The sequence below is a fragment of the Dipteris shenzhenensis genome, chromosome 6 (genome assembly GCF_047967505.1).
Source record: "Dipteris shenzhenensis isolate YYH24624 ecotype China chromosome 6, Dip_SZ_1.0, whole genome shotgun sequence".
NCBI classification, from domain to species: domain Eukaryota; kingdom Viridiplantae; phylum Streptophyta; class Polypodiopsida; order Gleicheniales; family Dipteridaceae; genus Dipteris; species Dipteris shenzhenensis.
This window is the reverse complement of record NC_141601.1, coordinates 36,753,057-36,897,235: the sequence shown is the minus strand read 5'-3', so window position 1 is coordinate 36,897,235 and position 144,179 is coordinate 36,753,057. Positions and strand designations below refer to the sequence as shown.

The window sequence follows — 144,179 nt, the reverse complement described above, 5'->3', positions numbered from 1 at the left end:
TGATCCATTTTTTCATTTCTCCATGATTGTAAAGAAAAAAGGTACACTTTGAGTTGCAAGGGGACCCTTGTTTTCTTATTCTTTCCCTTCCCTTGTCCGATCTCTCCTAAAACCTATGGATCATTGCTATCATCCCAAAGTGGAGGCATCTGTGGCATGAGTTGTAAAAGAAACTATGCAATCTAAAATAATGACTCTTGCACTAGCTATTCTTCTACCATGCTACCCTTTGGTCTAGTTTTTTGTCTTGCATACCCTTTCAGCACCTTCACAAACCTTTGAATTTCGGGCAGGGATTCTATCTCCATACATTGTAATAACCTCAAATAGATATTTATCCACCAACTATGTAAAGTGCCTGCATATGCCACTTAAACTACCACATGCACGAGTAGAGGCAATTGGAGGTTGATAAAACTTGTTGGAAATGCCTTTTCAATCAAATAGATGGCTTCCAATGCTAGAATTCACTTTTCATAAACAGATGATTTCTCTATTTCTTTTAATGATATTCACATGTATTCATCCATTGGATAGGAAATGGAGCTAACTTTTGCAATGAGAAAGGAATTTAGACATGCAAAATAGAACCTCTGACATACCTTACAAATGCAATGATCTTGTTGATGGCATCTGGTGCATCTTTAATACTAAATCCTTGCAAAGCTCTAAGTGGAAGAACATACTATGGTAACAATAATGTGTCAATTTACATTGAAACAAGATCTCAAAAATGTTTTGAAATCAAGTGGAAATAATGTTACTTATATCATTTTGTGCCAATCATGCGACTTCAAACCACTTAGTTTTTTATTCGAAGTAAAGGCACCCTTTAAGTTATGCATGTACACGGTTAGGGTTTTCATGTACCCATGATAACACTCTTTATGTAGGTCTCTTTTGCTTTTGTCAACACCCATGTTGCCTTTGGTAGATTCACCTTGCCTGTACAGTTGTCTTTTGACCAGAAGGCTCTTTTGGCTCGCATCACTCTCATGATTTTGGGCTATTTCTATCCCCAATTATATGCCTCCATATATTTTTGTTACAATTTTAAATATATGCATTAGTTCTAACAGATACATAGCTTTATGGTGCCACCAATCACGAAGAGTATAAAATATAGAGAGACATCGCACATGACAAGTGGAGGTGTTTCCACTTTTGGATCATGCCAAAGTCGCTCCCAATATTTGGATCTCATGACTGGAGGAATAGGAGCTAGCTTTGGCTCACCAAAAGATGGATCCACTCGAAATGGATGCTCTGTAGGAAGAAACTACATGTTCTTCTCATATGCCATCTTTAAAAGTTTTTTAAAGTATTGACTGCATAAGCTATCTCCACAATTAGGACATGCATGGTATCCAAACACTTAGAAAGTTATTAAAATCATAGGACACAAGAAAAATATTTTTGAGAAGTGGATGAACATAATCAATCGCAAATCAATTTTGGCAAATTGAGAGGAATAGAATTTCCATACCCAAACAATAGTGCAAGCCAGTATAATGATGCATTTTTTACATCAAATTTCCTTTAAATTTATTTGAAAATGGTGTTGGTCTAAAGGCTTTGAAATGTCATAAGCTTGCATGCCATTCCATAAAATTTGCAACTCATTGACCAAATAGGCTAGATATATACCCATGTTCTTCACCTTATGCTTCTCTGCCATAATGAGAACCAATATCAGATGCTCCTTCTTTATGAGCAGTCACAGAGGAATAATGTAGATTCTGACTACCACTGACCATGTAGACCATGATGTGGACTGATGCCAAAATGGATTAACACCATCCTTAGACAATCCAAGATGCAAATGCTGAGGTTCAAGTTAGAGCCAGTCCTTTTGTACATGTACCCAAAAATTTCCATCTGCAGAGATCCTTAATATTCCATCAGTGAGAGTGGTTTTTAGAATGCCAATCTCTAAGTCCAGCTTGCAAAGAAGTTTTAGAGTACTCGTATGTTCCTTTGTAGATGATGCAGTGATTAGGACATCCATAATTTAACTTGTAATGCATGAATTAACTTGTAATCCATTCTAATGATGTAATCATTTTCTTTATGTCCTTTCTTAAGTCAAGAGTTTTATTCCCTTTTAAAAGTTGCATGAGAATTTGATCCATTTAATTAATTTAAAGCACTAATTTGTAAGTACATGCAGGTACATGCAATGAAACTATTCATTTAAGTATGTTTGAACTCTTGTTGAAAGAGGGATCAAATGCTAGTGTCTAACCATCCATGATTAGAAGAATGGTTGCAAGATGTGGTTTTCTTGCCCCTACAAATAACATGGTGCTTCCTTCAAGTCATACGTTCTCCTCTACAGGACTAGGGTTATGGTTGAGGACTTTCCTCCCTAATCACTTTGACATCATCTCTTTTATCTTGGGGTGAAGGAGGATCAAAGTAAGTGCTCATCATGTCCTACATTATTTGGCACTCATTCAATACATCCTCCTCTAGCCTTGTGCAAAGTGTCATACCCATTGGATATCATTTGCATGGTTTGGGAAGCCTATTTTCTTATTTTTAAACCATGCATCATGCATGAATTATGCAAAATTTGCATTCCAAGGGGTATGATACTTTGCACAAGTCTTTAACTTACTTAGTTTAAGGTCTATGCAAAGTATCATCCACATCGGATATCATTTGCATGGTTTGGAAAGTCCATTTTCTTGTTTTCCACCAAGCTTCATGTATGAGTGATGAAATCTAACACTATTACCTTGAGTAGCAGTATGGAGAATTCAACTACCTAGATATTCATAAGAGAGAGACTCTTGCGTGAGTATGAGATATCCCAAGTTATAAAGGCTAGGCTCGGGAGCTATAGGAAGTGGCACAAGGGATGTAGACTCTCAAGGTTCCTCACTCTCCTCCTTATCTTTGTAGAGACCTCCCAAGGTACAAAGGTTGGGCTTGGGAGCTATAAGAAGTGCACAAGAGATGTAGATTCCCAAACTTCCTCACTCTCCCCTATTCGGTTCACAGCTGGTATGAGAACATTTTGGATACATGAGGGACTAGGGTTATGAAGCAACTGCATGCACTTTGTTCCTCCACATCAAAAATCTAATGGTGGACTTTTAGAAACATCCAAAAAGTAAAAAAGATATTGACCACATTGAGGAAGGAATTCCTAGTGCCATTGGAGTGTGAGTTCAACTCCTAGTGGATGTTGAGAAAGATGGCTATCGTGATCAAGTCCAAAAAGATCAAACGAATAGGGTAGTAAGAAAAAAAGAAGGGAAGTTGGCATGGGCATATGCCATGTTAACCTTTGGTTACTAGGTAATTTGATTTAAGTCACCATGGCTCGAGTTATCTAAGCTTGGGTCAAGACCATGCGAGTGAGCTAGAAGAGGATTTGGCCAACACCAATGGACAATCAATGAACCTCCAATTTCTAAGAAAGGAAAAAGGCAAAAACATCAATGAACTAATTGACATGGCTTCAGCTTTATGTGAAGAAGCTTATACAACACTGTTCAACTCAACCACAAGTTGAAAGCCCAAGGTGGTCTCTCCATAAAAATGTAAGCTAGTAGGTTCATTCATGGAAGGGAAATTTTTAATTTGGGGGACTCATGTGCCTTTTATGGATAGCAAGGGGCTTTAAAAATACTTATCTAATATAACTATGGTATGTACATATAAGGAGGGGACTATTAAATTCAAAATTAGGACATGTATATGTATAGAAGAGGGGTAAAGCATTATACTAAAAAATGTGAATATTTAAATGTAGGGGTGTTTTAGATGTGTGTTTGCTTACACGTGTTTTATGTTTTTTAGAGGGGTCTAGAGTCTTAGTATATAGAGATTCAATGAGAAATGTAATGGGCCTTTTTCCATATTAGTTCTAGTCTTGTTGTGCATAGGCTATCAGGATTGCATTGGAGCTATTATTGCACTTAGAGTCTTGTGTCTTAAACTGAGGCGAGCAAGAGTGAGTGTGAGTATCTATGTTTTGACTCTATGGCTATCTATCTACATTTACATATACATCTACATCTACATATATTTATTTATTTATATATGTGTGTGTTTATATATTTATATTTATATTTATATTTACATATGTATATATATATATGTGTGTGTGTGTGTGTGTGTGTGTGTGTGTGTGTGTGTGTGTGTATGTATGTATGTATGTATACATACGTACATACATACATACATGCATGCATGCATGCATGCATATATATATATATATATATATATATATATATGAGCGGTTTGTATTATAGATAGAGGGCTTTGAATGAATACAAGTGTGTTTGTATATCTAAATTGTTACTTCTATACATTACTTGAATTCCACTCAAGTGTTATTTATTGAGTATCTTCGTACTGTTTGCCCAAAAACCACAAACCTCGATCGTTAGTATTTCACTATTGACATCTATTTCTACACTTTGAGTGAACTAGGAAGAGAGAGAATCTTCCTCAACAAAGAAACCTTAGGATTGCAAGAGAGAGCATCTTCCTATTCTACTGAGCACTCACCTAAACCAAGCCAGAATTATCAGTCAAACTGAGGGGTGAGAAAAAGACCATCATCATTTGGTGATCCTATTGGGGATAGACGTGCCAAAAGTTAAGTGGGGAATTAATTTGATTGAGTATAGTGGTATGTAGGATTGAGTGCATAGATTTTCAAAATAGCAGCATATGCTAACCTGAGTAGAGCTATAACAATTTCTGGGTTGGAAAAATACTTCAAAAAATATCTCTGCATATTGTCTGATGACTTTAGAGTCTTGCAAACCTATTTGATGGCCGAGATCTTTGGACTATAGATTGTTCCTGAGCAGCACTGTGTTTCATTCAGGTGCTAAAAAATATCTAAAACACGTTTGACAAGGAGAGAAAGATAAGCAACTAGGAGAGAAGAAAAACTACTCCAAGGTAGAAGAGATTGGCAGATGGATGACCAAGAGGCTGCAATAAATTTTGAGCCAATAATGGATGAACGTTGTTGAATGTAGAGAGCCACCTGTAACAGAGAGCTCAAATAAAAGACGACCTCATCACATGCATGCAAAATGATATAGCTTGAGAGTATCATGTCAGCACCAAGAGTGAATGGGTTTTAAATTTGTATCCGAGATGCCTTTAAATCTTCAATAGAGAAGCAACTTTCAAGTTCTGGAAGGAGGATTTTGAGCAGTCTCATCAACAGAGAGTCTGGATTAGGGAATCCAATAAGTATGCCCAAGGGATGAGCCATGAGTGTGGATTCCTAAGTAGAAGACAAGAACTTGGTATAGAGGTAGAGGAACAACAAAGAAGGTCTATCCATGAGTCAGAGGTGGAGTAGGAAAGAAGCCATGGCCTCCATCGAGTTTTAAACCAAAAATCAAGTCATGGACACAGTCCAGTAAGCAGAGGATCACAACAATAGCATCAAGTTCTGCTACACCACCACCAAGAAATAGAATATTGAGTCCAGTGGTAACACAAAGATGTGGCCATATTCGACACCAACAACAAAGTCTGGTGGCAAACAGGGTACCTATTATTGGAAGACTAGTGCCTCAACTACCACCTATTATAAGACATTTCCATATACATGTCCACATGAAATGATGGTCGTCATAAAGACTTACATCATAAAGAAAATTGTAAGGTTAATGAAGAACATCCTAAAGGTCCCGAGTTAGCAACTACCAAATGCCTATCAAAACCAAGTTGTAATATTTCAATGGAACCAAGGACAAAGACCTGTACAATCATTTGCAAATATTTCTATGAGTTTGGCACATTAATGGTATTGTGACTAAAGAAGAATCCATGAATTATTTTACTTGTACATAAAAAAGACAACAGAGTGGTAGTTTAACCAATTCCCACTTGAGTACTTCAACGATTGGCAATAGATGTCCAATGTTTTGTCAAATGTCTTAGGCAAAAAGAGTAATAAAGAAGATGTTCGCACAATCCTTAGTGATTCAAATCAAAAGGAGGATGAATCCATTCATGATTTTGTGCTGAGAATGTGAACTCTTATCAATCAACTCAATAGATTACTAGACTACAAGTTGTTGCATGCATGGTTGATTATCAGTTGCACTGAGATTAATCTATGATCTCCAAAAATTATCAACATGATGAAGACATAGGAGGATAATTAAACCAAGGTGTTGCATTGGAGAAAAGTGGAACTGCTAAGAAGAATTTGAAGAAAAATGTTGGAGGAATTGATGAGGAAGATGCTTCCATAGAAGCAAACAAAAGAAAGTCTATAGTGAAGAAGGCCTTAAAGGAGATAGGTTTCCAAGAGAAACCAAGCCTGAATGAAAAGTTGTGCAACAAGTGTTCTAAGGAAGGACACACACAAAATCTCGGGGGGGTCACTATATATAAACCCTCTATACCACGTGCGTTCAAGGCCTATTTCTAAAATTCCTTATCTATAAATTTTTCATCATTAAAATGTACCCCTTTTCTATACAAATCTGTAAATTTTTTCTAAAACTATTTAAAATAGTCCCTTATGTATATTTATTTCTATAAATTTTAGAAATAAAAAATATCCCTTTGTTGAACTCACGTGATAGGGTTACATATGATGAGTGACCCCCCTGAGCACAAAATTAATGCAGAATAAACCATTATGAAACCTATACAAAATATGATCATGATGAGTTTGACCACTAGTATGCAAAGAAGAGGACTACGGATGTGAACCAAGTGGAATCAAAGACCAAGGCAATGGATGGATGCCCACCTAAACCTGAGCAAGGCAAGGGTAAGGGTAAGAATGGCAAGGAGAAGAATAAAGGCCTATCACAGATTCGGTGTCACCTTTGTGGAGATAACCACACCAAGTCCGAGTGTCCATTGTGGCAAGATCATTTGAAATTACTAAGTAATATTATAGAAAGATGAGAAGTGGATCTTGGATGCCGTGCTATACTAGTAGAATTCCCAAACTTGATGGATGCTAGTGTAATTTCGCAATCACAAGGCCCCATGGATAGTGAAAAAGATCCTCCACCAACATCAGGAGATGCGAGTTGGAAGGCATAGAAGTAGTTTGCATCTCAGATATCCCGAGGACTGAAGGACACTGCACTAGCTATTGATCTACCTTTTGATTCAAGTGTGTCAATACATCTAACAAATTAGCTAGAGATTCTACAAGAAAACCATAGTATGAACTGAGTTATAATGAAGACCCAAAATCAAAGATGGCAAAGGCATGTGAGATATTTCCTAATATGAAGATCAGCCTCATAGTGGCCGAATTGCTAAAGATGCCCCCATATTGCAAAGAGTTCTTAAAGCTACAATCATCAACTCCTAGCCAAGGAGAATCCTATCAAGGAAGTGGATTCTCTTGTAACCATTATGGTTTTTGACACCCCAATCGTAGCCAAGGAAGTTTCAATAATTACTCTAAGATCAAGAAGCAAAATGTTTTGCGTGTGATTGTGGATGGTAGTTCTGGAGTAAATATAACCTTAAAAGCTATGTGAAGTAGCTAAATCTCAAGAATCTAAAGCCTTATCCATTATGATGTTGCATGGTGGATCAATGACCTATGGAACCACCAAGTATTCTTTCTAATGCTTTTATTATCATTGGTGGGGTGCATTATACTTTCTACTAGTAATTCTTATGGAAGAGAATGCCTACTCAATATTACTCAAGACTAGAGATGCCAAAGTCCAAATTCCAATGAATGTGAGCAAAGTACAAGTAGCTGCAAACCAAATGACTTGGAAATTGGAGATCAATTTCCATAGCATGTTGAAACTTGGTTGATGGAATTCAGTGTACTTCTGATTGGAGAGCTCGACCTATTCCAAGTGACTGCCAAGATGAAGAAGCAGAAGATAAAAGCTAAAAAGCTATCAAAACATCAAAATCTCTATCCAAGAAATTGCACTAAAGATGTGGTTGGTGAAAGGGCTTAGAGAATTGACCAAGCCAAAGATGCAATCACTTAGCTAGGTTCCAAGCAGTTGATTTTGGAGTGGACACAAGATTTAAATCTTGGAATAGATGAGGAACCATGTACAATTAGTGCCCATGTGGTTGGTGATCAGCTTCGAGTAGTAAAAGAGTTGTTCATGCAAAGACTTGGTCTTTGCCTAGAATTTAAAAAAATAAGATGGGTTCCTTTGGAGATTTGTTAGCATAGAATCCCACTTGCTCTAGATGCAAAGCCTATTAAACAATAGATGCATAGAATTAATCTTGTGGTGCATCAAGAAGAGGGACTTAGGTCTCTTAGCACTATTAATGTTGAGTTGTAGTAGAGCAGAAAAGAAAATGCCACACTTCACTAGTTGCTAGCAACATGAAGCAGAGCCAGGTGCTGATTTGCGAGCTAAACTAGCCTTCAAAGTGGCACCCAAGCATCCTCCCAAGGTAGAAGGATCCCAAGGATGACCAAGATGCTCATGTCCAACAAGGTCAAAATTTAATGCAATTCGTAGAGTAGGGAGATCAGTTGAGTGCGACCATGACTATTCTAGTGTCACAAATAGAGACCTCAATTGGAGGAGCAGAAAGGTCAGTCAAAGTGGGAGCTAACCTCAATTTGAGGATTAGAAACATCGATCGAAGTGGGAGCTGACCTTAAAAACCATACCACAACCCATTTTTTTCTCCTCCTACATTGTGATCCCCAGCCATGTAAAGGTGAGTTATTTACCTGGGTGTACCGTTTTGATTAAAGCACATAGACTTCTCCCCCACACTATTTTAATATCGTAATCTAGTTTCCCTTGGAGGATTAACTTCAGAAATTGTAGTGTGGAGGAGCAAGATGACTCAGTAGGGCCCTCTCTAGAACATCTACAAGGCATTTTGAGAGACACCCCCCCCCCTAGGTCTCTATATTAATACAAATATGTTTGCATATTTGAGTTATTACTTCTTGCATTACTTGTAGCCTATTTGATTATTATTCACCCATCTTCATACGGTGCACAAACCTTGATTGTTAGTATTTCACTATTGACATCTATTTCTACACTCCAAGCGAGCTAGGAACCTTGATAAAGCAACCTTAGGATTGCAAGAGCTCTCATCTTCCTATTTAGCTGAGCACTCACCTACATGAGTTGGGCATGGGGTTACTAGTTGAACTAAGGGGTGAGAAGAAGGCCATCAAGACAATGATGATTGAAAATTAGTCAAGCAATAAATGAAGGAGATGCCCAAGAAATATGACCAACAAAGGTCGGTGGTGGCTATGAGGAAGGAGAAAGTGGGCCAGTCCCACTTGGGCTCAGGAGGCAAGGCTCATTTTTCATCATTTCTTTGTAAGTAGCAATTGTTTCTCTTCTTTTAGAAAAGCATATAAATCATTAAAACTAACATGCATTCTTGTAATTTTTGTACATGAAAATGGGAAGGAGCGTATGGAGGATGAATACCAATTTGCTTATGAAAACAGCATAGAACCTCTCTTCAACTTTCTTTCACAAAGCGGGGATTTCACCCCTTCCTTAATGTAAGACCTTACTACACCCATTTATTTTAATGTTCAAATTGAACAACTAGAAGATGTATTAAACCCTAATACATATGCTTGTTGAACATACAGATGGAGATGAATATTTGGTAGTGGCTCGTCAAGAAGCCCAACAAGCTAGAGGAGGATCTGGATAAGCAACTTGAAGGCGAGAGGGGGAGAATGACGATAGAAGGAGCAACAAGGATGATGCAAGCGAAGAGTCAAAATAGGATCTAAATATGTAGTAGGCTATAGTAGGAAGACTCCCATATGAGGAATAGGGAATTTCGTACCCAAACCATGTAAACACAAACAATTTTGTACTTAAACAATGTAAACACACATATGGAATGACCACTACAATGTAACATAGATGTTTATACAAAATTGCAAATTAGGGCTTGGCCAAGCCCTAATTATCACTTACCCCTAGAAAAGCATCGATATTTTTATCAAAATGGCATTGGGAATTTTTACCGGAGTTGATATTTTTTACAATATTTTTGTTGATAATCCTATCAATAAATGCTCTAGAAAATCCTAAGTCGATATTTGCAAAAAAAATATGCCAATATTTTAGTCAAAAATCAGAATATCAAAGCAAATATTTCTTGTTGTGTTCAAAGAATCACCATGCTCACTACTTGTCCACATTACCTATGAGCTGTAGAATGGTATTAATTGCACCCTAGGTATGTTAAGGAAGCACTATTTGTGCCATGTGAACTAGATAGGTGGAAATTTTAAAATCTATGGTATCTTCATGGGTATTGAAGAGAATGGAGAGAGAGAGAGAGAGATGAGGAGAGTAGGGGAAGTAGCCTCCGAGACACCAAGATCTCTATACAATATGGACATTCTCTTACTGAACATGAAGGAGGTCACATTGTTATATACTAACTTTAAAAACCCTAATGGTCTTTTTTATTATTCACACTGGGCCTATACTTTAGGGACATTTTCTTTTTACCACTCTTTGTAGATTATATGAACATAGTGCAATTTATATACTCTCAACATCCCTTGTTAACTCCACTTCATTAGTATAGGGTGGAACTACATGATTTTTGTTCTTTGATTATTTTTTTTCACATAATAAAAATTCAATTGAAGAAGAAAAATGGTAAATTTTCATCCTTAAGTAGCTATGTCTTCTTAAGATAGCCACTTTGACCAACACCCACTGCTTGCACCGCCCCCCCCCCCCCCCAACTTGCACATCAATGCAAGTTGGAGATTACAATTTAAGATTCATGCAAGTCGCCCCTACCCCATTCCCCACTCCTTCACAAAGTCATGCATGGATGCTAGCTGCATCACCACCCCATAACTACCATGAGGGAATGACATAACACTCCCTTCTCATCACTCTAGGAGTACGCCTTGCAATTCATTAAGCATGGAGAGCATGCAACCCCCATCCATTGAAATGCAACATGGTGGAAGATGTGCTACTAAACACCCTTCCACGGCTCATAATTAAATTTTGATAATATTGGTTTCTTATAAACATTCAACATGTCACAACATTTTGAGGAGATAAGGCATCATATGCCATTTGACACTAGGAGAGAAATGCCAATTTTAGCTTCCCATAGGTAGGACCATGGTAGTGCACCAAATTCACATTGGCAACATCTATTGAGGTGCCAATTGTTGCAACATAGGAAGAAATTCTAAATTTAGAGCAAGCGATGGTGCCATAGGAAATGTTTTGTGAGGTCCCAGATAACCTAGACTTGGAGAAAGATGTAAAGGGGTGAAATTATGTTAACCCATTCACTTTTTATGCTAGTTAGCAGTAGCAGCTCTAATAAAATGGAAGTAGATCAAATCATATTTTTGGAGATTACAATTTAAGATTCTTTGTTTCAAGGGCTTTCTAATTATATATGCCATGATAAGAAGATTTTCATTGTGGGTCATGTTTGCATCTAGTTAGCAAATCCAAAAATAATGCTAATTACCATTGTCCAGGGACATGCTTTTTTGTATGGGTTAACATGCTTTCACCCAAAAAGAGCTCATTCACAATTTACTATTGGAGAAGACTCTCCATTTACAAGACCTTCCACAAACATTGATGAGAAAAAAGGCTCCATCAATATTTCCAAATAAGGATTTGATGATGTTAGTGTAGAGTAGATATTAAGTTTGAATTTGTGTATTTTCTTACTTGTTATTTAGGTCCTTTGATTGATGATAACAAGTAACTAATGGTGTTCATTGTGATATAGAATGCATTGAATTTGATGATTTTGTTTTATCAACAAGCAAGCATAGAGAAAGGGTAGAGAAGGGTTCATCTCTTAGTCATTACATGGGCTTATTCAAGAGGCACACATTAGTTTGCATGCATGTAGCATACTCCCCTTGTAGGAAAGAAGAGTATTCAAGTGTAGGGCACTTTCCAACTTTTGTTCTTTTGAATATATTTTGGTGTGTCATGATGTTTCACTTGGAACATTTTGGGAGAAGATTGCAGGGAGAATCTTGGCAGCTACATTTATGGGTGCCAGTGTTGACGTGTTTAATGGAAAAGAGATTGTTGAAATGTTTGCATTACCTACCATCATGGCACATAGCAGAAGAGTTGAGATCATGCAAAGAATTGAAATTGCAAAGAGAGGGAATATCTTATGAATGTGAATGATAGTTCAAAGTCATGTATATTTTTTCCACCAAAACTTGTGTATATATCAAAATAATAAATATGAACATTTGTAATTTGATCTGTACAACAATTTCAATTCAACTGCAAAATAGATTCTTAGTAAATAATTACTTACAATGGGTCTTTTTTTCCCTGTAAAAAATAAATTTCTATGAATGCTTGAAAAATCTACCATACAAAATCAACTATCCTGTGGTGATGGCATTGATCTGAAGTTAGATAAATTTTATGTTATGTAACTCAGATTAGGTGATAATGATCTACTTAGACTGGGTGAGAATGAGAAGTTAGATTAGGCAAGATAATGTTACATTAGGTCATAAAAGTTGACATAGTTTACATTGGCACATATCATTAGTGGGTAGTTTTAGATCATTTTAGTAAAAAAAATTAATGATATAACCTTATTATAGGTTAGATTATAGTTTGGTTTGAGGTTAGCAGTGATCTATTAGTAGGTTAGATTATAGGCTTGGCTGAGTCAGTTTATAAGTTAGTATAAAAGGTTACTATACAAATTAAAAAGTTTTTCTAGAGGTCTAGTAGCCTAGATTAGTAAGTTTAGGTTAGCACATGGGAGAAAATTAGCTAAGAATTGTTAATTGCTTTAGATTAGACTAATAGGTTAGAATAATTAATCAACCTAAAGTTATAATATTAAACTATCCTACCAATTAGTAGAGCTTTAAAAAAAGCAAATCTATCTTTTAGAAAACATATACTCCAGAAAAAAAAACCTACCCTAGTAAGGTGATTGCTAGGTTAGTCGATTAAATTTTTATAAAATGGTAGTTTTAAGTTAGTTTAGTAGGTTAGAATTAAGGGTAGGGTGATTTATTAGATTAGATTTCATGAGAAAGGTGGTGCTCACCCAATGTGAGCTAAGGAAGCTGGCATTGTTGTCTCAGTCTAGCTGACACTTGCACAAGGACCCTTTTATTTTTTAAATAAATAAAAAGATTTAATCTAGGCTACTAAAATTTCTAGCCTATTAAAAAATAGGATACTAAGCTAATTTTTAGGTTAGTAAATTAGACTTTAAAAAGGTACTTTTATGGCAGTTTAGTAGGTTAGATTTAATGGTAGTCTTAAAGCTTTTTATTTGAGAAAAAAATGGTGCTCACGGATGGGACAAGACAGCTTCATCATCTTGCCCGATTTCACACCTGCATAATCACCCCTTTTCTCATCTCACCCCTGCACAAGCAACATGGGGCGAGCACCCCATTTCTTAAATATATTTTCTCCCCAAAAAAAGGGTGATTGCACAAGCATGAATTGGGACTAGACAACATCACCACCTTGCTCCATCTCATGCTTATGCAAGCACCCCTACATATTAATCCTAATCTTCTAAACTAACCTTCCAACTTATTAACCTATGCAAATTTCTAAACTAACCTAGATCTACTCGCTCCCCATCAATATGTTCAGCTATTCTTATAAAGTAGACCTACCTAAAACTAACCTACTAAGTATTCTTAAACTCAACCAATGAAATAACATGAATTCATCTTATATATTAATTTAAACCAACTTAAGGCCAATTAATTTCTTATGTTATCCACATAATAAATTGACGCAACATTGATTTCCATCCACAATGTCACATCCATTTCTTTGTAACACAAGTTAATATAACATCAATTACCAGACACACCTCACCATGAGTACAACCAGCCATGTGGAATCTTATAAACAATTCCCTTATCCATAAGAATACACATGTACATGAGAACTTTTCCGGTTTTAGTTCCTATTGTTGTGTTGTTGATATGGATATACAATGTTCTTGGAACAGGGCTTTCCCATGATAATGCAATGAGTTATTGTGACTAATTTGGAATGTTGCACAAGTTTGGATATTTAAAAATACCTTAACTTGGAGCTTTCTAAGATACAAAAGCCTCCCACAAGATGCGTTTGTAGAAATTTTTCTTCCTTCACATTGGAACTCAGAGAACGGATACTAGGTCTTGTTTTGATCCATACCATCCGTAAATATCCCAATATATTCATTGAGTTTCTTCAAGTACTTTCTTCTATGCTTTGTCAACTTGGAGTGTTCTTGAACTTGTTGCTCCCTATGGTGCTTAAGTGCACAATTGATTTGAGCTACATGTTGAAATGCACAAAATGTATTAAACTTACACAAAATATTTTAGAGAATCCACATGTGCACATAAAATAATGGTACCTTATTGGCTTGAGGTTTTTGTCTTGTTTTATTGACTCTTGAGGTTTGCACATTAACTACATATTCCCTTCTTACCTTTTTGGGTATCTTCAAATTATTATTCAATTTCTTCCATAATCTTCTAAAATGACTATAGCTAGCTAATTGTTCATAGCCTTTTGACATCTCCTCCCTGTATGATGTGTAGCCTTAAATCTTGTGTAATTATCAATCACATGTAGTTTTTCTATTGTGGGCATCACTTGTAATAATCCATCACATGTAATTATCCATCATGTGTAGTTTTTCTATTGTGGGCATCACTTTTGCAAAGTAGCTTTCGATACATGATATGGCCATATGTCCAATAGGCCCTATAATGGATTTCAAAAACATCTTGTCCTTTATTGTATAATCGTGGTCCTCATGATTCACACCAAGCTATTGTGTCCTCTCATAGCTCTTAGCTTTCTTCCCCCTACTTTCCTTAAAAAATTATGAACACAACACATGGTAGTGCATGTTTCCCTTAGTTGAGATTCAAAAATCAAGAATTGCATCTTCCTCCTCTCATAACTCTTGAATCATTTGTCAATGAGCAACCTTCACTTTCCTAGATTCTTTGACAGAATAGATACACTACATTCAACTCTAATACATTCATATGCTCCATTTGCTTTTATCTCTATGTTCTTTGGAGGTGAAGGCACATGTGATCAGAGCAATTGCATGTAACAATGCTCCATTTGTAGCTCGGGTGGAACTAGAATGCGCATTACACCTGCCCTTGTAGCTTTGGAACTCACATGCTTTATTGGTACTCTCTTCTAGCCAAATACTATTGAAAGACTCAGGTTCATATGGGGACATCAAAACATCCCCTAAAATGATAATAGGCCCATATGAAAAGATAGACACATTTTCTTGAGTTATGTGATGACACTGAAGGAACTTGGGGGTGGTGAACCTTACGTTATGAGATGACATTGCGGAAATAGCACTTGCAATATCATAAGTTGAGACTAAGACCAATATTCTAAATGTCAAACCAAATACAAAGAGGAACTAGGTACATCCATGACAATTTAAGGCCCAAAAAGAAGAACTAGGTACAATAAAATGCCTATAAAGAAGTTTGAGGTTATATAGAGACATGGCATTCAAAGGGTAACAAATGTGCACCATCACCCAACCCTAAAAATGGAACCCAAAAAACACTATCTAAACAAAGAAACGAGCTTTTGAGGTCCATATTTAAAAAAATAAACATAATTAATTATTCTATAAAAAATAAACCCTACTGATGTGATGGTATTGTCCTTCAAGGCAGATAGCATGGCTCCAAATTGGAGCATTATTACTTTTCATTCTATTCTATAGCACAGGCACCTTTTGTGACTAGAGCACTCATGGACCATACATATTCTCAAGAGAGTATGATCTAGTAAGTTTATCATAAATTTGGGGAGCCCCATCTTTTCTTCACGGATGAAGAATTTGAGCTAGCAAAGCTAGAAGATCCAATAGTAGAGGATTAAGTGGTTAATGTCTCCATTGAGGAGCAACATGATAAAGAGAAGGATGAGGAGCCAAGCCTATTGATGACAAGAAGTTTCTAGATGTTTAAAGTAGTATTGCTCTACAAAATGTGTTCATTAAATTTCCCTAGAGACATTTGATTAATATGAGTTCTCCTTTATTTTTTTCATGTGTCATCACAATCAATTTTTTTGCAATACTTGATCAATTATTTTTTACAATATCTTTTTCTTAGAATTTTAAAATATACTTATCAATTAATATATACAGTGACTAAGATTTAATTAATTATAACTTTTAAAAGTTCTAATTTATAAAATAAGAACATTTTTCTATTTTATACTTATAAAATAGAATTTTAAAATATACTTATCAATTAATATATATGGTGACAAAGATTTAATTAATTATAACTTTTAAAAGTTCTAATTTATAAAATAAGAACATTTTTCCATTAATATCTTTATAGTTTCATATCATCTTGCTTATCATTTTCATAAATCAATAGCAACAAAAGTAAGAGGTATCGTGAAGCCTATGAAAGATGCCTAGGCAACATCTTCCTCGTAGAAGTTGCATATTCCCTATACAAGCTAGATTCTCCACAGCTTAAAGGGCATGATATTATTGCCCACTTCCTTTCACAATATGCTATACAAATGTTTTCATCACTAACATTACCTTGGTCATGGCAGCCAGAAAGCATTCTTTTGAGCAATCTCAAAGCATTGCATTTATAACTATTAGCATCCTATGATTGCATGTTTATGTAAACTTATGACCATGGTACTTATACACTTGCTTTAAAATCTAGGCACGTGCAACTCCTTAGCGTCTTTTGCATGTCTTTGGCATTTGCTAGGTTTGTTTCCCACTAAGCAGTGACCTTGATACTATGAATTGACATACTCCTAATTTGATTGGGTTATATATTCAAAGTAATAAAGAGATGATATTTTTAAAACCAAGAAATAAACAAGAGTCTACCATAATTTTTTTTCTCCCAATAATTATACAAGATTGTGGTATAAGAGTTGAGTTAACAAAAATTAATTATGCTTAACACTGGGCATGGATATATGTAGTGGAGATTTTAGTTTCAAAAGTTAGCATTGTGAAAATCCCAGATCATTAATACCCTCGTAAAGTAACCTTGAGTATGCATATTAAAAATTGTGTCAACACAAGAAATTATAGGATGCACATTACTTATGAAGAATAATGGCATTCGTAAGTAAGTTATCTTATGCAAAAATAACAAGTACTTACGAATGTTACAGCCTTTGATGAAAACAACACATGGTCTTAAAGTCTCGACACTAGGAATTTCAATGGTATGTATTGCTTTTAAGGTATGTGGGTGCTAATCTTCTGTTACTGTATGACTAATGGTTTATGACTAAAGGCTTTCCTTAACAAGTACTTTATTATAACATAAGTAGCAAAGGATTCCAATCCTAAAATATAAAGATTCCTAAGCAAGGCATATTAACATGTAAGGAGTTGATATCTTTCTCCTTTTGGAGATCCATCCTTATAATGATGAGCCATAGAATTTTTTTTCTATATACTAGTACGATACAAAACTTTATCTCTCTCTCTCTCTCTCTCTCTCTCTCTCTCTCTCTCTCTTCCCCCCCTTTGCTCGCCCATCCTTTATTTCCAAACGTAGTGGAATTGTCCCAACAAGGTAATATTCTTCTTTAAGGTTACTCAACATCATATATCAAAGATACTATTAAGTATTTGGAAGAGTTTATTATTTGCTTGGCATAAACAATCTCACACAACAATGGTGAGGTTTCTACAAGATGATAGTGAAAGCTATGTGCATGTTTTCATTATCACTCTTCCACGTCAGTACTTGTAATATCTTATATGGTCATAGCATAAAGACTTGATGGCAAACATTCTATTACATTACGCTAGTTTCAACATGTGATGGTCAATGAGATTTTGCAATTGTGTCTGTTCAATGGATGATTAAGAGATGAAGTGTATTCACATTGGGTTGAGGACAAGGGCTGTAGCATTTACAACCACCATGATTTTTTGTTATTCAGTCATTCATACATCACTATCACTTCAAAGTGAAAGATGATGGCGAAAGATTTGGCGTTGAAGTTATTGGTCACTTTACCAAAGGACATTTCCCAACAAAACGACAATGAAGTGCCTCTTTGATACTTTTGCTCCTTGTCAAAAATAATACAAAAGATTCAAGACGAAAAGCATCATTTTGGTTTGCAATTTAAGGATGCAAGATCCCATCACATGTGGAGCACCTTATACCATTGTCTAATAGGATGCATGTACCCATGTAGATATATGTTTGAACAAAAAAATTCCTTCCCCCAAAATTTGCACATATGCTACATATGTAATGTTGAGAGAGAAGTCTTTGGAAATCGAAGACATGTATTACATAAATGCTCATCATGATATAACATAGGGGGCTTCTACATAAAATTGTGCATGCGTGCGTGCATGTGTGTGCGTGCGTGCGTGCGTGATTTCACTTAAAAAAAGCATACGTGTGTGTGTGTGTGTGTGTGTGTGCGTGCCCCGTCTGCATCTCCGTACAGTCCAGTCTTTTTTCATACAACCCCGTCTGTATCTCCGTATAGTCCACTCTTGCCCGTACAATCCAGTACCTTTTCCGTACAGTCCTGAGTCCTGCTCCTGTACTTTTCCGTACAGTCTTGTGTCTCGCTTGTTTTGATTCTATACTTCTCCGTACAGTTCCTCTTGCCTTGTCATATCTCAATCATGGCTTCAAGTTCAGATGTTTGTACATATGCTCGAAAAGAAAGACCCACAGATGCTAAGCGCCGCCCTTCACAGCCTGCAACACAAGATGATGAACTTACTATGGAAACTCAATACGTGTTTGATACCCTTAAGGATGACTTTCAGTAGTCACGACAGGAATGGGGCAAACCAGTTCCAGAGGTCACGTACAAATTGAAATTGCCATCCCTCGTGAATCCTCTCAGGAAGTTATCTCAAACCACGGTTATAATTTTCTTTCCAGGGAAAATCCCAACAACCAGTGATGTCGCACAGTGGATTAAGTCCATCCTTGGAGGATGCTTTGTAGAGGGAGTATATTTTGCATCTAGAGGCTTTTATGAGGTGCATTTATCAGATGCTTTGTGCAAGCAAAGGCTACTTGAGCTCTCTCCCCTCTTTTACGGGGAGCAGATGCTGCATGCTATGCCCTGGTTCCCAAACAAGGATTATCAAAGCCTGATACGACATCATTGTCCTATATGGGTTGAGGTTGTTAACTTCCCAGACTATATGCATGAAGAATTGCCTGGCCTGGTTGCTTCTTTGGGACAGGTCATTTGTCCTCCACGCTCTATGGAAAACCGTAACAGGTTCTGCATTCTCTGGGACACTGATACACCTACTCCTCCTTCTATTGCAATGGAAGTTGAGGGACTGCAATTGCGAAAAAAGTATTTTGAATTGAAATGTGATGCGTTTGCAGGAGCTTGTTTTGCCTGCCACAAGTTTGGGCATCTAGCCTCTGAATGCCCAATGGCCCTGCATCAGCCCCCTCCCAATGCCTTGCCGCCCCAGACACGGGAAAAGAATGAGAATTTGCCAACTAAGACAGCAAATAGAAATGGAGCAAAGAATGCCAAACCAATCAATCAGATGCAATCACTTGCTGGAAAAGGAAAAGATAAAGAAAAAGAGAAGATTGAGGAATCTGCGGGAACTGATCGGGATGGTTTTCAACAGCCTAAGAAGGTGGTTGTATTGAAGCAACGCCCCTTTCAATCTCATCAATGGGATGCTTCTTCTCCCTCACTAGGACAGGCTTCTACTTCAGCTCATGTCCTTCAAAACTGGGTGGGGGTTTTGAAGAAGGGCATCCCCATACGTGATTCTGAAGAGGGGGAGAATGCTATATCTTTCATGGATCATGAAGGAATGCAGCCCATGCAGGCAGAGGCTTTGCCTCTCTGATATCTTGTTTCATACTTATATTTTACTGTATATACCTCTTGCATGCATCAAACACTTAAGTGCTTTACCTACAATGTACAGAGCCTCTGCAATGTCTCAAAGTGGAGGCTTTTATGGAATTATGTACATAAAATGCAGCGAGATATTGTTTGTTTGCAAGAGCATAATCAACACTCTAAGGTTGGTCATCATGATTATTTTGGCGGTTATGATATATATTATGCTGGTACCATTACCTACTCAGGTGTATGCATAATGGTTAGACATGAGCTCGAGCCTTAGTTAGCCTTCAATGACAGCAGTGGCAGATGGATGGTCATACAATGTAATGTCAATGGTGATATACTTGAGTTTGCATCAGTCTATGCCTCCCAGACCTCTACCATGAGGGCTTCTTTATGGGATTCTTTAAGCAAATATCCATGGAGATCTAATGCATTCATCTGTGGAGATTTTAATAATTCCCCTCTGCCAAGAGATAACACCACTTCAAGATCTCATATGCTATCATTGGAAAGGCAAAAATGGGATAGCATGCTTCTTTCTGTGTAGGCTGAAGATTTATGGCTGCTTCTCCAAGGGTCAGTGCCCGGATATACTTTTCATCATAATGCACTTACTACATACTGGGCAAGGCTTGACAGATGGTATTTGTTTTACCCACAACAATATGCACATTTTAGCCCTCATCTCCTCATAGATTTCTCATTGGCCTTGTCAGATCATGCCGCATTATGGATGAATCTACACCTTGGTATGCTACTAGATGATTTGCCACCCCTTTCCAGTAGATTATTGCATGTTAATCAGGCTTATTTCCGACATCACTATTTCCAGCAAATGATCAGACTTGCAATTCATCCCTTGCCTTTGCATGCCCAGGAGGACATGGATTATGCTTGGGACAGTTTTGTCTCTTGTATACAGAATGTCATTAGAGAGTATGGAAACTGGCATATGACTAAATGGAGGAATGAGGTTAAATGGGCAAAAAGGACAACACAACAATTGACTGAATTTTCACATTTAAGGCCTCTCTAAATAAGAAAATGATTCCCTTTCACATGCTCGGATTAAATTGATTGTTAATGATCAGAGGAAATTGCACAAATGGCAGATAAGAGCAAGAATGAAGCCCCTCATAGATAAGGGCTGCTCATCAAAAGCCTTTTTCCAAGGCATGCATGCTACTTGAAAGAAAAACTCATGTCTAAGGGTAAGGAAGCTAGATGGCTCTTGGACGCACTCTTTCTCTGATCTCCAAGATGAATGCCAAAATTATTTCCAAAAATTGTTCTCTGCTCCTGGTTCCCCATCAAATCAAATGACTGATATGAGGATTGAATTTCTCCAATATGTTTCTGAAATAGTGGAAATGGATGATGCTCTTACCTTGGAGAGACCTTTTACTGACACAGAACTTGACAATGCATTGTTCCACCTTAGCAAATACAAACCCCTAGCTGGGATGGCCTTACTATGGAATTTTATATTTCTTTTTGGGATGACTTGAAAGATGTCCTCTTGCAAATGATCAATGTTGCCTGGCAAGAAAATCAGTTACCGCACTCTTGGAAGCATGGCATAGTCAAACTTGTGCCCAAAAAACATCTGTGTGACCATATGTCAGATTGGAGGCCTATTACTTTGATGCCTGTAGTTTACAAACTCATTACCAAAATGATTGTGCATAGGCTTCACAGGATACTGGATGCGGGACTTCATCCTCATCAGTATGGATTTGTGCCGCGAAGACAAATCCATGATAATATTTCCAATGCCTTGACTGCAATTGGATATGCTAAGTATTCGCATCAAGATGTCCTTATATTGCAGGTGGATATTACTAAGGCATTTGATACTGTTCAATGGGATTTTCTCTCTCAAATTATGACAAAGTTAGGCTTTGGTCCCAAGATAGCAAATGCAGTTTACTGGCTTTATTCTGACTCTACTTCTCAATGCATTCTTGGGGGTCATCTGTCTCGGTCATGGACATTGGGTCGATCAGTGAGACAGGGCTGCCCTCTTAGTGCTCTCTTCTATGCCATTGCAACACATCCCCTTTTGATGTATCTTGATCATCTTACAAACACAGGACAGATGACTGGTCTTCAAATCCCTGGGGCTGCATCTTTTTTGGCACAAGCATATGCTGATGATTCCTTCTTTATGCCACATAATTCTCCTCGGGAAGTTCACATGCTTATGACTACTCTTTCATTGTATGGTTTGGCGGCAAGATTGCATGTCAATTTTGACAAATCTAAATTACTTCCCCTGACACAATGTGATTGGCATTCTATTCTTTGGCCAAGTCAGTTGGTGCATTCCAAAGATGTAGTCAGGCATTTGGGATATCCCATAGGATGGCATGTCACCAGGAAGCAGTAGCTAAAATGGATCTTCCAAAGGCTTCAACACAAACTGTAATACTGGAAGATGTCTACTTGGCCTCTTCATGTCAAGCTCAAAATAGTACAGTCCATTGTAATGTCCTATGGCCAGTTCTATTTGCCTTTGATACATTGGTCCTCCAGGAATATTTCAACCTTTATGTCTCAAGCTATGGAGATGTTATGGAGGACAAAAACTGCTGTGAAAGCATTGAGACTAATGAAGATGAAAATGGTGTGCTCTCCTAGGATGCATGGTGGACTTAATGTCCTCAATATAAGATATCATGTGCTTGCAAGGAAGGTGACTATGCTGCATACTTTTTTCCGCCAACAGCAGCCATGGACTTGTATGCTAGCATCCATGTGTGTCAACATGAGGACTTGTGCTTATGGTCATTGGACTATTGATCATTGGGAGATTATCATTGACAGATTTGTAGGAAAAATACCTAACTGTCCTTTCTCTATTGCTCTGATACTTGACTGAAAAACAAGTACTTTCTAAGGTCAAATGGACTCTCGATAATTGCTCGGGGACAAACTCAATGAGAAAAGAAAGTATCCACTGGAGTGCCATTTTTGCAATTCCGCTAACTTTACACAAACCTGTTCGGGCCTACAATCTCATGAAATTGAAAATTAGATACATACATGATGTGGTAGATGATCAGGGATATGTCTTATCATTTCCTCAGGCCACTGCTTCCTATGCATTGGGAATGCATCATAGGTCTATATGGAAGAAAAATTTCTGATTTATTACAACCTTTTCTACCTGTTCCTCCTGTGGCTGACACCGACAGGCTTATGAATTGGCAATTGCAACCCTTTGCTACCTGCACTCATCATGTTCCTCTTCCTACCTTAACCTCCATCAAAGCCTATAGGCTTCTTCAGCCTGCTCCATGGATTCAACAATATGCTAATTCTATGTGGCATATAAGGAAGTCCCTCTCATGGTGACGGAAGAATCTCAAGATATTATGAAAGTATAAAATGCCATTGAAACAAAGACTTTTTCTTTGGAGATGTATGACAGGTACATTGTCAGTGGGGGTCACACTTGCTAAACATCGCATTGCACCATCCACATGCTTAAGATGTCAACCTCGTTCAGAGACTGTTATTCATTTGCTTTGGCACTGCCCGTGTACTAAGATCCTCCTCAGGAGAATTTCAGATTATCTTCGGATCCGTTTCCCGAGTCACAGATTTGGGAAACATTTCTGGCTCTTTGACAGATTTATGAAGTCCTTGTCTCAATACTCATTATTTCTCTCTTGGGTGCGATATTGGGCTCTTTGGACAATCTGGAGTGAGCATAATTTGGCATACTTAGGTCGGCAGATTCACAAGTCATGAATCTTTCCGAGCCTCATTGCGGCAATCCTTATATGATGCCTGCCATGAGGGTGATATGGATGCTTCTTGCATACAACTTTTCTTTTTATGCTTCTGAACTTTGGGATGCTCTCCATTTTGGAGACCTCCCATCATGTAAATTTATGATCATATAAATATATGCACTGGATATTACCAAAAAAAAAAGTGTGTGTGTGGAAATAAAGCACATGTCTTGTCCCACCTACAAGTTAGAATGCACTTGGTGGTCTTCCTAGTAAACCCTCATAGGCTCCTTCAAGTCCATCACCATCTTGATCAATTGCAACAACGTAATGTAGAATTCAATTGATCTCTTCTAAAGGAACTTTTTAAGTTACATGAAAGGACCGCTAAATTAACAGGGTGAATGGCAGGAGAGACAGTAGCAGTTTGTAGACCTTTTGTTATCGTCTACATATACAAAAAATCCCCTATATACCAATCATGTCCACCTCATCCATCATAGTATATTCTGTACACATATGAAGTCTTAACATTGGTGGCCATAAATCCCAATGTATCTGTACTTGATTTTCCAATACCTATCCATCTCCAGTGGGTTACATCTCCATTTTTCTCACTTTAGGTGGCATGAGTACATCTTCATCGTTCCTCATGGCCACTATTTCAAGAGCAAAAACACCTGCAAGTGCTTTAAGAAGGCTTTTCTAGCAGAGGCTGAATTCACAATAGACCAATGTGGAGTTATGTTAGTCCCAAGGGTCCCTTCCATGCCGTCAAAAAATGATTACTTGGATTGTTCATCATAAATAAGCCTGCCTACGACGTCGCAAAGATGGTTCTTTGAATAGCAAGCCAGACAACGTCACAGGTGTCTCTCTTATGTCTAGGTTATCCACAGGGATATTCTATCTTATCATGCATCACCTGAGAACAACTTATGTCAAAAATGCTTAAATACAAAGAAGCATCCAGCTTCTGTTTTAGTGATGCATTTTGTTTAAACCAATGCCTGCTACAAACAACTAGATCAAGGAAAACCTCGAAGTATACATGCCCAGAAAACCAACATACTCAGTTGTGGATAACATGATTATCTGAAACTAGTGACATCAATCACGTCTAACTCATCGTTCTCTGTTACAATCCAACCCAATAAGAGCGTCCATTTGCGTTGTGAATAGGTGAAACAGAAGGAGCTGTAACCGCCCATTCATACCAGACCTGCAAGCAAAGACTAGTGAATATACTTTTGAAATGAAAGATCTGTTGTGCTCAGAATAAATTCTATCAATTCAGATTACATTCTGTGTGAATGGGACACCTCCACGTAGCAGTTATATGTTCAGTGGAGAACATATTCCAAAAGTTTACATGTCTGCCATGCCGTTATTTCTCTTTCACTAGATAACCTCTTGAATGGGAGGGGGACAGATGGACATGAACGCCACTATCTTTTGAAGTTATTGGAACTGGAGAACTTTGGGTGCTACAGTATTTTGTGACTGAGCATATTGTAAATTTCTTTCTTTGTATAATCTAAAATTATTCAGACACACTAAAGTTTTCATGATGGGTAGATCTTGCACCTTCGTTGCTCCAACACAGCGCCAAAAGTGAACATCCATGACAGAGCCAGTTGGAATATACATAGGCTTGCGCAGTGGAAAAAAAATTGCAAACCTTCACACATGTAGACAAATTTTAGTACAAATAAAGCAAAGTGGATAAAAGTAAACCCTCAAATCCACACTCCATCCCAAATCCCACCTCCTCACCCCCCTTCTAGACAGGCACACAGACACAGACACAGACAGAAACCAAGACAGAGACATACAGAGACATGGACACGGACACGGACACGGATGGACACAAGACATGCACAAGCACGCACAAATGTTGTATGCATGTGTCATTGGTTGAACATGTAGTTGTGACATTTGAGATTTAAGAAAATACTTATACCAGCTAAACATGTCGGGGGTCGCAGTTGAAGGTTCCGTGCCCAAATGGATGCCTTTGTAAAGCGTTGAATCGAAATACCCTGCAAATCCTGCAAATTGTTGACCGATAAGACTGCAGCCCACAAAGTTTAATTCAAGCTAGAACACAAGACTTTGTTCAACAAAATAAATATGTTCTTCAAAGCTTCTGGCCAAAGTCTCATTGTTACCATGAACTAGGGCTGACCCCGTGTCAGATGGAAACTCAAAAAGAAGCCTTTTGTAGCGCCTGTTATCCTTGTTCGAAGAGAAGTTAGGATGGTTGAAGCTGAACACCTGTTGAATGACAGATTCAGGAGTCGTCAAAATCCTCCCCGCCCTTAGCACATGGAACATCACAGATGATATGTATTTCTTGCAATGAAACACGAAAAGCAGTCTCACAGGCTGAGGAGGCGCCAATCTTGCAACACTGTGGAGCTTGACCACATATGCTGTTTCAAAATGTGCAAGATCATTATAAGACTTGACCTGCAGCATGGATATCATGTAAGAAGGGATGACTGGCAGAAACAAGAGTAACAATTCAAATCCCTTTCAATTATTGCACATTGTCACCTCTGAATGTGGAAATAATATTTGAAACAAACAAGAAATCAGGAAAATAATAAATATCCATCAAAGGTCTCTTAGTGAGCTCACATCATTGTGCAACTTGCAGGCAGTAATCGGGGCAATAAAGCTTGTATAACTGCAAAGAGAAGTCAGCACAAAATTGTCTCACATTCATGAAATCTTGATGCCAACCAACTAGCACAAACCCATTAACACACTTCTTCCCCGCATTCCTTGATGTGCATCATCAAGAACTTGCACAACCTTCACCACTTCTAACATAATCACTCACACATGTCCTCCCTTCCCTCCAGTATAAATCATGCTTTAATATGATTCTAGCAAGCCTCTCCACACCGGCTCAACATTACTTTCATGCAGTCTGCAACCTTTTTAAGACTTTTCGTCGAAATAGGTGATTAGAATATGGTTGCGCAGGAGAGACATGAAGGCAATTACCCAGAAGGGGCAAGGTTTTATTTTATCCCATAAGCCTATGAGAAACAAGAAGGAAATGGCACATAGACGATTAGCCGAATGTATAGGATGGGAAATAAAACTGAAGCTCAGACACCTCATTCATTTGTCTGCCTCTTGTTACTCTCTTGGCGCTTCAATATTGTCTCAGTCTAAATCCAAGTAACACCAACTTAAATAGCCCAAATAGCAAAGGATGTCACAGAAAATCCAGTTCACAAACTTTACAGTCAGGGAGAACATAAAGTAACCTTTCAGATTTACCCTTTGAAATATAAGCAACTTGACCTTCCATTCAAACTACCACTTAGCATCGTAAGGCTTGACCATGATTCATAGGATCATTTTTCTAAGCAGTATTGCCAAGCTTACCACATGCTCTTCACCTCACACTGTACCTTATATAGGCCAACAACCAAAAGGGACATTGCAGAAAATTCAATATGGCAAAACACGTTTTTTGGTCACCATGGTGCTGGCTTGGCCTTGGTTCTTCGACTTGGGGTAGCCTTGCTTCTTTGACCTAGCCTCGAGGGTGACCAACGACCAGAGGTTGCGGACTTTGATAGCGACTCTGCTGAAAGGGGGAACAAAGAGCCAGGCAAATCAGCATACGTCGTCCTGTGCATTTCAGCAAGGCCAGGCAGTCAACTATAGTTGCCTGGCCTTGCTTCTTCATTCCCCTGTCAGCAGAAAAGCTATAAAACTCTGCAACTATCATGACAAGAGAAATCACTAATCCGTGATTAGTAGAAAGGCCGCGCATGTCGAGAGGCGGGCGGAAGAAGGGTGCAGGACACACCCGCACAGAGGTCTGCAGATTCGTACACGACACAATGCTGGACGAAGATGTAAATGGAGTCTTGCAGATCTGCGCGCGAACCAGCCCTTGGGCCGACCCCTATGCTAAGTTCGTGGTCTGCTGCATCTCCCGAGACGAAAGCAAGGTTGCAGTAAAACTTTGCATGTTTCTTGCAGATCTTGAAATTTGGAGCCACGAATCCTGAAATTTGAAACCCTGAGGTAAGGGGCTTCTCTGGTTTTTTTTTTGTCTTTGGACGGGGAACGAGGTGTCCTAACGGGAGGACTCCCCCCTATGCGAATAGACCCTTAAAACCCTTAAACCATGAGGAAAAGAGACCCCCCCCCGGTTCTCCCCAACGAAAAGTCGGATCGGAAAAAGATTTTAAGGGCGTGATCCACCAACCAAGTACCCCCTATAACGGTATCTAGAGCTCCATTCCACTCAAAACAAGTAGCCCAAACGGAGTGCACCAGTTTACAGCATAAAAACAAGGAAGAAAGGCTAAAGAGAAGGAAGAAGAGGTCATTTGACGTGGTTTTTCGGCTCAAGTGAAGTAGGAGTCGGATAAGTACCACCAACTCTACAATACTTGACTTTTCCTGTAAAATAAACCCCTTTTCTGAAATTACAGCAAGTCATTTTCTCTCTTGTATTACTAAAAGGAAAGACAAGTTGCAAGGCCTCAACAAGGTGTCAGCTTTTCCACAGGTTGCAGCAACTTTTCTAGAGATTGTGGGGTTTTTGCAGTTGGTACAATTACGAGTCATGACTATGAGGCGCAGCATCTGGAAGCATTATCGGCAGACTTTCGGCTGTTTGTGAAGCCTATTCTGCATTTGGAGCTGTACAGGTCCACAGTGGCTTGTTGCAGGCTCTTTGTGGACTAGGTTGCACTTTTGTTCAGGCCTTGCAGCGGGCCAAAACCTAAAAACAGGTCAAAAACATCCTGCACACTGTGAAAACACCTCCAGAAACAATAGATAGAGAGCAGATGTTGCACATCTTTCAACGCCAGAACATTTGCAAAAAGCCTCACAAACTGCACCTCACAAACTGCAGAAAAACTGCAGCAGCAGCAGCAACACCTGAAGAGCTCAAAATCTGCAAAAGGTCTACAGAAACCCTCCAAAATCTTCAGAAATAGAGGTGGCCTGCTCAAAAAAAGGTTGCAACAAGTCTAGAATAGAAAACCTACCTCAAAAACCAGTGACCAGCTTTAAAAACACCCCAAAAAGAGGTGAATTAATCTAGAACTAAGGGGGCCTGCTCTAGAGTAGCTCCAAGAGCTGCCCAAATGCAAAAAATGCAGTGGTTGATCCCAGACAGAAGTTGTCTTGGATGCTTGGGCAAGCACGGGAATGAGCAGGGAGCAAGAGAAACCTGGCCTGACACCCAAATGTGTGAAGTGGAAATGGAGGGAAGGCCACAAATAGCTCAAAGTATAGCCTAGGAAGCGTTGGCTAATTAATTGTGCTTAGACCCTCTTTTTATAAGCGTGCATTTGAGTCATGGAGATAGGTTGTAATGGTCTGGTTAGAATAACTAAACTAGGTTCTACGCTTGATCCTAGGATTGGATTAGTGTAATTAAACCACTATTACATTCTATAGACCATTTTCCTGCTTCTAGAGCTCTTGCAATTCGAGATAAAACACGGAACTAAAAAGATGCCCTTTCTTGCAGCTATTGCAGTTTAGCGCCCTATATTACCTCGGAACAGAAACCTGGGCACCATCTGGCTAAACCTTGCACTTGTTCAGCTTCAGCTCAAACCCACAACCCAGAATCCTCAACGTTTTGCAGTTCCTAGACATTTGTTGGCTCTCCGGCTTGATGTATGTTCCATAATTTCAGTTCTTAATCCATCATGTGGGGCCTTGGTTTGACTAGTTTGCTTTTGTCTTTCTTAACATATAGTATACTTCACACTCTTCGAAGCCTGACTCAAGAAGAGTACAAACCATAATTCATAACACGGCTAGTATGTTGACTAGGAAACCACACATAAAAGAACACATTCATCAAAAATAAAATTGGATGCAAATTTAATCAAAATGAAGCTAAGCAGGTGTGGCCCCATTGGGCGACAGGACTATGCAGCCTTCTAAAGAGTAAGTTTTGCACTTCAATGTTGTTATGCAGGGCTCTGATGCAATAAGTAAAGGACTAGATAAAATGCCTTTATCCGGTAACATCATTGGTTCGGAGCCTAACTAATGAGACAAAAATCAGCACCTGCATGACATACCAAGAAAGGGTTTAATATCAAATGGCCTATTTAAGACTTAGGAGGAGACGTGCCTCGCAAAATTGCCATTTACCAAAAATGAAAACATGTCCAATGACAGCTGTATCTAGGAAATTGCAGAGATGGTCCCTTTTAAACTTAGTTTTAAGTACCAGCGCTCTACTCTTATTGAAAAAACATTGGACACTTCATCAGAAGTGACTATCCAAACCTAATGAGCACACCCAAACATATAGACCTTAGCCTATTTTAAGATCAAGTACCTCACCTACGTATCATGGCAACCTGGAGCCCCTGAACAAAACATGGACACTATGGTGATCCCCTATTTGCATCCAATTAATGAGACCAGATACTATGACAGAAACTAAAAACAAGTTATTGTTTCATGATAACCTAATAAGGTCAATCTCTATATGTCCATTGTTGTATTTTTAAAAAGGACACCAAAAGCTAGTCCACTTACGAGCAGGGTATAGAAATTCCATCATCCTTTAAAAAGCTTTGGGCACCGTCCAAACATTCAGGAGAAAGCTCATTGTCTCCAAAGGATCCAAGCAGCTCACTTACCTGGTATTCACAAAATGTAATAATTGCTCGTCCAGTTAGGAAGCATGCATCCTGACCAAAATAACAAATTTCTCCGTAGCTTTGATGGTGTGCTAGGGAAAGAGACATAGGGGAATACCAAAATATCTGCTTTCTCAGGGGCTGCCCATTGACGCATATCACAAGAGACTATTTTTACAACATCCTCCCAGCCTTCAAGCTTTATCAAATGCTGTCTTCAACAGTAGCAAGGAGTTTGAATAAGAACAAAGAACAATCCCCTATTGCTTAAAGGAAAGGGAAAATTAAAATGGTTACTACTGAGGTCACCAGCAATTGCAATAGCTTTTCTTGCACCCTTCAAGTCAATGGAAACAAAACTTCTCTGTTTTAGGCATTCTATTTTCCAAAAGCTGATTTAGAAATATATGAAGGCACCCTTGCAGAAATTACAACATTGGAGTCAGTAATGTTCTGAGTTTATGTTGATGGAACCCAAAACGGGAGCAAAGATCTTACATGAAGTGTAATCACTGCATTAGGGTTCTTTTCTACAGCATAGATGCGTAGCTTCCTTCCAGTCTCTTTTGCTGCCTGCAACAAAGAGCAAACAAAGGGCCACTCATATTATTTTGAGCCCAAATAAAATATCTGCCGCTAATAAGAGAAATGTGATAAAGCCACACATTAAGTATTTTAAGAAGTAACGTGCCCCACATACATATCACATGATCGGAAAGTCACTCCTACTTTCCCCTTACAGGAAATAAATTGAAAACGTGCATTAGAATGACAATGTTACGTAACACTACGAAAGTGAAGACAATCACACCAGATATATATATATATATTTCATACAGCTTGAATATATCCAATCTATGAAGTAAACTTTTTATAAACCAAGCAAAAGAACAAAAGGAAAGAAGGGAGTTTGTAAACAACTTTGAACAAAATTATAAGTAAATGAGAAATAAAAAACAAAAAAACTAAGCAAGCTAAGCTACTTTCTATGTTCTCATCAGTAGTACCCAAGCATAAGCTGCCATCGTGAGCAGTTAACAAAGTAAAGAAACGTGGATCTAAAGTGTACATGTATTTGATAATAAAAGTTCAAAGGATGCTGCAAATAGAATCCTATTATTTAACGAGTAATCTGTTGGCTTTCTTCATTGTCGCTCATTTACTGCCAATAGAAGATCATAGGGTGAGACCCATTGAAATGAGGGTACAAAGTGACAAATGGGACTCGCTTATTTTAATTAAGGCCAACCTTCTTTCCTTTTTTCTTTGCACGACACGCAGGCGGGGAAGGAATGGTTTGCGAGGAAAGGGGTGGCAATAGCAAATTGATGCCATGTTCTAGACAATGGCATATTTACACAAGGTATGGGCCTTACCTAGCTAGAGACGACCGAGATTGGCATTAGAGTCATCCAGACGATTGGCCGAGAGGGGGGTCCGCATAGCCTGGTATGTACGCATATCCAAACGGTTTCACATCCAAAGTATTCAAATGGATCGCCTCACCCCCTTTCAATATAGCCTGGATGCTCCAACCCTCCGGATCCCGCAAGATGAGATCAACCATATCATACAGTTGGCTCTACATATCACGGACTTGGGGGAGGGACCAGAAGCTCCCCACCAAGGTCCAGTTCTACTGCGACCACTTTTTGAGAGTATCAAAGGATGGACTGATCAGCAGGTCCTAGTATCTCGAGGACAAACGGATCATACATGCATTAAGGATTGCTATAGGACAGATGTGTGTCTCATCTCATCAGCTGTGGATTGAGGCAAGGAGGGCTGCAGGCACACCTCGAGAGCGGCGGATTTAAAGACTATGCACATTAGCAACGGTAGAGACAGAGGAGCACTTCATGTGCATTTGTCCTGCCTATTACGAGATCCGAGGATGATACCACTGCTTCTTTCTGGAGGGGCACGGTTTCGAACCACTCTCCCGCCTAATCCATTTCCATGACCAAGTCTGTTTTGGCCTCTTTTTGATGGAGATGCAGATCAGACAACAGGAGGGAACAACACCACAGGAGACTGATCGAGCAAAGACACACGTCATCGACTTCTATGCCTTCAAGTCAGCCCCTAAACACACTAGGATAGAGAAGGAGGAGATGGCCGACTTGAAGGGAACATGGATCAGCAGGAAGAGACGGTGCAGAGCAGTGAAGTTTGCGACACAAAGAATGCCTATAGTCGAGTACTAGGCTCTTGGGGTGTGGCTGTCCTCTTCAAATCAGCTCTCAGGCCACTCCTTTCAGCAGTTAGGAAAGAGGAACATGCACGGCACATGTGGATTAGAATTCAGATACCAGAGGCACGACCGATCTTCATTGCGGTGTGCTACTTTCCTCCGCTAGAGACAAGGTGTCACTCTTGACATAGCCCATCAAATCCAGAGATCGAGGACACCATGTCCTCTGCCACAGCGCGAGACAGCTCAACAGATGCAGATTCTAGATATCCTCGCAGCTCACCAGAGAGCAACCATGGTGCCGGGCTTCGAATTCTGAGCCTCAGCTTTCAGTCTGTACTTGAGATTTGAGTTTTGTTTGAGCTATTAAGCTCGTTAGCTTTACCTTATCATAGCACTCAGGAAGGTCCCTAGCGTGCCCTTTGCTTCAGCCCCTCCAAGCTTGTACAAGCTATTTTCGATTGGTGTACTTTGTCCCATAGGCTCGACAGGCCTCCCGAGGACGTTAATCTCTCTCTCTCTCTCTATCTATCTATCTATCTATCTATATTAAATTTGTTCGTTTGTTTGTCTTTTATAAACATGCAGATGCACAGGCCCATACAAGCATACATTTTGAGAATTCATTTGTGCGTGAATGCACATACTTGCACATGCACACGCTGCATGTGTGTTTCCATCATCTTTATAGTCTCATCCTGGCTACCCATGTTTGTTCATCTTTAATATTACTATCACCCACACATGATCTTTGAGGCCAAAACTTGTTTTATATGACTTGATAAAAATATTGAAGCAGTCATTTCAAACGCCAAGCAATTGTGTTTTGTATTTCAATTACAGCTCTTCTATCTCAACACAGTATGAATCCCTTGGTATGGTCATCGAAAAACCAACCTGAAGAGATGCACGAACCAAAGGACCCCGACCTGCTCCCACAACCATCAGAACCTAAACACATTACAAATGGAGTTTCAGGAGTCGAAACTAGCAGGATAATGATTGTCAAATAGTCACTACATATGATCCAAACCTAACTCAAGCTTAATTCTATATGTCAAATGCACACAAATGGAATGTAGTAGAGGCAAAAGGACAGCAAAAAAAAATGAAGCACGCCTTACAGTGTAATGAACAAAGAAAAGCTGGGAGACGATACAATCGGGTTAGCTAAACATATGGCGACCATGAAAGAATCAGCTAACACACCTACGGAGCACAGTTATTCCAGGAATTAAAAGTGTTCCTCTTTTGAAAACTTTGAGAGCCTCTTTACACACACACTAGATCCCTGTTACACAGTTAAAGTTCTAGAAGATTACAACAGTATACTTATTTATTTATTTATACTTATATGTTGCCTTACAGACTACATCAATGCATGTACCCCAATGCTCATTATCTTACAAGACTCTAGATCTTATAGCATTTGAAAGGTTAAACTAAATCCAATTACTAGCACAATAGTGACATTTTCTTTTCTGAAAAACAATACTTGACATTAAGAGATCAATTGCCCAGACAATGATTAGTGCCATTCAAGAATATATAGATCATTAAATACCACAAAAAGTGCTAAGATACCTCATCCAAACACAAGCTTCTCAACACTATGTATCAGAGCTCCTACAGAAAAAACAGTGGCTGCCCACATTCAACATGAGACAACTTCCCATGCAACTTTCTATTCAAGGGAAGCACAGAAGAATGAGACTACCCATGAGTTCTATTTTTAATGTTGTGAAAACAAAACAAGTTCTACCGCAGTGAATAACCAAATCACATCATAAAAGATCCCAAAAGTATAAAACACTACAGTTAAGGCTAAAGCACTTTCAGCTACTAATGATTTTAGAAAGAAAGAAAGAAAGAGGAAGGAAATAGCATGATTACATACTGTCGAGTTACTTACAATTGTAGTGAGAGAAGCTTCCTTTTCTGATACTCGATCAAGCAAAGCAGCATGCACAGCCTTCTGATACTGCTCAAAACACCACATGCCTTAAGACATTAACATTCACAGTAAAGCAGGAGACAATAATAAATCTTCTCCAAATCGCACTAGTCTTGTGCTATTTCTGCACACCCCATTGCATTTGTTATTTCAAGTATCAGCACTGCTGAATCTTCTGAATGCAAATTTTGATTGCATGAATATGTCTAACTCGACAGCACAAGAGATACAATTAAAACCTAGATCTGAACCTTTTAAACAAAAGAATCCAAACATCAAGATTCAGCAATTGCTTCAAAAACAAAATAGACATGGTGACACGTACACACCTGAATATATTTTGTGGCGTCCTTTTCAAAAGTTTCATATGTTTGTGCCTCCAAATTATCCATCAGAGGCTATGCAAAGCAAAGAAGAGTCACAGAATATTAATCTATGTGTCTAAGTAATGGTTATTCTTGAACTGCCAGCAACTCTTACAGAGAAAGCTAAAACATGTTTACGTCCACAACCCTGGCATGTGAATTCTTACACACAAACTGTTCAAATGTACAGAGTAAAGATCCTTTAACTAGTCTGACATGCACTATTAGAATCAAACGAAACACCCAGCATCACCAATGCACTCAAGGACACACACTTTATTTTGCCCTGAAATTTTTCAACAGAAGATACCAAATGCAGCACCTGGGCACAAGTGTTAAAGACCACCATCGGCTCAATTCCACATATCGATTGCACATGCATGCACGCATGTGTGTGTGAGGGAGAGCACATGCAGGAAAAGGGGGTGCTGGGCATGGGGGGGAATAATGTTGGTACATGTTACAGAAGTATCTTCTAACTTCTTATCTCCAGGTTCTGAGTGTGAAGCACTTTCAAGTATATATGTGTAGGTTATATAACATAATGTACGCATCAAAAATCATATATAACCAATTAAAGTATATATTTGTAGGTTATATAACATAATGTGTGCATCAAATATTATATATAACCTATTACCCCCTTAATGAAAGTAACATTTCAAAATACCCCACCAGATTAAGAGAGTCTCCATGTGCAAGGGATAATCTATTTGTATGCTCAAAGTTTATCAGGAGACATAAGGAATTCCACTTGGTACTTCTTACTAATATTCTCAATTACTATCACAAGGAACATTTCAAGATGTTCCTTGTGATCCTGAAAACACCCCATAAACAGCGACACCAACAAATGGTTTCTCGGTCTGATAATGAGGGGCATTGAGACTGTACTTCCATACCCGTATGTGTGTGCCGTATGGAAACATGTGGAAATTACTATGATCTCGTCTGATTAGGAGACTTCAAGAAATGCAAATCCCATGAGTCATGATGTGGGGGATGATGAGTCTATATGAGTCCATAAGAGGTAGAGTATGAACCATGGATGGCCTATCTAATTGGATAGAGAGCACAAGAGGGATGCCCCCTCTCTACATTCATGAGATCACAACCTTCATTGATTGCCTTAGCGGTGAGGGGTCATTGCTTGCCAACCCAATGATACAGATACTACTATATACAGATGATATTCTCCTCATATCACTCCTCGGCAACAAGTTTAAAAAGACATCTCAAGGCCCTAAATGTGTTTTGCAAGGAGAGATTTGATGGTCAATCTTGGTAAGACCAAGGTTATGATTTTCAACACCTCATGGGAGGTGTTGCACCGACATAATTTCACTTACCAACGGAAGCCAATGGAGATCGCGTTCAGGATGATTCATGCAACCAAGGCTTGGCTTACAAGAGGTGGGGGAGTTGTAGCTCAACTAAAGCGGCATTTCTGTTAGGTACAATTTGATGATCTCTCAATGAAGGAATGGTTGTTTGATACCCTGGTACGACCCACGTACATGCTCGCAGCACTCTCTTGGATAACTAATCTCTTGGCAACTGAGTGGAGGAGATTTGAGAGCTTATAGATGATTCTCCGGTCCCATATGATTCGTAGCAACATAGTTGCCAGCCGAAACGGAAATAGAAGAAACGGAATTTCCAACCCCCGCCAAAACGGAAACGGAAGAAACGGCAAAATGATACAATTTATGTATAAAAATTTATTTTTTATACATAATATAATTATCAATAGAGTGCAAATCATACATAATACAATTATCTATACTTGAAGCTTCAAGCATCAATGCATCATTCATGCCTCTATGATTCTAAATTCTTGAATGATGCTTCAATAATCTGAAATCAACATGTATCATGACTAACAAGTTTGGCATTACAAGAATCTGAAATTTAGAAGTTTGAAGTACTTTAAGCTTAGCACACAAGTTGAAACTTGAAACTTGAAACTTGAAAGCATCCAATGTCCAGACTCCATAGATGATCATGATTCATGATCCACAAATTTCATGATCATGACTCATGAGTCATGCAAGACTCAAAATAAAAGCACCCATGGATGATATAAAAAAAAGCAGCTGCCACCTGGCACCAAGGGCCCAAAGTATACTCAGTAGTAAGTACTGTATCTACTATCATAAAAAAAGAAATAACATAGTCTAGGAATCAAGATGCATCATGCTGCAGCTTGGAGGATCAGAGGTAGAAGTGAAGAAGGATGGAGAGGTTACAGGTAACATTAAAGAGAGGATGGAGAGAAGAAGGATGGAGGGATGGAGAGCAAGCTGCCAAGCTGCAGCTTGCAGGATGGAGAAGATGGAGAGAAGGATGAAGAGGATGGAGAGAGAAGGATGGAGGTCCGAGGAAAACGGGATGGAGAGTCCAAGAGCAAAGGATGGAGGAATGGAGAGAGCTTAGAGAAGGTGGAGAGAGCAGCAAGGATGCACAGAAGGAAAAAGGAGCCAGGCGGCGAAATCGCGATTTTGGGGGTCTAGGTCAAAAACAGGTTTTACAAAACGGCATTTCAAAAACGCCGTTTTTCAAGAAACGTTGTTTCCGTTTCGCTGCCAAGAAACGGCCGTTTCTGGCAACTATGCGTAGCAAGCCCTCAAACCCTCATCAAATAGTATAGATAGAGTCTAGACTTTTCCATGACGCCACTCCACATCCATACCATTTTTAGACAGTGACATCTTCATTGGATTTGGAGTCTACCTAGCTCGAGACTACCGAGGTCGGCATAAGAGTAATTCAGGCCCAACAGGGGGTTTGCATGGCATAGTATGCACATATATCTAGATGGTTGTCTAGTGAAGGTATTTAAATGAATTGACTCCCAAAGTTTGGATGCTCTACCCTCTCAGAAACCATGGGATGAGATCAACAATGTCATACGGTTGAACGTACTTCAACTCCATATGTCGCAGATTTTTATTTTATTTTACTTTTAATTTATTTATTTATTTTTATTTTGGGCGGATCGGGCCCGGGGGGTGTGGGCCAAGACTTCCCCACCAAGCTCCAATTCTTTCATGACCACTTCCTCAGAGTATCCGAGGACGGAGTGATTATCAAACCTTAGTACATGGAGGACAAATGAGTCTCACATTACGAAGAATCGTCATCATTACAGGTCTCATCCCACCAACTAAGGATTGAGACACAAAGAGCTACAAGCACATCTAGAGAGCAGCAAATCTGCAGCCTATGCCCACTTTCTGTGTACATGCCCAATCCACTATGAGATTCGTGAATAATATCACTGCCTTTTCCAGCAGGGACATGGCTTCTTACCAATTTCTTAGCTGATCCATGTTCATGATCAAGTCTACATAGGCCTCTCCTTGATCGAGATGCGCTGAGATAGACAGACTCTATTGATACAGATCAAACAGCAGGAGGTGATGGTGACACAAGAGACAAAGCTAGGTCGAACACAGCGGCATGTCACATACTTCTACATGTTCAAGTAGGCACCGCTTCACAATGGAGTGGAGGAGGAGGAGCTAGCCGAGATGATGACACAATAGATTGGCAAGGCAGTGGAGCCATAGCCACACAACCATGCACAGTACAAAGATCGACTAGAGCACTCACAAGTGGGGTCCAATCTATCCCGGCTTTATTGAGAGGGGATTGCTAGAGTAAAGGTAACACTCTTGATATGACACGCAGGATACAAAGATCATCAGAGGCCACACCTCCCACCACAGCAAGAGATGATCCGACATTGGGGAATACACCATATCCCTAAATCCTATTAGAGGCCCGTGAGGCCTCTAGAAGACATTACCTACACCATACGCAGTCTTGTACCCAAACATCATAGATTTCTCGAGCCGCACGAAAGTCCTCATTATTGGGGACTTCAACGTGAAGATGGGTACATGCCTCGGGTTCCACTTATGGATTTTTATGATGACTCTATTTTATTGCCCGACACACATGCGAGCCCACCGGCATGCTTTCTTCTACATGGGCAAGAAGGACAAGTTGTAAACATTCTTTTTCCTTACAACTTTAAGGACTTCTGGCAGAAGTTTCTCAAGCAATGAGCCCCCTCTCCTCTCATAGACACCACACTATGGCACTCCTATGTACACACAATGTACAACATTCCTCACCATCCATCATCTGACCTCTCACTGTTACCCCGTCATACCTCCTGCACACTTTTCACCGTAAGCACCATCAAACATGCAGCTTTGAAGCTTCATAACAGCCGAGCAAAAGATCATGAGAGACACATACTGAACACTTCCATAAGGAATAGATACTTTGGCTCCAATCTTAGCAAATCTTTTTAACAAAACCGTTTGCACCGTTTCAAGATGAGTATTCTTGGCCGTAAGATCTAAAAAATGAGAAGGTAGAGTAGCCTTACAATGCCTCGATCCATTAAGGAAAGTGTAGCAAAGACACACACACACACACACACACACACATATGTGTGTGTGTGTGTGTGTGTGTGTGTGTGTGTGTGTATGTATGTAATATATGTAATATATATATGTATATAATTACATATATATATATATATATAATTACATCTATATATGTAATTATATACATATATATATTACATATATTACATACATACATATATATATATATATATGTATGTATGTATGTATGTATGTATGTATGTATGTATGTATGTATGTATGTATCAAGTTCATGCTAGATACTAAGAGAAGAATGATAGGCTAAATGTTTAAGTCATCGGATCAAATCTGGCAAAAGCATGTATGCATACCCCCTCATCAGCGTGGAAAACACAAACTAAAGCTGTGTAAAATTCAAGACGTATCTTGGGACTCTGAACCAATGGACTACCTTTCTAGAAACCTCAAGCAAGGGCTGTTTTTTTCTCAATTGAAGTGGTTGTTTATTTGTGTCACTCTATATACTTCATAAGACTAGAATATATCCAATCATACAAATTAACATTTTTTAAATTTAACATTTTTTGTATTTCATATATATTCTCAAACCATTTTTCATTACATAAACGTTCTTCTCCTCACACTTTGTCGACCTTAGATTTCTCTTGCCTTATGGCCAAGGATTGGGAAGCAAGGCTTTATTTCTCAAACTTGGGAAATTTAGAATAGCTTGCTAGCAGTTGCTCTTATTCACTAGAATGAAAACCAACTTTTTGCCCCCCCCCAAAGTGCAAGTACGCACACTAGTGAACTCTTATTACCAAATGCCGGATGGGATGATTTGCCGCTTATTTCCTAAAGAAGCAATCCAAAGCATAACTAAGTAAGATCTATTCAAGCTTCCACTAGAGCTCCTTTTCTCTGGGGAGTCAAAAAGCAAGCATCACATCTAGCCCCCACACATTGCACATATCTTCTCCAAACATGATGAAGTTAATCCATAACTCGTCATGTCCTACCTGTAAGGCTTCCTTTTACACACGCTTAACTTGTACTCTACAAGACTGTCCGAGGACACACTATAAACCCAAACAAAAAGACTAGTTAATAGAAATGGATGTGAAGTTCTAAACCCATTTTAACAATGGTAAGACTATATGAAAACATGCAAAGCACCACTACATCTACAGTTCTAGGGTGTTGCGCTAGCACACTACCTACACCTTTTCACGTAGGTGGTTCTGTTCATATACTTCTCAAGATGGAAAGCCTTTTCACAGTGTCATCCATTTCCCAAAAAAGAAAAAAAGAAACGAAACAGCAATGATGAACGCCATATATAGATATAGCCTGCCGTTTTCCATTAACCATCAGTTGAAAGTGATTCCATGATTGCTTTTCAGTTTACCTGTAGTGGAGCTTGTAAAAAATCTCGATATCCCAACTGAAACAACCACCGCACAGATATCAAAGAGAAATTAGACTGCTGAGACAAATTATCAAACATTCTTGCTTCAAGCTAATAAAGGCACAACAAACACCCTAGTTTGGAAACTTCTTAGATTAGACCAAACTTCATCAATAATCTTGAAAAGAAATGGTCATACAAGTGTAAGTAAAAATGCTAACAATTTACCTCAAATCTTTCTTGTTCACTAAGAGGAGGCATACGGCGATAGAGATGCCCGATGTACTCTAGGTAAGGTTTTAGTGGATGTTTGGGCAACAATTCTTCTGTTCAATTGCACACCAACAAAGCATTTTTCCAAAGATAATAAGTGATCAAAATTTTCACATTGCATTAAAATACCAATTAAATTTAACTAAAACCATCCCCTTAAAAAAGCAATGAAAGGATAATAGGACAAGTTTTAAGTAAGTCATTTTACATAAAAATTCTATATAAACAAATACTACAAGTGTATTTCACAATTAAATTGCCATGATAACAAGCGACATTTATTCACCACGATTACACTTGTCACAATATTGATGGGTTTTTTATTCTAAAACATTCATGTATTGAAAGTAACAAAATTACAATGTAAGAATCCATAGTGTCGTATATGTAGCTGTTGAAGGCAGAAGGAAGCAACAGAATGGAGAAATCAGCCCCCTTTCACTTAGCTTTACCTCACAATTTGGAGATGAACAACCTGTACTTGCTTACAGATGTAGACTTGTTTGGCTTAGTCGATAAGGAGATCTACTACAAGTATGTGTTCTCATTTGGATCAAGCGTAGTCATTTGGAGTAGGAAAAGGAACAAAATGTTACATTCAAATGGACTACAATCTAGCATGGAAATATGTGAAGCCACATAGTTGAGGCTTCTTAGAGAATTTTGATGCCATGGAATGACTGCACGACTGTGTTTTGTGATAACAGAAAGTGTAATGTTTGGCAAAGAACCCATGTTCCATCTAACCAACAAGCACATTATGTGCAATTTCTTGTTATCAAGGAAAATATTAATTCACACAAAATACTTCAATAAGTAGATTGTTGATATCTTTATCAATCTATTTGGTGACAGGAAGTTTGAGGAGTGCAAGGTGATGGTAGGGTTAAATATGGGTCAAGGAAACCCTAATTTTGTATAACATAAAATTTCCACTCAGATTTGAGTGAGTGGGGCTTTTGCCTCAAATTCAGTCATTTGTAGATTTTGGTAGTTTAGATCGATTTGTTGCAGGTAGGTTCAGTGAGATTGGTAGACATTTGAAGACATTGCACATTTTGCACACGAATTCACTCGCACTTGGGCATAATTGCACATTTTTGCCTTCCATTGTAGTGTTTGGGGGCCTAGGGCATTTTGTAGGCACTTGCAGCTTTGAGATAGTGTGCTTCAATGTCTTTTGCAAATTCTAATTTTGTTTCAGCCTGAGAAACTTGGGGCATTTGCCTCCATTTCACTCATTTGTAGATTTTGGCAGTTTGGGTTGATTTGTTGTAGGTAGATCTAGTAAGATTGGTAGATGTTTGCAAGACATTGCACATTTTGCAGGCAAATTCAGTGGCATTTAGGCATTTGCAGATTTTTTCCATCAATTGCAGTGTTTGGGGGCCTGGGAATTTGGCAGGCAGTTGCAGCTTTAAGATATTCTAATTTAGTGTCTCGTGCAAATTTTACTTTTGTTGGGGTGTTGTTTCAGCCTGAGAATTTTTTATCTTTTGCATCAAATTCAGTCATATGTAGATATTGGCAATTTGGGTTGATTTCTTGCAGGGAGATTCAATGAAATTGGGAGACATTTGTAGAAGATTGCACATTTTGCAGACAGATTCAGTGGCATTTGGGCATTTACAGATTTTTGCCTTCGGTTGCAAAGTTTGGCGCCCTGCAGCTTTGAGATATCTACTTTGATGTCTTGCAAATATTAATTCAGCCTCAAGATCATCTTTGAGGATGGCTTAGAATCCCAGGAGATGTGTTTGGCTTTTGGCCCATGAGAATAAATTGGATGTAAATTGGATGGCACCAATTATTCCATGTGGAGTTTATAGTGGAGAACTTGTTAGTTGCTAAATCATGAGATTACTTCACTTAATGTGAGTGATGCTTCAGGTGCAGTCCAGTATTTTCACAGTGGGGCTTCCAGGCACATCTCTCCTAGACAAAATTTATTTGCTGATTGACAACCTGCTCTGCCAAGAGGGTATCTTGTGCCAACAATTCTTTATACTCTATGAGGGGAGTTTTAAAAATTTTGCCGCCATCAATTGATGGAATTGGTTTATGTCTTCCAAATGCCCTTTATTGCCAAGGACTAAGAAGAATTTACTGCCAGTTTCCTCTTTTGGGAGACGGGGTTATACTATCACTTTCGAGAAATAATAAAGTAGAGTAAAGGACTACCAGAGAGATATAATAAGCACTTTAAATAGGTTTGTACCAGTTGGACATACATGAAGTATGACCTTAGCATGCAAAATTTAACCATCTATAGGTTCGGAGTTGCAAGCTCCTGCTACGAGACGGCAGTGGCAGCAGTCTCATCGATGGGACTCACTAAGGCCCCCTCTCACAGGGACGGGGTCACCGGTGATGCAGAGGTCATCAACTCCACGTTCCGAATGCACATTACCAGATTTTTGGTTTGTTCTTTGGAAGCATTTCCAGATTTCTCAATTTCCATTTCCGAAAGCTCATTGCCGAAATCCGAAGGTATATTCCTGGATTTCAATTCTAGTATCTATGTCTAGTCCGAATTCCGTCATTCATTACCAATTTTGCCAAGCCATTTTGGACGTTCACTCCCAAATTTCAAGTCATCTCACATCCGGACTGCAGTTCCACATCAATGGACCCATATCCGCATCATTGTACCCACATCGTGACTTGGCCCTCGTCAAAAATATCATCTACAACTGCAAGCTGCTTGGCAGCCAGCACGGCATGGAGGAGTCTAGGAAGGTGGCCAAAAAGTAGGAGTGTTTTTGCAAGGCATGGCCTCCAAACATCTTTTACTCTCTTACCAATCAAAGGAATCGCTGATTGTATAGCCCTCCACCATAGTTGTTGGCACGTGGTTCCAACTATAGGCAATGAGTTGGGATCCTGATACGTGTTACAAAATTTTGGCCAAAGCTATCAGTCTGTGTTTGCAGCCCATCCTTTGAGACCTTTCCATGATATGCAGACGGGTTTTTTTCAGGGCCAAAGCATCTTTGATAGTATATTCTCATTTTGAGAGGCTTCACATTGGGTTAGGCACAGCAGCTAGAGGCTAGCCATTCTACACTCGGCCTTAAGAAAGCTTATCACAGAGTAAATTGGGGTTTCCTGGAAGGTACTCGTCTACGCTTTGGATTCTCAGATGCTTGGATTAGAGGGGTTTCCTCCTTGAGATCAGCCCACAGTCATGTACTTATATCATGTGTGGTCTCTGCGTCTCTGGCTCTGTAACTCCATGTCGTCTCTTCCCACTGATCCACTCTATCCTCATGTCAGCTAGCTCCTCTCCTCCACCTCGCTATGTCCTGGTGCTGACTAAAATGTGTGGAAGTCAGAGACATGTCTTTGTACTCAATCAACCCCAGTGTCCTACGGTACGGTTCACCCCTTCTACTATCTGATCTGCCTCAATAAGGTCTCTCTGGTCGTTGCATCTCAATTAGGTAGACCCCAACACACACCTGGTCATGGAAGTGGATAAAATGGGAGTGGTCCAAAGCCATACCCCTCTTCAAAGAGGCAGTCTCCTGCAATGTTGTCCACTCCTGCTACTGCCTGATCTGCCTCAGTAGGATCTATCTGTGTCATCTCATCTCAATCAAGTAGAGGCCAACACAAACCTTGTCATGGAATGTCAACCAACCACCCCACCAAGGCTCACTGTAATTCATGTCCAAGTGTCAGCCGTTGTGGTTGCTAATGTGCATGATTGTGTATGCCATGCTCATTCTAACTCACCATGGTCCAACTCATGGGAAGGGTGGGGGTACAATGAGTGGAAACTTTTGTGACAGTCATAGATTTCTAGAACTTCAGTGGAGGACAGCACACCAGAGGCATGACTGCCTCACTGCTCACCTTTAGGGCCCACTACATCAAGAAGGACATCTCTAATCCCAGCCTACTAATGCAGTAGTTCTGTGTAGACTATCACAGCTACTCCCAACCTGATCTTAGCGCTGCTAAGTCCAAGCCTCATCTGTCTCTCAAGAAAGGGAGCTAAAAGGTGGCAATATTACTATTGGTGATCCGAATCTCCTTCCCCAATTGGCCCAACCACTCCTCCACCATGCGGAAAATCTGATCCTTCCTCTCATATGGCTGTGAAATTAAAGTCACTGAAGGAACGGGAACTGCTCCCAAAAACTCCAATAGAACCCTCTTTGCGAGGCTGCAAGATCAAAACTGACATTTCCAATACGATGGCGTAAACATCAAGATAGTTCTACAGCCAAAACTCACTCAGCAAGGGTTGCCCTGGGAGGCCCTTCGGCCTCGAGAAACGAGAGAAAGGAGGGAAGTCTCCTATGTCGGCATTGCGACTATAGTGCCCGGACTCGGTGAAGAGGTGGTCTGAAACTGAGACAAGAAAGCCGAGCTCTAGCCAAGGTGAGCAGTTGGCCTAGGCAAGGATGATCACTAGGAGGCAAGAGAAGAGGAGAGGGGGGTGGAAATCGGACCGGGGGGGATGACTAGAGGGTGGCGGGCAGCTGGAGGTGGGGAGAGAGGGTTTGGACGCAAGGATGAGGGGTGGTAGGGATGATGGTGATAGGAGGAACAAGGAGGGTGCCTCTCTAGCATAAGGCCTTGAAGGAGTGTCCTTAGCTTGCTGACAAACTTGTGCTGACAAGAGAGAATCTATCAAATGATCATCTCCCTGAGGTGCGTCGGAGGACATCCGGAGGGGGCCTTCTATGCTTGCTCCTCCTGAGTGAGTGAGCGCGCGCACGCATGTTTTTTTTTGGGGGGGGGGGGGGGGGGGGAGAGATGATGGAGGCCTCATGCTCATTTACTATCGTCGATGTGCATGGCGTCTTCAATTCTTTGGGCCTCTCTTGCCTGCTTTCATGCTATCCATGCAAGTCCGACCCCCCTTGGATGGCTCCACCCAAGGGATTGAGACTACTCCTAATGTTGTATGTGCACGCAAGTCTATCCCCTCGCCTATCCCAATGTTGGCCTAATCGAGGCTGGGAGGAGGTGCAACCTACACTGCGAGGACAAGCTCTGGCCCGTGGCCCTGTTTGTTTGCACCTGAGACACTACCTTGGGAGGTTACTAAACCCTCTATCTGAACTCGCCTCAGCCTAGGGTCTCTAGAAGCAACTCCTCAAGCAGGGACTCTCAGAATTCTATAATCAACCTAGAGCCATGAACACCATTATCCGCAAGGATCAAGAATGTTGTAGGTAGATTCCAACACGTTCTGAAGCAAGCCCCGATGGAAGACAAAATGGTTCTACGCTCCTTCGAAACCCTAAGAAGCGTTACATTACTGGAAACCTCAACACACGGTGCGTTGTCTCCATGTCATCAACCACTGGTACCAAGGTAGGAAGAAGACCAAGTGCATGCCAAGGAAGATGGGGATCTACTCCATAAGGGCCTAGGTAGCGACGGAAAACTCGGCTAGAGAAGGAAGACTCATTTCCCCTAGATGGCGGTCTCTTGGATGTGGTCGCCCTTTTTTCTTTTTTGCAAAGAAAGGAACCTTCTATTAATGCTTGAAAAACCTCATACAAAATAGTGAGGCTTGGAGCCATAGCACATATGCGAGGGGTAGGGCAACGGATGAGGGAGATCGACCTCGCCATCCCTGAGTCTTGGTGGGAGGGACTCCGCATGTAGATGGATAACTATTAGTTGGGTTAGTTTTCTCCGCCCGGGGTCCCCTTGAGGATGATGATCCAGTGAGACAGCAAGCAGCCTGGTTTCTTCCATGTAGGGCTTGGAGGCTTGCTTGAGGCTCTCACTGAGAGAGACCCAGAGATGGATGGGGGCCTGGATGGGACTCATTGGCAGATGATCAGAGTTGTAGGCCGATTGGGGAAGGAGTGGCACATTGATTCCCCCAATATTCTAGAGCAGAATGCCCCCACATGGCGCCTTTGGCTTTAGGAAGGTGGGCCCCTAAGTGAGGTCCAGTGGGATATGGGAGAGTGGTTTTGGCCTTCCAGGGTGGGCCTCACGGAGCAGGTGGACGAGGTGTCCTTTTCCTATACCACATAGATTGTTAGGAGGCTTTAGATGGACTCTTCAACATGGATCCCTTGAGGGTGAGGCATTGGGTGGCTTAGAGGGTGCCCGAGCCAGGTTTTGGACACGCCTATGGGGTCCAGTTTACTGGCTAGCCGCATACGGAGGCTTGCCCATAGGCTCGTCGTTGGAGTAGATGCAAGTGGAGGGGCAGTGTCACTGTTGCTTTGCTGGAGTTTTGGAGACGATCCCTCACTGCCTTTGGAGCTGTCGTAGAGCAACGGATTTGGATGGGAGCCCTCAAGATTATGACCCGCATGCAGAGCCTTTAGAGGCACTACACCTAGGGGATGGTAGCCTAATTGACTGAGGGAGGTCACGCATTCCAGATTGATGACGTCTCTCCAGCTTACTGGATACAGGATCAGACCATTAGAGGATAGCGGTTCCTCCTACTAGCTCGGATCCTCACTCCCCTCCGGAGGATAGCATGTGGGAGGTAGTAGCCAGTGTCATGACATGGAACATTTGGGTTGCTCGCTGTAGTTTGGTGATGGGTGAGCATGCGGTTCCACCCTTGGCTACCTTGGTCGCCATCTAGTAGGATATCATCTACACCTTGCGCTCGTGGGACCCCGGGCTCTAGGGCGACTATTGTGAGGCGTGCACGTTTCTGCAAGGCTTGGCCTGTAGGAGTTTTTTACATATTCACTCCGCAAGGGATTCGTTGGTTGTATAGTCCCCACACGTGGCTATTAGCCCCTGTACTAGAGATTCCCTAGGCAGTGTATTTTAGGGGCATTAAGGCCAGCCAAAGGCACAAAAGGCACCAAACAGGGCAGCCAAAAGGACAGCCAGCAGGGCCAGGCTGTTGGCCAGATTTGGGCGAGATCTGGCTGACCTAGATTTTGGCCTACAAACTGTCGGCAAGAATCAGGTCGACCAGCTGGTCTGACCAACCTGGAACTGGCCGACCAGCTGGCCGACCTCCTAGGTCAGGCCTATAAAACAGTCCCTACCCCCCTCACTCTCATGTGACAGGACCTGCAGCTGCTCCTCACCTCCTCCATCCTTTGCTGCAGCCCCTCCTGCTCCAGATCTGGCTATTATGCCTGCTCCATCCTCTGCCCCTCTATTCCTCTCCTCCAGATCTAGCCCTGGACCTCCAGCTGCTGCTCCAGATCTGCTCCTGAGTGGTTGCCGACGAGCTTCCACTTCTCCTCTTCATCTGCTGACATCCTCTCCTACCTCCAGACTGCTGCCGACAAGCTTCCACATCTCCTCATCCTCTGCTGCGCATACACCTCCAAATCTACAGCCAGATGAGCTCCTTTTCTTCATCATGTTGCTATTCCAGATAGCCTGAAGGTTCCTTCCTCAAAGCATGCTGTTTCCAGCCATTTCCAGGGCAGCTCCAGCCCTTCATCATCTTCGTCATCATCGAGCTACACGGAGGACTGCGTTTCGCTCCCTCTGCTGATATCTTTTCTACTGTTTCTCTACATGGTATCATCTTTCTGATTCGCCTCAGCCACGGTCCTTGAGACACGACGGCTTGAGGTTCTTGTATTCAGTTTTGCATATTACCGACGGGCACTATGTTTTCTGAGTTCCGTTCTTCAGTTGTGTCTAAGTATCGTCTATTTTGATCGCTCCACTGCAAACCCTACCGCTTCTCTACATGGTATCAGAGCCATGGTGATCTAAAGACCCCAGATCTCTGGTGATCTAAAGATCCTACTTCTTCATGGAGGCCATAGGTACGGGGAGCATCACTCCTATGAACATATCAGTTTCCTCTTCATTCCACTGCACACTACGGGAGAGAACTCCATCTTCTACTCCCATCCCTCCCTCCCTTTCTAACCTCCATCTTCTACTCCCATCCCTCCCTCCCTTTTCGGTTTCAGGCTTGACACTCCCCATTCCTTCGAACAAGGAGGTCATGATCCTTCACCTCTACCAGATCTCCATCGGCATCGACTTCAGAATCTACAAGTTCTCCCTAGGCGGGACCCTTTCTCTTCAGATGTGTCTTGATGACTGTTGTTTTGAATCATCTACATTCATGGAGGCGGGGATAGACTCCTCTCTCCCGAGGTCCAAGATCGGGCACACACTGGCTCACTGTTCAGCTACGACCTCTTCCTTTGGCGAAATCCCACCATCTCTGGATTATCAGTGCTGCTACGAGATATTTGTTCTTTACCTTTGTTTTTCCTCCACCTTTCGGCGGTGAGAGGGGGTGGCTTATTCTCTCGAGCTTCACAGTGTTCTTACTTCGGCTGATCATACGTGTAACTCAGGCACTTGAGGAAGTGAACAATTCCCTTGCAAGGGAACTCCTCTTCTGACCTTCTCTGCATTTTTGCATTGCATCTCCTGGGCATTTCGCAGGGATAGCCACCACCACCGTCAACATCTCTACACGAAGCTCCAAGCACACAATGTCTGCCCCTCCAAATTGGCAATTGAGAGGGGGTGTTAAGCAACTATAATCCCCACTTTCGGGGCAAACATACCAGCTATCAGCAATCCCTATTTTAGGGGCATTAAGGCCAGCCAAAGGCACAAAAGGCACCAAACATGGCAGCCAAAAGAACAGCCAGCAGGGCCAGGCTGTCGGCCAGATTTGGGCCAGATCTGGCCGACCTAGATTCTGGCCTACAAACTATCGCCCAGAATCAAGTCGACCAGCTGGTCTGGCCAACCTGGAACTGGCCGACCTCCTAGGTCAGGCCTATAAAACAGTCCCTACCCCCCTCACTCTCATGTGACAGGACCTGCAGCTGCTCCTCACCTCCTCCATCCTTTGCTGCAGCCCCTCCTGCTCCAGATCTGGCTATTATGCCTGCTCCATCCTCTGCCCCTCTATTCCTCTCCTCCAGATCTAGCCCTGGACCTCCAGCTGCTGCTCCAGATCTGCTCCTGAGTGGTTGCCGATGAGCTTCCACTTCTCCTCTTCATCTGTTGCCATCCTCTCCTACCTCCAGACTACTGCCGACAAGCTTCCACATCTCCTCATCCTCTGCTGCGCATACACCTCCAAATCTACAGCCAGATGAGCTCCTTTTCTTCATCATGTTGCTATTCCAGATAGCCTAAAGGTTCCTTCCTCAAAGCATGCTGTTTCCAGCCATTTCCAGGGCAGCTCCAGCCCTTCATCATCTTCGTCATCATCGAGCTACACGGAGGACTGCGTTTCGCTCCCTCTGCTGCTATCTTTTCTACTGTTTCTCTACATGGTATCATCTTTCCGATTCGCCTCAGCCACAGTCCTTGAGACACGACGGCTTGAGGTTCTTGTATTCAGTTTTTCATAATACCGACGGGCACTATGTTTTCTAAGTTCCGTTCTTCAGTTGTGTCTGAGTATCGTCTATTTTGATCGCTCCACTGCAAACCCTACCACTTCTCTACAGAGCTTTCCCTAAAACCAGCTTTCGGGGGCTTTTCTTGGAAATTGCGCTGGAGTTTCTTGTTGATTTGGCCCCGTGGGGTCCTCCATAAAGTGGGCGCCCACATCTTGGTGCTTTTTGCCTTGTAGGACCTGCGCTTTTTTACTTTTCCCCTAATTCTAGGGCCTTTTTGCACTCATCTTGGTCCTAGGAACACATTGCCACAAACAAATACCAACACTTTAACACATTAAAGGTTAGTCAGATGCATGCATTCTAGTTCTTGGACTATTTCTAGTCCCTTGTGAGCGTCCCCGCCGCAATTCTTTTTTTACCAATGCAAGGCAAAAGTAAAAACAATAAAACTTATTTTTGGTTAACCAACTTCACCATTCTTTGACCGGAGTCAATTCTAATAAAGATTACTCTTCATTTTCTTAGGAGAAGTCCCAAATGGTGACATCAGCAGCTCCCAATTTTACCATTTCAGGTCACTAAATCATTGCAAGAGAAGATCAATGTCGTTGAAACACTTAAAATGGAGAATAAGTCTCTTGTGTCGCTCTTTAGTACCGAGCTCACCACAATCCACTTTTAAACCAAATCCGAGTGGGAGTGAGGCCCTATTTGCTTGTCCTCTAAAGAAAGGGAGATCCAAATGACTGGGGGGTGCAGTGACATGTTTATTGATCTTTCCAAGGCCAAGTAGCTCTGAAGACTCTCAAACTGTCTTAGCTTTTGAGTTGTCTATGAAGGATGATGAAAGTGCCAAGGGCGAGTGGGTATGAGGCCCACAATACGGCCCACTGCTACTTTGTCTTGAACAAATAGTATCGCATTTGCACCTGCCAGTTGTCCTCTGAGGAAAGAGCGATCCAAATAACTCGGGTGGTCAAGTGAGTGGTGACACGTTGATTGATTTTTCAAAGGCCAAGTAGCTCCGAACAGTCTCGAACTATCTTAGCTTCCAAGTTGCATATGAAGGGTGGCGAAAGTGCCGAGGGCAAGCTCTGCATGCCGCGACCAACAATTGACACTCCCAATTCCTTCCGACTACTAGCCCCACGAGGCCTTCTCTGATGAGATTTCACAAGGGCGGACTGGAAAGCAACTGGGCATGGAGGTCAATGAATAGAGACGGATATGAGTAAGGAGAGTCGTTGGATCTCTTCACTAGGCCAAGGTATTGTTAGATATCAATGCTCCACTCTCGTGTAACTACACGGGAACCAGCTAACTCTACTTGTAAGCCCCCCATATGAGGAGAAGGCATTTGAGTAGCTCGGTTATCCGGTAGGTCCTGGTTTAGACACCAGATGGGGGCCATGTGTGGCCTGATGGCTAGACAGCTTCAAATAGAGTTGGCACACCGCCAACTAGGCTACATGCAAGTGCGGGAAGGCATCCCTTGACTGACCGCACTGAGGCTAGACGGAGCAATTCTCGGGGCAGCCCACTCTCGGGTTGCGGGGCCCGTTTGGAGCCTCAGATGATCCCGGATGGCTCTGTTTTAAGCACCGGTTCTATTGTATGGTCAGTGGCCTATTTCGGGACCGACCCCCAATCGACCGTTTTTGGCGGACTGGGTCAGTCACCCAATTGAGCCTAACCGACTACGACTGGTGACTATATAAGAGCAAGCCCGTGAAGCCCATTTCATCACTGGCTACAGCAACCTTGATTCCTTAGCATTCAGCCTCCGTCTTCTACTATTTCAAGCACGCCATCGAAGCTTTTTTCACAGGAGCGCACGGCTGGGAGGCAGCGCCATCTATTGTATCAATTCTACAATAATCAAATTTTTTATTCTCCATACTATCTTGTTTTCTCTCTTGCGTACGAGATCCTGTTATCTGTTGAGCACAGACATTGTATTATTTTCTTACATGGTATCAGAGCCTGAACTCTAGCAGGAAGATTTGGTAGTGTGTTTCTGTTTGCGAGCAGATTGTGAGAGATGGCCCAGCCCGCAAGACTGCGAATCCCACCGTTCGGCGAAAGTGGAAAGTTGGACGGCTCTAACTATCCTCTCTTGAAGTTCAAGATGAAGACCATCCTAAGCGCATATGAGCTTTGGGACACTGCTACTGGGGTGGACGTGAGGCCGGTTCCAAGACCGAATCCAGCCAATGCAGGACAACAGATAGTACCAACTGCGGATGAGATTCTTGCGTGGACAAGAAGAAATGCAGATGCACTGTGTTCTATTGTCTGCAGTGTTAGTGATTCTGTCATATTCAACATGTCACCACAACGGAGAAGACATGGACGGTCTTGAAAAATTAGTACGAGACCACGAATCAGACGCGGATTCAAAATCTGGAGACTCAACTCGCGAATGAAAAGTTGTATGAGTCTGAAGCGGCAGAGAAGTTCATCACCAGAGTGAAGAATCTGCGCGATCAGATGACTGCGATTGGCATCACCATCACCAGCGAGAATCTAGCACGAAGGTGCATACGGATTCTCCCACCAAAGTACGACGGTCTTGTTACGGTGCTGAATACGCAGAACAGAAATCCGCCCCTCAACTTTGAGGATTTCAGCACGATGCTTCTGGAGGAGGAGATGCGTCAAAAGACGAGGACTGGAGAAGATTCGGCTTTTTGGACCGGATCAAAGAAAGGTAAGGGTAAGGACTCTGATAACCCATCTTCTTCTGATGATAAAAAGAGAAAGAAGAAGATCAAGTGCTTCTATTGCAACAAAACAGGGCACAAGCAGAATGAGTGCCGCAAGAAGATTGCAGATGAGAAGAACGGAGTGAAGAAAGAGTAGCAACAGCGCGCAGGTAGTACCCATAGAGTTGTTCGTCGCAATTGAGGAGATTTGCACGGAGGCAGTTCATGTACCTGCAGATGAACCTTGGATCATTGACAGTGGTGCATCACGCCACATGACCAGTCGAAAGGATTGGTATACCTCTCTACAGCCGGTGGGGAATGACATCATGATAGCAGTCGGCAATGATGCAAAATGTCCAGCAAAAGGAAAAGGTACGATTGCTCTCAAGTCAGATGGAGTTGTAAAACAGTTGTCCGATGTTCTTAATGTGCCAGATATCAAGAGGAACTTGTTGTCCGTTTCTGCGATCACGGATCGGGACCTCAAAGTTCAATTCGATAAGAATGGTGCACAGATCCTGGATCTTCAAGAAAAGGTCGTTGGTAAAGGTACACGGCGCAACAACATTTACGAACTCTCAACTTTCAGTGCTCGAGCGGATGTAAAGAACACTAAGCTGTGGCATGAGAGGTTTGGTCATCTAAACCTTAGTTCTTTGAAGGAGATGCATAAAATGGAATGATTGCAGACCTACCAGAAATTTCAGATCTGCCCGATGTATGTGAAGCTTGCATGATGGGCAAGCAGCATCGACAGCCCTTTCCTAAAGAGGCCAGCAGGGCAAAGGCTCCTCTAGAGCTCGTTCACACCGACCTCTGCGGAAAGATGGAGACGGAAGCTTTGGGTGGTTCCTTCTACTTCATGACGTTGATCGACGACTACAGTAAAAGGATATGGATTTACTTCCTCAAGACGACAGACGAGGCTTTCAATAGGTTCAAGGAATGGCATGTAATGGTGGAGAAAGAATCGGGGAGGAAGGTGAAGAAGCTGAGATCAAACAGAGGTGGAGAGTTCACATCGACTGAATTCGAAAGTTACTGCAAAAGTCACGAAATCAAGAGGCAGAAACCCCCGCCACATACATCACAGCAAAATGGAGTAGCAGAATGCAAGATGCGCATCATCTGCGAAATGGGCCGGAGTATAAGGGAAAGATTTGCCAAAGACTGTCTGGGCTGAAGCATGTAACACTGCAGTTTACATCCTCAATCGTAGCTACACGAAGGCTGTGAACGAGATGACTCCACTGCAAGCCTTTTCTGGACCAAATGGGAACCGAAGAGCCGGAAGTGTATTTTCTTAGGCTACAATGAAGAGGCGAAGGGTTACCGTCTCTAACCCTGTTACTAAGAAGGTAATTGTAAGTCGCGATGTGGTCTTCTCAGAACAACCGCATCAATTGGAGGAGGATGCTTCCTTCCCAGACAACCAAGATCAGGATATCCATCCAGTACCGCCACCAACAGCAGACCGAACTCCCCCAACGGTACTTGGGAGGATTCAAGACAAAGAAGATGAAGAAGAGCCTGCAGAACCACAACGGCAATGGCCATTCCCGAAGTGGGTAAAGCAGCTTTTGGACGGCAGAGAACCTCCAGCAATTGAGGAGGAACCATCGCCGGTCCAAGAGATTAGAGGAGCAAAGAAGGACGCAGGAACACTTGATCAGCTATGCTTTGATGACAGAAGTGATCCGTGCTGATGAACCCAAGTGTCTTGAAGAGGCACAAGGCGATGATAGGTGGATGGAGGCTATGCAGTCGAAGTATGGCTCCATAATAAAGAACAACACTTGGGACCTTGTGGATCGACCACCAAAGCGTAAGGTAATCGGAACCAAGTGGGTGTACAGGATCAAGTACAAGTCCGACAGCACGTTGGATAAGTACAAGGCTCGGCTCGTGGCAAAAGGATTTGCACAGCTGCCTATGGGAGTTTGCCAAAACACATTGAGATTCAATATCACTTTGTACGCGAGCTGATCATGGATGGAGAGGTCGACTTAGTGTACTGTCCGACTACAGAGAATGCTGTGGACATCCTCACGAAGGCACTTGGAAGAGACCTGCTGGAGAGGCATCTTCATCGACTTGGCATTGGGCCGAAAAAGTAAGTTCACTTGCGGGTGGACATTGAGGGGGGGTGTTAGATATCAATGCTCCACTCTCGTGTAACTACGCCGGAACCAACTAACTCGTAAGCCCCCCATATGAGGAAAAGGCATTTGAGTGGCTCAGTTATCCGGTAGGTCCTGGTTTAGACACCAAATGGGGACCATGTGTGGCCTGATGGCTGGACAGCTTCAGATAGAGTTAACACACCGCCAACTAGGCTACATGCAAGTGCGGGAAGGCATCCCTTGACTGACCGCACTGAGGCTAGACGGAGCATTTCTCGGGGCAGCCCACTCTCGGGTTGCGAAGCCCGTTTGGAGCCTCAGATGATCCCGGATGGCTGTGGGCCGAACGGCAACCGTAGGTTAGTTGCTCTGTTTTGCGCACCAGTTCTATCGTATGGTCGGTGGCCTATTTCGAGTCGACCGTTTTGGGCGGACTGGGTCGGTCACCCAATTGAGCCTAAACGACTACGACTGGTGGCTATATAAGAGCAAGCCCGTGAAGCCCATTTCATCACTGGCTATAGCAACCTTGATTCCTTAGCATTCAGCCTCCGTCTTCTACTATTTCCAGCACGCCATCGAAGCTTCTTTCACAGGAGCGCACGGCTAGGAGGCAGCGCCATCTATTGTATCAATTCTACAGTAATCAAATTTTTGATTCTCCATACTATCTTGTTTTCTCTCTTGCGTACGAGATTCTGTTATCTGTTGAGCACAGACGTTGTATTATTTTCTTACAGGTATATGGTTTGCGATTGAAGTTGAGATCGATTACAGTCTAGTGTAGTGAGACCCCTTGTGAAATGGGTTTTGATGACTCAGCAATTTTGTCACCAATGACATACTCAGAAGGAGCATTGTTGCTTGAGTACCCCATTGAGAGCTATTTGCGTGTGTGGGTGCGAGGGTCCAAAAATTCTACGGGAGAGGAACTGGATCAGCGAAAGTGCTCTGCTGAAGACAAACTCGCTCATGTAGCTCTACCTCGCTCCCTCTTCACCAAACAGACTATGCTCACAGACTTCGAAAGGAATCTCTCACAGACTCCAACAGACTCATGCTCCTTGACTCAGACATCACTCACCGGCTTAGCTCACAGACTCAGATGGACATCGCTCACAAACTTAGACATCGCTCACATTTACAGACTCAAAAATATCTCCCATACTCACACATCACTCACTCTCCCAACACCATAAGCCAAGATTCTTTGCTTGTAGAGACTTCGTGAAGGCAGTGCTAGCTCTCTGCTCTTGCTCCCCAGACCAACGACAGACCTGCGGCACATTACCTTAGATATCACTTCTTGTCTATGCTCTCTACTTACGAAAAGTTAACTGAGCTAAGATACATTGAGTCCATCTGCGCTGCCCAACATCAAATGTGTCATCATGATGTTTCTACCTCACCTTTCTCACAAAAAAGGTCTTAACAAAATTTCCTTCCATTTTGCAAACTAGCAACACCCTCACATAGGTGTTTTGATATTACTGCTTCAGATTGAACATCATAACGCCAAAAGTGTGCCTGTACGACTTATGAAAGAGAGCACAAACCATGAAAAAGTTTATACACAGCACAAAAGGGTATTCCCAAAACTAGAACATCACAGCAAAAACGACGACTATTTTAGACGGCCAACAAAACCCAAAAGATAAATTCTTTTCCAGGCAAAATTGCAGTTCAGAAAATGAATAAATAAAAAGATTGACAAAAATTCATGAACATAAGATCCTAATTTTAAAAATTCAGCATACCTCCATAGCCATTGGTAGTGGTCAGGCAAGACCCTTCATACTCCATTCCATCTACTTGATGAAAACATTCTCCAACAATTGCTATCTGTAGTATTGAAAGGGGGGAAAACAATTCACTTTATCACCGTGAAAGATTGAATACAAGTTGCCAAAAGTATCTTTTTCCCATTATGAGAGAGATAAAGAAGCCATCTTACATAGGCAGTCCTCAGACTGAGAAGAATGAGGGCCTTAACATAAAAATTTCAGTCAGATATGAGCAAGCTGCATGAACATATTATGTGAAGAAAATATTATATGAGCAAGCTGCATGAAAATATTATGGCTTCAGGAAACAACTATTTATTTTGCAAGCCTTAGGGCATTGGGCATCACATGCTCCTGGCCCATCCCCACTGGACATCGAAGGATGCAACTGTGTGCCTTGCCAAATCTAGCCTAGAAGTTTCCCGTGGCTTGGAAGAAGAAGAAAGCTCAACAGACAAGGACACAAAATTACATGCCTGGCATAGTTTTAGAGGAGTTGTGACCTGTCTAACCCCAATGCAACTTAAGATTGAAACTTACTAGGTAGCCGCATGGCCATCCTTACAGTCTAAAGCGCAAATGTAGCCAAAAGAAGTGACCCCCTTGGGCCATGGAGAAAAAATATATCTGATGAAAAAGACTGAAGTAACAAGTAAGAAAACTAGTATCCAATTGGAATGCAGCAACAAATTCAGTTGCTCATTGACCATCCAAATGAAGAGTGCATGATTTCACCAAAGCAATTGAAATATTTTTCCTTGCCAGAACACAAGGCGAAACGAGATGGAGGGGGAGGGGGTGGACAAAGAAGTGAACCTGAGAGCTCACCACATCCTTTGCACCCACATTATGAGAGTAAAGGACTCTCAAGCAAGGGCAAGCCTACCTCTCTTGAGAGCACAAGGGTATTAACTCTTTAGGCTCCAAGGTGAAGCATTAACAAGAGGCTGCAGTAAACCCACCAGTGAACGGTGGAAGAAAAACTAAAGTGTAGGCTCACGGAAGCAAAACGATGCACAAGAGTGGAGCAAGAAGTGGAAGCCGTCACATCAACTAGTATGAAAATGAAAGTACCAAGTACTATAAAAGAGAACCCTAGGACCTAGTGTCCTAGTGGTACCACTAGTACTAGGTGTCATAACACACTAAAAGTACTAGGTGACCTAAGTGCCAATAACTAAAGCTACATGGCATATACCAAGGCCCAGAGGGCATCAATACGACCCGGAAAAGACGGCCTGCAAACCCCCCTCCATGGTATGGGCTGGAGTATTCTGGAAACGTCTCAGAATACCTGGTATTTTCTGGTCATGGCGGAAAATGTTCATCCAAAAGGATATAGCCACCTATGAATGTACAAGGTATGCCAAATCATGTAACAAAGGGAACCAAGTGTAAAGCCTGTCGAAAGACTTCGAACTTGGGACGAGGAAGAACCTTTGTAAACATATCTGCTATGTTGTCCTCTGTGGGAAGGTAGGACAACTCTGTGTCTCCCGCTGACAACCGCTCTTGAACATAATGATAGTGAACTTCAATGTGCTTGGTACGCGCATGAAACACTGGATTACGCGCAATGGCCAAAGCACTCTGGCTGTCAGTGTAGACCATAGTGGAGGATGTCTGGTGAATACCAAGATCTGTAAGTAACTGTCGAAGCCAGGCACACTCTACTAGGCTGCCCTGTACTCAGCGTCACAGCTGGATATGGCAACTGTTGGTTGCTTCTTGCTGAGCCAAGAGATACATGAATTGCCAAGCAAAAAACAATTGCCGGTATGTGACACCCTGCCCAGTCACTATCCGTGAAAGCATGCATGGTAAGTAAACCCTGATCACCATAGAAGAGGGCTAAATCCTGAGTGCCTCTGAGATATCTGAAGACTCTCTTCACTGCCTGCCAATGCTGTGAACTGGGCATGTGCATGAACCTGCTAAGCTAGGATACAGCATACTGTAAGTCGGGTCTGGTGTGGCATAAGTAAATGAGACATCCAGCAACCTACTGGTAAAGAGTGATATCACATGGTGGGCTCCCATCATGAGCTGAAAATATAAAGCCAGGGTCCACTGGAGTAGAGATTGGCTTCCAATCCTCAAACTGAAAACGATCAAAGAGCTGTCCAATATACTTGGACTATGACATCATGATACCCCCCTCAACATGAGCACACTGAATGCCCAAATGATAGTGCAGCTGTCCCATGTCTAACATTTAAAAAGCTTGCTGCAAATCAGCCTTGAAAGCTGCAATATGCTGAGTATCAGGGCCCATGATCAGCATGTCATCCACATATAAAATCAACACTAAAAAATCAGATCCACTCCCACGGACATAAAGAGTGGGCTCTGTGGGGCTATTCTGAAAACCAAGGGACAGTAAGTGTGCATGAATTTTAGCATACGATGCCCGGGGTGCCTGCTTCACACCATAAAGGGATTTTCTCAGCCGGCATACCTTGTTTTCAGAGCCAACAACCTCAAAGCCAGGAGGTTGTGTCACATAAACTTCTTCCTGCAGATCCCCATGAAGAAAAGCAATCTTGATGTCAAGATGGTGCACTTGCCAATGGTGATGGGCTACAATGCCAATGACACATCTAATAGTAGTAATCCTAGAGGTAGGAGCAAAGGTCTCCTCAAAGTCAATGCCTTGTTGTTGCGCATACCCTTTTACAACAAGTCGAGCCTTGTGTCGATCTATGCTGCCATCAGATTTCCTTTTTAATTTGTAGACCTACCGAGTACCAATGGCATGCTTGCCAGGAGGGAGATCTACTAATTCCCATGTGTCATTTTGACTTTAGATTGTAGCTCAGCTCTCATTGCATCCATCCACTCTTTGCTGTCAAAAGCATCTTTATGGCACAAAGGCTCTTCATTGCAAGCTGTAGCAAGGAGTGCAAACTCCAAAAAATGACCATGCATCTGTCTATTCCCTGATCTTGTCCGGGCAGCAAGAGGTTGATCTTGTTTGCTGTCCCTCAATGTGTCAAGAAGCCATCTAGGAACTTGCCTTTGCTGTCTATTGACAGCTCTTTCTTCAATCACTGCATCATGAATAGTGGGATCATTTTGTGCTGAAAGAGGAGCCTGCAAATCAGCATGGGTTGCTGGCTGATCATTGCTTGTTGGAGGGCCTACAGGAGGCTCATGTTGCTGGTCAAAGTCCCCCCTTGAGGGAAGAAGAGGTAACCAAGAGTTAAAGGCATCAATCATGTCAACTTCTGGCTTAGCTTTGCAATCCACAAGAGGAGAAGTTGAATGTTCAGCAAAGATTACATCTCTACTACAATAATCTTCCCAGTATTTGGTTGGTACAACCGATACCCTCTGCTCTCCTGGCTGTGACCAATAAACATGCAATTGATTGCCTTATCATCAAGCTTATGTCTCATCTAAGATGGTACATGGACATATGCAAGAGACACAAAAACTCTCATGTGTGAAAGTGAATGTTTCTTGCCTTTCCATGCTTCATAAGGTGTAACAGTCCTCAATGCCCTTGTAGGTGATCTATTCAGCACATAGTTGGCACACATCACTGCATCAAGCCAAAATTTATTGGCCAAGGACTTGGCCTTAAGCATGCATCTGGCCATCTCCATAGTGGACCTGTTCTTTCTTTCAGGAATAGGATTATGCTGAGGAGTGTAAGGAGTAGTGCATGAGTGAACAATGCCCCGTGAAGACAAAAATGCATCAAACTCCTTTGACATATACTCTCCCCCCTATCTGTGTTGAGGGTGACAAGCTTGCATCCCGATTCATTCTAAACCATATTCAGCCACCTCTGAAAGCATGAGAACACTTCAGATTTGACTTTTAAAGCATATACCCAGCAATATCTTGTGAAGTCATCAATTAGAGTCATAAAATATTTGTACCCCCCCAATGGCATTTATCCTCATTGGGCCACAGACATCACTATGCACTAGCTGCAATTTCCTTTGTGAGAATTTTGGACAATTCTTTTGAAAAGGAAACCGATGCATCTTACCCAAAAGACAACCCTCACACACATGTTTGAAAACTGTGTGAGTTTGAGGTACATCATTTGCCATGCCCTGTGAATGTCACTTGGCAAGAGCTCTATAATTGAGATGACCCATTCTCTCATGCCAAAGATGAGTTTCAGCAAGCTGTGAATCTGAAATAGCAAATGCTTCAATAGAAAGTGTAGCTGAGTGATGATCAAGGTGATAAAGCCCCTTTTGCAAAGTGCCAGTGAGAACTATGGCATTGTCATCACGAAGATCATATCCTAAGCATCTGTATTCATTAAATATCACTCTAAAACCTGAAGTCGCAATTGCTGAAATTGAAATCAAGTTGACTTCAATTCCAAGCACAAAAAGAACATTTGTCAAAGTGACAGGATGGCTTGAAATGGATGTTAGCTGCACATCTCCAATTCCTTTTACAGCATAGGAAGCATTATTAGCACATGTGACAGTCCCCCCTCGAGGTGCATTCACTAAGGAATGAAACAACTGTCTGCTAGATGTGACATGCTTGGAAGCACCACTATCAAAATACCAAGACTGAGCATCATTAGCAGTAAAGAATACATCAACTTTGGAGGGATCAAAGGAGCAATGGACAGCCCATGTCCCATCATCCTGAAGAGCATGTGCATGTGAGGCATTTGCTGGCTTGTGGGATTCAATTGCATGTGAGGCATTGACTGTCAATCCTACTTTCTTTTTCTCCGAAGCAATGCGCTTTCTGCATTCTAAAATTTCATGCCCTGGCTTGCGACACCTGGCTTGCGACAATAGTCGAATCTTTTCTTCTTTGACTTATCTGCTGTGTTTTGAGATGCATTGGAGGAATTGCCACCGTTAGGCACATATTTAGGCTTGCCCATAGGCTTGGAAGCCTTGCCTTTTCCTGTCTCCTGTGAAGCAAATGCATGATCAAGAATAGTAGCTTGCCTATTAGCACGACTTTGCTCTTCCTGCAAAAGCAAAGTGACTAACTGATCAAAGGAGTAGTAGTCTGGATTACCCATGGCCACTAGTCGAAGGGTTGTAGCAAACCCTTGATATGTATCTGGCTGCCCATTCAATGTGGTACTGACAAGCTGAGAATTCGGCACCACCTCATCAATATTGGCAAGTTGTTCCATGAGGTCCTTGACCTTTGTCAAGTATGCATCCATAGAGTCACCTTCATTCATGCTGACTTCCTGCAATTGCCTTCTTAAATATGCAGTGCGTGCCTCATTGTGAATCTGATAAAGAGAAGCCAAATTGTCCCAAGCATCCTTTGCTGTCTTGCATGACCGGATGTGGGGAATAATGATTCTCTTGCATGATAAAGCAATACAAGAATGTGCATTTGCATCTCTTGCATCCCATCTTGTTTGTTCTTGAGTTGAAGGAGCAGCAACAGGGGTGCTAGAGGATAAAGCATTAGGAGGAGTACCCTCTGCACAGGGAGACCAGCAGTAGGAGCCAGCCACTGTAGCATTGGTTGGCCTCAGATCAACTCCAGAAACAATGTTTCAAAAATGCCTTGCAACAAGAATATGTTTCATGAGATAAGACCACATCGGGTAGTTGGTGCCATCCAACTTATAATCTTCACGAAGAATGCCAAATAAATCATGATTGTTGCCAACCATTGCAAATGGGATACCCTAAAAAGAAAAGACCTGAAAACACAAAAGCCTCAAGGCTATCACTGCAAAGAGCTGGCTGTCCTAAAAATGTCAGCAAATGTCTGCAAGTGAATGTCCTACAAATTTCCAGCCCAAATCAAAGGGCAAATGCAAATTTGACCCAAATGTGACTATGTTAGGCAATGACCACTGCAAAAATCAGCAAATCTGGCAAAAGCCCCAAATGTAATGAGGGCAAAAAAGCCAAAAAAAGGGCAAATACAGAAAAGCCCCAAATTTTGCTGAGATTTTGCACAATGTCTTGCAATCTGACCCAATTATCTGCAAATGTGACCTAATGTCCTGCAATCTGAAGAAGAAATTGCAATCCAAATCCCAAAGCTCCAATGTCTTGCAAGAAATTGCAACCAAAAGAAGAGAAATGAACTGAAAAACCCCAAATTTGCCAATGTCCTGCAAAAGCCCCAAAACTGCAAAATCGAAGCCCGAATGCAAAAGGCCCAAATGTCAGCAAAAAATTGCAGATCTGCTGCAATGTCAGCTCCAGACCGTATGGAATGTACGGAATAGTAAGGCCGGTACAAAACTGTATGGGCGTCCAAGTACGAAAATGTGCGAAAATCAAAAACTGTACGGAATCAAAAACTATACGGAAATCGAAAACTGTGCGAAAATCCTACGGATAGGTTCTGACCCAATGTATGAACGGCCGTACGGAATTCTATGGACAAAGGAAAAAAATTTTCGATAGTTGACGTCGTAGGAAGCTAGGAGTAGGGAGTAGGTCCGGGAAGGAAGTGCTCTGATATCATTGTAAGCTCACGGAAGCAAAAGGATGCATAGGAGTGGAGCAAGAAGTGGAAGCCATCACATCAAAGAGAACCCTAGGACCTAGTGTCCTAGTGGTACCACTAGTACTAGGTGTCATAAGACACTAAAAGTACTAGGTGACCTAAGTGCCAATAACTAAAGCTACATGGCACATACCAGGGCCCAAAGGGCATCAATACAACCGGGAGAAGATGGCCTACATAAAGCTGAATGGGACTAAGGGAAAGAGTGGTAAACACAAGGGGCTAGTGAAGCATATATTCCAATGTAATGACCATGTGATAAGTGATGGGTTTAGCTTGCATAGATGTCCCGAAGTCCCAAAGTCAATGTACTATCACAATCCCCTTCACACTGCTATTAGTACAGAACACTAACTCACTCTAGAGTTCATTATACGCAAGCACCCCACCCAAAATTCCTTTGCAAGTGCCGGTTAGCACATTGATCGAATCCCAAATTGTGTCCAAAGGAAACAAGAGGCATCTTCACAGACATCTGCAATCTTATGCTCATGGACACATACCTCCTCATCATTTGACATCCACCTTTTCCCACATTGGAAGTAATGGGTTTTATTCTTTTTCCAGTAAATGACAGCCTCTCAGAGAGGCTCTTCATGTCATCATTTGTTGTTTTGTCTATCCCACCATTCCTTGATGCACATTGGAAACCACAGCTTTGTATAGCTCAGCACCCATGCAGTCATATAAGCCACCTCAATGCCCCATGTTCATTTTCTTCTTCATTGTAATATAGCGTATAATTAGTACCCACCGTATCCAGCATGGTAACATAGACCTTTTGATTAGTTTTTCCTTTAAGCCCTTTTCATTGGCTCCTTTGCATAGTCCATTCAACTCCCATCTGACAAGTTAAGATGAACGCAACTCATTAGTAGGACTAGCAGTAACTCAGAATTAGCATTGTCTTGTGCATAGTCAGCACTCAACCGAAACATCATCTTGTACAAAAATGCTGCTAAACAGAACTTCTCCCAAGTATGCATTCCCAAATGTACTTCTCAATGTTCCATCTAATTTAAGGACACAATTTGGCTCACTGCTTCTATAATGTTGAACCCTTGGCGCTTGAGCAATATCGAGCTGCAGGTCATAAAGGCATTTAGTCAGTTCATCACTGCCTTGTGCATTTTCTTCATGTCAAACCACGGGTTCCGAAATCTATTCTGACTATTTAAGATTTAACCAGCATACCTGGCACTGCAATGATCTGCCATAATTGGCTTCACCAAGAGTGAGAACAACCAAGCACGTTCGATAGATCTATAAGCTCGCCCTCATTTGAGGACAAGACTTACAAAACAGAGAGTTATGTCTCACCTCCAAAAGGAAGCTCCAGCACTTCATATGCTGATTTAGCAACTTAAGCTACCATGCATTAAACATTTGGTATATCAACCAAAGCTCAATCTTGGGGAGCTTCTTTTAACATTTGGTACATCTACCAAAGCTCAATCTTGAGGAGCTTCTTTTAACCTAAAATGTACAACTCCCTTTAAATTTGACATGGATGTGTGGTTTAATCATTTCTTTGATACAATGAAATGTACTCATGAGACCTAAATCATGAACGAATGTATTGCAAGCCTTAAATACTCTTCCCTTATGAGATTGTAAGCTTCAGCTAGTATGGTGGTTGGCTCTCCATGGTCCTGCTTTGTACATATCTCAAAATGACTGGATATAAAACCAAAGTCTTACAGGGGCATGGAAATTTTCTTTGGCTACCACCTTCAGCAGATCATGCATAGCTGGCACATATATACTAGGTGTGAAGGTGCAGATTTACTCCAATTGGTGAAGAGCGCCCTTGTGAGAGTACTTGTTTCTGTTTTTGACCTATATATGCAAGGTGGGAGACAGATGGCTGATGATGATACAGAGAATGCTACAAATGATCACAATGAAGGGAAGTACCCCTTCATCAATGTCCCTTGAGACACTCAAGTTCCATCTTCCCATTTAGACCTACCCTTAGCCTATGACCCTTGCACCTCTATTCAATGCTCTCTCTCTCTCTCTCTCTCTCTCTCCCCCCGCTGCTAGCCTCTCTCTCTCCCGCTAGCCTCCCCCGTCCGTCCGTCGCTCAGCATCTCTGCTCTCTCTCTCTCCCCACTAGCCTCTCTCTCTCTCCTGCTAGCCTCCCCTGTCCGTCCGTCGCTCAGCCTCCCCCGTCCGTCCGTCGCTCAACCTCCCCCGTCCGTCCGTCGCTCAGCGTTCGTCGGTTGTCGTTGTCGCTGCTCAACCTGTCCGTCGTTTGTCTCAACCTATATAATCCTAACCTATGTAATCCTATCTAATCTAATCTAATCTAACCTATCTATCTACCTAGCTAACCAACTACTAGAGCTGCCGCCAGAAGCCAGAAGCCAGCAGCCCCCAACAACTGTCAACCGCCGCCAGCCGCCAACTCCACCTAGCCCGTCATCACCAACAAACCCTCTAGTCCCGTCGTCAACAACCACCCCCCCTCCAACCCTAACCTAACCCTAATCTTGAGTTAGGCTAAACCCTAACCTAACCCTAACCCTAACCCCGAGTTGGGCTAAACCCCCAACCCAACTCAGGGATTAGGTTCAGCTAGGGGCTTCTACAGACAGCCAATTATGGACTGGCCTATCCTCTCCTCCAAGTCCCCCTCAACTCCTTCAACCTCCATCAGGACTCGATACTCTACAGTTGCAGCAATGACACCCTCTCCGTATGCACACAATTATCAACAAGAAGGCTCCAAACGACCCATCCTTGGGCAACAGGATCAGATTTTTGATCTACAGCAAGCAATGAGAGAGCTACGATTGGAACTAGCAAAAGTAAAAGCTCGACTTCACATACTGGAAGAGCCTAGTAAGCATGCAGAAATTGATGAGGCTGTAAATTCTTGTAAGGACTCCTCCCCTACCTCACAACTAGTCTCTCCAGTCAAAGATCTTGTTCACATTGAAGTACAAACGGCTAAGAAGGAAGTGATTGTGGAAGTGGATACCAAAGCAAGTAAGTCTGATATTCAAGCAGAGATTAAATAACACGAAGCTAGATGTGATAATGCACTGAAGATTAGAATAGGGGGACTTCCAGAAGATTGGTACAAAGAAGAGGACACTTATAGTGAAATATTGACAAAGATCAAAGCAGGCTTGCCCAACATTCAATGAACGGATGATGATCAGTAGGATGATGACGACTCCAAGCCCGCTTCTATTATGCACTACAAAGGTCGGGCAATCCTTACATTGAAGTCAAAAGATATGCGAATCAAACTTCTTTGACAATCTTACAAGCTGAAGGGTACCAAAGTATGGATAGCTAAGGAACTTACACAAGCTCAACTCACAAATAAGGCAACTGAATTAGCTAAAGTCAGGGCTGCCAGAAAGGATGGAAAATGGGCAGTTTACCGTGAAGGCGTAGCCCTAATCAGAGAGTTTAAATCAAAACCAAAAGACTCTCAGTCTTAAACTGATGTATGGCTGATTGCTCTTTCATACTATTATGTAGGTACTCTAAATAAATGGGGGTCGCTTTTGCACTCCTTGGGAGCTGCCATGCGCCCTCCCTAAAGCAATTGTACTAGAGGGTTTCTTGCTGTCCCATAGACCTTTAAGTCTCCAGTGGACGTTAATAGACTTTCTTTCTTTCTTTCTTTCTTTCTATTGCCCCTAGGACCTAGAGACGTGGATGCATTTAATAAAATAAGTGTTACATGTCCAAATTTGGTGCTGTCTAAAGCAGTGGCTCCAACTCGACAGGCCCTATCTACTCAATGATTCACCGGTGTCCATCATAAATACAAACACATATCGCACCATCAAATTGGTGCATCGTTGTAATAATGTAATAATGCCTATCAATCACAAAATAGTGATTTCTCTTGTCATGACGCTCCCTCCTACTTGAATGAGCAAAAGTCCTCTTCTAGATCCTCTCTTATCTCTTACTCTTGTGTACGATTTTCTCTATTACTTCCACATTTGTGTCACTTCTTTTAATCTGCAAGTATTCTTCTCTAGATAGTACACAATCTCTTTTGAATCAGAACTTAAATCTCATCTTCAAGTTCCCGCTCCTCTTAAAGTTAAATGTCCAAAAATACAGAAGTATCACTTCAGTATCTCTTCAATATCTCTTTGTGCTCACATAAAAGACATTCTTCACGTCCATTCACAAATTCACACATCTACCTAAGGTGTTGGATAAATGGATAGCATTCAATCTTGGTTTGATAGTCACCGTAGATTTCTAGGACGAGGAGGTAGAAGTCTAACCCTCCTGCTTGAATGCTTTACCTTTCCCTTTCACAGAATCAGTCTAGGCAATTTTAGCCAATAGAATAGGACATTTATGCCATGGATGCCTTGGCTTATGCTTCTTACATCCGAAACATTTACCTTCTTAAACCAGCCTTTTTTTCTCATCATCCAAGGATAGGTTCTCTTCCCGTTTGTAACAAAGACCACCACATCAAAGCATCCTTTTGTAGATGCAATATGGCAGGAGAAAGCTTCTCTTGATCAATCTTGTCTTGATGGAAAAAATACAGCTCAAAATGGTGAATCCAATTAAGCATTTCATCCGCCTCCCTTGCTCCATCATATTTAGGGAATTCAATTCTCTCATGGCTGAAATTTGACTCATTTCGAAGGAGTATTCAAATCTTCATCTCCAGAATTCAAGACTCCTTTGTCCCTATTTTGGTTATTATGGACTGCTCAATCATGTTGCTAGGCTAAGAAACCAGCTTATCAATGGGAGCCTCTACTTCTCTTCTCCTTGCATTAGGATTGTAATCCATGTGTGAGGGATCAAGAGCCAAGGGTGTTAACATATCACCTTGCTCATGCAATAATAACTCTCTATTAAGAGGTTCTTGTAGGAAAGACGAAGGTAATTCTATTCGTGGGTTATCATACTCAAGATGTGTACAAGTCTCATCTAATCTATCCTCTTCAGGTGCTGTTCTATCCCTCTCTCCTTCTGGTAATGGAGGAAAACATACAAGTTCATCACTATATCTCCCTTCCCCTTCCATTCTTTCTTTTACTAATAAAAGCAAGGAAATGACTTGATGTAGTCTCAAGAGGTTTATTTTACAACAAAAGTCAAATGTTATAGAGTTGGCAGTACTTATCTGACTTCCACTTCGTTTGTGTCGAAAAACAACCTGAAATGAGCTCTTCTTCCTTCTCTTTTGGGCTCTTCTTCCTAGTTTTTTTGCTGTAAACTGGTACACTCAATCTAGGCTGCTTATTTTCAGTAAACCGAAGGTCTACACTCTGTTATATCCAAAGAGCAGAATTTTCAGCAAAATCCCTTGCATCAAACCCTCCAAAATGCAACCTTGTTCGCTGTGCCCGAAATTCCTTGCAGGCCTCACTGTTTGCAAAACTCAAATTCCAATTTCAAAGCTCAGATTTTGATTTCTAGGTTGTGAGCAGAAATTCAAAAATTCACCGTGCTCAGAAAACTCACTGGGACCTACCAACTTGCTCTTGGTGTCGTTTTCCTGCACTGGTCACATGTACGCACACCTTGGTCATTGTCCCTGCCTTTCTCTTCTCGTCCCTACATTGGATCTTGCTGCTTTGGATACCAAATGTGAAGTGCAGGCTTACAAGAATGCATGCAGAATTTGAATGCCGATTGGCCCTCCAATGGGGGAAGAGCACCCTTGTGAGAGTACTTGTTTCTGTTTTTTACCTATATGCAAGCTGGAAGAGAGATGAATGCCACGTGGGAGAGAGAACGCTCACATTATCACAATGAAGGGGAGTACCCCTTCATCAATGTCCCTTGAGATCACTCTCAAGTTCCATCTTCCCATTTAAACCTACCTTTAGCCTATGACCCTTGCACCTACAATTCAATGCAGTCTAATGCACCCTTCCCTTCCTATAGCACATACCTACACAAATGATTCACCACCATACCAATATTGGTCGGTGTCCATCATAAATACAAACACATATTGCACCATCCAATTGGTGCATCATTGTAAAATGTTATAATGCCTATTGATCAGAAATAGATTTCTCTCGTCATGACACTAGGCACCTACCCTAAATACTAGTTAAACAAGTTGTAAGCTACAACCCTAGTTTTAACATATTGTTGGCTTAGTATTACAACCCACACGGGTAACCATTGTGACATTATCCCAATAATTGTTTATATGACATGGGCAATGTCCACCCATACTGACAAGTGGGTGGACCTAGACTCTCAACCCATACCCAATAAGCTTCAAAAAAGCAACTTTTTTAAGAAATGTTTTCGATACCTGCTCTGTGGGTTCAAAAATGCAATGCGTTATCGTTTATATGGAGATGGAAGTTGTCAATTATTTTTCCAAAACGAAATGGATACCATAAGAAAAATCAAATAGAAAGTGCCCATGCTCGAATCACCCTTAGTCATGTAGTTCGTGATAGTCATCCACAAGATTGCAAACCTTCCACTCCATCATGCACAACACCGACTTGATACTACAACATCTCTATTGGCATCATCAGCTCCCAACGGTGGGTGTAGTTCAATGTATAAACTTATGCTCATTGTATCTACATGAAAGCACATCTGGACATCTATGAGTATTTGTTTCTATAAAGAACCCCGTGTCGACTCTGAGTATTTGTTTCTATAAAGAACTCCGTACCATACTCTCGGCCATGCTAAAGGCTAGCACTTAAAGAGGAACGGCATATACTACAAAAATAAAACAATGGTGAGAATACACACTAGGAAATATTCAAGAGCTGAAGAGGCAACAAGCAGATGGGGTCCGACAACTACTACTACAAAGGTAGCTCATTGACATCCTTAACAGAGTTGAATGTTTAAAATAAAGAATCAATAATAAAGGATGATTTGGGTGTCTTATACACCTCTTCAGTCTCAATGGCGAACAATTCACAATGGTCAAAATTCGGTGTTGACTATGTTAGTCAAATCCAACCTTTGACTTTTGAATCCAAAAGTCAACGTGTTGACCTTTTGATCCAAAAATTTGCCTTTGCACAATTTAGGTCCTAACATGTTTTTGGACTTATCTTGAGTGTCCTATCGAAGATCTAATCTAAGCACCCATAATCTTTGATAAATACAAAGCTAACATTAAGGTCGTATGTGGCATATGTGTACGTGTGTACCAACATGCTATACATTAAAAAATATGTGTGTTACAAGGTGTCCTCGAGCACAAATCCCTTGGAACATCATGCTTGTGGGAAAAAAAAAAGAATTCAGACCCAGGTTTTGAACAGCATTGTGCAGACACTATACCTAAGGTTCAATAAATTCCAAAATACATATGTGGACACACTGGCCATTAGCATTCTAGCACTATCATCTCTACACCTAGATATCTAAGCATCTCTACTCTACACACAACAAAGGAATGAGTATATCTTTTTTACTGGTTCCATCCACTACGACTACACATCAACAAAAGAGATGTCAAGCATGCAAAAAAAGATTAAATGCATTTGCATGATAATCGTCTACATGTCCCTAAGCAAAATCTTCTAGCCACTACTTTGGAAAGGTGCGCCCCTCCACAAGGAAGTTTCTGTGCTCCTCCAGTTTGTGCGCTCATGGAACTGCAATTATCATGGAAGAATCAGCACAATAGCAGGGGTACGATCACCATAAAGTGACTCTAGATGAAACAAAACTAGTCATAACTGTGACTAACTCTAACTATTTCGGTACAATTAGATAATCCTAGACTAGTCCTGACTCCTTACCGAACCCTAGGGCAGAAATGAGTAATTCAGAACAGAAAGTACTTGCCTGGGCTAGAGTATCCCCGTTTATTAGGAGGGAGTATAATGCTGAAGTGAACAGAAAGTACAACAGTGAAATGAATAGGAAGGTACCTCTTGGAGTTGGAGAGAAAAAAAGAAAGAAAGATGTATCACCATCTTCGGGAGGCCTCCCGGGCCTATGAGACAAAGTACAATATCAGAGTAACTCATACAAGCCACTTCAAAGTGCTCTCTAAGACCCTATGCTGAGTACTATGCTAAACTAAGCTCAAACTTAAAGCTCAAAGCTAGAAGCTAATAGCTAATGATCAATCTCAAAGTCGGAACACCTAGCCAGGTGCCATGGTGGCTCTCTTCTGAGCTGCAAAAATATCTCGTATCTGTTTTGCCACGATGTGCCAGGATGCGTAGTGTCACAGGCATCCACAGCCCGTGGCCGTGCAAACTGCCACGCAGACAGCGCAGGAGTACACGCAGGCAGCGCAGGAGCTGCCACGTGGCAGTGCTGACATCGGTGCCTTCCATGCGACCAGGCTGCTGCCACGTCAACAGGCGGTTCAGAAACAGCAGCAGTTCGGGACAGGATGAGGTTTTAGGGCCCAAGGGGAGCCTGTAAACACAGCCCCCTTGGCCCTCATTCTTCATCCACTACTAAGACCTTCAAGCCTTCAGAGTAGAAATAGCCAGGCTTCCCCGCAGCAGACCAGCCAGCCTTTACAAGGATCTAGTGAGGATTCACCTCCTCTAGGTAGTCTAGTTTCTTTCCAGTTTGCAGTTGAGGGTTTCAGTTAGATACCATGCATCGAGCCACAACGGCCTGGATAATACTTCGGGGATCCCATGCATCAAAGGACACGTCAGCACTTTCGCCTAACAATGAATCCCAAGTATCAAGGAAGTCCTTGTCGGAGAAAAAAAAGGCAGATGCCAAGCGTTACCGCCAGCCCCTCCATACAGTTGTATTCAGTTATATATTCCTTTCCGGAGGTCCACTACATTTCTCTCCCTCTGATTCTCTTGCACAGGACCATAGGGACTACGGACTGAGCACTTTGATCATGGACAGATGGTCTTGGCTCCGGTACTAGCACAGATGTTCAACCACGCCTTATGTCACGGCTTCCCACCCTCGTGGGGTACCACCACCACAATACCGATACACAAAGCAGACGACCCCATGGATACTGGGAACTATCGCACTCTCATGATTGGCCACACACTGGCCAAGATCAATGGATCGATACTGGAGAGGGAGATCAGCAATCATACAGAGGCACATGGGCAACGTGCTCTAGGGCAAGCAGGCTTCCGGAGACAGCACTCCACTCTAGACCCCATCTTCACCTTGAGGGCTATCATTGAGGAGGCGAGGTCAAGACGCCATAAAGTCTACGCTTGTTTTGTAGACTTCGGAAAGCCTTCGACACTGTCCCACAATCCCGCATGATCAAGAGACTACAGGATATGCACATTCATGAGGTTCTGATTTGGGGAGCGGTGAGTCTATACGAGTCCGTTAGAGGGAGAGTTCGTGCCCCAGGAGGCCTATGAGACTGGATTGAGAGCACGATCGGAGTAAAACAGGGATGCCCTCTCTCACCAACTCTCTTCGGACTCTACATTGATGAGATTACATCTTTCATAGACCGCCTAGGAGGCGAGGGAGCACCACTAGTGGACGATGACCTCACCCTCCTATAGTAGGAACACCGGAGGGAAGGTATGGTACACGTCATGGCAACAAGAGAAGCAGGGAAATGGGCTGCATACAGAGATGGTAGAGTGATCATCCGGCAGAGAGGAGATCAGGACCGAGGAGAGAAGGAAGGAAAGGAAGAGAAAGAGGACGGTGAATTGTGACGGTGCCGGACCAGAGGGACACAAACTGGACTGAGAATTGCAGTGTGGAATTGCAATGGCACACTCTGGTCTGATCCAGGTGGGTTCTTGGAGACATACACTGACAAAGATATGGTCTTCTACACTGAGACACATGAGAGCCCCGAGAGAGGATTGCCCACCGTGACAGGATATACAAGGGCATCTCATAGGAAGGAGACGAGGAGAGACACTGGTATGCGGGGTTCGGGGGGAGTGGCTATTCTCTTTAGATCACACATGAGACCTCTCATATCAGTGGCACGAAGAGAGGAGCATGCACGACACATGTGGATACGAGTCCAGCTACCAGGCGCACGACCGATTCTTATAGCAGTGTGCTATTTCCCTCCAGATATCTCATCCTATGCACGTGAGGTCACCACAGAAGGGCACAATCCGTATGAGTCGATTCAGGATGATATCACCGAATTCTCCAGGCAAGGGGACATCCTTCTTCTTGGTGACTTCAATGCTTGCTCAGGTAATAGGCAGGTGGGCCTACTAGACTTTGCATCAAATTCCCTCGTAGTACCAGAACTAGATGCAGCTGAGCTCGAGATAGTGAGACACTCTAAAGATGCACCACAAGTAAAAGAGTATGGACGACATCTACTTGAGCTAGGGGCTGTTCATGATTTGATCATTTATAATCGTCTACAGAGATGGCCATCATCCGGTGGTCTCACTTGTTTGCCGCATGGCGGAGGGACAAGCACAGTGGACTACCTCTTGGGTCCCTTGACCTTTACCTCACGGATATAAGACTTCATTGTGCCCCCTCCCCCACTCGGGGCTGATCACTCATACCTAGCCTTTTGTATCTCTACCACTTTGCCAACCACAGAGAGGGTCCCCCCCGCGCCCACTCGTGTACATGTTCACTTTGATCGCGCCCTGGACCCCATCTATGTGAGCAACTTGGCGAAGGGACTTCCAACCCTACTACTTGGAGACGCTTTTCGACACTCTAGTGAGGCTGACCGCCATGTATGCGGCACCATTTTGGGGGTGTGATATTTCAGCAGCAGAGTGGAAGAGATTCAAGCTGCTGCAGGTGATTATGGGCTCCAAGATGATTCGGAGTAAGCCCTCGGTCCCTCATCACTTAGTACAGGCAAAGTTTGCCATGACCCCTCTCCAGGTTGATGCCATCTTTCAGACAGTGACTTTCCTCCACAGAGTTTGGGACCTACCTCGTGAGAGACTTCCGAGACTGGCACTAGAGTCCTCCATACGACTATCTGAGAGTGGGGCAGGTACAGCATGGTTTGCACGCACCACCGCATGGTTCACTAATCACAGGATTCACATGGATCGGCTTCCCCCGCTTCAGTATAGCATGGATGCACCGCCCGAGTCGATCCCACGAGATGAGATTAACCACACCATACGGTTAGATCTCCTCCAACTCCACACATCTCGCACTTGGGAAGGGGGGGGGGGGGGGGGGGGACCCAAGAGTTCCCCACCAAGACCCAACTCTACTATGACCATTTTCTGAGAGTATCGGAAGAAGGGCTCATCATCAGACATCAGTATCTCGAGGACAGAGGAGTCTCACACGCACTGAGGATTGCCATCGGACAGATGCGGGTCTCGTCCCATCAGCTGAGGATCGAGACAGGGATAGCTGCACGCATACCCAAAGAGCAACGGACTTGCAAGTTGTGCACGATGGGGACGGTCGAGACAAAGAAGCACTTTCTGTGTGTCTGCCCATCCTACTATGAGATCCAAGGGCGCTACCACTGCCTTTTTCATGAGGGATACGGCTTTGGGCCCCTCTCACGACTGATCCACTTCCAGGACTAGGTCTACATTGGGCTCTACCTCATGCAGATGCGACGGCACAAGGAGATACTACTACGACATATTAGAGAGCAAGAGGATGGAACCACCGCACCACATGGTACCGAGGTAGACCGAGTGCAGAGACATGTCACAGATTTCTATGCATTTGACCCGGCCCCAGGGCACTCTGGGACAGAGGAGAAGGAGCTAGTTGACATGAGAGATATATGGATCAACGGAGGTAGCCGACATAGCACTACCAGACGAGGGACATAGAGACCTTACTTGACGCAATACACGACCAGAGCACACACGATCGAGGTTCGATCTATCTCAGCTCTCCTTAGGGGAGATCGACCGAGGCGAGGCATCACTCTTGACATAGCCCATTGGATCCAGAGATCGAGGAGACCACGTCCTCCACCACCACAAGAGACATCCCGATAGATGCAGATACGTGAGCTCTTTGCATCTCATCAGAGAGCCATCATGGAGATCGGATACATAGGGCCAGTCCACGCACTTGGGACTCTAGCTCTGAGCACTTGATATCTTCATGTCACTCTCATTTTGCATTTTTACTTTGCTATTCTATTTTATACTAGTATAGCATCTTAGTACTCAGCAATAGTGAGCCCTTTGCCCCGGCCCACAGTGGTCTGTATGAGCTACTTGATTCCGTACTTTGTCCCATAGGCCCGCAAGGCCTCCCGCAGACGTTAATATATCTTTCTTTCTCACTCACACCCAGAGCATCACTTTGTGTATTGAGTGCATCTTCTTGCAGTTGCAGTTAGTATTGAGCAGGAGAGAGAGTGAGGATAGTGTATCTCCCGCTACACACAGTCTCCGTGATCTCTTATGCGATGGGCCATATCGAGAGTGACGCCTTTGGTCAGATGGTCTCATCCAAGTGAAGCTGTGATGGATTGGACCTCCATTGTAAGTTCTATGGTCCGTTCACTGCATCGTGTGTGGCTCCTGCGTCTCTAGCTATCGCTCTTCTCCTCGTCTCATCCCACTGACCCATGCTGCCCTCATGTCATCTATCTCCTCCTCCTCTACTCCGCCATGTCTAGGGGCAAACTCAAGTGCGTAGAAATCTATGACATGTCGCTGAGTTCGATCCACCCTTGTCTCCCGCGGTACTGTCCCTTCTTGCTCTCTGATATGATGCAATACGATCTCTGTATGTCGTCCCATCTCCATCAAATAGAGGCCAATGCAAAATTGGTTCTGGAAGTGAATCAATCGAGAGACAAGCCCAAAACCATGTTCCTCCTGAAAAAGACAATGGCACCATCCTCGGATCTCATTGTAAACTAGACACGTACATAGGAAATGCTCCTCTATCTCTATCTCTCCCAAAGTGCATAGCCCGTTACTCTCGAAGTATACATGTGTGATGGGACAAGACCCGCATCTGTCCAATGGCAATCCTAAGGGCATGTGAGACTCGCTTGTCCTCCAAATACTAGGGTTTGATAATCACTCCATCCTCCAACACTCTCAAGAAGTGGTAGCGGTAGAACCATGTCTTGGTAGGAAACTCCTATCCCCCCCCACCCCCCCCCAAAAAAGTCCATGACGTATAGAGCTCGAGTAGGTCCAACCGTATAATACGATTTGTCTCATCCCTTGGACCAAGGGATCAAGGGCATCCAAGCTGTACTAAAAGGGGAGGAGACGGTCCATCTGAATACCTTGGCTGTCAAACCGTCTAGAAATGTGTGTGTACTAGGCCATGCGAACCCCACTCTCAGCTAGTCATATAGATGATTCCAATGCCACCCTCGGTAGTCTCTCTCTAAGTAAGGCCCAAACCTGATGAAGATAGGCGACCATCTTGGAAGATTGCATCAATCTCGAGCATTGTCATGGGAAACTCTCACTATATGATCCGGTGGGGAATTGAAGGCTTACTCCGAATCATCCCCGATCCCATAGTCACCTGCATCCTCTCGAAACGCCGCCACTCAATCGCTGAGAGGTCCCCCCCTCTCGAAGGGTACTATGTATATGGCCGTTGGCCTCACCAATGTATCAAATAGCCATCCCTATGTCCACGGCCCTAAAAATGTGCATGAAAGCACCGGCGCTCTGGCCGCTAGAGCTCCGTACCCTCGTGTAAGTCATGCCCTCGCTACATGGGTCATCATGAAGACTAACCCCGCAAAGGCTGCTCCTAAGTAGGTATAGGACTGTATGATCTCCGATGGCTCCCTCCGTACGTGAAGCTTTGTCAGTGAAGTACTGCCTATCAGGTGTTGAAAATGATAATCTTGGTTTTGTCAAGGTTGATTGTCAAGTGTCTCTCTACAAAACACCTCTAGAACATCTAGGTGTCTCTGTAAACCTGATGTTGAGGAGGATAGAAGGACTATATCATCTGGATACGATGGTATCTATCTCATCAAATCGGCCAGCAGTGATCCCTCACCTCCTAGACAGTCAAAGAAAGTCATGATCCCTCATCTCCTAGGCGGTCAATGAAAGTCGTGAGTCCAAATAGTGTCAGTGAGAGGAGGCATCCCTACATCACTCTTATCATGCTCTCTACCCAATCTGACAGGCCCCAAGGGCACACACTCTCCCTCTGATTGACTTATATAGACTCATCACTCCCCAAATCATGACTCCTGGAATCTGCGTCTCTTGAAGTCGTCTAATCACGTGAAATCGTGAGACTGTGTTAAAGGCCTTCTAAAAGTCTACAAAGAAAGCAGGGACTTTCTGCGATCTCGATCTCGCTCCCAAAAAGTGAAGATGTTGTCCAAGATACTGTGTTCCTAGATGACGAACCCTGCCTAAGTGTCATGTATGATATCTACAAGATGAGGCCGCATTCGCAAGCTCAAGACCTTGGCAAAGATCTTGCATGATGTGTCCAATAGCGTAATCTACTTCCACTGACGTAAATCAGCTCTATCTCTCCCCTTCAGGATCAGACAAATCCATCCTTGACTCAAGGACTGGGAGAGCCAGCCTCAATAGAAAATCTCCTAGAAAGCTAGGCGAAGAGGAGTGCAGATGTGCTCCCATAAGCATCTGAAGAAAGCCGGCATCAAACCATCTTCTGCGGGGCACTTCTGCAAGGGAAGGGCCTTTAGATCCTCTGTGAGCTCCTGATCTGTGAAGGGCATCTCAAGCTGTCCGCTCCTGCTCTGCGACACCACTGTCTAAACTTAAGCCCAGACAGCCTCACTGGCTATGATCACCAAGAAAGACTCATCCTCTGCCTAGAATAAACACCTATAAAACTCCGTGGTCAACTCGAGAATCTTCTAGGGGTCCAAATGCATGAGACACAGTCTCTGCAACTACATCCACGCTGTCCTGGGTTCTGGGCTCTGAAAGGACTGTCTGGTCACCCTATCGCCCTGCTGCACCCGGCAGGATCTAGAGGAGTGGTAGGAGAACTCTACCCTTCGTGTCTCAGTATCCTAGAGGTCCAGCCACATGCACTCGTGCCTATCTGCTAGCCACTGCGACCTAAGAACTTGCTCTCTGAGATGCTCGATGAATACCAAGTCATGTCTCAATGCTCACTTGCGTGCCTAAAGGAGACACGACAATGCAAAGTATGGGACTGGAGCTCCTCCCTGCTCCGTTGGATCGTCTCTGCTGCCCAAGTAGCCCATCCTCCATTTGGGCCATCCATCGCCAGAATGCAGATATTATATGAAGTGGGAGAAGAAGATATACTCCCTTGACTACAGTTGTAAACAAGGGGGTGAAAAATCAGCTGATAATGTTTCTATAACTTGATACAAATATTACAAGTAGAAAAAAAATTGGTAATATGGACCCTACCTGTGAACGATAAACCAAAGAAAGAAATGAAGTTTATTAAAGTCTCGGAAAGACAGAAGGGTCTAGCTGAATGGATGGACCCATTGAGCGGGCATCTGCACCCAAGAAAAATACAAATACGAATACTAAATATGTGAACCCATGGGGAGAAAGACAGATCTGCAATGTGCTATCACTATGAGGGTCCTCTATATGTTGTTTGAGGAACCAAGTCCACTAGGTGTCTGATAACAGATAAAAGGGTCTTGACAAGCAAAAGCTCCAACAATCATCGGTGCTGCCGAGGAATGAAACCCATGATAAAGCATTGACTTCGATCAACCTGCGTGGTCCACTGTGGTCTCCTCACAGTAGCTCTCTGATGGATAAGTGCCACTTCAACCCCGTCGGGGCTGTGTCCTAAGCGAGCATGGAGGGAAGATCTCGACGCCTCAAACGCATGTCGTGTGGCTCACTGCAAGTCTCAGCTATGCCATTTTCCTAGGGACTGTTGTCGACCGGAAAAAAGAAGGGGTACGCATATTCTGCTAGTAACAACTAGATACTTTGTCCTCTAGGACCATGATAAAGCATGAGCAAAGGCACCCAATGCTTACGATAGCTACTCCTCCATCAAGATTAGAGCTCCTCTACAACAAACAATTGGAATGCTTGCTCATCCAGTTTCATCCCCTCTGCCCAGGCCCCCTCCCCCCCAAAAAGAAAAAGAACAACGTTGCTTCTCAGGCTAAAACTCATGGTGTTCTTAGGTAGAGTGATGAAGGGGAGCAAGAAGCATTACTTTGCAGGAGAAATGTTATCCCAAGAGGATGTAGTACGACAATGCATTGAAACCCAAAGAGCATTTCTCTCTAGCCATGATATTTTAAAATGCTTAAGGCTTCTATGCTTATATTATAGTTCTAAAGTAATTTTATTCTCCATATTTGATGAATTGCTGATGTGAATAATGTACATGTCTCGTGCAGCCTTATGATATCTGAAAGGTAATGGAAACTTCCCCCCACCTCCCAAATACCAAAGAGGGTAAGGATCTGAAGTAATCTCCAGAGAGGATAAACTTTGTTCTACACCAGATCCAGCACATAATCACGTAGAAGAGAAGTGAGGACAACTGCAAGAATGGAAGAAATACCTCCTAATGATAAACTGTTTGGGAAGGGGAGTGAGGTGGGATGGGGCCGTGCCTTATTCTAACAATAATTTTGTCTTCCTTCTACTTATGCAGATGGAACAACATTACTAGACACAGATCTTACATAGAAACAGAAGTGCTGACCCCAAAACCAATACTTTGTTGACCTGGATGGCTCTCATGGGTGGGGTGGGGGGCGGGGGGATATCGGAAGAACCTTTTCTACCTGAACAGAGTGATTGAAAAAGGTGGCTAGTAAATTTTGGTGCTGCTTCGAAAGGCAAGGGTACCCTTTTTTGTTTGTTAAAAATGCCTGTAAAACAAAGCGATTAAAGGAAAAATCATCTGGATCATATCACATTCCAGTTCAAATGCTTTGAAACCAACAAAAGACTTTCACTTATCATTACCGCACAGAATAAGCAATTTCAACTCTGAACATCTTACACTTGTGTGCACAATGGCTGCCTTTACAGGTTCTCCTAGCCAACGCTTGATGGATGCTGGAGAAGGTAGAGACGCTCTAAAAACAAACCCACACAGCATGTAAATTACATTTTAAATGTCTGAATTCTTCTAATTTAGTTCCTCACAACAAGAGCTATAACAAGATGCTCTTTTCCCCCAAGATGTCAATCAAAACAATTGAGTTATATACCAAAGCATTTTATAGCTGTGGTAGCACAAGGATTTGTTTCTCCAACTCCTCAACCTTCAAATGTGCAAATTTCATGTCCAAGTGTAAACAGCATGACTTCTTTGTTCTTTAAGGTAGGGTTTCTTCTTCAGGAACACCTTGTTTCTTTAACCACATTCAATTACTGCAGACATTAAGAATTTTCCAAGGAACATTTTATTTTCCCAGCTCTTTGAGCTTCAACCCTGGATGGTACAGGACCCAGTGTAAAACCCTGGATGGTACAGGACCCAGTGTAAAAAACATAAATTTTAAGTTGAAACAGAAAGTACCACACTGACATTCAGAATTCAAAAATGACTTCAATCAACAAAGGTATTCTCAGAATTGCAATGGAAATATGATCATAGATGTATTATGAAAAGTGAAAAGGCATCCTTTCTTCTTTGTTTTCTTTCCAAAGAGGTATCCTTTCTTTTTCAACAAAAATTTAGGGGTGGCCTTCAGCCATATGACAGTGATGCCATCACCAGCTAGATCTCAATCAAATTTCGATGATGATAAATCATAAGGCTGCAAGGCTACATCAAAGTGAGCTCCATTACTCACATGTACCATCTGCAATGTATGATTGGCTTTGATATATATATATATATATATATATATATATATATATATTGTGTTGGTGAAATAGGGTCAATGCCGCACCTATGAGCCCCCAAATGAGGAGCTCAGGGGGTTGACATGTCAGTATGTATAAGAGTAGATGAACCCATAGGGGGATGGGCTTGAGGCTCCCATGTGGGCAGCAGGATGCCTGTCACATGGACAGCAGACAGAGATCATTTATTTAGGGCAGCGCTCATGATTAGAACTAAGTCCTGATATATGGCTACATCAGCCAGCAATGGGCTTGTGCAGAAGGGCCAATGGGCTGGGGCAGGGCAGCAACAGAGCACCTGTCAACGGCCGCAAAAGGGCAGTGTGAGGACTGCAGCAGGCAGCACAGCGGCATAGGACATTTTGTGGAGATATGAAGGGCCATGCAAAGGCGCAGGACCCAGAACAAGGCAGCAGGTGCAGGGCCAGCAAAAAGGTGTCTGCAGGGGATCTTATATAGGGCCCAGATCTGGGTCTGTAGGGCAGGAAAGCTAGAGACTGGGTCGGCCCAGTCTGTGGGCAGTTGGTTGGCTCACAGACCATGTGAACAGGTGGGGCTTTGCAGCCATATAAAAGGGTCCCTCAGGGAAAATCAGCCTCCTCCTTGGTGCAGACCAGCAGACTGTTGGAGAGCATAGGAGAGTGCTTGTGTCCTGCAGACAGTTCAGGAGTCTTTGAACAGTCCAGGAGCTCACAAAGGGGCAGATCTACCCACTAGGATCAGCAAACAGAGCCTGTTCCTGGTGGCTTACCTCAGCGCTTGTTTGCTGAAGGTGTTGCCACAGTTTCTGGCTATATTTTGTACTTATGCATTACTCTATTTATGAGATTTCATTTGGCAAGATATCTGTGTGTACTCTCTCCATATCTTCAGTGTTCTCAAAGATGTTATATGCACTTCCAAAAGACTCTCAGTCTACCAAAAGAGTGGTGCAATTAAAAATTGTTATTTTTAGCACAGGACTACAAAAAGGCCTAGAGCTCTTATTTTGGGTTCAGTTGGCCAAATCAATTCTAGAGGAGCCAAATCATCAGTTGTGAGCTGCCAGAGCCTGCCAGGTGTTGCTGGAGAAAAATCGCGGGTTTTTCAGCCTGGGTGACATTTCTTCTGTGGATACTGGGTGGAAGAAGGCTTGTCTTTGCCTGCTTTTCCCGTTTCCTGATTGGTTGATGGCTAGTTATTGTGTTTGGGTTCCTTTCCTCGCGAAGAAAGGTTGATTTATGCTGTTGGGCAGTGGCCAGTGAGGCTATAGATTGAGGCAACCCGTTTGGAAGAGCTTTGTCGATTGATTGCACCAGAGTTTGGCTGTTAAGGGCTTTGTCTTGCAATTGTTCAGCCATGTCTAGATGGTTGGGCAATGGGTTTCCTGTTGCACACTTTGGTCCTAAGAATTAATTGCCTAGTAACTACGCGCACATTCACTATTTCCAAGGAAGGAATTTGAATTCCCCAAGTCTCGCCCCATGACCAGACCCTCGCGCCCCAGAGACTCAAGGAAGTCACGTGCAAATTACGGGAATCGCAAATCAAAAGTCCCATAATTTCACGTCCTCTCGACAAATCCCCCTCTTGAAAGAAGGTAAACGTCCTCGATTGCCAAAAATTACCTGCAAAAGAAAACCAAGTGGAAGCAATACAATGTTTGTTAGGCAAAAGACAAGCAAACATTCCACATACATGCATACATGCATTCACAAACAATATGCTCCCCACGATGTCCAATCCACCTCACGTATGGCCATCCCTAAGGACCCAATGCGAGTAGTACATCATGAGCATATGTAAACACTTAATGCATGCACATAGATACTCAGACCGTACTTCCCAGGGATAGTTCATGCATGCTTTACCCACCTATGGCCATCTCTTCAAACCCACACTAGTGGTACATCATGAACATCCGAGGTACCTGAGATATCAAATCCAAATCTGAGTGGACAGCCAACCATGCCACTAATAGATCACCAACAATGCATATACAATTTGTAGAGCTGCAGATAACAAATACGTATAGCATTGCAAACCAAACGACTAGTACACCCACTGTGACTAGTACACCACGTACATCACGGCCAACAATGCACGACATAGACCACTTCCAAGAATTGTGCATCCAGAACCAAAATCTAGGGGAATCCATTCTCTTTTTGTCGAAACCACATGACAAAAAAGAGCATTCCCATCTTGTTCCTCATGACAAGAATAACATGCATATTTTACCGAAACCTCATGGCAAAAATAGCATTCTTATTTTTGTCGAAACCTCATGACAAAAATAGCAATCTCATTTTGTTGAAACCTCATGACAAAAGAGCATCCAAAAGTAGCAGGGAAAACACCATCCTGCAAACCGTATAACATACATAATCTAGAATCGGATGCCAAAAAGAGTGGCACACTCTGCCATACAAAATTCCTTTTACAAGTACCTGTATACGATGCTATACAAAATCAGCCGTAAATACCCCGCTGTGAAATTAAGAACTCTTGCCCTTGGAACATTCCGTGGCTCATCCGTGTGACTAGCCGGCTCCTTCCTCTTATGGTTGGGACAAATCTCTAGACCGATGTCCCTCCTCTTTGCAAATAAAAGATTTGCCAGCTTCATATAAAGCGTGTCATTCCTCTGGAGACAAACGATTACGTTCATCCCTTTGACGATTAGCTTTTCTATTAGACTTAACCCCGCAAGATCCATTCTTAGATTCCTGCTTCTAACCACCTTTGAACCCAGAAGTCCTCCCCTACATCAAAGCATATGCCGTGCTAGCATTCTCGATAAGTTAAGACATATTGGAAACTTTAGTCTGTGCAGTAGTCTCTCAACTCCTTAGGCAGCACGCAACAATATTTCTCAACCTGCTCAGTGAAAGGAACAAGCCGGTAGGAGCTAACGGGCAACAAAGCTGCCCAAAACTACTCCTCTAAATTGCGGCAATTAATGGAATTCAGCTCATGCCAAGCAGTCATGATATCCACTTCAAAAGTCGTGGTAAGCCACGCAGCTGAAAACACTTGCTTGAAACCTACCCACGTGTTTGGTGCGGTGTTTTGCATAAGCATAGTGGTCCACCACTGAAGTGCGTTCCCTTTTAGAAAACTAGCAGCCCAGCGTACCTTGGATGACGTTGTAAAATTCCCTCTTGTGTAAGCTGCATCGAACTGCTGCAAAAAGGTCAAGGCCTTAAGTTTATCATGCATCCCACTGAATGTCTCAAATTTCACGGCTGCACCTACCTCTTTAAAGTCCTTCAACTTGCCTTGAGGTGCCAAATTGTCATGAACAGGTGCTTGAGCAAAAGGGACAGCAGCACTCACTCTATCCCCCACACTACTAGCATTGGGAAAAGCTGTATTATTCAGACCAGCACCCAAATTTTTCATATTTCCCAAAGCAAGGTTACATGTTGCTGCATTAGGCATACCTATTTGAAGCCCTGGGGCTGCTCCAACATTTGCATACATCATGTTCTGTCCCATGGGCTGTTAGCTAGGCTGAAACCCAACTGTTTGACTAGCAAGCATACCAATTGGATTTGAGGGCTGACCATAGCCTGAAACACTGAACCACCACCAAAATAACATGGCTGAACCAGGTTTGCCAAAACTCCTTGCTGTCCGGAAACCATGGACTGAAAATTATTACCTTGAGTCGGCCCCAGAATCATATTAGACTGTTGCTGACCATAGGGGATTTGAAAGGGCTGATCCTGAAAGCTGACATGTGGTCGCTTGTTAGCTTCAACATTCCTATCCCCATCCTCGGGCTTCCTTTTCTTCAGCTGCACACCTAAGTTCATCATCTTCTGGAAGCGAGGATCCTGTGTGAACAGCGTGAAAGCACTCATAAAACTCTGCATCTATGCCTTGAATAGTTCCACATCCTCTTCATCCGTCCGATCATCCTGATGCTCTGCAACATGCCGGGTCTCTTCTCCTGCACCCTGGTCACCACCAAGAGACTGAGACATATGCTCTTGCTCCTCCTCAGTAAGGCTCACAGATCTCTCCCTGTGTGGCATATTTACTGAATAGTATGTTGTCTTCTTCACCTAGTCTGCTAGACTTGCACCAAGCTAACCATAGGCTCCCCTCTTAAAGAAGTTAGGTGGATCCCGGCAATGGAGCCACTGAAACCAGCCTCAACAACGTAAAGGGTGGTAGGATCCACTTAATTACAGCATACACAGTAAATTGACAAGTAAATATGCACCACAAAACAAATCACAAGGGAGCTAGAGCGCTCCTACTAAGAAACAAGGACACCGATTGACCCCAAACGTTGGCGCCCCTTGCGGTATTTATTTAACATTCATTTGAAGCCAAGTGGCTGATTACAAAGGTCTCTGGGAAGCTGCACCACAAGCAAACCAATGCCCGCAAACTCCCCGTCCAGCCCACCCTGTAATTCCCTGTTCAACTTCAAACTGTGAATGGCATCCAATCACTAGACAATCCAATATCCTCAGCCAACCAAAGCATGCAACAGAGACCCCAAAAGCATCCACTGTCTGTGCCACACCTGCAATTGCACAACCAATTGCCCAACCAGCTAGACACGGCTGAACAACTGTAAGAGAAAAGCCCTCAACAGCCAAACTCTGGTGCAATCAACCGACAAAGCTCTTCCAAATGGATTGCCTCAATCTATAGCCTCCCTGGCCACTGCCCAACAGCATAAATCAACCTTTCTTCGCAAGGAAAGGAACCCAAACACAATAACTAGCCAGCAACCAATCAGGGAACGGAAAACGCAGGCAAAGAAAAGCCTTCTTCTACCCAGTATCCATAGAAGAAAGGTCACCCGTGCTAGAAAACCCTAGATCCTACGGAGATAAGCTGATTCTGCTCTGGCACAGCCCCAAAAGCATCTTAGAAGCGAACACCTACGCCTGGAAAATTACCAAAATCAGCAACAACACCCGGAAGTCTCCAGAAATCAAATCGCAATCTTTTCTGCAGAGCCTGGACAGCCTGAAAACACTTGGAAACAGACCCAGGACAAGACGTAGTCACCTGGCACAACCCGGAGGACCTAGAAGTGAAATCACTGATAGAAATCACAACCTGCAATAGGCTCCTAAATCAGGGGCGATTTCCTATGGCAGGCCCTGGATGCATTGGAACTGGCCCTGGCAAATGACGATTTTCCCTGGCAGGCTCTAGAAGCTCCTAGTAAAAAGCGATTTTGCTCCAGCAGCATCTAGCAGGCTCTGGCAGCTCTCAACTAATGATTTGGCTCCTCTGAAATTTATTTGGCCAACTAAACCCAAAATAAGAGCTCTGAACCCCTTTTGTAGTCATGTGCTAAAAATAGCAATTTTTAATTGCACCACTCTTTTGGCCCCCCCTGTTGCACACTTTGGCCCTAAGAATTAATTGCCTAGTAACTGGGTGCACATTCACTATTTCCAAGGGAGGAATTTTAATTCCCCAAGTCCCGCCCCATGGCCGGACGCTCGCGTCCCAGAGGCTCAAGGCAGTCGCGCAAATTGCGGGAGTCGCAAATCAAAAGTCCCAAAGTTTCATGTCCTCGTGACAGTGCTCTGTTGGAAAGTAAACGTGGGTTTCACAACACAACATATGAGTGCTTTTCCTCAAATGAACTGGCTTATGAAATGGAGTTTACCAAAATAAGAGCCCATCTTTCCATGTGGTCATTCTATCAAGCATTGGATCGCAATTAAAAACGTGGTTGATAAAAGTAGAGCCTTAAAATCCCCGATTGCTTGCTAAGGTATTTGGATAGCTGCTCACAAGGGATACATCATCTCCTTTTAAACACACATGGCATCATTATTTTAGGGCTGCACTCTCTCACCCAAGACCTATAAAACAAAGCCCCCTTAAAACACCCTTGTACGCCACAAGGTATCTATGAATAAGCACCTCAACTAGTTTCGATCATTCATGTAAGCGAGCTTAGAGTACTCAAGAGTCCCATCATGCTAATGATAGTATTAAATCCTATTAGATTGCCTAATCAATTTCACCAAGGTGTGGTAATGCAGGTTCATTTGATTTCCTAGCAATATATGCAAGTGTGGTAATGCAGGTTCATTTGATTTCCTAGGGATATATGCAAGTCTACTTTTGTTTTCTTCAGCTGATGGTTCAAACTCGAATACACCCGTGTCTAGTTTCTCTGCTCTCTCCTATTCTTTTGTGTCTTTCAATTGGCATCAAAGCCTTCCCTTTTCGTCCTACATGCATCCCCAACCTAGTGTTGCTAATGGATAACAAGTGCCCTTTCCATTCATCTAGCCTATGTGTAGATATGGGTTTGCAATGTGTCTTGTTGCTGGAGCTGGACCAGGAGAGAAGCTGTTGCCACCTAGTTTCTTGTTCCTGCATCATATCGGAAGTGCCATGCAATCCACACATAACCCAGAACATCCTCCTTAAGCCATCGTTTGTGAGCTTCCCATGTCCAGAACCTGCCAATTCAGCAACTATTTCAAGCTTTTAAAAGCATGCAAAATGTGCTCCATTAAAGCTAATGCATACAATCAGAGGAGACTATATGATGACGGATTAAAAAGGAACAGATCTCAACCCAAAAAAAAAGAGGGAGTATGTGTTATTATCGACAAAGTAAAAGTACAAATAGATGCAGTTGTCAGCACCATTTCTCAAAGCCTCACCTTGATTTACTTCTAAAATCACTCCACCAGCTACTCTAGCACCAAGCTAGACTTTTGACTAATAGACAAGGCTAGAGCCCATGAACTATTGCCATAATGTAGGTACCTTGCATGCAAAAGCTTAGCTATGTGCTATTTTAAACAAAAGCATACAATCGAGGGAGATTACATGATCGTGGATTAGCAAGGAACAGGTCTCAACAAGAAACAAGAGAATACTTGTATAATCAGAGAATTGGAAGTACAAATAGAAGCAGTTGTCATGGCCATTTTCTCGAAGCCTCGCCCTAACTACTCTAATACTACTAAGCTACACTTATATAAACAAAAGCATACAATCGAGGGAGATTACATAATCGTGGATTAGCAAGGAACACGTCTTGACAAGAAACAAGAGCATACTTGTATAATCAGAGAATTGGAATTACCAAAAGATGCAATTGTCACAGCCATGTTCTCCAAGCCTCTCCCTGATTCACTCCTCTAATACTAAGCTACACTTTTGACTAACATATGGGTCTAGAGCCATGAATTATTGCCATACTGTAGGTATCTTCCGTGGCCACCCAACTAGCCTACCAACACATACCACCAAGGTTGGAATTGCTAACAAATAAATCCTGCAATTGATGTGAGAAAGGGAGCTTGTGTGTAGCATATAAGGAGAGATTACGATCTAACCATAGCCTTTCGTTACTTCTTTCCTTTCTGGTTGTGACCACATATCTTTGTCTTTTGAATCCAAATCCTGCTGAACACAGTATACTAACATAGGTATCACTGCTATCGGCATAGCTTACAACATGTAAAAGTGAATTTCTCAACCTATGAGCAAAGTTGCCAGTCTTACTAAGGGCTTCTACAACATTAGTGCAACTCCTGTCTCCACCAAAAGGAAGACAAGTAAGCCTCAGAAATATTCTGCATGAGTTTGAAATTCAGCTCTCGCCAGGTGTGGGTTGATCCTTGATGCTGGCAGGTCAGTAGTTCCTATATTGGATCAGTTTGATACCTGAAAGCTTCCATAATACACTGCAACGGATTACATCGTTGTAAGAAAGGCATCCCGAACTGGCATATCCGAGGTTGAAGTGTGAAAAACACTTCAAAACATAAGCAATTGACCCACTCAACCTACAACTTTGGGTCTCAAGTCCAATCAATGGTTCATTTTAGCGCTGTCTGGTGAGTTTTTCCTCTGTTCAGTCTCCTTTATAGGCATTCGAGCTTTTTGCAGAAGCTTAAATCATTTATCATTTGCAGTACATTTTAAAACAGATCCAGATAATGATGTTTGACTTTTTAAAAGATGGCAGACAGCTTTTAATAAAAGTCAAATGCAGATAAACCCAAAAGAGGACAGACACGTACGTAATATCAAGGGCGACAGAAAGATGACTATGGTGTTCACATAGCAAACGGAACAAGTTCCACCACTCCCATGAGTCGCTAACAGGCTTCCCTGTCACAGAATCTCTCCTCTGTTGCAATCATTTGAAAATGTATTGTGTCACAACAGAAAAATTCAAGAATCCCATTACAATAGCTGCGAGCCATTTTTCTGTCATAACAGCACATTAAAATATCTTCACGGTTATGCTACTCTATGCTTTAAGGTTTTCTGCATTCTAGTTTAAACCAAGAGACAAAACTACCCTTCACAGGCTATCAAGGATAAATTTTATTTTCCGGGGAAAAAGATGCAGAGGCCCATGCATACAGGTCTGCACTGACATAGCCATTCACATTTATAGATGTCTTTACAAAACACGAAAGAACACAAACGGTTTACAAAATCATACGCAGGCCTGCATAGTTTATGCGCATCCATCTATGCATGCAGCCTATGAAGTAAATAATTGATCCAAAGTGTAATGAAGGCCAATAGTGGGTCAAGTTAGTGGGGGTTAGGATAATTAGTATTTGGGGGTGTTTGCTAGATAGAGGGGTCTAAATAGTGAAGGGGGTACTACTATATAAGTACCATCCTCTCATGTACTTGGACACTTTTGATGTGAAATCTAATCCTATCTACTCTCCCTCCTCCTTCCTGCTACCTGCTGCCTACGCTCACACTCTCTCTCCTCCCTCTCTCTATCTCTCTACCCCCTCATCCTTCTCTCTCTTCCTCTCTCCTTCCCCTTCTCCTCTCTTCTCCTCCCTTCCTTTGCTATTCTCTCCCCATCTCCAAATCTGCCTTTCCCCCCTTCACTACATTGGTATCAGAGCCCGTTCTTGGACCTAGTTCACCAACGCTTACCGCCCACGTCACTGCTACCTAACCCGTACACAAGCGTTAACTGTATACATTACAAAGCCTTGAGAATCGAGTGTGACCCGACCTGCTACATTGAACAAAAAAAAGAAGAAGAACAAAAGCATTCATCGAAGGTCTAGCAGCCTTTCAGCAAGAGTAGAGAGACCTCTAGTCATTTGAACAAGAGAATTGCATCAAAGGCAAAGGGGCATCAAAACTTTTTCTACAGAGAAAAAATCGTGAGCGCCAATCCCCAGGCTGGAAGATGTGAGCAACCAGCACTCCCATATGCATCGTCGTCATCACTGCTCACGTCGCATCTTCACGCGGGCGCGTCTCACCCCGCCCATCACCCTTCTCAGAAAGCTATGAGCCAGCCAATCCTGTCGACCTTCGCATGGAGCCCTACTGAGCATCGGCCGTCGCCTTGAATCCCCTCTCTGTCCAACAGGTTCCGTCCAACATGTTCCAACCTAACTAGCACCTTCTGCTCCGCCGCCCTGCAAACACCTTAGCCTACAAGGTCACAAACTAACAGGTGCTAGTTAGGTTAGGGTTAGGCTAATCGATTGAGTTGGGTTAGTTAGGTAAAGTTAGGTTGGTAGGTCTGGTTATTTAGGTGGGGTTTAGCTAGGTTAGGTTAGTTGGTCAGTTAAATTAACCTAATTAGGGTTCAATTAGAGGGCAGCTTATGCAAGGCTTTGAGCAGTATGCAGGAAGCTTAGGGCAGCTTCAACAGGAGGAAGATTCACAGCCCAAGGGAATCCTTCTGATCAACATCCATCATCTGTTGTACCCCATTACATTGGATGTGTTGCATCAAGTATTTTTTCCGTTTGGGCTTATTGATAAGATTATCATGCATCAGATTTCAGGTGGTCTCCAAGCTGAAATACACTTTGCCTCGTGGGCCAGTGCATTGCAAGCACAAAACACTTTGCAAGGTCGCAATATATATGACGGTGGTTGTACCTTACACATTCAGCTGTTAAAACCGACAGAGTTGTCATTCGTGGGGTCATTCCATGCTAAAAGTAGAAATACAAATGCCATAAAGCAGCCACTTGTTTTTGGAGCTATGATGCCTAGAGGTGTGATTGCAAAGGCAATATCTGAGGAGAATGCACGTATGCCAATGCTGGTAACACAGCCAATGCAGCCCATCCATCCTATGCCTCTCACTCGTACACAGCCAAATCACGCTTCAAAGCTAGTGCCTTTGTATGCATGACACAAAACTGGTTATTTCCAGGCGATTACAGTTGCAAATACAAATGGGATTTTTGGAGATAGCCGCTTAGATAAAAAGAGCAGCCCACATGATGGAGGCAAATATGGACAGAAATAAAAAGAGGGCTGTTATATCAGTTTGCAGGAACAAAACTTTGATCAGGATGAGGCCCTGGCACTTCAGCATACTAACACCTCTATGCAGGGTGATGGAAAATGCTTACCTGACAGTGACAAAGAAGCAGGCCTGATGGATGAAAAGTTAGATGATGAGCCAAGCAATGATGAGCAAGTCTTTAATAGGAATCAAGATGCAGATGTTGACCAGCAAAGTAAAGATGTACACTTGATCCTTCTAGGCATGCAAACTTTGAGGACAAAGTTTTTGAGGAGGAGGTGAGTATCCAGCATTGTATGATCTCCATAAACCACAGAAAGGGATGCCAAAGTAAACTTACCCACAGTGACAAAGAGCAGCTTGAACAAGATATGCATGACGAGAAGCAGCTTGGGCAGCAAGAACAAGATATGCATGACAGTTTGATCCCGGAAGCTGTATCACAACGCAGTCAGGAGCATGACAATGGGTAATATGGCCACATGAATAATGCCCTTTGCTACTGCTCACTAAGTGAGTATACGTGGGAGTTCTACCTCCTACACTTAGCAGCCATAAGGGGAACAACAGCATCACACAGGAGTGTTATAAATGCAGAGGAAAACTTTGGAAGGATGTCCTCATGCTGTGTACAGCACATCAAAAATATTGTTGCCATGTATTGGCACTTGCAAAATTTGAGGGGATAGTTTTCAAAGGGCAATCAAAATTTGAGCTCTTTAAGTTATATGACATGTATATGAAGCACACAACAGAGATGCATTCATCTAGGACTGAACTTATGGTGGGGATGGAAACCTGACCAAGCATGTGGATTGCAGGGATAATGCCAGATGGCAGAGCCCTACAGCTGATTTTTATATGTTCATGACCATTGCCAATGACAAAAGCGGCATCTACATGGTACAACCTGAAAATGACAGCCAAAGTTATGAAGATAATGCACAGCAAAAGGAAGATCGCTGTTATGACTGTTTTGCAAATGGGTATCATAATATTGATGACAATCAACCCTTGCACAACCACATTGGTCTAAATACTTATTGTCCCCAGGAGTACATTAGTGCACAGAAGAAAGGTAATGCAGATATGCAACTTCATGGGAAAGCACATGGAAGTGCTATTGCAGGAGACCAGGGTAAGTCTATAGTTGGGGATGAGGCAACAACAGAAGTTGAGGATCATGAAGAACAAAGGGCCTCTTCCTGAGGGTGGTGATCTCATATGGCACGATAATGCTGCATCCTTGTCAGCAGAGCACCAAGGCACACTAATGCATGGGAATTTCATTGTTACCCCACACAAGGTGCATTTTGGGCAAAGGGCAGAGAACTTATTACACAACCAGCCACGTCCTTCCATCTGTGGAAAGCCTATTAGTCAACAGTCCACTATGATCTTGCCCATGGGAAATTTCTGCCAGAGACTTCCACCAGTGAGTGATATCCTTGAGTTACATGCAGGGGATAGAGACCTATTCACTACCGCCATTTGGTGTATCCCAACCTCATGTGGATGCTTTTGGGGAAGCATATCCCTCCAGCACTTATTTCTCAGCTCTGTTTCAGCAAAATGCATGTGAGAGGAGTTGGTCTCGATCTCAATCAGATAGTAGGCTTTACATAGAGTCTGGACAACCTCAAGCGCAGCCTGGACAGATTTATGTGGAAGGACGCCACATGCCCAATATGTACATGAGTTTGCAGCCCAAGATGATGCCTTGTCAAAACAGCACCATGCCTATGTGGGTGTACCATCTGAAGTCAGGGATAACTTGTCTTTCTTGCATTATGGCAGTAGCTTGGTTGGACAAGTGTGTGGCACAAACTCAAATGATATTTTGGCAGACCATAGATTCAAAGGAGATCTCACATTTTATCCAATGGATAATGAGGGCAAGATTCTTTATGATAGCATACATCATGTCCAAGCTTGGTTGAAGATGAGGATTTCATCTTGGAAGCCCTACACACATGCAGATTTCAAAGACCTCATGGGTGTCATGGGGTTATAAGGAAAATACAGCGGTCCAGCCTGGGGTTGAAGGCCTTACATGTGAGGATTGAAGATCCCTGAAATGTTGAGGAAGCACAAGAACTTTTGGAACTGTTTGAGCCTGAATATAGCATCTATAATGAAGATGATTTTCAGTTTGTTGCATTTGGGCAAGATAACAAAGCCAGAGATGCAGTGGATATATGGAAAAGCAATGAATGCTCCCAATGTAGGCAGAAAGCGACAGCAAGGCATAAAGGGGTGTGCAAAGTAGACTCCATGGAGATGAGCAATGGCATGGAGATGAGCAATGGCTATATGATTGTGGAGCTTATTGATGATGGGCATGCTAAGTGGGATCAACGCCTGCATGACCCAGGAGGTGCCATGACATCTATGGAAGGTGGCCCGCACATTGGAACATGTTTATTCTACAGCAGGAAGTTTTGGAGTTCAACCATCACTTGCAATTTTGATGACAAAATTATATTGAGCGGGGATGGTTTGTGATGAAGGCCAAAAGTGGGTCAAGCTAGTGGGGGTTAGGATAATTAGTATTTGGGGGTGTTTGCTAGATAGAGGGGTCTAAATAGCTAAGGGGTACTATATAAGTACCATCCTCTGATGTATTTGGGCACTTTTGATGTGACATCTAATCCTATCTACTCTCCCTCCTCCTTCCTGCTACCTGCTACCTATGCTCACGTTAGCCCTGATCCTAGCAAAGCTATTCAATGACGTTGTTTGCCTTGGCTTCCCCCGCACCTAGACACTCAACACCATCACCCCCATCCACAAGGCAAGGCATCCCATGGACCCGAGTAACTACAGGACTATCATGATTGGACATGTGATGTCCAAGATCTATGCAACTGTATTGGATGCGTCGGTCAGCCTGTTCGCAGAGATGAGAGGGCTCAGAGCAGAGGGTCAGGCCGGTTTCAGGCGAGAAGATGGGACTATGGATCACATACTCACACTCAGGAGTGTCATTGAGGAGGCTAGATCACGGAAGGAGAGGGTATATTGCTGCTTTGTGGATTTCCGCAAAGCCTTTGACACAGTACCTTGAGCTCGTCTCATCACACGCCTACAAACACTGGGATTTGATCAAGAGATCATCTGGGCAGTCATGGCACTGTATGAGAGAGTCTCAAACCGAGTTCGGACAGACGCAGGTTGGACAGATGAGATCTTGAGTACCATAGGAGTCAAACAGGGTTGTCCCTTATCACCGACCCTGTTTAGCCTCTACATCGATGAGCTTGAGACTTTCATGGGGGCGTTCGGAGGGACCAGTTGCTCACTTGCCAGGATCATCATCAGGATTCTTCTTTATGCAGATGACGTGGCACTCTTGTCGTCCACACCTGAGGGGCTCCAGCGACACCTGGATGCACTGCAGGCTTTTTGTTTATCACATGATTTGGAGGTCAACCTTGGCAAGACCAAGGTCATGATCTTTAACACCTCTCGAGCAAACATGCAACGGAAGCAATTTACTTTTACTTTCGGTGGGTCACCAGTTGAGATCGTATCCTCATACACTTACTTGGGGGTCATCTTCTCCGGCCCGATCTTCACGATGAGACCAGCGATGCAGGCCAAACTAAGCAAGGGATACACCTCACTAGCTCGGCTAGAGAGACAATGCTTCCACTCCCACTTCCAGGACCCTCGGACCAAGGCTCTTCTCTTGGACTCCTTGGTCCAACCAGCCGGTATGTATGGTAGCCCTTGTTGGGAGCCTGACATGTCAGAGATAGAGTGGACACGAGTGGAGCACCTGCAGATCCTCATGCTCTCATGGATGATCCGGGGGAAACCGTCTATACCACATCACATCATTCAAGCCGAGTTGAGAGGAGAGTGAGCAGGGAGAAGAGCAAAGGGGGAGAGAGTGAGAGAGAGAGAGGACTCCAAATGTGCGGGTGTGAAGTGATGAGCCACACCACAAACTCATTAGGTTTTATTAGGATTAGGTTTTCACCCTATGACTGTCTTAAGACAGTCATAGGTGTCATAACTTTAATAAAGGGGTGGCAATGTGCCTTTACCCCAACAACCTCCCACCTAAAGGCCAATGTGCCTAAAGGGAAGAAAAGAATAAAAATTACAGCAATGTACAGTTACTGTATACAAGACCATAAAATAAGAATGGTCTCATCCTAATCCCATGATGTGGCGGCAATGTGCAAACCGCTCTGTAGGCAAGCTCTTAGTGAGCAAATCTGCAGGATTATCATCAGTATGCACTTTCACAAGCTCAAGTCGCTTGTCTTCCAGTACCTCCCTGATGAAATGATATTTCACATCTATATGCTTGGTCTTCTGATGAAAGACCGGATTCTTTGCCAACATGATAGCACTCTGACTATCACAATGCAAAACTGGCATATCTCCTGTAATGCCCAAATCTCCCACCAGCCGAGTAAGCCATATTGCTTCCTTGCAAGCCTCAGTGGCTGCAACATATTCAGCTTCAGTGGTTGACAGTGCAATGCATTTCTGCAACCGAGACACCCATGATATAGCACCTCCTGCAAAAGTGAAAATATAACCGGTAGTAGATTTCCGGTTATCTGCATTCCCTGCATAGTCTGAATCTGTAAAACCATGCATCAATGCATCCTGCCTACCATAGCATATGCACAAGTCTTTGGTACCCTTGAGATACCTCAAGACACCTTTCACTGCTTCCCAGTGCCGCTTGCCTGGATTTGCCATATACCTGCTGATGACTCCCACCGCAAAAGCAATATCCGGACGAGTGGCAACCATGGCATACATCAAAGAACCAACTGCAGATGCATACGGAACCTTGGCCATTTCAGCCTTATCATCATCTGATCTGGGGCTGTCCTTACTGCTGAGTTTTAAATGAGGAGGCAACGGGGTACTAATAGACTTCCCCCCCTCCATTTTAAACCTCTGCAGTACTTTGTCAATGTACTCCTTCTGTGACAGAAACAAAAGTCCCTTGGACCTGTCACGAGTAATCCACATGCCAAGAATATGGTTTGCATCACCCAAGTCTTTCATGTCAAAAGACTTATGCAGTTGTTTCTTCAAAGCACTAATCTCATGCTGAGATTTACTGGCAATCAGCATGTCATCCACATATAGAATGAGTAGCATCAAACTGCCATCCTTTGCCCGTTTTGTGTACAAGCAATGATCGGTCTCACACATATGATACCCTTGGGACTGCATGAAGGCATCAAACTTCTTGTACCATTCTCTTGGTGCTTGCTTGAGTCCATACAAGCTCCTCTTGAGCTTACACACAAGCTGCTCTTTCCCTTTAACAGCATATCCCTCTGGCTGACACATATAGATCTCATCATGGAGATCTCCGTGAAGAAAAGCAGTCTTCACATCCATCTGACATAAATCCATGTCGTCATGAGCAACAAGAGCTAACACTGCTCTCAAAGTAGTCATATTGACTACAGGGGAAAAGATCTCATCAAAGTCAATGCCCTTCTCCTGCTTAAATCCCTTGGCAACCAATCTGGCCTTATACCTTGGTAAAGCATTTGAATCCACTTTGACTTTGTAAACCCACTTGCATGGCAAAACCTTTCTGCCTGCAGGTAGCTGCACCAAGTCCCATGTATCATTGTGAAGTAGGGAGTCCATTTCAGATTGCATGGCTTTCTCCCACTTCCTTTTCTCTGTTCTTCCCATGGCTTCCTTGAAGCTGGAAGGCTCACCACAATCTGTCAGGATAATAAAATCAGCCACATTATTGGCTCCTGGAACAAACCTGGCAGGAGGCCGTTGTACACGGGTGCTCCTCCTAACAAAATGTTCCGGATTAGGCTGCTGTCCAGCCTGTTCGTCATGTATGACGGGTGGCTGTACCACCATATCTGGCTGTTCTACAGCCCCATCTGCTGGCATATCCAGTGGTGCATTATTGGCAAAATTATCTGGCTGATTTTCAGCCTGTATACCCTCTTGAACAAGATTATCTGCAGCAGCCTGCTGCTGCATATTAATGGGCATTCTTTGCTGTCCGACATCATCATAAATAACCCTCCTGTATTCCACAGGTTGCATGGGTTCTTTGTGTACACTATCCTCTTTAAAGATGACATCATTGCTGCGTAAAATCTTCCGTTTAACGGGATCCCATAACCTGTACCCCATTTCACCTTCGTCACCATAACCCATAAAGATGCATCTGGAAGACTTTGGCTCCAGTTTGGTGCGCAGTTCTTTGCGTATATGAGCAAAGCACTCGCAGCCAAACACACGTAAGTGCTTATATGAAGGTGGCTTGCCAGACCACATCTCCTCTGGCACTTTCAACTCCAAAGCCTTGTTTGGCGACCTGTTAATAGCTGTTTGCACGGCTTCTGCCCAAAAGCCATGGGGCAATGCAGCATAAGACAACATACATCGAACCTTCTCCTGAATTGTTCGATTCATCCGCTCACTTACACCATTTTGAGATGCATTATGAGGGGCTGTGAGTTCCTGTTTGATGCCCTTAGCTTCGCAAAACTGCACAAAAGCATGTGACACATACTCACCCCCGTTATCGGACCTGAGGCATTTCAGCCTACGACCTGTCCAATTCTCAACCTGAGCGACAAACTTCTTGAAAGCATCTAAGGCATCGCTCTTATGCTTCAAGAAATTGACCCACACTTCGCGTGTGGCATCATCAATAAAAGTAATAAAATATTTTGCACCCCCTAGTGATAACTGTGGCATCTCACACAAATCAGTGTGCACTAGATCAAGCGGTGCTCTATTCTGGGAAGTTCTCCTCTTATGAGGAGTCACAGAATGCTTTCCAAATATGCAATGATCACAAGTAGGCAAATCTGAAAAAGAAAGAGACGGCAGATAACCCAAACGTGATAGTTCTTGCATTCCTTTAACAGACATGTGTCCCAACCGGCTATGCCACAATGAAACCTTTGGCAGCTCGGTTATGGCAACAACATGATTACCCACACTGGAAACATAAAGAGGGTACAAGGTATCACTCTTATAACCCTCAGCCACTACAACCTGGCCATCAGTAATCACCCATTTGGAATCCCCAAATGTGGTGTGGTAACCACTGTCATCCAACAAGCCAGTGCTAATCAGATTTTTCTTGATTTGCGGCACATGGCGGACACCATCAAGCATAAATATGCGTCCATCAGGGAATACTATCTGTATACTGCCAATCCCTGCAATCTGACATGCATAGTTGTTCCCTAGATGAACAACTCCATGAGTACCTGTGTAGGAAGTAAACCACTCCCTATGAGGAGTAACATGAAAAGAAGCACCTGAATCCAAGAGCCAGGTGTGCATGTCATGGCCATCAATAACCAAAGTATGTGCAATTACAGCAGAAGAACATGATACATCATGTTTGTCACTGTCACTGTCCTCTGCTGCAACATTCACTGCATCAATGTCATCTCCCTTGGCCTTGCCTTTGCCTTTGCTTCCACTGCCTACATCCTTTGCCTCAGCCTTCTTGGCTTTCTGATCCCGTATAAACTTGAAGCACTTAGACTTCACGTGTCCCTTTTTGCCACAGTAAAAGCATTCAATATCCTTTTTGCCACGGGACTGACTGCGGGATTTGGACTTACTAGCAGATCTCCCCTTCTGCTGAGTCCTGCCTCTATCCTGTACCTGCAAAGCATTGGAAGACTTGCTGCCCGCATTATTTTTCTTGCTCATCTCCTCCATAAGGAGAGAGCTCTCCACATCAGCATACATAAGAATGACATTTGAATTTAACAGGGTGGTCTTGAAAGTGTCCCAACTCTCAGGGAGGGTACACAACAAGAAAGTAGCCTTGAACTCCTCATCAAGGTTCAGTCCCTGTGCAATAAGCTGTGTAAAGATGGCATTGAACTCACTCAAGTGTGAGGTCATAGGTGTACCTTCCTTCATGCGAAGATCAACCAGCTTCTTCAACCAATAAACCTTACTGGCTGAACTCTTTTGGGCATACAATTCTTCTAGTCTGTGCCATAGACCATAAGAGGTCTTTTCAGCCTGAACATTGAACACAAGGGTATCAGAAATAGTAAGCATGATAGCTGCCCTTGCGGACAAATCAAGCTCCTCCCAGTCATCAGCTGCCATGTCAGATGGCTTGACACCCTTCAGCCTTATGGGCTTAGAAATCTTCTTTAACAAAAGTACATTCAAACACTGTTCTGCCCATAATGCATAGTTGTGTGCTCCTTCCAATTTCTTTATGTTCAGAATTGAAGATTCACTTCCCCCTGATGCCATATCAGATAAGGAAAGTTCCTGTCTCCCTGTAAGTCAAAAATGACTGAATAAAGTTCTGATTTCTCAGAAAAAACCTGCTCTATAAAGAGTCAGGAGCACTCACAATAGTGCTGATTTTTTACTGTCAAGAGAATCTGCAGCAAAACAGTAAATTTCCTCCAGTTACTGTACCTTCTGACACACTGTACCGTGCTCAAATAGGCATAAAATTCTGATTTCTCAAGAAAGAACAGTAATTTCAGAATGCTGCAGTTGCTCCACAAGTGCTTTAACAGTGCATCATCAGCTGACAAAGCACAAACACTGCTGACCTGATCACTTCTCCCACCTCAGATGAGGTACTGCACTGATTTAATATGCATAAACCACTTGGCATACACCAAAAAAAAAAAAAAAAAAAAATCAGACACTTCAGCCTGTCACAAAACCTGCAACAGAAAATGGGATAAATCCCAAGCAATCACCCTTCTGCCAAGGGGATAAAATGCATCTGAAGATCTCTGTCAGTAACCCAAGTGCTCTCAAACAAAATCTGGGAAAAAGCCCCTTGATCTGACACCTGAACCAAGTGAAGAACACCTCAACACTGAGGTAGCGTACAATGTGAAAATCTTTCTGACAAAATCAACTAACAGTGTAATGCATATACTGCCCTGTGTAGAAATGACATACACAGATCCCAACGCACAAACACTCAATGAGGAACCTTTTGAGCACTGTCAACGATGGACAGTTAGGGACCGAGTAAACTCGATGCGCCCTGGCCAAGCGTGGCTCAACTGAGGTTCTCTGAGTGTTGCACAAGAAATGTGACCTGCAAGAAAATGTCACCTCCACACTGCGAAAATCGAGACAAATGTGTGCACTCTGGCACCACACTACCTCAAGGCATACAAAGCATCAACTGCCGGGCAAAAGCCCTATGATCTGCTCACTTGTAAACTGAGATTCAAACCCAGTAAAAGCATATATCCACTGTCAGATGCATAAATCCCGATATCTGTGCACAAGTCCTCCACGAAGAAAGAAAATAACTGAAAAAGTACTTGCTGTACTTCATGCAATGCAATGCACCTCGGGTAAGACCCAGATCTCCTCGCTGTACCTGAGCAGGGTACAGATCCAAGGAGAGAGTTCGAAATGCACTCCTCTGTTGACGCAGATCCAAACCAAAAAAAGTGCACCTCCCTGACGCAAAAATTCGGAAGCAACTCCCTGCACAGTTCGTACGGCGATCCGTACTGTTGCAGACGACTGTCTGTACTGCTGTACGGCCGACGCGTGTCCGTACGACGGTCGAAGGTACCAGACGAAGAAAAAAGTACGGTGTTCGTACAGATGTACGGACGTCCATACGTATGTACGACTGTACGGCGCGATGCACAGATCTGCTCACGCGTGCGCTGCTCGGCGCCGCCCTTGACCGCGCGATGCCCCGCCCTGCTGCAGATGTCCCGCGCCGCCCTGCTGCAACTGCCTGCGCTGCTGTCCTGCTGGCCCGCGATGCACACTGGCAACTGCCCTGTGCAATGCTAAGGGCACGAAGCCCAAGAGGCAAGGGGAAGGGTGAGAGGAGAGTGGGGCTGGAAGGGAGTGAGGCTGGCTCTGATACCAGTTGAGAGGAGAGTGAGCAGGGAGAAGAGCAAAGGGGGAGAGAGTGAGAGAGAGAGAGGACTCCAAATGCGCGGGTGTGAAGTGATGAGCCACACCACAAACTCATTAGGTTTTATTAGGATTAGGTTTTCACCCTATGACTGTCTTAAGACAGTCATAGGTGTCATAACTTTAATAAAGGGGTGGCAATGTGCCTTTACCCCAACGCGAGTTTGGTGCTTCTCCACTCCAGCTAGATGCAACCTTTCAGACCATTATATATCTACACCGGGTTAGATCATATGGGGACTGCACATCAGGGAGACAGAGGTTGCCATGGTTGGCTCTCGATTCCACCATGAGGTTGGCAGCAGAGGGAGACGAGCGATGCTGGTATGCACGGACTCACAGATGGTTTGTGAGACTAGGGTTCCACATCGATAGGATACCTCCTTTTCAGTACAGTTTAGATGCCCCTCCGGTACTCCCACCCACCATCCCAATCGGGCCACACACCAACCAGGTCATTCGTGAGGATCTCCTGCAGCTACACACCTTTAGGACCTGGTTGGAGCCGAGGGAGCTTCCAGTGAAGCTGAGTTTCTATAGAGATTACTGTCTTCGTATTTCGGAGGACGGATTCATCACACCACCGGGGTACACTGAGCTTCATATGCCTCACTCACTACGGATCTCCATCAGACAGTTTCAGGTATCATCACACCGCCTCCGCATAGAGAGCGGCAGAGCAAAGGGGATTCCTAGGGAGCATCGCTTATGCATATTGTGCCACTGTCGAGAGGTCGAGTCGGAGGAGCATTTTATTTTCAGGTGCCCAGTGTACTACGAGATCCGAGATCGATACCACTGCCTCTTCAGAGACAGCTCCGGGCTCCTTTCCAGATTCCTCACCTACCCAGATCAGAGATGCCTCGCAGCCATCATTCACGAAGGGGTCCGACACAGAGAGTACTTACTCAGGCAACGGGGCTTGGCCACATCATCAGACACCTCTCAGAGCAGGATCACAAAGTTCTTCCCATCGAGTGACATTGATCATCCAGTCTCTAGCCGCAGACGTGACAGAGACCCCGACCCGACGACCGCAGCACGACACACGAGACATCGAGGGGACACAGATCACTCTGGGGGACCTCCTGTCATTGTTTAGACTCGGGATATGTCCCACGGGAGTTACGATGGCTCTAGTCTTGCGTCAAGCCTTGTCCAGGAGACCAAGACGTACAGCACCCCTTGACAGGCACCAACGTCCCATCACCGGCTATGCACCAGCTAGGGCGACATGACATACGGAGGATTCCGCTCCGCTCCAGTCCTTTTCTTTTCATTGTTACATTCAGATGTATTTGATTTGATTATGTATGATCAGACTTAGGACTCAGCATGGGTGATGATGCTCGTTTCAGTAGCTCCATCCTTACTGTGATTTGTATCAGGTTTTCTTTCAGTCTCATAGACCCATCGGTCTTCCGAAGACACTAATAAAATTTCTATCTTTTCTTTTCTTTCTCCTCCCTCTCTCCATCTCTCTATCCCCTCATCCTTCTCTCTCTTCCTCTCTCCTTCCCCTTCTCCTCTCTTCTCCTCCCTTCCTTTGCTATTCTCTCCCCATCTCCAAATCTGCCTTTCCCGCCTTCACTACACAAAGCCAGTTGTCAAAAACTGAACAAGGTGGTATGACAAGCTGTAAATGATCAGAATAAAGATGTATGTATCACCATGGATACCTGAAATACAATTTAAGAAAGCACTAGGGCTGAAGCACAGCCACACATCTCAAACTTGAAGGGATTCTACAGGCCTCTAGTAGCTCAATTCAAGAGGAGAATAAATTATCCATAATGTTTAACGATGTGACAAGTGAAGGTCCTGTTAGAAAAATACCCAACAGAGGGTACACATAGCAGAAGACTTATAGTAATGCCCAGGAGCTCACACAGTGTGCGGTGTGGGTGTGGAATCACAGACTTCTTTACTTATGTGCATACAATAGGTGTGCAGACTCATCAATAGACAATGAACCACTCAGATAGAGAAACCACCAAATAATATATTTCCGTCCACAACTATGGACACAATACAAAAGAGACAGATCCAGAGTCCCACCAATGGTGTGGTCCTCTGATCTTACCACAAAAGTCCTTCTCCTATCTGCTGGCTATCTCTAAACTAGAGTCCGCGTGCTCCACCTCGAGCGTGAGTAGACTTTCCGTCTAGAATGATCTTCTCCACCTTGCTGTCTGGAAACCAGTCTAGGTGGGCAGCTTCCTGCAAGCTAAGTCTGCAGCACAAGGTACTACTTTCTCCTTCTGACTGTAGGCCCAAAGATAGCCCTGCTGCTGCTCTTTCTGCCGATGGAATTGCTGCTCCAGATGATGCTTAAATGAGGCCTGAATGGCCCCCTTATATAGCCCTCAAGGGCCTGGCCAGCCAACCGACTCAGTCTGTACAAAAACCGACTGAGTCTGTACAAAAAAACCGACCCAGTCTGCTTGGGAAAAACTGCCCTTAAAGGGCTCACAATTCAAGCCTTTTATGGCCCAAACTTCCAGGGTTTTTGGCCCTCCATTCAAGGCAAATATGCAGCCTATAAAAGGCCTGCCACCTCCCCACTGCCAGTCACATTCCTTGCTGCAGATCTGAGCCTGCACTCCCTGCCATGTCTGCGCCTCTGCAAACAGTGTGCCTCCATGTCCTAGATCCTCCGCGATCTGTCCCAGACTGTCTTGCTTCTGCTCCGTACTTTCCTGGCCCTGTGTCCTGCCCTTAACAGTCCTAGATGTGCTGCCCTCATGCCAGCCATGATGCTGTCTATGTGGCAGCCCCTTTCTCTCATTTCCTGTTGGGTACTGCCCTAGGTCTCCCTCCCCCATGCTCTCCTCATATGGGGGCTTACAGATGGGGAGGTGACCTTTCCAACAGGTCCAACACTCATATAGAGTGGACACACACGCTCATACCATATGTATATGGGATAACTCCCAATATACCACATGGCACTTTCTCACACAAAGACTCATAAAACTAGTTTCTAGTACACACTAGAACATACTCTTTGACTATGATTTCTCCAAAATCCCCCCTCAGAGCAAAGAGAGTGAGACCCAACACGCAACGAGTAAACCAATCCCCCCTCTACCGCAATACTACAAAGAGCAAGTCCAACTATCCAACACCTCCCGTGTGATAGCGACTTCTCAATCACCTGCGACCGGCAGTCCCCCTTTACTTTGAACTGGGTAGGAGTCTTGCATAGCCATAAGAGTAAACACCCAATACAATCACTTTTTGGGGACTACCCAAGGTAGAGTACCCTTATTGACTCTAAAGCCACAAAAGCATACATCATTTTAGAGGGATTACTCAAGGCAAAGGACCTTTATTAGCTCACATAAGAGAAATCAGTATACATAGGGGTTGTCATCCTCAATGAGGGTGGCATGGGCAGTGTGTGTGGTCGAGGTCTGGAATCTCCTCTGGAATCTCCTCTGTTGCAACCAAGTTGACATGATGCTGGTGTTGTTCTTTTGCTTTCTTGTGTAGTAATTTGCTTCCATATGGCCCTTGCACTTACAATATTTGCAAGTGATTTTCCTCTGGGTTTTCCATTTGCTGGTGAAGGCAAGAGCCTCTTCAGTGCCTGATGTAAAGAGCGGAGATTCTTTGTTCCGGCAGTCTTTTTTAAGAAGAAGAGTCACCATATCATCAAAGGTTGTCGAGGCAAGCCTAAGTACTTCAAAAGTGTTCTCAAAACAAGAGACTCCTTCCATACTCTTCATGAGGACAGCCATAATCTCCTTGGCCGTCGATTTGAAGTTGATATGATGAATCAAAGTTTCAATGAGGCAAAGACCAATAAGAGCAATGGCTCTTGAGTTGTGTTGCTTCCATATCTTGAGTTGTTGAGGTTCCGTTGTTGTAGCGTAGTCTTCATCCGCAATCAGATCCCATACATTTTCTTTTTTCTTTTTTCTTTTTTCTTTTTTCAAAGAAAGGAACCTTCTATTAATGCTTGAAAGATTTCATACAAGACAGCAGCCCCAAAGGTGCTGAGTATGGAAAAAAACAGAAAAGGCTGAAAGAAAGAAACCGGCCTGTTCCAGAGAAACCCAGTCCACTACCTAGGGGATCTCTGGAGCTGGGGCTAACAGCCAAGTGGGGGGACTATACAACCAACAAATCCCTCGCAGGGTGAAGATGTAGAAAACTCCTGCAGGCCAAGCGTTGCAGAAACGAGCATGCCTCCCGATAGTCGCCCTGGAGCCTGGAGTCCCACACTCCCAAGTGGACCGTAGGGTGTAAATGATTTCCTACCAGATGGCAACTAGGGTAGCCGAGGATGGAACCGGGTGCTCACCCATCACAAGACTGCAGTGAGCCACCCAAATGTTCCAAGCCGTGATGCTGACTACCACCTCCCAAACACTGTCCTCCCTAGGAGGAGGAGAAGCTAGGCTGTCAGGAGGGATTGCCTCGTGGAGTGCAATCCTCTGGATGCTCTAGCCCTGTATCCAATAAGCTAGGGAGATCTCATCAATCTGAAATGCGTGTCCTCCCTCTGTCAACCAAGCCACCATCCCCCAGGTGTAGTCTCTATGAAGACTCTGCATACGTGTCATGATCCTGAGGCTCCCATCTAGATCCTCGTTGCGCTACAACAGCTCCACTAGCAGTGCGGAATAGTCTCCAGGACACCATTGGAGCAACAATGGCACTGCCCCTCCACTCACATCTGCTCCAACCACGGTCCGATGGGCAAGCCTCGGTGGGCGGCTAACCAAAAGAAGTATGAAATCTTCCTCGGCCGCAAGCTGGACCACAACCGTGTCCAAAACCTGGAGCAAACACCCCGGGGCACTCTCTGGGTCACCCAATGCCTCTCCCTCGAGGGGGTCCCCCTCAACGAGTCCATCTCAAGCCTCCTACCAATCCGTGTGGTGTAGGAAAAGAAGGGCACCTCATCCACCAGCTCAACAAGGCCGCCCCTGGAGGGCCAGAACCACTCTCTCGGATCCCACTTGACCTCCCTCAGGGGCTCCACAACCAAAGGCACCATCTAGAGGCATCCTGCAAGAGATACTGGAAGGGTCAATGTGTCATTCCTTCCCAAAACGTCCCACCACTCTGATCATATGCCAATGAATCCCATCAAGACTCCCATCCATCTCGGAGTCTCTCTCAGTGAGTGGCTCAAGTAGGCCTCCACGTCCTACACGAAAGAAGCCGGGATGCGTGCTGCCTCGCTGCATCAACATCCTCAAGGGAACACCAGTATGGGAAAATTGTCCCAACCATCTGCTGTCTCTCCAAACGTGAAGTCCTTCCCACCAGAACTCAGAAATGGCTAAGTCAATCTCGCCCATCCGCTGCCCTGTCCCTCGCAGATGTGTTAGGGTGTCAAGCCTCGCCTCTGTCTCCATAGGTGATCTGCTCCAACGGCCAAAGGACCCTGCTCGACCACTGTTCCACTGTGCCCAACACAATGTGAGTCCATTGTCCGAGCATACGTCTCTCCTAATCTCCAATCTCTAGGTGTCACATAAGGGACTAGTGCTCAAACTCCTCTCTGCATCTGGGCGAAGCACGGACACGACCCCTTGCTAGTGTCTGCCAGAACCTGTGAAGGCTCCTCATCAGAGGGGAGCCCTTCCTCATAAGGGGGGCCTCTGAGAAGATCCATCTATGTGAAGGATGCCACTCTCCCCCAGTGCGTGGGGTGTTCCTTAGAAGCCCTCACTATAAGAGAAGCTTCCAAGGCTCTGCACCTAGGGTGAGGCCACGAACCACCAACTTGCCCAGAGGGGCTCTGCTCTGCATCTCCAGATCAATGATACCCAAGCCTCCCAGTGCTTGTAGCATGACCACTTTCTGCCAAGCTACTCGGGTCCTAGTGTTCCTCGTGTCGTCTGAACCTCCTACCCAAAGGAAGTTCTGTACAACCGTCGGAGCTGCCCAATGCATCCTCTATGAAAGCACCAGCACGAGGCAATATACCAAGCTGTGGCAAGAAGGACCTGGTTTGCCACTAAGGCGCGACCTGCCAGGGAGAGTTTGGCCCAGCTCCAATAGAGAAGCTTGCGCCGAATACTCTCAAGGACCGGGGCAATCTGCTACTCTGCTGTAATGTCAATACCCACCTGGCATCCGAGGTATCTCGATGTCTGGCCCCGCGGTATCCATCTGAAGCCAAAGTCACTCCCCCACTGACAAATCTCCTGTGTCTCCTCAAAGCCTGTGAAGAAACCTATAGATTTCGTCCAGTTGATCCGTGCCCCCGAGGCCTCACAGTAATAGCCAGGGCACCCCTGACTCTCTCCAGACTTGCTATGGTGCCCTCAACATACAAGGTCGTATCATCAACAAAGCTCCTCCTCCTATCTGATTGGGAGCCTCAACCCTGTGAGACCTGCCACATCTGATCTCAAATAGTAGCCCAAAGCCTTCGCCACAAACAAGAAGAGAAAGGGAGCAAGTGGGCAGCCCTGGCGGACCGAGAAAGAGAAAGGAAAGGCCTCGCCCATGTGTCCTCCGATAAGCATCTGACTAGAGCTCCCTGCATATAGCGTTGAAACTCCTCTGACCCATCTGTCTAAGAAACCCAATCTCCTTATAGTGCCCTCCAAAAAGGACCACTCCACCCTGTCGTAGGCCTTCTCAAAGTCCAAGAGGAGGACGGCCAGCGGTTGTGACTCCTCCCTGGACGGACCAATCCACTACCTCCCAGAACATGAAGATGTTGTCCAGGATGCTGCGCTCCTGGACAAACCCAGTCTGTGTGTCGTTGATGATGTCGGTAAGATGAGGCCGTAACCGCAAACTCAAGACCTTGGCGAGAATCTTGTATGCAATATCAAGCAAAGTGATTGGCCTCCACTGTCGGATGTCTGACCTATCTCCCCCTTTCGAGATCAAACAAATCCACCCCCTGCTCAAGGACTGAGGGAGAAAGCCTGTGTCAAAAATAGCTAAACGGAAAGGGGTGGAGATAATCTCCCACAAGTTCCAAAAGAAGGCCGGAGTCAAGCCATCCTCACCCGAACACTTCTAGGTCGAGAGCCTTGAGGGCTTCCCAGAGCTCCTCATCTGTGAAAGGCTCCTCAAGTCTGCTGCATAAATCCTGCGAGACTACTATCGAAACATGATCCCAAACTAGCTCTCGGGCCACAAGACCAGCTGAGGTCATCCTCTCCGTCTGAAAGAGCTGGCTGTAAAAACCGGTAGTCATGTCCAGAATCTCCTGCGGGTCAGTGTGCATGATGTCTTGCAAGTCCCGGAGACGCTGCAACTGTGTGCCTGTCGATCGAGGCCCAGTGGTCTGAAAGAACTGCTTCGTCATCATGTCCCCCTCCTGCACCCATCGGGCCCGGGAGGAGTGATAGGAGAACTCAGCCCACCGCAACTCCGTGTCCTGAAGCTCGAGACGAGCGCTCTCGAATCTGTTACTAAGCCACTGAGAACCTGGGTCCTACTCCCTGAGCCTCTCGATGGAGGCGAGGTCTCTCCTCAAAGCCCGCTCACGCTCCTAAAGGCCATACATTTTCTTTAATGAGGAGCAGCTGCACTTTAGTTTGCCAAGTGGGAAATCCTTCACCCGTGAACTTCTCGACAATGAGGGACATATTGGAAAGAGAAGTCATGGTAGCAGCTTCAAAGAGAAGGAAGCACCAAGCGGGGTAGCAGGCAGCACGAGCAGTAGAAGAGGCAGCAGATAGCGGCAGAAGGAGGTGCTAGCGGGATTTCCAAGGCAGCAGCTCCACGTATGAGCAGTAGCAGCTCCACGAATCAGCAGCACATGGAGAAGCTAAGGGAAGAGAGGGAAGGGCTGCCCTTTGGGAGAAGATAGCTTTCATTTTTGGGCTACCTCACTCCTAAGGTTTGCCCAAGGAAGGGAAATCTAGAAAGGGGACATGGCTCTGATACCACATGAAGGAACTGGAAGGAGGAGGAAATGAGACAAGGGAGCTAGAAGGAAGGAAGCATAACCTCAACTGGAAATGAAATGAAATGGAAGGAAAGGCAAGAAGCAAAATGAAATCATTTACATGACCAAAAGCTCCACTGAGTTGATTGACGTGACAAGTGAAAATACAACACTCATATAGAGTGGACACACACACTCAAGTACCATATGTATATGGGATAACTCCCAATATGCCACATGACACTCTCTCATACAAAGACTCATATAACTAGTTTCTAGTACACACTAGAACACACTCTTTGACTATGATTTCTCCAACATGCCTTTCGTCAGAAAAAGCAAAGCAAAGTCCGCTATTTGTTGCTGCACATTTAAGAATGCTCCACATTCTCCATGCCGTTCATATTGGTGCAACCATTACTTGTCAAATTGGCTTGCTGCCCAAATACTCCCCTTCGTTGGCAATTCCTTGTGCAAAGAATGCATTTCTTCTCCATTTATAGTCTTGTAGTGCTGACTCGTTATACAAGAGAATATACATTGAAATCTTCATGTTTTTAGGCATGTCCTCAAAGTGTTTTTCCTTATCAATGACAATTCCTAGATCTTAACAGAACCTGCAGCTCCTCCAATGATTGGAATGCCACATCCCTCAACGAACAGCGTGCATATGGTGCACAGAACAGTACATGCACAGTGGGGATTACATACAAGTCTTGCAATATTGCATGACATAAAGACTAGACACTGTGCAAATAGTGCACTGTACAGTGCATAAACAGTGGGAAGAGCAAATGGTACACAGTACATGCCTACAAACACAGGTAAGAGGCACGTTACTCCTCAAAGTAGAGTTCTCTTCAATGCTGATCTGCATACTGTTTCATACGGGCTTGGGCCTTAATCATATTATCCTTGCATTGCTGTAGTAAGTCATGTGGCCAGATCATCCTTTGCTTGTTGGTTGGCCATTGCACTATCAACAACTGTGGAAGGCACCTGAACTTTGCAGCTACGTAGCTTCAAAGGAATGGAGGTATGTGCAGAACTATTATTGCAGAAATCAGCTATGTCCCACATTGTTCGAGTGTCAAAACAGAAATGAGCCATTTCTATTTGGCCATCAGTTTGAGAATGATCAGTAGCACGAGGGGTGAGAAGTGTGGCCATAGACTTAAACAACTCCTGCCAAACCTGCCCCAGGAATTGGTATCACGGTCACTCACAATCTCTTGTGGCAACCCATGTCATTTCAAGACATTTTCCATAAAATAGGAAAGCAAGAATGGAGGCTGAATATTGAGTTTTGGTGGGTATGAAGTGTTCAGCCTTTGTGAGCCTATCAACCACAACATAAATGCTGTTTCAGCCTCTAGGAGTCACAGGTAGACCCATGATAAAGTCTATGGATATGTGTATCCATTTACCTTCTGGAATAGGTAGACGTTGGAGCAGACCAGCTGGGCTGTAGGTTTAATTCTCTGTTTTGCTGGCATGGCTTATAGCACTGCACATAATTGTACACATCCTTCCAAAGCCCCTCTCAATATAAACTCTGCTTCACTCCCTCATAGGTCTTGAATAAGCCTGTGTGACCTCCAAGGGGTGAAGAATGCAGCTTCTTGGGGCACCAGCAGCTTATACCCTGAGTTTTTAGTAAGGAAAATCCTGTCATGGAACCACATCAACCCATTATGTAACTTGCAATGTGGATGATTAAGGCAATCGGGGTCCTACGGGCCCTCAGATAAAGCAGCTGCTGGATCTGATCGGTATTCCTCTTGAATTCCATGGATTCAATCCTTGTAGATTTCTGTAACACAGGATAAAGTGCATGAATACCTTAAAATGAATCCCATATATATGGTGATGACATTTTATGATAGCATGCAATATGGCTAGCATTTCTTGGTCATAAATGTGGTAGGTCAGCTCCTTGTCATCAAGCTTCCGGCTCACACAGGCTATCACACCATGGCTTTGTTTTAGCACTGCCCCAAGGCCTCTACCACTAGCATCAGCTTCAATGATAAATGGTTGAGAGAAATCTGGGCATGTGAGGATGGGTGCTGAGGTCAAAGCATCCTTTAGGTCTTGGAGACCCTTCTCTGCAGTGACTGTTCAGAAAAAGCCGCCTTCTTGAGAGGGGTGCTGCTATTTTTGTGAATTGTTTACAATGAACCTTCTATAGAAGGACACTAGCCCAAGAGATCCCCTTAACTGGGGTCCACTCTTATTCCCTTGCTGTTGACTATATGACCTAGTCCATTGATCATGGAGCTCTCCCATGTAGAGCCACCTGAGTCAAATGGAAAGGTAGTCTCCCTTTTGGATCCTTGAATGACCTCATCATTATCATCTTTGCCATCACTCTCACAATCATGAAATTTTGAAGCTGCTAATGATCGCTTTCAGCCTTGTGGGCTCTCTTTTAAGTTGCTCGCCCCCTTGCTATGTGCTTTCTTCCCAAAATTGGGTGCTCCGTACGTGCTTTTCTCTTGTGGGACTTACTTTTTGTGCTTTTTCCCTTAAAACAAGGGCCTTTTTGCACTCTCCAAGGTCCCGCCACAATATCCAACGATTGCAACCCATTAAACGTTAGTTAATGCATGAATTTTAGTTCTTTGGACTGAACCTAGTCCTTTGGGGTGTCCTTAACTTGCACATAAACAACTTTTCTCTTGTCGACCAAAGTCAACATTCTTTGACCGATGTCATAATTATTTTTTCTTGGGGCATCAAAATACCTTCTCGTGACAGATAACGCATCTCCTCTACCGACTCACAAGACCCCTACTATTGTCGTTGTCAGCTGTCTAGCCTAAAGAGTTTATGGATTTGACTTTGATTGTTGCAATCGATCTAGCTACTCTCAACGATACAACGTGCCTTCTCTCATATCCTTGGAACCTCACGTCGAATTGTTGGTATTGGAAAGATGCTAACACGTTAGGAGTTCAAGCACATAGGTGCACAATAAAGTTTGGGACTCTATAGAGTGAATTCAATTATGGAGAGTAGAAAAGAAACCTAATGACTCACAACCTATAGGTCCACAAGTTGGAGTCGTCAAGAGTTGCAAGATTAGTGAGTAGAAGGATCCCATTCAAGATCCATAGCATGTCTTTAGTGTCAGTACTGATGTGCTATTGTAACATTTTGACATTATTTGAAAAGAATTAAAGAGGTCACAACATTTCCAAGGAAAGTTTTGCCATGGATTTGGCCAAGGTTAAGTAGATCTACAGATCCCAAGGGTCTCGACTCTCGCAGGAGAGTCGGGCTCATGGCCCTTCCATGCAACCTTCTGCAAGGTGGTCGAAGTAACTTCATAGGATCTACATAGAAGTGTTGCATGAATGCCATATGGCACTACCTTTTTCACCCCTCCACTAACCTTTGCACTTTTCAACACCCCTTGGAGGTTTACCACACTAATCAACTTAATAAAAAATTCACTTATTATAATTTGTACGATTGGATATATTCTAGTCTTACAAAGGTATACTAATAAATGCTAGCACCTCTTACTAGTAGAGACATTAGACGCATTCTTACTTGTATTAGGCATCCAATTTATGTAAATTTTTTTATTTTTTGAACTTTTTTTTGTTGGTTAATGATGTTCATTGAATCGTTCTTTCCATTCCTAAGAGTGCATGTACATGTCTTGTGAATCCATGAAGCTTTTAGGTCTACTCCCCCTCCCTGTGAAAATATAAAAATAGAAAACAATTAACACCTCTTGCGCCTCTAAAATTTCAGGGTCTTTTAAGTATTTTACCGGGGATTATATGTTTTTCAGGCTCCACAAGACCAGATATGCTTCTCTGAAGGAAAACACTAACACTAAGCTTGCTCATAGATACTATGGCCCATACACTAGAACTAACACTAAGCTTGCTCATAGATACTATGGCCCATACAAAGTTCTAAGAAGAGTCCATGAAGTTACCTCCCATGGATGAGGAAGGACAGATTCAATACATTCCAGAGAGTATCATTTTTTCAAAAGTACTTGGGTCCTTATGAACAAGCAATTGAGGAGTTACCTCCATTGGATGAAGAAGGACAGATTCGATTCATTCCAGAGGGTATCATTGGTTTTAGGGACCATGTACTCAGAATACTACATCAAATGGAGAGGCCTTCTGGATGACAAATCCTCCTGGCAGCCCTCATCTATTGTGGAGCAGTACACATATCTACTCAGCTGATGCAGTTATTGTGGAGGCTTTGGGAATCATCATGGCTGAATGGATATGATCGAGTACCGTGTACTCTTCTCCTTTACTGTTACAATGACTCTTCAGAATTTGAGGACAAGTTCTTTGAGTGGGGAGGACTGTAACAAAGAGGTAGTTTGGTGCCTTTTTATTTAGCCATTTAAGTAGTACTTTGTACTTTATACTCTTAGGATGTTGCCATGGCGCAGTTTTGGGGAATCATCCCATAACCACACTCGTACAACAGCCTGCCCTAATTTCTATAAATAGTCTGGTTGTCCCACAGGCACTCATCTTATCAGTGTACTTCCATTCATTGAATGAAACTGGATTGTACAACAGGGCTCACCGCTCAGCTGGGAATTCAATATGAAAAAATCATTTTCTGTCCTTGTGCAGCGCTCAAAAGCAACTGTGTAAGTCCAGCCCGACTTACCTCTTCTTCAGCTTTAAAAGGTACCTCCCTGTTACTTCAGCATCCCAACTCCAAAACTAAACTAATGAATCGAGCTGCTGCAATAGTCTAGACCTCATGATAGGGTAGGATTCTCTGCTAAATCTGACTATTTCTACTCTACTGTTTGGAGTGGTCTAGTGGTCTAGTCTAAGGCTATCTGTTGGTCTAGAAATAGTTAGAGTTAGTTAGAAATAGAGCTAGCTCTATTTCAGTAATCTCAAACACCCCCCCCCCCCTCTTTGCTGACATGGCGTTTCCCCATTTCAGCCCTACCAAAAATCCCAAAACGTTTCCATTTTCAGTTCCATTCCCCCATTTCATGTTTGCGTGAGTGCAAGCGATGTGGGTGAGTTGATGATAAAACAACAATAAAGTTCCAGAAAAAAAAACACCCCACCCAAACCCCAACCTCTTTAAAAGTGCATTCCATACATCACATAATATGTTTCTCTATCTTTCAGATAAATGAACTCACTTCCATAATCTCATCCTGTCATACAGCCCATGCAAAAAAATGCAGCAGTGTACCATCACTAGTTTAAGGCTTTTGCAGACAATGGGAAAGTATCCTCACCAAAAAAATAGCATCTTCATCAACTGTACCCTCCGCCTCTTGTAGCTCGGGACAGACAAGGGGTATCCGTAACCACAACTGAGGATAGCAGAGCATCACAAACAAAACACCAAGTCACACTTTTGAATGCCTTATGATCCAAAGTATCCAAAGCCAATACTACGAATTCAACTTGCAAGCAAAGTTACACTTTTGCATGCCTTATGATAAATTACAGACACAGTAAGGCCAAGTAATGTTACCTGTATATTTGATAGCCCTTGTAGACTTTGGTTCACACAACGGGCATAGTTGCCACAATTCAAGGGTGTCGGTGTTGGTAAGAGGCAAGCCTACACACCAATACATCTCAGAATGTGCAAGCATTGGTAGAAAACCTTATCCACATTGAAAACAAAGCTCTGATATTCCAAACATGATCAAAATTCAATTAGTTAGTTCTCTAAGTGGACATAAATTAACTTATTAACCTAGGTTAAAAGCTCTCTAAATCAATTAATCTAAATTAGTGGCCCCCTTCCTCTGCCTCCCCTCTACCTCACCGCCACTGTCTAGCATCGCCTCCCCCCTTCCATCACTCAGCCTCACCTCCCTCTCTCTTCAGTTGCTCAAGGCCCCCCCTCTCCCTGTCTCCCCCTCCCTCCCCTCTCTCCCTAAGCTCAGCTCCCCCTCTGTCGCTATCTCTCTCTCCCTCCTAGTGCCCTCCCCCCTGTGTTTCTACCACCACCGAAGTTGCTTGGGTTTGCAACACTGCACTCGGCCTATTATGAGAACACTCAAGACACACGGGCACTTCCAATGACAGAATACTTTCTCAGTCACTCCTTACTGGATAGCATAGAAAACCCATCCAAATACAAGAAACTGAAATTTGTTCATTTTTAGCACTCTTCATTAATCAATCTGGCAACCAAGCCCATGTTCAGGTCTTCAACTATGCGGACGGCTTGATCCACATTATAATGAACATGGCAGATCGATTCCATAAGAGGTCTGGAATGCATCCACAAATACACACGAATTTTATAACCTAAGCTTTGCATTTGGAATGGAATGTATGAGGAGCTGTGCAATCCATTGTTTTGTGATATAGCCGTGCGTGTCTCGCTACGGTTTAGGGCGCTACAAGAGATGGCACAAGTGGGGGGAGCAATGCAATGGTTGCTCTGGTAGTGCGGATTCTTCTTCAGGCACTAGTGGAATTCGCTTGAGATCAAGAGGGAAATGGCAGGAGGAGAAAACAGCTAGGGAGTGATTACGGAACAAAGCACCTATGGAGCGATCACAAGAGGAGAAAGCAGCTAGGGAGTGATCAGGGAAGGAAAGGGGCGGTCAGAAGGGAGGGAGGGAGGGAGTGATCAGGAGGGAGAGAGGGGAAGCGGGGAGAGAGGGAAAGGAGTGAGGGCAGGTCCAGAGGAGGTCGAGGGAGCCAGACACAGGCAGGGAAAGGTCTAGAAGCCTCTAGATGGGCAAGCAGGGAAAGTGATAGGTTGTTGGCTATGCGAAGAGGGGAGTTAATTTGGCTTAATTTTTCAAGTTTCAATGGGGTGTTTATGTTAGTCGATTAGATTCAGGGGTCAAGGGGCACTAATTAATTGATTTTCTTGGGGGGAGGGGGGCAAAGAGAAGCAGTTGGAGGGGCAGGGGGAAGTAAGCAAGGCAATTTCTTTGTTCTCATCAGTATCCAACCGTAAGCAGCAATATGGGTCTCGCAAGAGATGGAAATCTCTTAAGTAAATACCGTGCTTATTTGATGTATAGAACCCAAATAAGAAAAGCAAGGAAAAAGAAAAGAGAGAGCAAAAGATGCAACGAGCAAATGGGGTGTTTAAGCTTTATATTACAAATAAGGTGTTTAAGCTTTATATTATGAAAGCAACATTAATGAAAAGGATCTCGTACAAGATTTATACCAACTCAGTACACAATATACGACTGAATCCTCAGCAAAACCGTAAAGACCTCTAACAACTAGTGCATAGTGACCTATTTAAACATTGTGCCTCATAATTTATCTTTTTTTTAGCAAAGCAGTAAAGACCTCTAAAGACTCACTCACCTAAAAATTGTGCCTCATAATTTTCAAAATATGGGCAATTCTGGCGGGGGAGGGCCAAAATAACCTCAGTAACTAACATTTCATGCCCATGTCTAACATTTGTTCTTGCATTAAGCTCCATGATGTAGGTTTTCCTGCATTTGAAATTTCAAAAAGGCATAGGCTTTCCCACATAAACAATCAGATGCAGAAGCTGGACCTGTAAAGAGAGATGTGTTGCCCATCCAAGCTGCTGTTTTAAGGCAGTTTCAGAATCAAGACGAAGGAGTTCATTCATGGAGTCGAGGTCAATCCACGAGCTAATCTTGCCTGCACCATAAACATATCATCAGCTTATAGAATTTGGGGGCTGGAAGAGAGGGGGGGGGGGGGGTTAACATTTCAGAAACACATGTAATTCCTACACCACGAATATTACAAGCCCAAACATCAAACAAGGAGACTGAAGAAGGCATGCGGTGTCAATGATATTGTTATGTCAACATGCTGACATTCTCCAGGAATTCTTCTCCTTCACAATATGTGTTCTTTGCGTGGAAACAAATGAAAACCCACCAAAAGGAATACCTTGTTCTAGAACACGTAGAAGCACTGTTCACACGCGATACCCCTTGTACATATCCAGCAATATCTGGCAAGCAACTGAAGGGCTTGTGTGTCACCTTCCCTTTACGAGGCCAACTGGGTCAGCAAACACGTTGACTGGCCCTGTTTCTTCCCCAGGCCAACCCAAAAGTATGGCCAGCCCCTCCTGGACTGCCAACCTCGAACTTAAGGCAGCCAGGCCTTGTATACCACCCAACCCCTAGGCAGCTTCCTTGTGCGGCGCCCAGCATACATGGCTGGAGCTGTCTTGCTGCCCATGTGGCAGCTAGATCTATCAAGACTGTTGACCATTTGGCAGCACATACATGTTGGCTACATGGCAGTCAGGCTTCTGCTCACCCAATCAGAAAACTAGAGGGGACAAGGACAAAAAATTCAGCATAATCTGGACCAAAGGGCAGAAAGTAGAAGATGGGAATGTCAAAGTATGCCTATCCACTATCAAGGAGGTATGTAAGCTACAGGACGCTGAAATTGAATGCCTGCAAAAGAAACTGGAAGAATACCAAAAGGATGACAAACATACGTGCTCAGATGAATGATGCCATGGAGGGGTGGAAAGAAGAGATGCATGCAAAATGGGCAAAAGAAATTCGGAAAATGCAGATGGATATGATGCGGGAAATGGATGTGAAAAACAGTTTTCTTACATCCAAGATAGAGAGTTTGGAAGCTCAGCTGATTAGTCTTCAAGATGAGAATGAAAAATTGAAAGCAAACACACACGGAGATGAAGGGGAGCTTCAACCATCCCTACACGAGGAGCTGAATATCATCAAGGAACAAATGAGGCAGATCAAAGGGGCAAAGGGGACATCAAAAGAAGGATGCAGGATCATAAATGAACTGAAATCTGAGAATGAAAAACTCAGAAAAGACTTGGCATCCATGCAAGACACTATGAAGGGAAAACACACTGAATTCACCCAGAAAATCAAGAAAGGAAAGGCTGCAATTCTAGAATGGAGCGACGTGGTCAAGAAAGGCACTGCTGTCCCCAAGAAAGAGTTCATTTCAGATGCTCTAGAGGAGGATAAAAGGAGAAACAGTAAAGCCCTAAATGTCTTAGTCCGAGGCCTCACAGTAGGAGATAGCCCTATGGCAGATGCAAATGCATTGTTCACCAAAATGGGTGTGAACCTGACATGTGAGACAGCTTGGAGAGTTGGTAAGCCCGATGCACCCACAAGGCCACTTGTGATGAAGCTACGAACAGCCATGGATAGGAAGACCCTCATGAGCACAAGGGTGACCTTGAAAGGAACCCGGATCTACCTGGACGATGACCTCACCCTCCTGCAGCAAGAACACCAGCGGGAAAGTATGGTACACGTCATGGCAGCAAGAGAAGTAGGGAAATGGGCTGCATACAGAGATGGTAGAGTGATCATCCGAGAGAGAGGAGATCAGGACCGGGGGTAGAAGGAAGGAAAGGAAGAGAAAGAGGAGGGTGAATTGTGACGGTGCCGGACCAGAGGGGGACAGAGTGGACTGACACTTGCAGTGTGGAATTCCAATGGCACACTCTGGTCTGATCCAGGTGGTTTCTTGGAGACATACACTGACAGAGATATGGTCTTCTACACTGATGAGAGCCCCGAGAGAGGATTGCCCACCGTGACAAGATATACATGGGAGTCATCTCATAAGAAGGAGACGAGGAGAGACACTGGTGTGCAAGGTTCGGGGGGAGTGGCTATCCTCTTTAGATCACACATGAGACCTCTCATATCAGTGGCACGAAGAGGAGCATGCGCAACACATGTGGATACAAGTCCAGCTACCAGGCGCACGACCGATTCTTATAGCAGTGTGCTATTTCCCTCCAGATACCTCATCCTATGCACGTGAGGTCACCACAAAAGGGCACATTCGATATGAGTCGATTCAGGATGATATCACCGAATTCTCCAGGCAAGGGGACATCCTTCTTTTTGGTGACTTCAAGGCACGCACAGCTAATAGGCAGGTGGGCCTACTGGACTTTGCATCAGATTCCCTCATAGTACCATAACTAGATGCAGCTGAGCTGGGGATAGTGAGACATTCTGCAGATGCACCACAGGTAAAAGAGTATGGACGGCATCTACTTGAGCTAGGGGCTGTTCATGATTTGATCATTTATAATGGTCTACAGAGATGGCCATCATCCGGTGGTCTCACTTGTTTCCCGCATGGCGTAGGGACAAGCACAGTGGACTACCTCTTGGGTCCCCTGACCTTTACCTCATGGATATACGACTCCATTGTGCCCCCTCCCCCACTCGAAGCTGATCACTCGTACCTAGCCTTTTGTATCTCTACCACTATGCCAGCCACAGAGAGGGTCCCCCCCGCGCCCACTCGTGTACAGGTTCACTTTGATCGCGCCCTGGACCCCATCTATGTGAGCAACTTGGCGAAGGGACTTCCAGCCCTACTACTTGGAGATGCTGTAGACCTCACCCACGCCTCAGACACCCTTTCGTAGTCAGGGACGCAGCCATCAGGTCTTTCCCCACGACTCGATCTGCACGTGCCTCACTAGGGAAGATGCCATCGAAGGGGAAGCCACCTATACCCATCAAAGACCTAGGTGTTTGGCACACTTATGCATGCTCTCTTTATGATGTCCCGATGCGGGCACCACCTGATATGTCCACTATGCCCCGGCCTACCACTTGCCACTTGTTCACTGCACCGAATGTGCGGGCTGCACTCAGTCGGCTTCATAACCGGAGAGCACACGACCATGAGGGACTACGGACTGAGCACTTTGATCATGGACAAGAGGTCTTGGCTCCGGTACTAGCACAGATGTTCAACCACGCCTTATGTCACGGCTTCCCACCCTCATGGAGTACCACCACCATAGTACCGATACACAAAGCAAGCGACCCCATGGATACTGGGAACTATCGCACTCTCATGATTGGCCACACGCTGGCCAAGATTTATGGATCGATACTAGAGAGAGAGATCAGCAGTCATACAGAGGCAGATGGGCAACGTGCTCTAGGGCAGGCAGGCTTCTGGAGACAGCACTCCACATCTTCACCTTGACGGCTATCATTGAGGAGGAGAGGTTGAGACGCCATAAAGTCTACGCTTGTTTTGTAGACTTTTGAAAGGCCTTCGACACTGTCCCACGATCCTGCATGATCAAGAGACTACATGATATGCACATTCCAGAGGTTCTGATCTGGGGAGGGGTGAGCCTATACGAGTCTGTTAGAGGGAGAGTTCGTGCCCCAGGAGGCCTATCAGACTAGACTAAAAGCACGATCGGAGTAAAGCAGGGGTGCCCTCTCTCACCGACTCTCTTCGGACTCTACATTGATGAGATTACATCTTTCATAGACCGCCTAGGAGGCGAGGGGGCACCACTAGCGGCCTTGATGATACAGATTCTACTATGTGCGGGTGACATAGTCCTCCTGTCATCTTTGGCAGAGGAACTACAGAGACATCTAGATGCCCTAGAGGTGTTCTGCAAAGAGAGAGACCTGATGGTTAACCTTGGGAAGACCAAGGTCATGATCTTCAACACCTCCTACACAGTGCTTCACCGACATAGCTTTACATACCAGAGTCACCAGTGGGGATTGTGCAGTCCTACACATACTTGGGTGCAATCTTCACAGGGCCAGTTTTCACGATGACCCACGCAACCAAAGCACGACTCACACGAGGGCATGGTGCCTTGGCCCGACTAGAGCGACAGTGCTTCCAGCCGCACTTCTAGGATCCACCGACTAAGTGTTGGCTTTTTGACAGTCTAGTGAGGCCGACCGCCATGTATGCGGCACCGTTTTGGGGGTGTGATATTTCAACAGCATAGTGGAAGAGATTCAAGCGACTGCAGGTGATTATGGGCTCCAGGATGATTCGGAGTAAGCCCTCGGTCCCCCATCAGATAGTACAGGCAGAATTTGCCATGACCCCTCTCCAGGTTGATGCCATCTTTCAGACAATGACCTTCCTCCACAGAGTAAGGGACATACCTCGTGAGAGACTTCCGAGACTGGCACTAGAGTCCTCCATACAACTATCTGAGAGTGGGGCAGGTACAACATGGTTTGCACGCACCACCGCATGGTTCGCCAATCACGGGATTCAGATGGATCGGCTTCCCCCGTTTTAGTATAGCATGGATGCACCGCCCGAGTCGATCCCACGAGATGAGATTAACCGCATCATACGGTTAAATCTCCTCCAACTCCACACATCTCGCACTAGGGGGGGTGGACCAGGAGTTCCCCACCAAGACCCAGCTCTACTATGACCACTTTTTGAGAGTATCGGAAGACGGGCTCATCATCAGACCTGAATATCTGAAGGACAGAGGAGTCTCACACGCACTGAGGATTGCCATCAGACAGATGCGGGTCTCATCCCATCAGCTGAGGATTGAGACAAGGAGAGTTGCACGCATACCCAAAGAGCAACGGACTTGCAGGTTGTGCACGATGGGACGGTCGAGAGAGAGGACCACTTTCTGTGTGTCTGCCCAGCCTACTATGAGATCCGAGGGATACAGCTTTGGCTCACTCTCACGACTGATCCACTTCCAGGACCAGGTCTGCATTGGGCTCTACCTGATGGAGATGCGGCGACACAGGGAGATACTCCTACGACATATCAGAGAGCAAGAGGATGGAACCACCGCACCACAGGGTACCGAGGTAGACCGAGCGCAAAGACAAGTCACAAAATTCTATGCATCTGACTCGGCCCCAGGGCACTTGGGGACGGAGGAGCTAGTCGACATGAGAGATATATGGATCAACGGAGGTAGCCAACACAGCACTGCCAGACGAGGGACACAGACACCGTACACGGCGCAACAGATGACATGAGCACACACGATTGAGGTTCGGCCTATCTCAGCTCTCCTTAGGGGAGATCGACCAAGGTGAGGCATCACTCTTGACATAGCCCATCAGATCCAGAGATCGAGGAGACCACGTCCTCCACCACCACGGGAGACATCCCGACAGATGCAAATACGTGAGCTCTTTGCATCTCATCAAAGAGCTTTGCTATTCTATTTTGTACTAGTATAGTATCTTAGTACTCAGCAAGGGCCTTAGTGAGCCCTTTGCCCCGGCCCACAGTGGTCTATATGAGCTACTTGATTCCGTACTTTGTCCCATAGGCCCGCGAGGCCTCCCGCGGACGTTAATATATCTTTCTTTTCTTTCTCTCAGATCTGCCCACATAGCATCTCCAACACATGCCCACGTGGCAACCCTATCTACCCTTTGCTTGCAGCAGGTGTCCTGCCCTCATGTTGTCCTCACATAAGGCTCATAAGGAGCCATATATCCCAACACCCCCTCTCAATGATGCAGTGTGGGCTTACACATCTGATCTAAGAGCTCCATCTGCTGCCATAAAAGCTGTAGTACTCCTGGACATGCCAATGTGGGATAATGCATAAAAATCAGCCACGTATTTCTCCGAGGTGAGCAGGGAACAAAAGCAAATCAGCCACGTATTTATCCGAGGTGAGCAGGGAGCAAAAGAAGTCACCATGAGGTTTTTTATTTGATCCTAAATGGTGGATCTATTTGGTGAATTTTGCATGTAGCACCACCAAGTGCGGCATCGTCCTGCAAATGCATATCAACAAAAATGATCCAGTCTTCGTTATCAAAGCAAGGTTTTGGCCACCTTGTGAAACCTTCTTCATGTTGCTCTCTTGTCTTGCAATTTTTGAACATTTAGACCTTGTCAAAACCCTAACAATTCAAGAAACTTTGGCCATCATGAAGATTTGGCCACAAGGTCAAACCTCCTTCAAGTTCTTGTTGTATGTGTGAGTACATCCACCAAAGTATTTGCCATAAGGCAAAAACATAGGGTCCCTATCCTTTTGAAAAAGAATGTGACAAAGTTTTGACCTTGTGGCAAAAGTTTTTTAGAGAAGTACACCTAGTAAAACCTTCTTCATGTTGATCTCTTGTCTGGCCATTGTGGACATTTAGACAAGAGAGCATCCTACGGAATGTTTCACCATGTGGCTAAAACCTTGCTTCGATGGGAAGAAATTACACTTTTGAGGGGAACTACACTCATCAGGATTTGTTCCTATCAAGATAAACTTCAGGAATCTGCTCTATAGTCTGGCTATAGTGGACAGGTAGACTTGTCAAAATCCAGACATTTCATGGGATAGAAATGGAAGTAGTCTTCCATCTCTGTAAGCCATTCCTCCAGATCAATAGGGGTTCTTTGAGCTTACGTACGATGAGCTTGTCCTTGACATCTTTGGCAGCACGACTACAGCCATCATCCCACTTAAGGCTCACATAGTGATGTCACCTCCTTGAACCAAAACAAGTTTGTTCAAAAAATATATAGAGAACCTCAACCAAAAGACTATTCAAGAAGAAGAGCTCCTAGAAAATTGTTCGTTTCAAAAAATCCTAACTATATTGGGAACCCTGCTACATGTGGACATTTTTCGATAATGCTCTAATTGTAGCAAGCAAGGAACACATAGGCAGTTTCAATCTAGTGATAGTCTTCCTAAAACTAGAACAAACTTGCTAAAACTAAAAAGTGGCATCAAAGACCATGTCTCCTCCTGCGGATGCTTCCACGAAGCTTTTGAAATTTTTTTACCAGTATAATGACCACACAATGACCTAAACCTATACTCTCGAGTTTCTGGAATTCATCATGTTGCACAAAGAACGAGGGCCTAATGAAGGTCTTACTTGCATTAAGCAAAAGGAGAAGCCATTGAAGTCATATAGTCATACACCTACCTCAGGACAGGCTTCATGGGGCCAGCTTTCAAGATGACTCATGTAGCCAGAGCACAACTCACACGAGGGCCGAGAGCTTTGGCTCGACTAGAGCAGCAATGCTTTCAAGCACACTTCTAAGACCATCGATGAAGGGATGGCTTTTTGACACACGTGTGAGGCCCACAACCATGTATGCAGCGCCCTTTTGGGCAAGCGACCTATCGGCAAACGAATGGCAGAGATTCGAGAGGCTACAAGTGACTATGAAGTCCAGGATGATTTGGATAAGCCCTCTATCCCATATCGGATCATACAAGCACAGTTCGCTATGACACCACTTCAGCATGATGCCATCTTTTAGACACTGACATATCTTCACAGAGTATGGGCCTTACCTAGTTGGAGGCTGCCAAAATTGTCATTAAAGTCATCCAAACGACTAGCTAAGAGTGGAGTTCGCACAGCTACGTATGCAATGGTGTTCAGATGGACTGCCTTCCCCCTTTTAGTACAGCCTGGATGCCACGTCCATCCTCATCCCACGAGATGAGAGCAACTGTATCATATTGTTGGATCTACTCTAGCTCTACACATCACGGACTTGGGCTAGGAACCAAGAGTTCCCCACTGAGATTTAATGCTACTAGGACCACTTCCTGAAAGTGTCAGAGGATGGAGTGATTAGCAAGCCCCAGTATCTGTAGGATAGACGGTTCTCATACGCACTAAGGATTGCCATCAAGCTGCGGATTTGCAGACTATGCACATTGGCAAAGATGGAGATAGAGAAGCACTTCCTATGCATTTGCCACAACTACTATGAGATCCGAGGACGATACCATGCCCCTTTCAAGAGGGACACGGGTTCGGGCCACTCCTATGTAACATTGGCCAATGATTACTAATAAAGATGTGCACCCACCTGTCTAGGTCCCAGAGTAATAGGAAAGGGAAGGGTGCATTAGAGTGTATTAAATGGTAGATGCATGGGTCATAGGCTAAGGGTAGGTCTAAATGGGAAGATGCCTATCGCATAGGGATGGACCTTTGTTCAAAAGTTTATCCAATAGTACTCCTTTCAAGGGGAAGCTCAATTCCACTCTCTACTATAGTAGCCTTATTGGATAAGGTAACCACACCTCATCTGTGTCCACTATGGGCCAAGAATGTGTATCCAAGCATGACGTTTTGCATGTTGGACACATGAAAGCATCCCATCCTAGCTTCCTACCAACGTTTTTTCCCTAAATCTTTTCCAACAACCATTATATCAGCTGCCATTCAGGTCTGTAAGACATGGGAAGCTTATGACAACCTATGTGTACCACTATTGAAGAAAGTTCATTGAAGTTTCATGCTGTTTTTTGCTTCCGACATCCCTTAAACCTATCAAGAACCAACAATCCCATATACCTAGATGAATCTAGGAACATTCCCAAACTCATCCTCTAAAAACACAACATAGTGCAGTTTCAATCTCATGATAGTCACTCACAAGGTTGAAAACCAACAATCCCAATTTGCAGCCCTGTTCTACAGTTTTCTAGACCACGTAAAGCCTTTGCTTCAAATCGGTTCCCCTCGACCGCTATTTTCACCAAATCGCAATTATTGGAGTAATAATTGGACACTTCTATTATAAATCACAAACTGGAATAGACAACGTAACAATGGCCTCTAAAATCACAATGGTATTTGAGATGATTCTCCTCTTTGAAGTTCTTGAAGTTAATGTTGATTGGACTTCCTGAACCTTACTGAACTTTCTACTAGTCAAATGTGTTCCCTCCTACATGTTCATGAGTTAAAATCTTAGATAGTCAAGCGAACATACATTCCCTCAATGTCAATTATTACAATGAAAGGCTTCTAATTCTTAACGTTTGTTAGTTGAGAAGGATTGTCCTCTTTTCCAGCTATAGTCACTTGTATCTTCCATTATATATCAAATTCCCAATTGGAGGGCCCCCATCTTGTTCCCTCTATCAGGAGAATTTATGGTTTGTTTCCTGTTTTGCCCTTTTTTCTTTTTTTCTTCTCCCCTTTTTTTTTTTTTTGGGGGGGGGGGTTCGGGCGTGCAAAAGAGTGAACCTTTTATTAAGTATACCTCGTAAAATCATGCAGAATAGAAATGAGGCTGTCACAACAAATCTAGAGAGTGGCAATGCCACAAAGGCTGTGTGACAATATATGTGAAATACAAGCAATGGTCCCATCTCTCATGAAAGATGTTCTCTTGGCTACGACAACATAGGAGGAGCCTTGAATCCTACCCATGACCATGAAGGTGTAAATAATGTCAAGCAAGATAACACCAAGTGACTATGGGGCAAAATTTTGAGTCCCACTATAGGTGTTGTACGCCTAATCGCCACATATGTCATGCAATGAGACTAGCAGTAATTCCCAAATTGAACATACAAATGGAAAATGAGGCCAAAACATAGAGAGGGTAGTGTGTGTGTCATTTCAATCATTTATATATACCTTTGTAAGACTAGAATATATCCAATTATACAATTTTAGATTTTTTTTGTTCTAAAGTCCAAAAATCTACACATAAAATAAAACAGAAAACAAAAGAGAATAAAAAAGAGGTAACAAAAACTTTTTGAAAAACAAAAGGAAGACATACTTACCAAGCAAAGCAACACTTATGTCATCATCAATGCCCAAGCATAAGCAGCTATATTGGGCTTCTAAACACCGGCGAAGTCTCTTGGGCAAACCCAATGCTTACTAAAATACGTCAGAAAAACAAAACAGAAAAAAAACAAGAAACAAAGAAGAAAGGAAGAAGGTGACTAAGCAAATCAAGAAACAAAATCTTCCAAAAAACAAGAATAAACTCTCTGACTAAGTAAATCAAGAAACAAAATCTTCCAAAAAACAAGGATAAACTCTCTCTCTCTCTCTCTCTCTCTCTCTCTCTCACACACACATTTAAAACATAAAAAACTAAATGGACCCCTTACACTTATGTACCACTTTCCCGCTTTTTGTTTTCAGCTTATGTTCAATCATTCTAAACATGCCTAAGGCTGATACACAATAGATAAAAGACTTCATATCTACGATTGTGCATACTTTTTTCATTGTTTTTCTTGGATTATACCTCTTGTGTATTAGTAAAGTGATCAAATTACTACGTTGAGTGATGAAAGACTCCTTATTTGTACGAAGGCAAGAAAATCTATGTAATTGGGAAGAAATGACTCCATATTTTGCCAAATCAGAAATGTTTCAGTCAATGTGAAGCATTTTTATAATGTGTAAACCACTATATTCAAGTTGTTCACGTTTCTCATATATATCAAGCTCTAACCCTACGGAAGATTGAGAAAGTCTAAGATCTAAGAAAAACCCACTTGATGCAATAATCTTTCATTCCACAACTTGTCAACCGAATCCCAAGTGTGATTCATTTAGGATGGACCCCTTCTCTACCTCCATGGTTGGCATCCATAATTGTCCTTTGCATCGACACTCCTCATCGCCTTGCCATTGCAATCTCCTCATCGTTATCTTCCAATATTCCTTACCTTCATGTAAGCTTGGCACACATACAAGATACATATGATATGTGGAAATCCATTCACCAAAATTGATTTTCTACCTCTCTGAGAGAGTGTTGTAGCGAAATGTGCCCAAACCTACCTTGCTTGATCTTCGAGTAAGAAGCTATGATTTTGTAAAGGCCTCCCTCCTCAATCCCCTTTGCTACTATCTTTCCTATGTCTTTTGACTTAAAGGCATCCTCCTTCCCATCAACCTTCCACCTTCACAACTCTTCTTCACCTTAGGTGGAGGTGCCCAAGATGTTATATACCTAGATGAATCCAAGAACATTCCCAAATTCATCCTCTAAAAACACAACATAGTGCAATTTCAATCTCATGAAGATGTTGTCAATCCCATTGTGAAATACCCCCGAGCAGGTTATGTACAAGTCTGGGTACAACTCCAAGTCAAAGTCCTTGAAACCATGGGACGATCCCACAAAACACCCATAGGGGTTTAGCAACTCACCTCCAAGCCATAGGTTCAATGCACCGAGCCACTCCCGAGACTGAGGTCTAGACCACCGGGGGAGGCTGGCCAACCTCAAGGGCAAAACATGTGTTCCATACCAATGCTTCTTCCCCCTACCTGCCACTCACTGTCAATAGGTCTACGTCCCAAAAGGAGGCTCCAACTCCTCAGACACTGAACACTAAGCCCTTGCCTCATACTTATGGGCTTAGCACTAGCTACCTTCAGTAGTTGTAGGCCATTCTATGGGCTATCCATAGGTGCCACTCATTCCTTGGTATGTGCCTTGTAGGCCTAGTTACAGTCACTTGGTACAGTTAGTACATGTACCGCTTCGAACACATAGGACACTTCGTCCAGGTAGGGCACCTCGCCCTAGAGTTTTGTTATATTGGCTCTCTTGAGCGTACACTCAGTTTTGCAGCAATTCATTACGGCAGCTCGTTTTTGTTTTCATTCCCTCATTTCTTGAGCTTCCATTGCTTGCCCTAGCCTACAGTGGCATCAGAGCAAGCTGGGGATCCATTCCCTCAGCCATTGGCAGCTTGTTCAAGCTATTTGGCAGCCAATTGAGCTCTCTACTGGTTGGTTCATTTCAAGGCATTTGCAGCAAGGTGAAGCGGTTCGGGGCTGTTTCGAGCAATTCCATCGCTGCAAAACATGTTTTTGGGGCTCCTCCAGCCAAGGCACCTCACATGTATGCATTTGCTGCTGTTTTTGGGCATTTCCTCAGCATTTTCGATCGGTTCCAGCTTGCTCCAGCTAAGTATGGCTCATTTATTGCTGTCATCTCCACACTGTGAGTCATACATCTATACGAACAACTGTACGGCGCATTTACTGCACAGTTCAAGTTGTACGGAGCTGTACGGGGTGATTTCGGAGCTGTTTTCAGGCTTGTAGCAGCCAATTTAAACACATGTGTGAATTTTAGAGCTGCCTCGTGAAGCATGACTGCGTCCTCAAGCTCTATTTCATCCAATTTTCTGCTTTGGGGCCGATTGCTGCATTTTTAAGTGCCTACAACCACAAAAGTTAGGGTTTGGAGCTTGCTGCTGCGATCCGGGGGTCCCTCCTTGAGCCCATTTATCTTCATTTGGCTTCCCTTTACCTCGGGCCGCGAGTTTCCCTCCATTGGATCACCCTCCTCTCATTTGGAAGTGTTCACCTCCTCGTGGGAGCACTTTCTCTTGCTGTAACTCTCATTTCCAGCCTTCTCTTGGCATCTCTCACTACCATTTTCTGTCCTTTTCACCTCTCCTTCAAGGGTGAATCCCTCTGCTCACATTTGGAGCCTTTTCCCTGCTGTGTTTTTGGGCTACATCATTGGGTAAGCCTTGTTTGCATTGGTTCTTTCTAATTTCTGCCAAACAGTCCTTTCTTTGCTTCATTTGCATTTTGGAAAGGCCCCATGTTGTCTTTTGGGGAATTTTTGCAGCAGGTACACCTTGAGAAAGCAGAGACCTTTGCAGTGAAAAGCTTTGAAGCTTGAGCAGAATTTTGCCACTTGATTTTGAGAGGTTGCCCTCCTCTCATTTGCCTTGCCAATTGGTGCATTTGCCTTGAATTTCAGCACTATGACTAGCAGCAAGGATGATTTGTTTGGGATGCTTGGGGCTGAAGACAAGCTTGATGGCACAAATTACCCCATGTGGGCCTATATATGGGGCATGTTTTTGGTGCCAAATATTGTTTTAGGCACTGAGGTCAGGCTACTCATAATGCTACTTCTGGTAATGCCTCTGGTACAACTGGTACTGCCTCAAGCTCATCTGGTGATGGGTCTAATGCTACTTCTGGTGCAGCTGCATCTTCCACTACAACTACTTTGCCTCCTACTCATGAGCAAATTCAGTGGGATGGACGTGATGCCAAAGCACATGCCTTGATTGCTCTTTCAACGAAACGGGTCATTATCCCTCATATCCGGTCTTGCAAGACAGCAAAGCAAGCGTGGGATCAGCTTGCATCCTTATCTCAGGTGCGGAATGAGGCGAGGGTTGCCTATCTCCGCAAGCAGTTGAAGGACTTGAAGCTTGAAGAGGGTGGTAACATGGATGCCTATCTTACCAGTGTGAAGGATTTGAAAGAGCAGTTGGCTAAAATTGATGAGGCGGTGCCTGATTCTCAGCTTGTTTCTGATACCCTTGATGGGTTGCCTGACTCTTATCAAGGCTTTGCTACTACATTGAGGTTCGTTGCTAGTGGCAATGCCAACCATTATTCCTTTGACCAGCTGGTTGTTCTCTGGAACAAAGCCGTGTAAACTGCAATGCTTCTTTGGCTAGTGATCAAGCCTTTGCTGCCCAGCATCAAAACAAAGGCAAAGGCAAGGTTTCAGCTGGTAAACCCCCTCAGACACATGCTGGTCACTCCCGTGATGTTGCTTCTTCTGGGGATAAGAAGAAGAAAAAGAGATGCAACTGGAAACCTGGGCATGACATTTCTGAATGCAAGAAGAGAATTGCATCTAAAAAGAAGAAGAAAGAGTCTGGTCTTGCAGTATCTGGTTCTTGTAGTAACGATTGAGAGAGCCCCCCCTATCTGTGTTGAGGGTGACAAGCTTGCAGCCTGATTCATTCTCAACCATATTCAGCCATCTCTGAAAGCATAAGAAAACTTCAGATTTGGCCTTTAAAGGATATACCCAGCGATACCTTGTGAAATCATCAATGAGAGTCATGAAATACTTGTATCCTCCAATGGCATTTGTCCTCATTGGGCCACAGACATCACTGTGTACTAGCTGCAATTTCCTTTGTGAGAGTTTTGGACAATTCTTTTGAAAAGGAAATCGATGCATCTTACCCAAAAGACAACCCTCACACACATGTTTAGAAACTGTGTGAGTCTGAGGTACATCATTAGCCATCTGGTGTGAATGCAGCTTTGCAAGAGCTCTATAATTGAGATGGCCCATTCTCTCATGCCACAGATGAGTTTCAGCAAGCTGTGAATCTGAAATAGCCAATGCTTCGGTGTAAAGTGCAGCTGCATGATGATCAAGGTGATAAAGCCCTTTTCGCAAGGTGCCAGTGAGAACTATGGCATTGTCATCACGAAGATCATATACTAGGCATCTGTAGCCATCAAAAATTACTCTGAAACCTGAAGTAGCGATTGCTGAAATTGAAATCAAGTTGACTTCAATTCCAGGCACAAAAAGAACATTTGTCAGAGTGACAGGATGGCTGGAAATGGATGTGAGCTGCACATCTCCAACTCCTTTTACAGCATATGAAGCATTATTGGCACATGTAACAGTCCCCCCTCGAGGTGCATCAGCTAAAGAATGAAACAACTGTCTGCAAGATGTGACATGCTTGGAAGCACCACTATCAAAGTACCAGGACTGAGCATCATTAGAAGTAAAAAGTGCATCAGCTTTGGCGGGATCAAATGAGCAATGGACAGCCCATGCCCAATCATCCTGAAGAGCATGTGCATGTGAAGCATCTGCTGGCTCATGGGATTCAATGGCATGTGAGGCATTAGCTGTCAATCCTGCTTTCTTTTTCTCCGAAGCAATGCGCTTCCTGCATTCTGAAATGTCATGTCCAGGCTTGCGACAATAGTTGCATCTTTTCTTCTTTCCCTTATCTGCTGTATTTTTAGATGCATGAGAGGAATTGCAACTGCTATGCGTAGAGGAATTGCAGCTGCTGTGTGCAGATTTTGGCTTGCCCATAGGCTTGGGAGCCTTGCCTCTTCCTGTTTGCTGTGAAGCAAATGCATGATCAGGAATAATTGCTTGTCTGTTAGCTCTACTTTGCTCTTCCTGCAAAAGCAAAGTAACAAGCTGATCAAAAGAATAGTGGTCTGGATTACCCATGGCCACTAATCGAAGGGTTGTAGCAAACCCTTGATATGTATCTGGTAGTCCAGTCAATGTAGTACTGACAAGCTGTGAATTTGGCACCACTTCATCAATGTTGGCAAGCTGTTCCATGAGGTCTTTGACCTTTGTCAAATATGCATCCATTGACTCACCTTCATTCATATTCACTTCCTGTAATTGCCTTCTCAAATATGCAACACGAGCTTCATTGCGAATCTGATATAGAGAAGCCAATTTATCCCAAGCATCCTTTGCTGTCCTGCAAGAACGGATGTGTGGAATAATGATTCTCTTGCATGATAAAGCAATGCATGAATGTGCATTTGCATCTCTTGCATCCCATCTAGACTGTTCTTGAGTTGGAAGAGCAACAGCAGGAGTGCTAGAGGAAGAGGCATCAGGAGAAGTACCACCTGCAGAAGGTGCAGCAGTAGAAATAATAACTGAAGGATTGGCTGGCCTCAGATCAGCCCCAGAAACAATATTCCACAAATGCTTTGCAACAAGAATATGTTTCATGAGATAAGACCACATCGGATAGTTGGTGCCATCCAACTTATCATCTTCACGAAGGACTCCAAATAAATCTTGATTGTTCCCAGCCATAGCAAATGTGATAACTTGTAAAAGACCTGAAAACCCAAAAGCCTCAAGGCTATCACTGCAATAAGCTGGCTGTCCAAAAATGACAGCAAATATCTGCAAATTTCTGACCCAAATCAAAGGGCAAATGCAGATCTGACCCAAATGTGACTGTGACAGGCAATGTTCACTGCAAAAACAGCAAATTTGGCAAAAGCCCCAAATTTATTGAGGGCAAATAAGCCAAAAAGAGGGCAAATTCAGAAAAGCCCCAAATCTTGCTGAAATTTCGCAAATGTGACCCAAAGTTTGCAAATCTGACACAATGTCCTGCAAATATAACTGAATGTCCTGCAATCAGACCCAATGTACTGCAATCTAAACAAGAAATTGCAGAACAAATCCCAAAACTCCAATTTCTTGCAAGAAATTGCAATTAAAAGAGGTGAAAGGAAATGAAAACCCCAAATTTTCCAATGTCCTGCAAAAGCCCCAAATCTGCAAATGTCTGTAGATGACTGCAGTGAGACCAAGGACCTGTTTCCAGCCAATGCTAAAAAAGGTACTGTACGGAATACCCAGATGAAGCTGTACGGAATACCACTAAAGGTACGTAGTACGGGAAGCTGGTACGAACCGCTGACGACTGAAGGTACGGTGAAAGTACCTTGTACTCCTACGCAAGTACAATCGTACGGCGTAGCCCCAAATCTGCAAATGTCTTGTACTCCTACGCAGGTACAATCGTACGGCGTATGTACCTTGTACGACGAAGGTACGAAATGGCGTACGGTAAAGAAGTACTATGAATGCACCGTACGTATGACGAACTGTAGGTACGGGTGTATGGCGGATGTACGACACAAAGTACGGAGTACAGTACAGCGCCGACGGGTGTACGACGTCCTTCAACGCAGATGTACAGCGACGATGCAGATCTGCTAACGTAAGGAATGCACGACGCATGAACTGTACGGAAGGTACGACCGTACGACGCCTGCTGTACGGAAGGTACGAACTGTACGACGCCTGCTTGTCGACCAGCAAGGCAGAAAAAACTCCAATGAGCAATGGAGGCTCGGGCTGAGGAGATCTGGAAGGCTAGAGCAAAACCTGCTCTGATACCACTGTAGTAACGATTGAGAGAGAGAGAGAGAGTGTGTGCAGTACAGGACGAGTCGAAGATGATAGTCACGTAAACTTAGATAGATGGATAAGGTTACTAAACACAAGTACAAAGTACTTGTATCTAGGCCTAGGACTAAGTGTCCTAGGTGTCACATAGGACTATGTGTCCTATGTGGCATAGAAGGCACTAACACAATAAGTGCCTACACTTATGCCTACAAGGCACATACCATGGCCTATAGGGCATCACTAGAACCACCAAAGAATGGCCTACAGTTCTCCTAGTCCAGATGATCGACATGAGTCAGCTAATTTTGCACATGACCAACATTGGGCTTTTCTTGTTACGTATCAATATAACCCTGATACTCATGATGTTCACAATGCCTGCATGACAATTTCTGATGTATCTAATGCCTACTTCTTTGATAGTGGTGCTAGCAAGCACATCACTTCCTGTAGGAAATTATTCTGCTCACTTGAGCATGCATCTAATGGGGGGACAGTTACATGTGCCAATAATGCATCATATATAGTGAAAAGCAAGTTGCTCTTACTTCTGTTTCTGGTGGTCTAGTCACTCTAGATAAAGTTGTCAAATGCGTTTTTATTGGGTATAGCTCAGAGAGCAAGGGCTATAAGCTCTACCAGCCCCGCACGAGCAAGTGTTTTGTCAGTCGAGATCTTGCACCCTTGGTGGATAATCTTCAAGCTTTATGGCATGGTATTGAACCCCTAATCCTCCTCTACGCCTTTGCTGGACTATCAAAAACAGCCCATTGTTGATGCTCCAGATCTCTTTGACAGCTTGATGCCTTTGTTTCCGTCAGATGCTCATGATGATGTCACGTCTGAGGTTGCTCCTACATCTATTGTGGTCATTTGCAGCCACATGTGCAGCATGAAATTCAGCCCACTTTACAGCCTTATATGCCTCAGCTTGATCAAGATATTGTGCACAGGGCTCTTGACCAAGAGAGAGCTGAAATATAGGAGCCCAAAAAAGTCCCCCGTTGGTTCCCTAACACATTAAAAGACAGCAAACAGGATACTCCTCTACCAGCTGCTATCCGAAAAGAGCATGCTAATATTGTTGCTTGTGCATTGGTTGCTACAGCATTCAAGGAAGAGCCATTATGCCATAAGGATGCCTTTCACAATGAAAGTTGGTTGAAGGCTATGCAAGCTGAATTGGATTCTATCTATCAGAATAACACTTGGGAGTTATGTGACTTGCCTCCTGGCAAGAATGCCATTGGAACTAAGTGGGTTTATAAAATTAAACGGAAAGCTGATCTGTTACAAAGCCCGTCTTGTTGCGAAGGACTATGCTCAGCTGCAAGGCATTGACTTTGAGGAGACTTTTTCCCCCACTTCCAGCATCACTACTATCCGCATTGTTATTGCCTTTGTATTGGGAGGTACATCAGCTTGATATTAAGACAGCTTTTCTTCATGGGCATTTGCAGGAAGAGGTTTATGTTTCCCAACCTCCTCGCTTTGAGGTTGAAGGTTCTGAAAGTAAGGAATGCCGCTTAAAGAAAGCCCCCTATGGATTGAAGCAAGCACCTTGGGCTTGGCATTCCAGGATATATTCTCATTTGCTTACACTTGGCTGTCAGAACAGCCCTACTGAGGCTACTCTTTACATCCGCAAGAGTGGGACAGATTTGCTGATTTTAGTACTCTATGTGGATGACATGCTTGTAACTAGGAAACATGCTGAGCAAATTGCAGCTTTTAAGCTTGACTTGCAGAAGGCATTTGCTATGTCTGATCTTGGTCTTTTGCATTACTATCTAGGCATTCCATTTGCTAGCAACGAGGGGGGCATTTTGATGTCACAATCCAAGTATATTGGACAGCCTTTGCAGCATTTTCAGTATGGGGATTGCAAGCCAGTATCCACACCATTAGAGCTTGGTTTTCACTTCTCTTCTGAGGATGGCAGCGATGCATGTGATGTTACCCTCTGTCAAAGGGCAATTGGTTGTTTTATTTATTTATGCCATACTAGACCCGATCTTCAGCACAGTTGAGCAGATATATGCACAGCCCCTCTACACACCATTGGCAGGCCGTGAAGCATGTCTTCAGGTACCTCGCAGACACTCAACAGTTGGGCCTCCTTTATGAGGCTGATTCTTCACTTGTTATGCATGGATTCATTGATAGTGATTGGGCTGGCTGTTCGGACACCCGTACATAGGGGCAGTGTTTCATGTTTGGTACTTCTTGGTTCAGCAAGAAGCAGACTACAGTTGCTACGCCTAGCTGTGAAGCTGAGTACAGAGCAGCTTTTACAGCTACAATGGAGTGTGTTTGGCTCCAAAAGTTACTTGCAGATCTTCATGCTTGTCAGACTACTCCTACCGTCATCTTCACTGATAGTCAGAGTGCTTTGGTTGTTGCACGGAATCCAATTTTCCATGCTCGCATAAACCATATTGAGGTTCAATATCACTATGTCAGAGAGAGATTATCAGCAAGTGATATTCAGTTGTCTTATGTTCCCACTGAAGACAACTTGGCAGATCTTTTTACGAAGGCTCTTCCTCAACCTAAGTTTGAAGCTTTTTGGCAAGCTTTAAACTTAGTACCTTTTGTGACTTGATCTGTTGTACTTTTGTACAATCATAGGTTGCTATATCCCTATAGGATGAGCATGTGCAACCATGACATTAGATATTCAGGTATTTTGAGCTGTGTCCAAGATACTTCAGCCCATACCATGGAGGAGGGTTTGTAGGCCATTCTATGGGCTATCCATAGGTGCCACTCATTCCTTGGTATGTGCCTTGTAGGCCTAGTTATAGTCAATTAGGTCAGTTGATACACTTAGTACATATACCACTTAGGACACATAGAGCACTTAGTCCAGTTAGGACACTTTGCCCTAGGGTTTTGTTATATTGGCTCTATCTTGAGCCTACAGCCAGTTTTGCAGCAATTCATTACAAAGCTCGTTTTTGTCTTCATTCCTCATTTCTTGAGCTTCCATTACTTGCCCTAGCCTACAGTAGTTAGCATAAAGTAGATTTGCTTTACGTAAAGCCACACTTTCCCTAATTAGCTCTACTAACCTTGGAATAGCCATGCCTTTCTTAGACTAGCCCAATCCACAAGATCTAAACCTCATTTGGTCTCAACCCTAGGTAAGACTACGTCCTAAACCTAAATCCAATCCAAGATCATGGGTTAGCCTTGCCTTGACCCCCAGACAGTCCACTCTTGGTTAGGCCCTAGATACTTCTTAAACTCGACAAAATTATCAAACAGACTTCCTTAGCATAATGCTTTTTAATTTACTTATAAGACATCAGTATAATGAACATGGAATTTGGAAACAATTGTTTAAATAGATGCTTAAGGTCTAACACATGCATATCACTGTGGCAAAATGATACTATTTTAAGTGGACAAAAAACAGTTATATATACCTTTGTAAGACTAGAATAAGTCCAATCATACAAATTTAGAATTTTTGTTGTTCTAAAGATCAAAAATCTACAAAGAAAATAAAAGAGAAAATGAAAGAGAAGAAAAAAGAGGTAAACAAAAACTTTTATGAAAAACAAAAGGAAGACATACTTAGCAAGCAAAGCAACACTCATGTCGTCATCAGTGCCCAAGCATGAGTAGCTATACTGGGTTTCTAAAGACCCGCGGAGTCTCTTGGGCAAACCCAGTGCTTACTAAAATACATCAAATAAACAAAAGAGAATGAAAACAAGAAATAAAGAAGAAACGAAGCGGGTGACTAAGCAAAAATAAACAAGCAAGTCAAGAAACAAAATCTTCCAAAAAACTAGAAACTCTCTCTCTCTCTCTCTCTCTCTCTCTCTCTTATTTAAAACATAAAACGCTAAATGGCCCTTTACACTTATGTATCGTTTCTACAAAAACAGTTATACTTTATATGTGGACAAATTTGATAAATACATGGGAAAAGCTCACACTCTCTCCATTGACATGTTTGCTTTGCACTTCTACTTGACGTGCATAGTATTGTTTACTAAAAAGGAAACGCTAAAGAAATAGATGATGCTTTTTTGGGCTGAATTTCCTCTCTTGCGTCATTTCACAAAAGGACTAGAAATAGAACTGAGAGAAAAATACCTACTACATGGCTACTCCATTGAGCTGGACTTAGGACTAGATCAGACCCTGCAAAGGGTGGCACTGTTGCTGTACTGCATAATTGCTTACTAGCTCTATAGTGTGGATCAATCTGCACAATTAGCCATCATATAAAAAATCAATTTAACAATGGCAAATATAGAACATAACGAAATCCACCACAAGTAAAGGAAGCAAAGCAATGGCTTGCATGATTTAGATCCTTCTCAACAACTTTTTGACCACACCTACGCTTTTTGCTGGTCTTAGGATCAGAGACATTTCCAAAAAGGCATCTACCTGTTCTCAAGAGCTCAAATATCGACACACTTCAAAACAGAATTCTGCTGATTATTCATTCTCAAAACAAGTTCACCGAAAATGTTCCCAATGATATAGTCTTATAGATACAGCGAAAAATAGCAAATTAACCTTCTCACCTGACTTTCAAACTAAATTATTCTCAAATGTGCCCATGATGTAACAACTTTCAAAGAATGCAAACTTTCAAACCTTTGTGTCTGCACCTGTCCTCTCCAAAGTGGAACAATTCCATCACTTTGCAGCACATTCAATGTCAAATACTTATAGAAAGCGAGCTATGTACATCAGATAAACTAATACGAAACAGAGATTCATAAACTCTTCGTTAGAAAGTCTAAGCATGTACCTCTAGCTCAGCTTTTTCCCTCAGCAAACAACCCTTTTTTGTTCTCAACTACCTTTCCAGCTCAGCACTGAGGCATATGATGTTTGAATTACACGTTATTCTTAACATTATACAAAAAACATAATAAGTATCCAAAGAAGCGTAGGTAATACCATTTTTGGGTTGGGTCTCTCTTTTTTGGCTTAATGGACAAAGGCATTAATCTCAAGTTCAACATTTCTAGATTTATATTTTGTAAATACGAGTTTGATTACAACACCACAGAGAGGCAGTGTTATTGTCGTAGTATGCCATGCTAAGTATAACTCAGTAATACGCATCACGAAGATGATTGACCTTAATACGCTGGGTCAAAAGACTGGCTCACTGACGTATCTTCTTTGATAGCAAGTGTCTTACTCGCAACTATGCCACACTAAGTCACGAGTCTAGCCCTCGTCTACTAGGACTCTGCTCAAAAGCTGGCCTCTACTGGAAATCTGTTATGGGGTATCACGTGTTTGGCGCACTCTTGTGTCCATTGCAGGACTTGACAGCCTCACTAAAGCAAGGGCTAGTTTCCGGGAAAGGCGTATTGAAAGCATACCAAGGGGGCTAGAACAAAATCAAAGCCTCCAGAAAGGTTGTAACTGAGCGCGGTCTGTATATCTGCATCGAACTGGATCTCTACTCCACAATATCGAGATTCATTGTTATCCCCGGGTCTCTGCCCGAGAGGCATTGTAAACTGCCGCGAAGGGGGAAGTCTAGAGAGCAAGCTTGCGTTTATTGCAAAAACCCTTGATCTCAAGAACACTTAACTTTAACCACTCTGGCCTAGTGGTTTGGGCATTGGCTTTTAATGGGTTCTCAAACCTTGGCGGTTGTAGACCCCGTCCAGCCTTGATAGTGGGGCCGCTGTGAAAAAAAAAAACGGGAACGACTTTGAGGCTCTTTAGATACTAAGAGAAGAGATGCCACTACGACATCACGATGGATGGGCAATAGGCTTGCATCTACCCATAACCAAACCTTCCAGCCCCACGTGGCCTCCACATCCTGCCCTTAAGAAGCCCTTCCATGCATAGCCGAGCTTGGCTGCCCACCAACGATGGGCACTCTTACAATTTTCCAATCACCTATGTGTTCAAGGTCTCACAATTTACAAAACCGTTGTTGAGCGGCCATTGGGCGATGTGTAAAGGGAGTGCCCATGGGTGGGCACTCAAGTTTTTTTAACCCACGATGGGTAGCTAGTGTAATGGGGTGCGCCCATTCAAGACTGCCCAAGACTCTTTTTAGGCGCCCACACGTTGTTCAAATCGTATAAGTTTGAATTTTGAAAATTATCTCCAACAACTACATTTACGAAACCTGAAATTAAACAAGTGGTCAATACCTAATTTATGTGTTAGCTTGAACAATCCAAATAGCCTTTATTGTTTTAATAAATTAATTTATTATAAAAAGAATATAACTAATAAGAGGTAGATGATTGTTGTCAATTGTGATGATACATTCTAAATAGTCATTAATTCATTTCCAACAGTCCCCAATGAAAGAACTCATAGGTCATGTTTTCACGGCAACCGAATGTGCGCGCGTTCGGGTGCAAGCATGGACATTCATTTCATTTCACATGAAGGTTCAATGATTGGGTCCAAGGGCCTTGAGCATGTCTCAGTGACAAAATGAGTCCAACCATTTTTGTTAGACTCGTTTGGCTACCCCAATGCTGCACTTTGCCTAGCCAATAGCCTCCATCCCTCATCTGCCTCCCTGAGTGGTCAAAGATGGTATCAAAGCATGTTTATACCCTTAGTTTGAAGCAAGTCAATGTGTGAGAGTTCATCTTCTTGGGTGTGAGAAACATTTTTAGGTGTGTAAGTGTCAATGTTTCTTTTTCTTGTTTCCTTGTGAGAGAGATCCTTTGGGTGATTCTTTTCTTCCTCACCCTTGCATTGTTTTAAAACCTCTTGTTCCATTCTATAGTCTATTCTAAGTTTCTGGAACTATCTAAATAATCAATAGACATATGACTAAAACTAAGCACACGTTGCAGCATTGCACACAATGCTTGGAGCACCTTCACAAATAGAGCTAGAGAGGAAGAGAAAGGAAAAAACACACATGAAGACTCTGTCGTTTTGCACGATACTAGATCCGACCAACTTTGTACAACGACAACATTAATAATCCTTCTAATTAGCAACAATTCATCTCCAAAGGATTGTTTGGGGCTATGGTTGTGTTGTTATTTCTTATACACTCTAGGTGGTAGCTAGCTGATTTTTTATTTGAAAGCCAATTGATTGCTATGGACGTATTAATCACTTAAGCAAGGACACAAATTAGAGCAAAGCAACATTTTTTAATGCTTTATAATTGGTTGTAAGTCTCTAGAGGGTGCGAAGGAAAACATTATGGAAACTCAAAAAAGAATTGTGATCTCAACTATTGATGTTAGTATCACAATAATATGAAGAATAGTATTGGGTTAAGATGTTGGATTGATCTGCATGGATTGATATTAAAGGCTCGACAAATGGATCAATTGTTGATGCTGAACAACTTGATTTGCCAATGCTACTAGTCAAACAACTGGCACATAGATGATAAATGACATCGTTTGCCTTCTATGCATCAATTTCTTATATAAAACTTTACAAAGAGTGTATGCTTGACATTTTCATCTACCAATTCAACCTGGTATCATCGATAATAAATTATGAAGCGCTTGCTTTGAGTCACATAGGACTCTTGCTGATCTACTATTGGTTTGGGTGGAGGATGAGTTGCAATAGTCAATGAAGATGATCGATGACAGACTCCACATTTTGACAGCCAACCTTCTCCACATATTGAGAAGTTAAGTCCACGTGGCAAATAGGAAATCCAACAAGAAATAGTTAAGGCAATCACAAATTATCATGTGGCACGTGCCATATTACTACTACCTATCTAGTCACAAGACACATCAGTACTACCTATCTAGTCATAAGACACATGACAGGCAACCAAATCGCATGTTAGTCAACAACCACATAGGTAGTGTCACATCAACATCCCATGCGGCAATCCAATGCCACATAGGCACGTTTAGTGTCTACTAAGCACACTTTGCAAGTAGCATGTGAATACACGCTACCAAATCATCACAATGCCACATCATCATTTTGATTTCTTCTTGATCAAAAACTTTGACATGCTATAACTTTTGATCTAGGAAGATTTGCATGTAATCCAAAAGGAAAAATCTTCAATTTTTTTGCTTTATACGCTCATCACATTAGAACCATCGTATGCAATTAGACATTGCCAATATTGAAGGAACTTAATTGGTGAGACCTTTGCAATAAATGGAAAAACATATCCAAAGCATGAATGCACAAATCACTATCCTATGTCAGCCAACATCACAAGCTCATGAGGTGACCATAGCACATAACATGGAATCCACACATGATGCATCAAAAACATCTGAGGAAATGAAGAACAAAGCATCATGCATGAAGATCCTTTTCTTTGTCCTACATACTCCCCCAACTTACATGCTTCCTCCTACATCAAGTCCACATCAAGAAGCCAAGACTCAAGCCAAAGTGCAAAGAAGCAGCTCACAAGAAGGTGGAATAGTCCAACAACTAGGACAAGAAAGGGAAAAGAAAGAAGAAGCATTTAGTCAACACTAAGGAGTCTTCATCGAAAAGAAAGAAGAACTCCAGAAACTCACTTCTCTAATGCAAAGAAAATATCAAAAATCCTTACCACCTTAGCCCATGATTGTAAAAAGGTCACCATATTAGTAGACCTTGTTTTCAATTATCACATGAGACTAGCCATGCAAGCACCCAAGCCTCACCCAAGGGAGGTATTGTTAAGTAGCAATGTTGTATGCACTAAGCAGAGGTGATGGAATTTTGTAACTCACACCCTACCACCTCGTAGAGCAGCCAATACATTAGTGCATCAAGGGGAAAGCATAGTTGTGGTGCCATAAAATAGAGGCAAGGTATGACTAGAACTACGAAGGCAACAGCATGTTGCCATATGGCAAGGGGGCATTATCCCACATGTGAGAAAGTAATGCTAGTATGTACACACTTCTATAAGAGAGAAGTCATTTATGAATGTTCTAAATTTTCATATGTTAAACTAAGGTCAACACAAAGTGATATAGGAAAAATCGTGAACACTGTAGACCATACCCAAAGCTTCTCTCTCAATTATACTATAATTGCACTCGGGCTCGATCATATTAGCCTACTAGCATAGTAAATAGGATAATCCATCTTACCCTTTGGTTGAGCTAAAAGAATTCCAATGGCATATCCTAAAGCATCTGCATGTATATGAAGCATGACATCCCATCTCGATTGTATGAGCATAGATGCTTCAAAAGACTTTTGCTTCTATTCCTAGAAAGCCTTGGATGGGATTCCATTAGAACTTTACATCCTTCTTCATGAGCTTATATAATGGGGAAGCTATCTTAACAAAATCCTAAATAAAATGCTGGTAGAACGTAACGAACCCAATAAAAGACAATAGATAAGTAAAATTGGTTAGTTCAGGCATAGAATCAATAGATTTGATCTTGCCAATTTCAATTCAAATTCCATCCTTAGCTATGACATGCCCAAGTAATACATCAACTTGGACACATAAAACACTTTTTGTTGGATTCAAAGAAATACCAACTTGTTTGCAATTATCAAACAATTTACTCAGATATTGCAAATGAGTAGAAATAGCTGAGTAAACACCAAAATCATCTAAATAAATGGCTATAAACTTGGTCAAGTAATCCTTGAAAGTTTCAACCATAAATCTCTAAAAGGTAAAAGGTGCATTTCTGGGTCCAAAGGGCATAACCTTAATAGCATACACACTCCTTTCAATAATAAAAGCAATTTTAGTATGATCTTCTGGTGCAATAGAAATCTGGTTATAGCCAATATAGCCATCCATGAATGAGTACATCTCATGTCCTACAACCTAATCAAGTATACCATCTGTGAATGGAATAGAAAAAGGGTCTGTCTAGGCATTTAACTCCATACACACTCGGAGTTTCTTTTTTTCTAATGGTACTACCACAATGGGAAAAAGACAATCAATTCTGTTAATAGATTAAATGAAACTTGCTTGAATGAGCTTACCTAGCTTAGCTTTGACTTGCTTAGCATTGTTTGGGTTCATTCTAAACCTCTACTTCCTAATAGGTTTGGCATCATGGATCAAGGGAACTCTATGTTGGAAAATTTCTACAAGAACCACTTTTAAATCTATATAACTCCATGCCAAAACATCCTTATACAGCATATACATATTCTTACCTCCTTTAGAAAATGATCAAGCACATAAGCACTAATGATCAGCACTGTCTCTTTCCCAACTACATCTTCAGTGAAATTGATAGGATACAAGTGTTGTTGTTTAGCAATATTTTCTAACTTAATGTTTTATTTGAGATTATCAACTATCTAGAATATGTCAAGCTCTCCCACAGGTAATATTTGAAGCTCCTTAAGCTGAGTTTCAACATGTTGTGGAAACTGATTCTTGACTTCTATATCATGAGGTATGCAACTCTTGGGCACCATATTTTGATTGGTTGGAATATGAATTTCTTTGTCTCTAGTTTTGATTGTCATCAACTCGGGTACCCAATCATGCAACACCTTGGCACTTTTCAACTAGGTTCTTCCTAGCAATAAGGGATATGAATTCTATTCCATAGGAATAACCAATAAACTCACTATATAGTGATTACCACCGATAGTCAGACGACATCACAAAGCATACCTATAGGTTCCACGGGTCATTGATAAACCATTCGAACTCGAAATGGGGATGGCTTCATAGTCTTCAATTGCAACGTATTGCAAAAATAATATATACTCCCGAACCACCATCCACAATGACTCCTAAGACCTTTTGCTTTTTCATTTTAACAGTAATCATAGGGACTTGGTCATCTACATTAGTGTATCAGTGATAGGAATAGTAACCAATGAAACCACAGTCTTAGCTTGAAGTTGTTGTAATAAAAAATCCTTACATTAAGGTGCAATCTTGAGCAATTCTATTATAGTGAGACTGGCCTTCATCTGTTGGAAAATTTCCCACGCTTTTGTCATTTTAGGCCTTAGATTCCCTTTAGAACTCCAGATTTTGTAAGACTGACTTGTCGAGGACTTTG

The 144,179-nt window shown here is 43.2% G+C and overlaps 1 protein-coding gene across 3 annotated transcripts; it reads right to left on the bottom strand.

Annotated features, from left to right (window-relative positions):
• Positions 1–23,853: 23,853 nt before the first annotated feature.
• On the bottom strand, positions 23,854–138,824 carry SKB1 (SHK1 binding protein 1). 3 transcript variants are annotated; one of them, XM_087375574.1, is made up of 23 exons: positions 138,582–138,824; positions 137,326–137,437; positions 116,483–116,592; positions 114,467–114,556; positions 114,225–114,302; positions 88,940–89,049; positions 80,074–80,149; positions 79,853–79,939; positions 56,737–56,821; positions 40,814–40,908; positions 40,586–40,621; positions 34,739–34,807; positions 34,368–34,436; positions 33,353–33,406; positions 30,760–30,834; positions 30,380–30,472; positions 30,158–30,261; positions 26,249–26,297; positions 25,991–26,077; positions 25,777–25,882; positions 25,569–25,656; positions 25,193–25,286; positions 23,854–24,827 (listed from the first exon to the last, which is right to left on the bottom strand). In XM_087375574.1, exons 1-23 carry the CDS (start codon positions 138,714–138,716, stop codon positions 24,744–24,746), a joined length of 1,986 nt encoding a protein of 661 aa, XP_087231700.1. In that variant the 5' UTR covers positions 138,717–138,824; the 3' UTR covers positions 23,854–24,743. The 3 variants fall into 3 exon arrangements, with proteins under 3 accessions (XP_087231700.1, XP_087231699.1, XP_087231701.1); XM_087375573.1 differs by having other exon boundaries at positions 23,855–24,827; positions 40,814–40,911; XM_087375575.1 differs by having other exon boundaries at positions 23,855–24,827; positions 40,814–40,911; positions 88,940–89,025.
• Between the last annotated feature and the right edge of the window lie 5,355 nt (positions 138,825–144,179).

Excerpts from the sequence above, each read along its gene's own strand:
- SKB1 (XM_087375573.1), bottom strand. The coding sequence starts at position 138,716 with ATGCCTCTCGGGCAGAGACCCGGGGATAACAATGAATCTCGATATTGT. Across the intron at positions 40,912-56,736 it reads CACTACCAATGGCTATGGAG|AAGAATTGTTGCCCAAACAT; the intron begins GTATGCTGAATT and ends GCAATTGAACAG. Across the intron at positions 26,298-30,157 it reads GGAATTTCTATACCCTGCTC|TTATACAAGCTTTATTGCCC; the intron begins GTAAGTGGACTA and ends TTCTCTTTGCAG.